General features: G+C 39.3%; 1 protein-coding gene across 1 annotated transcript; it reads right to left on the minus strand.

Moving 5' to 3' along the window:
- Positions 1-8,469: 8,469 nt before the first annotated feature.
- LOC136875092 (zinc finger protein ZFP2) lies at positions 8,470-88,872 on the minus strand. Its single transcript, XM_067148823.2, has 5 exons — positions 88,781-88,872; positions 85,132-85,261; positions 82,345-82,440; positions 52,871-52,953; positions 8,470-9,598 (listed from the first exon to the last, which is right to left on the minus strand). The coding sequence occupies exons 2-5, from the start codon at positions 85,195-85,197 to the stop codon at positions 8,470-8,472; spliced, it is 1,374 nt and encodes a 457-aa protein (XP_067004924.2). The 5' UTR covers positions 85,198-85,261; positions 88,781-88,872.
- Positions 88,873-144,179: the final 55,307 nt, after the last annotated feature.

Consider the following 144,179-nt stretch of genomic DNA (forward strand, 5'->3'; position numbering starts at 1 on the left):
CGTCAGTCTACCCTGCAATTGGCATAAAGTTCTGACCACTCCTTCTTGGTGTTGCATTTGCTCTGTCAGTCAGTGTAATTGTTTGGCGAAATAACACTTGATGATCCAATCGAAACAGAAATTGTTCCTAATGAAGGCGTAGTTTTAGAATTGCCTTATATTTTATCATTTAATAAATGAATGATCATATTTGGTGTTTGAATTGCAAAAAATATACTGAAACAGTTCATCCCCATAGACTTGAGACTAAAAAATGGGCGAAAGGGAATTGAAGGTTTATGTTCAGAATGTGGAAGTAAAAAGAGTAAATAAAAAAAATGATGACAAAACAATTCGAGAAGTAATTATAAACGAAATCCATAAACCTACGAGGAAAAAATTTCTAAGAAGACAGAGTCTGACATTTGGAATTGACGATTTAGTTTAACTTGATTCTGGAAAATTAAATATATCTAACATTAATAAAGGTTATAAATATTTGTTAACAATTATTGACGTGTTTTCAAAATATGCTTGGAGTATATGAATTAAAGATAAAACAGGCCAAAAAGTTTCAGGAGCATTTGAAAACGTTTTTAAGGACAGAAAACCAAAGAATATTCAAAAAGATAATGGTAAAGAATTTTATAATAAAGATTTTTAAAAACTGATGACAAAATTTGATGTTAATCATTATTCTACCTATACTGAAGTAAAAGCTGCAGTTGCAGAACGATTCAATAGAACATTGAAAGATAAAATGTGGAGACAGTTTGATATTTAAGGCAACTATAAATGGTTTGATATTTTGCCAAAATTAGTCAATAATTACTGTTACCGTGTTTTGGTGGATCAGCAGAGGTGAAAGAAGGTGCGGGTTGGAATGGGTCTAACTACAAGTTCGAAAGATGAATTTAATTTCAACAAAGGTTATATTTTCAAAACTTAAAAGTGGTGACATAGAATTTGAAAACTTAACAAGTCAACAACAAGTCAAAATCAGATACAAAGAAATTATAAGAGTTAGGGGATAATTACAAGATCTGGGCTTCGAGCCCCACAATTACAATCCTTGAGCTATTAGCCCAACTTTACCAAGGTAAAAATTGAACAAAGGGGCAGAAAACCCCATCATGCCAAGGAGCACTTGCCCCTGATCACAATGTTAAGCCTCCTAGAGGCACGCAGAGATCGTGTTTAGGAAAGAGCAGACCCGCTCTCAATTTTACAAGCCTATCAAAGGCCACAACAAACTTCACTCCTAACTGCCCTTAAGGCACACAAAGAAACAGGGGTATTTAATACACAAGCTACAGGGCCTTCGCAATGAAAATAAAGCAACAGGTTAAGTTACTGGCCCAAAGTACAGAGAGGACTGGAGGCGTGAACTTGCACTCCAAATACACTTTTAAAAGCCTAAGTGGCTCTAGGCCGATACACAGGGGCTAATCCCAAGCTAGGGAGGTGACCCGTATGAGAAAACTTTAATACATTAAGGAAGAGAAGAAGCGGCTATTAAAACGTAGTCACCTCAATTTCAAAATGAAGGGGAGCTCGATAGGGTATAGCACTCTCTATCCCCGCTTTGCAGTAAAATATATTTGTAGTTTTTACATAGACAGAAGAGGAATTTACATTTTAAAGTGCTAGGCTACATATTAAAAGGTTTCGAACCCTCCCCGAGAGTTAAATTGCTGAGCTAGCGAGAAATAAAGATGTTAACAGGCCATTACCTCGTTGAAGAGCTGCTGATTGAAGAAAGAGGCGCTTCCCACCCCCTGCTACATATCCACACACTAAGTTAGATGTTACTGAAGTGGCCCCGAGACAAGAAAATCAGCAGTTTTTATACCCTCGTGGAAAATTCGAGACCTTTCAAGAATGAATAGACACACCCCCTCAACTATATTGGATAGCTTAAAGCTACATATCCATATCGAAGAAGACATACACTATTGGTCAAAATTAATTAAAGAAATTCGGGATTGGCTGAGTTCATAACTGGCGGACAGAAGGAATAATATTGCCAACCCCAAAAATAAAAGAACAAAATTTAGTAAAGACAACAACTTTTGAATACAAAATTTCTTCAAGAAAGTTCATTCCTTCGCACCAGAGTGCGTAATCATAGTTTTTAGTAGAGACATCTGGTAGAGAACGTGCACACTTCTTGATCAATTACAAACAAAACACATCAAAATTCACACAGAGCCATCTTCGGAGAAACTGTTGTGTTAATACAGTTTGTTAAAGTTCAGGCTTTCTCCTGTAGAGGAGTTTCAACTGGCGCAATATTTGAACTAGCGGCGTGGAGGTGTACCGCCCGGTACAATTACAATAATACAAACCATAGTACAGTAAATATGAAACCAGTTGATGTTAATAATGATAATGAAAATATATTGTTAAGGACTGTTTTTACTAAAAACTTAGTACTAAAATGGCTAAATTTAAAATTGGTGATAAAGTTTGAATCCGTAAATTAAAAGATATGTTCGAAAAGGGATATACAGCAAACTGGTCAACAGAATTGTTTGAAATTTAAAAAAAATTATTTATTCGGAACCAATTACAAGTTGAAGGATAAAAACAATGAATAAAAGGTATTTTTATGAACACGAATTGCAGAAATCAAAATATCCACATATATATCCTGTTGAAAAGTTTTAAAGAAGAAAGATGATAAAGTTTATATCAAGTGGCTTGGATTCGATAATTCACACAACATTTGGGTTTCAAAAGATAGTATCATAATCTAATAATTCATTGAATATTGAATTTTCACGACCGCATTTTAATCGAAACGGACTTTCAACCTATTAGGTCGTGTTACGTGCACTTAGTACGTGTTGAAGAGATGTTAAGTACAGAACATAAATGGCCAACCAGACACCAATCGGATCCGAACCCACAGCCTCCCGAGTGTGAGGGTGAAAATTAGACTTGTAACAGATGACAGGAATGAAGAAAAGTCTTTCTCAATAAATGTACAGGATTCGGTAGGTAGGCAAGAGGGAGGAGAAGGAAGGGGGAAGTTGTGGAAGACAGGTGGGCTCATGTTTTAAGTTCAAGTAAAAGGAGGCCAGTGGGCCCAGGAGAGGTAACAGTGAGGATTCAGTATCAGTCACTGAAGGTAGATCAACAAATGGGAGACGGACATCACGGAGGTGTTAAGAAGGTGGGGTGGAAGAAGAGGAAAGCGACCGGTAGAAAGGGAAACAGAGTAGTAGATAGGAAGAGGGTAGGGAGAGGGAGAAAAGGTGGAGGAAGCGGGCTCTACAGGCATCAGGAAGTTGAGGAAGGCGAGGAGAAATGGGGTTCAAATGAGGAGGGTGAGGTTGGTGATGGTCATGGGTGACTCAATTGTCAGGCATGAGGGGAAAGTGCCAGGAGGAAAGGGATCCAGAGTGGAGCGTTATCCAGGAATCAGGTTAAGGCAGATGTTGAGAAAAGTAGAAGGGAGGGACGAGGGTAAGGAGGAGGTAGTAATCTTCCACGTTGGTAACAATAATGTAAGGTAAGAAGGAATAGGTAATGACATAGTTGGGGATATGTGGGATCTAGCTACTGCAGCACGGAATAAGTTTTTATGCTAGGGGCTTTACGTCACACCGACACAGATAGTCTTATGGCGACGATATGATAGGAAAGGCCTAGGAGTTGGAAAGAAGCGGCCGTGACCTTAATTAAGGTACAGCCCCAGCATTTGCCTGGTGTGAAGATGCGAAACCACGGGATACCATCTTCAGAGCTGCCGACAGTGAGAATCGAACCCACCATATCCCGGATGCAAGATCGCAGCCGCGCGCCTCTACCCACATGGCCAACTCGCCCGGTCGGAATAAATTTAATAAAGCAGAATTTGTTATCAGTGGGATACTGTGTAGCAGGAGGGATGCTGACTGGAGGGTAATTTGGGATTTAAATGATACTACAGAATGGGTATATGGGAAACTGCGAGCTGGATTTGTTGATCCTAATGGCTGGATAAGATATAGAGATCCACGCTCAGATGGCCTTCACTTGAACCGCGATTTTACTTATAAATTAGGAAGTTTGTTTAGAACCGTTAATAGGAGACACATTCAGAGAAATGGGGTGGACGAGGGAGCAACGATAAGGGTACGGGGTTCTGGAAGTCAAGTAGGGATGACATGAAAATGTTAGTATTGAACTGAAGAATTATTGTAGAGAAAGGAATTGACTTAAAATTTTAATAGAATATACTTGCCATTTATAATAATGGGAGTTGAATCATAGCTGGTAAATTATATTATGGATGCAGAAGTTGCCTCACAATACTGAGGAGCTTACCGTAGATAGGATAGAAATGGTATAAGGGAGACTATTCATTCTGGTGAAAGAAGAATTTGTAAGCTACTAAAATGTTAGAGATGACAAACACGAAATTGTAAGCGTAAGGCTTATCTTTAAGGGTAACAGGCAACTTGATGTTTTCGGAGTGTACAGACGCTGATTCGGAACTTATCAAACTACTACCCAACGCTAATAATAGGTGATAATTATACTTGTCCCTCACAAACATGCTAACAATAGTAATAATTGTGTTAGTGAGTCCTTGATATGAGGCTAGTAATGATGTTAGTGAGTCCTTGTTGTGTGGCAGGAGTTCTCAATTAGAAAGGTGATGCGAACGACAGGAAGCATGGCCAAAAATGACATATAGCGTAATATGGGAAGGACAGCTGGTTCAGAAAGTGATGGAACCCACTACAGGGAAGACTATTCTGGATGTGGAGCTGAAAAACCAGATGAGGTCTATACAGAAACCGAAGTAATGAATGGTATTAGGTTATATAAATTAGCCTGTGGTAATACATATTCAAGAACACACACAACCTGCCGTCGGGTAAAAATAAGAAACATGTGGACGACATATGGGATTTATATCTTACAAGGATATATAGGTCATCATCACTGGTGCCTATAAGCAATCATATAAACCTCATTAGAGTGCCTGCATCGCCTGCCCTCACACGTTGCAATACATTCATTCATTGTCATTACTAACCTCAATAGGATTCTCTACATCATCGTAGATACACATTACTAGCCTCATATCAAGGACTCACAAAATCATCGCAGTTTCATATTACTAGCCTCACAACAAGGACTCACTAACATCATTACTAGCCTCATATCAAGGACTCACTAGCACAATTATTTTACACAGTTACAGTTTACGATGAGCAGACATCGGATTTATATACAAATGCCGATGTGTAGAGCTCCAAAACCGACAAGGAAATGTATTTGAAGACAATATTCGACCAATTATTGAGTGTAATAAGGCATGTACAGTTCAAATTTCGTACTTATTGTGCATATTTTCGACTATTATTTTAGATATTTTAACCTGTTCTAATACAATATTTAAAAAAGATTAAGTAATTAATGCGTGGACACATTCGGCAATGAAACAGTTGAATGGGCACAGGTATCTATCAAGAAACACTTCGAATTCATACCGGGATCACACAAGAAACTAGATACAAAAAGACTGCTTCTTGGTGAACGTGAAGTGTGAACTGAAAGGTTTCACAGGAAAACTCGGATAATGCGAATCTACCACATGTTTGAAACCTACAATCGCTCCCGAATTCAGCTACTCTTCTCTCACATCCGTAGTTGTAGAGAGATAATTCTCCGCACTGAACCTGGTATTAATACATGGAACAGATTGTTGTAGTGCACTGCAAAGCAAACAATAAGGACATGAATATAATCCTGCAAGTTATGCATCTGTTCTATGTTAATAATTCTCGTAACACAAAATAAAGAGCGTACAATATCCATATGGTCCTTATTCCTAATAAATGACCAATGATGTAAATGTGAACTTTTTATAACAAAAATGAGAGCGACTCCCGCAGGGTAAAATTGGCGTCGCAGATTAAAATTTCTCTCTTAGCAAGTTCACCGTCTGATGTCCATACTGTGGCGTAATAAATATCTCAAGCAAAGAATTATACACAGTATTTGATCAATGTCATTGCTATTAGGTGAAACAGAATAGAATGCAACTTATATTCACCTAAAACAACTTTAAAAGATTAATATAAACATATTTTAAAGTACAATATAAGGTAGGTTGCGGTAATAGGGCCCATCAGGTATTAAGGCCCACTGTTTGATTTTCGTATTTGCCGCTTCTTTGGTCAGTAGTGAACCTATACGTCTGCTTACTATCTATGCCTGCTACCTGTTGGAGAAAGTGAGAACTCGGCACTCCTCAGTATTTGGTTGCCAGGCCAGAGTCAAGACGCGGGAAGGTGAGTTGATCTCATTTTTATAACTTTTCTTTGGAAAGGGAAGTAAAAAAAGGGAATGTTAGTGCTGGGATAGCATTAAAATAATATATGTATCTACTAGTGCATTAAATAAGTAATGAAACGGTGTATATTTTATTGAATTTGGTTAAGAACACAAGAAAAACCCTCAAGGTCACGATGCAGGATATAAGGCCCACGCTTTGCAACATGTGGGCCTTATTTTCTGCTGCTGCTACGAAAGATTTAGTTTCAATTTAATACAAAAATATGCTAACCCAATGATATTTAGGTCGTAAAGTTTCACAAATATACTAAATAGACTAAAATTATTTTAATAAGCGAACATTTTTTAATTTTTTATCGAGTGTACACATTGGTATTGACCTGAATTTGAAGTCGAAGACATGTTCTTACACATGACTTTTCTATTAAAGACTACCGCGGTGACCTCAGGGTAGCATGCAGGCCTGGATTAGATTCCCAGTATTGGCACGTAAATTTATAAAAGCCAGGAGGTCAGAGATCTGGAATGGCGTTATCCCAGGGTCGTGAGAACAATTGTAAGTAGCGGCATCGGTCAAAAAACCAAGGGAAGCGTTATGCTGACCACATGACCTCTCCACCTGTAGGCTTCAAGCCGAGCAGCTTGATATAAGCTGGTTTTGTGCTGCATGCCAGGAAGAATACGTGGCGGACATGCGAGCTTGGGTGCATGAAATGTGTGTTGGACTGAATATAAACGACAAGGAAGATTATTTTTTTCTGACTGCTCATAAGTTTTTGTGTTTTCAGACTTCGTTTTCAAAATATCAAAGACTCTTATTTCATACAGAATTAAATTAAATTAAATTAGTTTTTTAAATAAGGGAAAGTTAAAAATGACTGGCTGAAAATTAAGTGTTTTTTGAATGTTTGTGTGATTTAAATTTGTAGAATTTTATATTTATTGGTTATGATTAATTTATTTAAAGCTTGGTTTTTCGACGTAAGATGAGAGGAAATTATGCTTGCTGTAACTTTCAAAGAAGAAAATTCAGGTCTCCTTATATTATATTTTCAATTTCAAAATTTCAACATAAATATTTTTTAATTAACGAACATGTCTTTTAACACTTCTTATCTACAAGACATGCCATTTCCTCTTCCAATTTGACGTCGTAATTGCCCATAGAGATGAGGTTAAGGTACTCTTCCACTGCGGGCCTTATTACATGTTATAGCAGGAAATAAGGACCAATTATATTAATTACATAATTGTGCTATGTGGGAACCACGGATACATTTACAATTATTTATTTGTGATATCTGGTGAAAAGATACATCAAGGAACATTTTTTATTTGAAACAAATTCTTGTATCTCTGTTACTTTAAGAGCAAACGGCAATCTATCTGTAAGTGGGCCTTATTTGCCTCACCTACCTTATTTATTTGTTCATTGTGTCCAAGTCTGATACAAGCCACTTAAAGTTCATAAAATGCGTCATTATCAGCTCGTATACATGGAACATTCTCCAGGTGAAATATGTGGCTAAGTTCATATTTGATGTATCCTATTTTCTATCTCACTGTGTATGTGAATAGAGTATTCATCATGAAAGTAGGTTGGATATTTAAATATATTATTATTTGCGAATTTTTTAAATGTTTCAGTCTCAGAAACTATCACAGTCTTTATTTTATAAATTCCGCAGCCTGAGGTTTGGTCAGATTATTATTATTATTACTATTCGTTATCGTTATTATGATTATTACGGACAGCATGGTACAGCGATCGTACGGTTTGCCAGAAACATACAGCAGTGAGGCTTCACATCAGTGTGAGACAACATGGGCACTTTTAAGTTCCTCGCACGTATACCTTATAGAATTACTCAGCACTCTTTTGCCTTTCGGCACGTAAAACGTGCGTTGCTGGGTGAAGGAGGTGCTCATCAGTAGGGCCTTGGTTCGTTTGTGTTTCTGGCTAAAGGCCATGCCACACATTTTGCAGTGTACACAACTCGCGTGTATGCGTCGGCAAATGTGTGGTCAGATCGCATTTCCGGCCAAAAGCCTTACGACACGTTTTACAACAATACGGCTTCTCGCCTGTATGTAACCGCTTGTGACGAGTTAGGTATCCCTTCCGTCTAAAGCTTTTGCCACACATATTGCAGGGGTACGGGTTCTCGCCTCTATGTGTCCGCAAATATTCCGTCATATATGCATCCCATTTAAACGACTTGCCACAACATGCCTATCTTTCGTATGCGTTCTATGGTGGGTGGTGAGTTTTGTTTTCTGTCTAAAGGCCTTGCCACACAAATTGCAAGAGTACGGCTTCTCGCCCGTATGTGTCCGATAGTGGGCGGTGAGGTCCGATTTCTGTCTAAAAGCCTTTCCACACACACTGCAAGAGAACGGCTTCTCGCCTGTATGTATCCGAATGTGATTAGTCAGATGAGTTTTCCGATTAAAGCTCTTGCCACACATATTACAGCAGAACGGCTTGTCGCCTGTATGTGACCGATAGTGTGTGGTGAGATTAGATTTCTGACTAAAAGCCTTGTCACACATGTTGCAGGAAAACGGCTTCTCGTCTCTATGTATCCGAATGTGATCCGTTAGATGACCGTTCCGTTTAAAGATTTTGCCACAACACATATTGCCAGGGTATGGGTTCTCGCCTGTATGTGTCCGCAGATGTTCCGTTTTATGTGTTTCCCGTTTAAACGACTTGCTACAAACATTGCAGAAATACTGTTGCTCGTCTGTATGAATCCGCAAATGCCTGATTAGATTGCTTTTATCGTTACAGCCTCTCCCACATATTTCGCATTCGTATTGTTTCTCTCCTGTATGCGTCCGCATATGCCTGATTAGATTGTTTTTGATGTTACAGCCTCTCCCACATATTTTGCATTCAAATGGTTTCTCTCCATTATGTGTCCGCAGGTGCTTGATTAGATCACTCTTATCTCTACAGCCTTTGCCACAGATTTTGCAGCAATACGGCTTTTTGTTCATATGCCTCCGCAAGTGGATGGTTAATGGCGAGGAGCCCTTATACATTTTCTGCCATACTGAGCACTCGACGCTCCTGGCATCCGTGTGCAACCCCATTTGCACGGTCTGGTTGTTAGGATTTGTAAAGTATTTCTCGGAAGTTCCACAGGCATGGAGCCCCTGTTTCATGTGGTACCTGATGTGCTTTGACAGGCTGCTTTTGCATCGGAACAGTTTACCGCAGTGATGGCATTTGAAGTGACGATCCTCCTTGTGTCTCGTGAGATGTTGTCCGCCAACCGAAGGTGCATGATCTGTGTAGCTCACCTCCTGGCTCGATCTGCAATTACAAATTGAAACCATGTCACCAATAGTTCAACAATGTATACCAGTATATGTCTCAAACAGAGGAATGGCTACTGAGAATTTCACTCACTGCTATCCCACGCAGAGTGCTCTTTATTCGACCACCACATTCCTGAGGGTGAGCATCATCTCAAGACAAATTCAGAGTGTAGTCATGAATTTCAAAAGCAGTAGCTTGTTAGAAGAAGTAGCTGCGTCCTTTCGATCGACAAGTTAGTAATGTACGAGCTCATAGACTTCCTCATTTAAAGTTTGAACGACGAAAAATTGGTCTAGCCGAAAATAAAAGCAATTGAAATTCGTAAAAGACCACTCTCCTACATAAGGGACGGCATATGCTTTGGAGTTTTGATGTTGTTCAACCACACTGTGGTTTGTGGCAGGTGTGTAATAATTTATTTTAAAGCCCTTGCCGTTTGAGAGAACCACAGTGTTGTACGTACTCATACAGTTGAAACTGAGCTCGATAGCTGCAGTCGCTGAGGTGCTGCCACTATCCAGTAGTCGGGAGATAGTGAGTTCGAGACCCTCTGTCGGCAGCCCTGAAGACTTTTTCCGTGGTTTCCCATTTTCACACCAGGCATTTGCGGGGGTAGTACCTTCATTAAGGCCACGGCCGTTTTCTTCCCACTCCCAGCCCTTCGCTGTCCCAACGTCGCCATAAGACCTATCTGTGTGGGTGCGACGTAAAGCAACTTGTTAAAAAAATTGAGAACATTATTTACCAACAGTAAGCCATGGCGAAGAGTTTATAAATATTATTTACTGTGACACAAACATACTAAAACACTCTCAGCTCGAACGCGAGAAAAGTCGACTATCACTACGCAAAAAGTACGAAGAGACAGAGCGTGCGGCAGAAATGAGAATAATCATTTGTCGTTTGGTTTCAATGTCATGCTGTATGCCAGAGCAAGGAAATCTATGTAGTTGTGGATGTATGAAGATTTGGGAATTGTATGTTATTTTGATTAAAATGTTTAGTGGGTAGCGTGAATGTGTGTGTAGAGATTTCCTTATGCCGCACTGACAGAGACAGGTATTATGGCGACGATGCGACAGGAAAGGCCTGGGAGTGAGAAGGAGTCGTCCGTGGCCTTAAATTATGTAGAGCCCAAGCATTACCCTGGTGTGAAAATGGGAAACAACGGAAAACAATCTTCAAGGCTGCCGGCAGTGGTGCTGGAACCCACTACCTCAAGGAAGCAAGCTCACAGCCGCGGGCCGCTAACCGCAAGGCCAACTCGCCCGGTGTATAGTTTTTTCGTAGAGTTGTAATGAGATTTACACGATATTCCCACGGAAAGGAAATTGACGTACATTCACGGTATCCAAGAATATAACAACTGGCGTCAGAATTAGGGTAGTATTTGTACAATTCGAGACCGTTAGAAAATAGTACGATATAAGGAAGACAATACAACGAATGATGGCTTTGATGAAAGTTACTTTGAACGATTTAAAATTTGCCGACCTGAAAGGCGAGCTGGAAGAACGTGATGAGGATACTTCCGGAACCATAGCAGCGTTACGGCCATGATTTCCTGCAATAATAGTAGTAGAAGGTAATGATAAAGATAAAGATATTATTGAAATAGCGGGTGTTACTAACATATTTGCATCAATTCCGGAAGTTCGTAAAAAGTTCTAAAAAGACCAGCCGAACACTTTAGCTTATAGGAGAAAAAGCTAAATTACAGATTAGCAGAATACAAGATAACTGAAATAGATCGAGGACTAAAACAAGTAGAAACTGATGTAGAGGTAAAACAGCGTCTACAGAGTTCATAACAACATATGATAAGCACAACGCAGTGCCGAAGTACCGGTACTAGGGGAGAGTTGCATATCCACTTGCTATATTGCCCTCCCGGGCTAGCATGACCAAAATGTGGCTTCCATGCTTATCACATGTATGGCTTGCAGTACTAGCCGGCCTGCATACTGTGTTCACAGACTTTAACACTTGTTGTAAAGATATATACATTTGAGCAACACACGCTTGTCGATCCTGAACATAAATTATGGAAAGTCTGAGATAGCTTTCGCCTACATATAATGCCAGACTGCCACAAGTGCTACAATACATAATGCGTAAGCACTCCACACTTTGTCGATCAGCCACTTTCCACGAACATAACAAGACTACGTTCCACGAACGTTTGAAGTCCAGTCCAGTATATTGCAACCGTGTCAATCCAGTATCATGCGCCAGCATTGCTTCCTCCCCGTACAGTGTGTGTGGTTTCCCGCCGTATGATCAACTTTTATAGACATCCGCTTCCCCCTTCCTCTCACATGATACGTCTGGATTGGTCCTTGCCAGCCAATCATGGTAGATCCTCTTGTCAAGGCAACGCCGTGCACTCCTTTTTGGTCCCAAGACATAAACTAAATCTGGGGTGTTTAACATGAGTCATAGAACTTTCCTAGTACAACAACAAGCACATCTCATCAAACACTGGGATGCCCGCATGAGTCATAAAAATACCATCGTTATTACAGCAATGTTTTCCCACTCGTTGTTAAAAACAAATTACTCATACTACATATATGGAGTTCTCCCAGCTTACAAACATAAATGAAAAACATGCAAATGAAATAATAATAATAATAATAATAATAATAATAATAATAATAATAATAATAATAATAATAATAATCCAATACTGACAGTAACATTTCTCACTTCTACATATAGTGCGAGGGTGTGATATATGTACTATCACATAACGCCCCCTTGGTGAATCGATGATATCACATATTATGATTCACCATAAAACAGAACTTCATAAATGATATAACTGAACCCTTAAATTACTGTAATAATGATATATACATTGCGTCTACTGCATTGTATTCGCACACGCGAAATACAATTTGTCCAAACAATAATAATAATAATTTGGCTAAATACAAACAACTCCGATTGTTTCATACATCATTCAATACAATCCCTTTTTACTAATGGACAATAACTGATAATTGATATTTACATCAAAGGTGCAGATCCTATCTTTTATATCTGCGTAGACTATAGATATTAAATGTCCCAAGGACCTTATCGTCAGAAGTTAGGAGCCTATAAGCACACTTGCCTATTCTACTGTCCACAGTATATGGACCCTGATATAAATGAAAAAACTATATATAAACTTAAAATCAGCATCGATAGACGAGGAATACGTACCGTAATAAAATCTACATACATCTCGAATCCACACTATCTCACACACAAACATTCATCCCATCCAGTCACACAGGAATCATACAGCCTTTCATTTGGAACATTCATAACAAAGAAATCCCTATTTCTGAAATGCGCGGAAATCTCACTACGTTTTCTCTTCCACAAAACCATAATTAATGCAGACAAACAGAGCGCATACTTTTTCACACATTCCACATCTATATCATTCAGCAAGTCATTCAAATCATTCACACAACTCTCAGAATGAAATAAAACATTACACACTCGCTTGAAAAGACTTTCTTTCATCTCACACATCCTTCCATTCTCACTTTCCTTAAACATTCCCGCCACACTCACATGATCTTTGACACAAAAATGTCTCACAAAATCTTCAAACCCTGAATCACCATATAATTTACCACCCTTCCGATGAATCACCTTAAGCACAAAACTTCGACGCATAATTCGCTTCAAACAACCCTTAACGAACAACGGTCATAGTTAACTCACACTTATCAGACATACGTAGTTCAATTACATCAAGCTCATTCACACCACACTTACCAAACGTACCATCACTCACGCTCACCCTACTACTAAAATCATCACCCTAATTCACTTCGAGATCACCATCATTACTACTAACTGCCTCAACAATTAAACCATCTTCATCACCTTCCATACCAGCTTCTACTCGCACCACTTTCATGCCAACAACACTGCTACTCAAAACTCAATTACCAGAAGTTTCATTAATCTCAAAGTCAAAGTCACCATTTTCACACATAATCGACCTAACCTTCATCTCCTCACGTACACTTAAATCAACAAAAACATCCTCATGATGTATACTCCGTAAACACTCTTCACTTACTAAACAACCTTTATCAACTTCACAAAAAAAATTCACTTTCAATTTAAGAAACTTCTGTAAGATTATCGATCGCAACACCGCTATTGCCATCAACACTAGCACAAAGTAAGTCATGCGACACATCTTTCTTGCTGAAATCATCCCGCCCCCTATTCTGAAAATCTCTCTGATAATCTATTTCACACTCTACTTTATCAAATGCTACCCTTAACACTTTACCCCGCTCGTCGACCTTATTGGATAATTCCGTACAAAATGAATTTAATTCACTAATACTGCATATTTCATTACTTAAAAAACTCAATTCACTCTTCAACTCTTTACTCTGACTATCAATCATACTGGACTATTCAACACTCTGATTATTGATCTTACCGTTAACAACATTTAATTCACCCTTCAACTCTTTACTCTGACTATCAATTTTACTGGATAATTCATCACTCTTACTGGACAATTCATTAAATAGAGACTTAATCATACTAAAAGTTAAACCCTCCCCTTGACCTGTTTCCTTAACAACCTCTACATTCTGAATTTGAGAAGGGTTACTCGGTTCCTCACCTATCTTTGCCGATTGATCTTCACTGCTGTTAGCCATTTCGCTATTCTCACTTAAAATAGATAAACTCGATGTGGTGGAATTCTTATGATTTCTCTTTTCCTGATCCACAGTACTAGCAACTATAACAACCTCTCTATTTCTTAATTTTATACTACTCGACTCACAACAACATTTCTTCATACTCCAACATACATATCACGAACATATAAAACACTTCACTGCACATAATTTGTAGAATTCCAACCACACCTGACAAGTGCAACGAGGCTTATAAGCCTAACAGATGTACCAATCATTCAGCGCCACGTTGGGCGCCAATTGTAACTTTACTGTGAATATTAATAAATAATAATCAGATATAAAATATACCATAAATTAAAATAAATTACTTAAAAACGTAATAAAATACTTGAAATAAATTAAATTAATAAGCTTAATTAACCGAAATACCCATAGTATGGGCGCCAGAGTTCACCAGAATGGATCCCTCGAATTTAGATAGAGCATGATAATTCTTGATATACCAGGGCGTGTACATAATGCTGCGTACTGGTACATCTCCTACAGGCCTTACCTAACCTTCTGAACACGACTAAATAGGTAGGAAATGCACCTAGGTACATCAATAACTCCACTGGTTATAAAATATCTAACTATATTCTCAATAAAATCCGTGCATGAGCACCTCATCAACACACCAAAATATACTTATAATACACCAACATTTACAACAACAACAACAAAGAAAACAGTGGGAAAACGAAAGCGAAACTGGGTACACATATGACCATCAGGAGATGGAACATACTAAGCCCAGCGAAGTCATCCGACTCCTTGGATGAATAGTCAGCTTATCGGCCTTCGGTTCAGTGGGTCCTGGGTTTGATCTCCGGTTGGGTAGGGGATATTAGTCACTTCTGATTAACTTTTCTGGCTCGGGGACTGGGTGTTAATGTTTGTACCAACACTTCTTCATATTCAGACAACATACTATACTACCAACCACGAGAGGAACATGCAATTGTTATTAATGATTATGTTCCTCCATATAAGATAGGTGTCAGGAAAGGCATCCAGTCGTAAAACAGGGACAAAGCCACACGTACGACGCAGATCGATCCCTCAAACCCACAGCTGTTGGAAAAGTAGTAGAAGAACCTATATTAATATCGAATCCATTGTTTATGTGTCACTGAGATGAATTGCTACGCTCTGTATACGGTACCGTTAAAGTCCACGTTCAGCCTCCATTCAGACTGGATGCTGAGACGGGCTTAAAAGTAAAAAGTCTAAAATAACCGAGATTAGTGTTGAACCCACTGCTTTTGGGGTCGCAAGGATGACTGGTGGCAGTTCCAATGACAGTTGAAATCGTGTACATCTTATCTACAGTGCGACGGGTAAATACATATAGTTATCACTTATTATATTTTTGACAGGGTCAATTACTTTCCAGACAATTCGAGCTTCCATAACGATAAAGTTTTACTCGGAAATTAAATAATCTAAAAATTGAAATCAAACGTATTTCAATAACTCAAAAACTACATCATAGATCATAAAATATCAATCAATGTTTCAAAAAGGAATTCTATTTCACACGTAACAAAATCTTAATGGTAAACATTCAAACGCCGGGTACTACAGCTAGTATATATATAAAACGAAACAACAGGTCACTGTCAGTTCATAATTCGCTCTTGACGAGTCAAGTCGTGTACAGAAAGGTGAAACAACAAAACCCTAACTTTATGAAGAAGAAAACTGAAACTGTTGGATGGAAAGATATTGTAAAGGCTGCACAAATACAATCAGCGCGTAGCGAAGAAAAGAAAGAAAAATGTGCAAGCAGTGTTTGCATGACCTGTGACATGATTGCACGTCGAAGGTAACTTATAATAAATTAATAAAAAATAACCAGACCGAAACAGTTAAGGTAAGAACAACATATAACATAAATTCAGACAAATAGGAGAGGTGCCGAAAATGGCGAAAGTTACCAACGAATCGTACGTTCATGAACGCATGAACCACATTAGTAACATCATTCTTAGGCTTGTAAATAAACATAATCAGCTTATTAATTTAATTCGGCACACGTACGTACCTTACAAACTTCATCTTAAACCAGTATGAAAAATCTATAAAGCACGGTGTATATTCCGTAGACATACTGCACGTATGCGAAGAATCAACGAGTTAACAGATGCCCACAATTAGGTTATACGCTACTACAATAAAATGGAAGAAATGCTACACGTTACGAACACAGTAGAAACTCATGAATGTGTAGTACGAAGTGAGCTTCATTCATATCAACCTCTTACGTTTTGACTGAACAACAATGATGAAATTCACTTTATCATTAATCAGCAAGATGTATACATTCTATCACACGGAAGCTACCTCTATACTGAAGGACGACTAGATAAGTCAGAAGGAAGTGGACCAAGCATATCTCAACTAAACAACCATGCTATAACTTTTCGTTTTTTTGAAGCGCCATGTGAAGGAAATAATATGGAAACAGATAGATCAAAGAATGCTTGTATTAAAAGTGTAATGAATCTCTATCCTTCTTTTAGTGTTGAAGAAAGTAATCTTTTACGGATGGCAGGATGGTGTCCAAAAGCTACTAACAACTGGATGATTAATGAGGAAGGAACTTTTACAGGTATGTTATCACTGAAACATATTCTTTGCTTCGCAGAAGACTTTCGACGTATTTTAATCAACGCAAAACAAGAGCTAATTCTTATCCGTGATCAAAGTGGTTACATTTCTCTTACTCGCCAATTAGGGAGGATTTCACATGTAACATTATGTGATCGAGAAAACTTCGATTGGTCAAGTTTGTAGAAAATGATACACAATTACCTATACGTTTTCGAAGTTGGGAGCTGCATGAATATCCAGTGTTACCACCTACAAACAAGCATAGCTGGGCTGTTAAAACGTCGCGTTATACTGAAAAGACATTGTATATTATATTTGGATTTCAAACCCATCGTAAATTCAACCATCAAAAAGATAGCTCACAGTTTGATCACTGTAAATTAAGAAATATTAGGCTATATCTCAACGGAATTACGTTTACATACGAAAACATAGACATTAATTTTGAGAAAAATAAATTTAATTAATTAACGAATATTCAAGATAAACTTAAATATTATAACTAAGCGGTCCGCCTATTCAATACAATATATCATTTATTATATCTAGTACATGTTTCGTCCCCTAAGGGACATCATCAGCTATTAATAAATTAACATTAATAAATTGTAAGTCAAAAGACAGATAAAACAGTTAAATTGTCCACATTTCTCTTGATGAATATTCTTGGAAATACCAGTTTTGCTTATAAAATCTTAAACTATCATTTGTTATAAATAGCACGCTTGATTTGTATCTCTTGGTGAAAGATTTGTTGAAACTTAGTAAGCCTTCCTTAGATAGTATAATAAATTTAAATGTTTCAGAATTTAAAGTCAGTTCGGGGCCGTGATGGTAAAGTTCTGTATGGTAATGGATATAATTTTGTCTGAAATTTAAAAAATATAAAAGTGCAAGTAACGTGAAATGGAAGATGAAATAAATATAACGCAATGTAATAAAATCGTATTACTTACTCCTTATCATTGGCTCCGATGTGCGGAGAAGGACTCACTTCTAACAAGGTAAGTGTGCATCTGCTTTAAAACAAGTACTGGTAGTTGCTACACTGAGCGGGGAGTGTGCAGTGTGTCCTAAGGTGAACAACCTGAGTGTCACCGACCGTGTGACGTGTTAGAGTCTGACGTTTCTTCCTACCTTTCGCTTTTAATAGTTCTTCATATAAAATGTTATACTTCTCAGAAAGTTCATTGATATTATTTATTGGATTGTTTCTCTGGTCTAGATACATGTAGATTTCTTCATATATGTTTAATAAATGGCCTTTATTTACGGTTTTCAGTATTTTAAAGTCACTATCTATGTTTGTAAACATGTGATTGGAGTCGGTCATGTGTTCGCTCATGGCCGAGTATCTGTTGTATTTCTTGGCTCTGATGTTTTGCTCTATGACGTTTTATAAATTAAAACCATCGTGTTATCAGAAAGAAGATCTCCGCTATTTTCACCGGAAGGATTTAAAAATAAAGCACTGATTATAGTTATAGACTGCTCTTATCATGAAGAATCTGTAAAAGAATCACATGTCGATATTCGTTCAGAATTTGAAACATCTGAAAACATTCCTGCTATCACAACAGCCTATTGTCTTGTTATTCATATGAGTGATGTCACTTACCATCCACTAACGAATATTTTTAGAAGACTATAAATATGGATAGCCCTTTATCATAAACATTAGTGTGTTCTTCTACATCGTACACTATAGAACAGAAAGAAGAAAAAGACTATACTGTTACAGACAATCGTCTTGATAACAAAGCTGTGAATGTGTATCCTGTTCGCCTACCAACGTAACTAATACGCAACATCTTCCTTATCTCGCACAAGTAAGTGGGGCTACTAAGATGTTCTTTAAACATAGAATCTTATATCACATACCAAAATATCTGAATTAATGTTTAATACCAGGATTTGTATCTACGTACGCTACTTCTTTCGTAGATGCTTTTTGGGACATCCTTTCTCTCCACAGTAAGATGTCAATCGAAATAGATTAATGCAGACCCTGTCGACATTACAAGCATCGTGGCAAAAAAAGGTTCGGATGATTGGGATGGACCTAATCCGAAGATTGAAAACTGTACACAGTGTATGGATGAACTTTTCCCTTCATTACAGCACCTGATAATGATTCAGAAAGGAACAAAACAGAACTGCATTAACTTCTCTGTAAAGCATAACATACATAATATAATATATTAAGAAATAATTACATAAACAACAAATGTTCTGTTTAATTTCAATGTTGCAGGGAGCAAGCTACCTCTCGGCAGTAGTACAGCAAACTTGTCGGCAGCATAACCAAGACTGTTGTGTATCCGGTAGTAGTTTTTGTAAATAATTACACAATAGATATTTAATTAAATTCAAAATGTTCTACTCATTGCATTCCTCTTGCCTCCTCACACCTATCAAAAATATTTACACTCATACTATCTGTAAAGTTTTGAGTTCACTAGAGCGTAACCTTGATAACGAACAAATCTAAAGATGCATAACCACGTCGACAGATTACGTGGTGACGTGTAGTCAGCATAACAGATCCTCTCACCGGTTATTCCTTGCAATCTAGACCGGGATCGACGTTAGATATCCCTTCAATTGTATTGATAATTTATAACAAAAATCATGATTTCGTTTGTTCGAAAACCGTAAAAGTATGTGTACATTATTGATCATCATATTAGCTAACTGCACAACGTTTAAGCCTTCGGTTTAGAAAATCTCGGGTTTGATTCCTGTTTATATAGTAAGGAGAGATTTTATTCCTATGTGATTATTTCTTCTGGCTCGGGGACTGTCATTTTTTAATTGATAGCGACTGTGAGATTAGGCTTGCTCTTTTATTCAATATCTACGTCTAACACGTACTTATATTGGTAAAACGAGACCAAATGGTCTTGTTAGAAAGTAAAAAGCACGTGGCGTGAGGTTACACCCCCTCCTAGATGACGTCTGTGACAATAGGCTTGTTCCCGCCTCAAAGAGCACGTAGTCGTGTTCAAGATGAGGAGAAGGGAACGACATCTGACCTAAATCCGGGCCCCCAAGATGGCGAATGTGTAACTAGGCCCTCCAAAATGGCATCTGTATGGAGGAAAGGGCTTCTGTCCGTAAGGCTGGGCCAGTGACGGCGACTGTGTAGTTATGCCCTTCTAAAATGGCGACGGGAAGAGCATCTGTACGTAAAACTGGGCGCTGTGTAGTTATGCCCCTCCATGATTGCGACGAGAAGGGAATCTCTACGTAAAACTGAGCCAAGATGCAACGGTGTATTTAGGCCCTCCAAAATGAAGACGGGAAGGGCATCTAGCCGTAAAAGGGGGCGCAAGATGGTGACTGTGTAGTTAGGCCCCGCTAAAATGGCGACGGGAATAGTATCTGACCGTAAAACTACGTTATGTGTAGTTAGGTCCCTCCAAGATGACATCGGGAAGGGCATCTCGACGTAAAACTATGTTAGACCATACGTGCCACCTCTGGTGGGAGAATCAGAATGGCGACGGGAAGGTCCTCTGACCATAAAACTCCACCCTGGGGAGTTAGGCCCCTCCAAAATGGCGATGGGATGGACATCTGACCGTACAACTTGCCCCTGTGTCGTTAGGTCCCTCAATGAGGTTATGCATGCTCTCTTATGCGAATCCCCTTATGCCCTACTAGTCAGGATAGCGTCGCGAGAATCCCCGTTACCCTATTACTCAAAATGGCGTTGGAAAGGGTATCTAACCGTAAGTGAGGTTAGGCTTGCTCTCTTACGCGAATCCACATTGCCCTACTACTCAATATGGCGTCGTGAGAATCCACATTGCCCTACTACTCAAGATGGCTTCGGGAAGGGCATCTAGCTGTAGAAGTGAGGTTAGGCCCCTACATGATGGCGACTGTTGGCGCTGAGAAGGGCATCTACCCGTATAAGTGAAGTTAGGCCCCTCCAAGGTGGCGAGTATTAGGTTAGTCTTGCTCTCTTATGCAAAATCCTCGTCAGGAAGGGCAAATGGCCGTAAAAGTGAGGTTAGGCCCCTCCAGGAACCCGACTCTTATGCAAAATCCGCGAAACAGCACTGCCCCACTATTATACTAGGGGTCAATAACCTCATACCCCCGTAGACCCACTACCAGGGGCCAATGACCTCATGTGAAAATGCTGACGCAGCAGCCATTGTTTTAGAACATACATTGCCCTACTACTCTCATGAATGTAACAACACATATTGTACTTGTACATTGCTATCATACAAGTGTAGCATTCTATTATGTCACAATTTGGTCATACCTGATTACATAGCTTTCATGTGCAATCACAGCCGCCTTAAATATCTATCTATAATATTATAAAAGGAAGTGATTGTCTGTCTGCCTGTGCGCGATGCCCAGCAAAATCTACAGCACTCTTATATCTGAAATTTTGAACATAGGTAGATGGAAAGGGGTCCGAATGCACCTCGAAGCCGGAATTTTCATTTTCGCTTTCGTTGGTGAGTTATGAACGAAAAAACATCGGAAAACGTGCACTGGGATGTGACAATCCAACGTGCTGTCACCAAGATTAAATGTATAGAGTCGCTGTCGCTAGGCAACGTACATAAGATAGGTAGAGAACACAATCTTCAAGGAGCCATTTTACATCCAGGGCGTAGCAAACCGTTTTTGGTGTGAGGGCATACGACGCTGTTAATGCTCTGCAATGAACACGGCTCTGAAACTGATGACGAACATTCCTGAAGCCACCATCATTACTGAGCATGCCACGGGCGAAGTAGTATCCCACGGACTGTAAGTCCATTGAGTAGGAAGGCATTTTCGGTCCACGACACGAGGTGCCATCAGCCCGTGATATTCGGAAGTGTTTGTGTGTAGGTGTGCGAAGCCCAGTCAAATCTACGGCACACAGAGATCTGAAATTTTGACATAGGACAATCGCTTAACGTTGTAGGACTCCATTTTCGAAAACGGTGCTTTTGCCATTGTCACCTGTACGTAGATTGTTCAAGAGTTCGAAAGGCAAACACAATACAGTATACATCTTACCTCCAAAAAGAAGGACATTAATATAGATTATTCCGGAGTTCTATAAGGAAACAATATATTTTGTATTATATAACATGGTCTTTTACATGGTTTCAATATTACTTGTAACATCCATCAACCCGATATCTTAAGCACTGAAGGTAACAGTATAATAAAAAAATGTATTTCATGCAAAACGATGTGAGTTAATAAATATAATGCTTTAATTTGCTTTTAAATAAATAGTTTAGAAACATTTAACGGTTCAATTAATAAACGCTGGCAAAGCCGCGGGCAGGTGCTAGTAGTACTATAAGATTATACAAAGAAGTTCATACTCACTACCATGTATTACATGTCTTAATTGCTTTCTTTGACAGAGGCCATATGCAAAATGGAAACCATTAATCCTGACGAAATCTTGGAGAAGCTTAAAGATAACAAGCAGATGGCGGGTAATTCCCTAACTTTAAACGATTGCACACCATTGTTATCATACAAGTGAAGCATTCTATTATGTCACAATTTGGTCATTCCTAATTTTATAGCTTACATGTGCAATCAGAGCCGCCTATTGCAGGCTAAGGGCTCTGTTAAGGATCAGAATTCAGGACAGGTGTCTGTGAAAAATCGGTACGAGTCACTGCAGGTAGAACAACCGAGGGAAGATGAGGAACAGGGAACTGTTGCTGATATATGTCGAAGTACGAGGAAGGGAAAAGGTAGGAAAGGGAAATGTAGTGTAGTGGAAAGGAAGATAGGTGGAACAGGGTCATGGGAGGGAGAAAAAGGAGGAGGAAGTAGCTTCTGCAGCTATCAGGAATGATAGGACTGACCAGGAGGGGAGGGGTTCAAATGAGCTGGGTAGGGTTGAGGCTCTGGCCATGGGGGATACCATCGTTAGACACGTGGGGAAAGTGTGTGGAGGAAAGGGAACCAGGGTAGAGTGTTATCCAGAAATCAGGTTGAGGCAGACGTTGAGGAAAGTAGAAGAGAAGGAAGAGGGAAAGGAGAAGGTGGTAGTGTTTCACGTTGGTACAAAAACGTAAGGCAAGCAGGTATAAGTACCAACATAGTTGGGGATGTGTGGGATCTGGTAAATGCGGCACGGATGAAGTTTAAGGAAGCGGAGATTGTTACCAGTGGAACACCGTGTAGGAGGGATACTGACTGGAAGGTGATTGGGGATTTAAATGAGACTAAGGAGTGGGTATGTGGGAAACTGGGAGTAAGATTTCTAGATCCTAATGGGTGGGTAGGAGACAGGGATCTGCGCTCAGATGGCCTTCGCTTAAACCGCAGTGGTACATAATAAGTTAGGAAACTTGTTTTGAAGGGTTATAGGCAGGTATATACAGGGAAACGGGGTGGCCTAGTGAGCGGTATTAAGGGAACAGGGAACTGGAAACCAAACAGGGATGACATAAAAATGCTAGTGCTCAATTGTACAAGCACTGTAAACAAAGGAATCGAATTAAGTAATTTAACACGTATATACTTACCAGATATTGTAATAGGAGTTGAATCATGGCTGAGAAATGATATAATGGATGCAGAAATATTCTCACGGAACTGGAGTGTGTATTGTAGAGATAGGATAGGAATGGTAGGAGGGGGAGTATTCATTCTGGTGAAAGAAGAATTTGTAAGCTACGAAAAAGTTAAGGATGAGAAAACATGAAATTCTGGGTGTAAGGCTCTTCTCTAAAGATAATAGGCAACTTGATGTCTTTGGAGTGTACAGACCGGGAAAAGGTAGCGCTGACGCTGATTCAGAATTATTTGATAAGATAATCAGAAATGTTGGAAATGATATGGAAAGGAATGTGATAGTAGCAGGTGATCTTAATTTACCAAATGTCAATTGGGAAGGTAATGCGAACGACAGGAAGCATGATCAACAAATGGAAAATAAATTAATAGGGGAAGGGCACATGATACAGAAAGTGATGGAACCAACTAGAGGGAAGAATATTTTGGATGTGGTGCTCATAAAACTAGATGAGCTCTACAGAGAAACCAAAGTAATAGATGGTATTAGTGATCACGAAGTTGTGTTTGTCGTGGTTAAACACAAATGTGAAAGAAAGGAAGGTATTGAAATTAGGACTATTAGGCAGTACCATATGGCTGATAAAACATGCATGCAGGAGTTTTTAAAAAGTAACTATGATCGCTGGAAAATGGTAAATAAAATGTAATAAGACTCTGGGATGTGTTTTAAGCAATTCTTAAGTAATGTGAAAATACGTTTGTACCTTTAAGGAATGGTAAAGATCCAGTATATTATAACAGAGAAGTAAAGAGACTAAGGAGGTGCAGGTTGGAACGAAATAGAGTTAGAAATGGTTATGGAAGTAAGAAGAAATTGAAGGAACTTACTAGGAAATTGATTCTAGTAAAGAAGTCAGCTAAGGATAACATGATAGCAAGCATAATTGGTGGTCATACAAATTTTATTGAAAAATGGAAGGGTATATATAGGTACTTTAATGGAGAAACAGGTTCAAAGAAGGACATTCCAGGAATCATTAATGAACAAGGGGAGTGTGTATGCGAGGATCTTCAAAAGGCAGAAGTATTCAGCCAGCAGTATGTAAAGATTGTTGGTTACAAGGATAATGTCCAGATAGGGGGTGTGAGTAATACTAAAGAAGTATTAAAATTTACCTATGATAACAATGACATTTACAGTAAGATACAAAAGTTGTAAACTAGAAAAGCAGCTGGAATTGATAAGATTTCTGGGTATATACTAAAGGCAATGGGTTGGGATATAGAACAATATCTGAAATACTTATTTGATTATTGTTCAGTAGTAGGAGCTATGCCAAATGAATGGAGAGTTGCTATAGTAGCCCCTGTGTATAAAGGAAAGAGTGATAGACATAGAGCTGAAAATTACAGGCCAGTCAGTTTGATATGCATTAAATGTAAGCTTTGGGAAAGCATTCTTTCTGATTATATTAGACATGTTAGCGAAATTAATAACTGGTTTGACAGAAAGCAGTGTTCCGTCCTCTTAGAAAATGTATACAGAGCGCGCTCTTGTCCACGTCTCTATTGAGTGTCCAGAATGCATCTGGTTTCCGGCAAGAAAAAGAGACAGTCTCGAACAAGACAACATGTCGGCTAGAGATGCATTCGCGGCCACATGGCCTCTAACTTAATCAATAGCCATCCAGTCATTTCAGTTTATTGTTAATGTGTAAATAATTTCTATGCAGTTTGTTAATCATGTTTACTTGTAATAAAAGTTTTATTTACGTGTAATATTGATGCATGACTCGGCCCTATGGTCTTATCACGTGCTTAACCAAACTACAGTCCACTACCAGAGTAATCATCGCTGTTTAGTAATACAACATGTGTGCTACAGCATTCAATTCGTCACCCAACATTTTGGTCCATTTCCGGGCCCGATATTACACGGTAAAAGTGAAACGCGTGTGAAATATCCGCAGGATTGGAAACATACAATGCAACGTGGGACTCTTCAGTTTACAAGGTCAGATTCCCTTTAATTACCTTTTCCTTGCATTATTTACATTTGTGTGAGCCAGTGCTTTACGATGGACGAGAACGAAATCGCAAAGCTGATAAAGCAACGGGGTTATCTGAAAGGTAGAATCACAAAAATCAAAACTTTCGTCGAAAAGTACGACACTACTCAAAACCTAGCGGACATTAGGGTTAGATATGATGCACTTATTGATTTAGAAAGCAAATACGATTTAGTTAAATCGCAACTTGAGGTGGAGGATAGTAAACGAGATCATGGGGTAGATAGAGATGAAGTAGATGACATTGTGTACAGTTTGAAGGCAAAAATGCAGGTATTATTGTCGCCAGACCAACACGAAAATGCCGGTAGTACCAGAAGTAACACTTCCAACTCGTCGCATGAAAATATCAACATCAAATTACCCGCGATTAAACTACCCATGCTTAGTGGTAACTATGAAGATTGGATGTCGTTTGAAGATAATTTCAAACTATTGGTGCATGAAAATTCCAGTCTAGCAACCATTCAGAAATTTCACTACTTATTAGGAGCAGTTCAGGGTTCAGCTAAAGCATTAATTCAGAACCTTCCAACTACTGAAACAAACTATACGGTAGCTTGGAACCTATTATGTGATCGGTTTCAAAACAAGAGACTAATAGCAGCAAAGCATGTTAGAGAAATCTTAAACATTGCAACAGTGGAGAATGAAACCGCTGAAGACCTCAGGCAGTTCATCGGCACATTCTCAAGCAACTTACAAGCACTTAAAGCATTGAAATTAGATACTCCTCTCGAAGAAGTAATATTGTCCCAACATATTGTTGATCATCTTGATTATGAAACCAGGAGGGGCTGGGAACTAGAAGCAAACGCCAACAAAAATTCCTCCCTCAAACAATTAACATCTTACATTGAACATCGCTGCCAAGTCCTTGAAAGCATGCAAACATCTGTCAGCCAAGGCAAGGTGCGCGGTAGTAAAGAAAGCTCACACAAGAAAAAACCGTCGTCCTATACACATGTTGCATGCATTAACAATCAGTGCTCTTATTGTAAACAAGGTCATACACCAGGACTTTTTGCATGTGAAGCATTTCTGAAGTTAACAGTGTCAAATCGCATTCAATATGCTCGTGACAACAAACTCTGTTTAAATTGTCTTAGAGCATCACATAAAACGTCAGAGATTACATCCACTCACTGTCGCAAATGCAACAACACATTACTACATCTTGAAAATCACAAGTCTAGTACAACTAACGAAACTAATTCTAACAACAAGGTGGTATTTGCCAGCGTTCACACAACCACCAAGAATAAAACATTCATGTACTCGAAACAAACCATATGTGTTGTTATCCACAGTTATTGTCAAAATCAAGGATCATAGAGGTAAGTTTCGTAAAGTTCGAGAACTCTTGGACAGCGGCAGTCAAACTCATCTCATCATTAAAGACACTGTCAACAGACTAAATTTCAAATGTAAAGAAGACACCACTTCTATTGTAACCATTAACAATCCTTCATCAGCTCTGAAACACAGTGTGGATATTCACCTCCAGTCCACAGCATCAGATTTTAACACTAACATAAATTGTTTAGTGGTTCCTGCCATCACAGGAGAAATGCCTTCCATGGAGTTAGATTACAAATCGTGGAACCTACCTAATGACATCACACTAGCAGATCCCAAATTCTACAGTCCAGGCAAGGTAGATTTAATCAATGGTGCAGAGATGTTATTTAACATTTTAAAGACAGATGGGAAAAACGTGCAGGTGATTACCCGGTATTGCAGGACACTCATCTGGGTTGAATAATTTCTGGTAAATGCCCTCAGTCAAACAGCCATCCTGCATGCAACACAGTCACTTCTCTCTTTGTCAAAAAGGAAGATCAACTCGACACGCAACTTCGTAAATTTTGGGAAATAGAAGAATTGCACACTAAACCTAAAACTCAGGATTAACAACAGTGTTTACAGCACTTCAAGGAAAACACCACACGCACTCCTGAAGGAAGATTCGTTGTCAGGTTACCTCGTAAGGAAACTCGATCACCCTTGGGCAATTCTCGTGATATGGCAACACAACGATTTCAACAACTGGAAGCAAAATTCAAGAAAAATCCAGTATTGCATGAACAGTATGCGAACTTCATGTCCGAGTATTAACAGTTATCTCACATGAGGGAGGTAAGCCTACATGCAACAAATGATTCTGAACATTATTACTTGCCACACCACGCAGTATTTAAACAAAGCACAACTACATCAGTCACAGTAGTTTTTGACGCATCAGCCAAAACTACTACTGGAGTGTCGCTTAATGATACATTGTTAGTAGGGCCTACTATACAACAAGACCTTTATTCCATTGTGTTGAGATTCAGGACACACAACATTGCATTTACGGGAGACATCACGAAAATGTACAGACAAGTTCGGGTTCATGAAAATGACACGCAGTTGCAAAGAATTATTTGGAGGGAATCGCCACAAACAGCTATCAAGACTTACGAACTATTGACTGTCACGTATGGTACAGCTTCAGCTCCATATTTGGCAACACAGTGCCTCAAACAATTGGCAGAAGATGAAGCAACTTCATTTCCACTGGCATCAACGGTTTTACAAAGGGATTTTTATGTTGACGATGCCCTGTGTGGTGCGTCCAACATCGCTAAAGCATTAAAATTGCAAAGTGAACTCATAGCCTTACTCAATAAAGGTGGTTTTCCCATCAGGAAATGGTGCTCAAATCATCAAGCTATACTTGCCGCTGTTCCCTGAAGACAGAGAAATGAACTTACCTTTCCAGTTTGATAATGATGACACCATACAAGCTTTAGGGTTATCATGGCATCCTACGTCAGACAAATTCTTAGTGGCAAACGGAATCGAACACATTCCAGGGAACAGTAACATTACTAAACGCACCACTACGTCAGTTGTAGCATCTATATTTGACCCATTAGGATTGATCAGCCCATTAGTGATACTATACAAGATATTTTTGCAGGACTTATGGTTACATCAACTTCACTGGGACGACCCACTGCCAGATCCATTAGCATCAGACTGGGCAAAATTACAAATGCAGCTAGCACACACTGACAATATACAAGTAGAACGCCACGTATTAATTGAGGGTGACTTGGCAAATATTCAAGTTCATGGATTCTCAGACTCTTCCGAGCGAGCTTATGGCGCATGCATCTACCTTCGGTCAGTGAATCAGGAGGGTGAAGTATCAGTCAAACTGCTATGCTCTAAATCGCGCGTAGCTCCGGTTAAACGAGTCACTCTTCCTCGTCTAGAACTTCTCGGTGCAGCATTATTAGCTCAGTTGGTACACAAAACCACGCCAGTCTTAAACTTGGCCATTAATGAAACACATTTGTGGACAGACTCCACTATCGTACTGTCCTGGTTAGCATCACCAGCATCACGTTGGAAGACCTTTGTAGCAAATAGGGCAGCTCACATTCAACAATCAACGAACACTAGTGACTGGCATCATGTACCATCACAAGATAATCCAGCGGACTTGATTTCTCGAGGCGTCAGACCAGCAGATCTGCAAAACTCAACCATTTGGTGGTCAGGACCCGCCTGGTTGTCCGCTTCTGAGTTAAATTGGCCGCAGAACAACAATGTTGAGGATTCGCTCGCCATAGCAGAGCAGCGACAATCATCCACACTATTAGTAGTGACACAAGCTGGAACTATTATTGAGAAATTCTCATCATTAATAAGACTGCAACGAGTAATAGCTTATTGTTACAGATTTTTGCATAACACTAAGCATGCCAGGGACTAGAAAATTGGACCTTTAAATGTTGAAGAATTGGAACATTCATTAGAAGTCTGCATTCGTATTGCACAAAATGCAGCCTTCTCAGAAGAGATTGGAGACCTGAAAAACGGAGGCCTAGTCTCTAAGAAGAGCCAGACAAGGAACCTATGTCCCTTCTTACACAACAATATTCTAAGGGTCGGAGGCAGGTTGAAGAATGCATCGATTCCGTTTTCATCCAAACATCCAATACTGTTACCATCAAAACATCAGCTGACGACTCTAATTGTCAAATATGAACACTTACAACAAGCTCATGCAGGACCAGAATTGTTGTTAGCAACCCTTCGTCAACGTTATTGGATTCTGAATGGCAGAAATGTAGCCAGACAGCAAGTGCACAAATGCGTAACATGTTACAAATTGAAGGGCGTAACTAGTCATCAACTCATGGCTGACTATCCTGAGCATAGAGTTCAACCAGCACGTCCATTCAGTGTTTGCGGCATTGATTATGGAGGTCCTATTCTACTTCGCCCAATTAACAAGAGGAGCAATATTCGTATTAAGGCATACATCGCACTATTTGTTTGCTTCACGACAAAGGCTGTACATTTGGAAGTAGTCAGCAGTCTTACTACAGATGCCTTCTTAGCCGCACTTCGCCGTTTCATAGCCAGAAGAGGAAAGCCCGCAGATATCTACAGTGACAATGCTACTACGTTTATTGGAGCCGATAGAGAATTAAAAGATCTTCACCAATTCATGGCATCACCGCAGCATCAAGAGGAAGTTGTAAGCAATCTGGCAAACAAGGCTATCAACTGGCATTACATTCCACCTCGTTCACCCCATTTTGGAGGATTATGGGAAGCTGGCATCAAGTCAGTTAAATATCATTTGCATCGAGTTGTTGGAAACTCATCATTAACATTTGAAGAGCTTAGTACTGTGCTCACACAAATTGAAGCCTGTTTAAATTCTCGTCCACTTACAGTCCTATCCTCAGATCCGACTGACCCTCAACCCTTAACTTCAGGTCATTTTCTTACTGGAAACAGTTTGAATTCCATTCCTGAATCCAATCTGACACTTGTACCCAGCAATAAACTTTCAGCATGGAAACGGTTGCAGCAAATGGTGCAACACTTTTGGACCAGATGGCATAAGGAATACTTAACCCAACTACAAAACAGGCCAAAGTGGGCCTCCCAGCAACCTTGTATACAACTTGGAGCAGTGGTGGTTATCAAGGAGGACAATTTACTCCCGCTTCAGTGGAGACTAGGTGTGGTTGAGGAACTTCACCCAGGTCTCGATGGACTTGTGCGAGCAGTCACCATAAAAACTGCTCATGGAAATTTCAAGAGATCAATAGTGAAGTTGTGTCCCCTTCCCATCGAGTAGTGTTTTCTTTTTAATGACAATATGCTTCCTTGCAGTGTCAGTGAGTTGATTGGTGTATAAAGTTGTATTTGTAGTTATATTGTACAGTCATTTAACAAAATGAACAATTCAAAAACTCTCATTGTGCAGCTGTGAACAAAACAAACAATGCATCAGCCTGCACACCAGTGTACAGTTCTGTTTCATTTTATCTATGTTAATTAGTGATTGACGTTCATTTAAGTGCAACATTTATTATTATGTATTTGTATTCTGATGACATTTTGTTTTATGTTAGTGTTATTTTCATTGAAACTGTATTTTGTCTTGATTGAATGCAATCAACAGAGGGGAGAATGTTCCGTCCTCTTAGAAAATTTATACAGAGCGCGCTCTTGTCCGCGTCTCTATTGAGTGTCCAGAATGCATCTGGTTTCCGGCAAGAAAAAGAGACAGTCTCGAACAAGACAACATGTCGGCTAGAGATGCATTCGCGGCCACATGGCCTCCAACTTAATCAATAGCCATCCAAGCATTTCAGTTTATTGTTAATATGTAAATAATTTCTACGCAGTTCGTTAATCATGTTTAATTGTAATAAAAGTTTTATTTACGTGTAATATTGATGCATGACTCGGCCCTATGGTTTTATCACGTGCTTAACCAAACTACAGTCCACTACCAGAGTAATCATCGCTGTTTAGTAATACAACATGTGTGCTACAGCAGTCAATTCGTCACCCAACAAGCAGGTTTTGGGTTTAGGAAAGGTTACTCCACCGAAGCTCAGCTTTTAGGATTTCAGCAAGATATAGCAGATATCCTGGATTCAGGAGGCCAAATGGACTGTATTGCGATTGAGCTATCTAAGTCACTTGATAGGGTAGTACTTGGAAGACTACTGGCAAAAATGTGTGCTATTGGACTAGAAAAGAGAGTAACTGAATGGGTGGCTATATTTCTAGAAAACAGAACTCAGAGAATTAGAGTAGGCGAAGCTTTATCTGACCCTGTAATAATTAAGAGGGGAATTCCTCAAGGCAGTATTATTGGACCTTTATGTTTTCTTATATATATCAATGATATGTGTAAAGGAGTGGAATCAGAGACAAGGCTGTTTGCAGATGATGTTATTTTGTACACAGTAATAAATAAGTTACAAGATTGTGACCGGCTGCAGGGTGACCTCGATAGTGTTGTGAGATGGACGGTGGGCAATGGTATGATGATACACGGGGTTAAAAGTCAGGTTGTGAGTTTCACAAATAGGAAAAGTCCTCTCAGTTTTAATTACTGCGTTGATGGGGTGAAAGTTCCTTTTGGGGATCATTGTGAGTACCTAGGTGTTAATATAAAAAGACCTTCATTGGGGTAATCATATAAATATGACTGTTAATAAATGGTAAAGATCTCTGCACACGGTTATGAGGGTATTTAGGGGTTGTAGTAAGGATGTAAAGGAGAGGGCATATAAGTCTCTGGTAAGACCCCAACTAGAGTATGGTTCCAGTGTATGGGACCCTCACCAGGATTACTTGATTCAAGAACTGGAAAAATCCAAAGAAAAGCAGCTCGATGTGTTTTAGGAGATTTCCGACAAAAGAGCAGCGTTACAAAATGTTGCAAAGTTTGGGCTGGGAAGACTTGCGAGAAAGGAGACGAGCTGCTCGATTAAGAGGTATGTTCAGTCGAGAGATGGCGTGGGAGGACATCAGTAGACGAATAAGTTTGAGTGGTGTCCTTAAGAGTAGGAAAGATCACAATATGAAGATAAAGTTGGAATTCAAGAGGACAAATTTGGGCATATATTCGTTTATAGGAAGGGAAGTTAGGGATTGGAATAACTGACCAAGGGAGATGTTAAATAATTTTCCAATTTCTTTGCGATCATTTAAGAAAAGGCTAGGAAAACAATAAATAGGGACTCTGCCACCTGGGCGACTGCCCTAAATGCAGATCAGTAGTGATTAATCTTCAGGTAATGTTGTCTTAGACGTTACGATGGCGACAAAGGACTTGGCTTAAGTTGCAGTGTTTTATTAAAATGGTCTGACATCCTGAAATTCGCTCTGAATCGAAATGCAAGTCCTGTCCATGAGTATTCTTACAAGTGTTTCTTTGACTATAGCTAAAAGGAGCATGAAAATCAAAGCTTAAACCACAATTGGATACAACAGGACATGAAATGCACTGCAGAGTAGCATAGAAAATACTGAAATATGCATACCAAGGAAATTACAGGTGCTGTGGACAAGATACATAGGATCTACTAGCTGCCAAATATAGACTATGAATACACATAAAGACTGGAATCACCGTGCAGATTAGTCCAAACTCGGCTGAATATTGTAGACTGGCTCGCAAATAACGCCTGGAAATAAAACACTCCACGCACCCATGGCAGTTCAAGTGCAGTAATCCGTGCTCTAGACTTAAACATCGTTCACAGTGAGCACATCGAATGAAGGCTGCGACAACACTGTTTCATCTGTGATGAACCGTACCATAATTTTAAATGCACGGAAAAGGCATCCGCTGGTTGCACCAATCCAGTGCATTTTGCAGAGAAATTCAACATCTTCTGGAACTGTCTCATTCTATAGCGCATCATGTTTATTTCCTCTCGAAGATCAACCAAAATTAGAATCCTATTTCTGCCGTGCAAATCCGGCCATAACACTTGTTCCAGTTACACTTTCAAATCCCGTTTTGTCATGTTCGGTGATTTGATAGCATATGCTTTCACACTGGGTATTTCAAGTGTCGTGCTTGCTGGGTTCCGAGATGAAAAACATACATGTGTGGAATGAGGGTGATATCCATTAAAATAACAGATATTATCATGTATGAATGGGTGGTTGCTGCAACTGAACCCACGGTACCGTAAATCGTCTTTGCTCCCTTAACGGCAGAAGTTCTCCCAGAACTTAACTCTTTACAAAATCTTGACTGATCTGCATTAATTATCTGTTCTGGTGTAAAATTATACTCACCAGTTTTCTCCTCCATATCAGCGGCATCACCAACAGATCTGCTGACAACTTTATGCGTGATCTTGCAAGAAACAATCTTGTTTTCTGCGGACATTATTTGGAAGCTTTGAACGTTGAGGTGTTGCCTGCATCAATTTATAATTTAAAGGACATCACCCATATTCGTAGCGTTCAGTCGTGTATAATTCCATGTTGTCTTCCCACTGCAATAAACTGACAACGTACCTCGTTTATTTATTCTTTCCTTAAGCACCTTCCTGTTTCTGCCACGTCATTTCAGCGTCTTTTCGAACTTTTGCAAAATTGTCTAGTTTTTTATTTGTTCTACTGTGCTATTTCAGTAGTGAATAAGACCTTAGGGATACTCGAGGAGGGCAGCACTGTGGAGGATCATATCCCCTTGACGGCTTTGTAAGCATCAGCCAAGTAAACTACAGCAAATGTCGTTCCAGTCTTCTTTAGTGGTGATGAATAATACGAGCATCCACTGCCACATAATGCTGGACCGCTTTCTGAAGTCGTCTTATTTTCCAGCTGGATCATCCCCAAAATCACTCTCAGTAACATCTTCATCCGTGAATTCATCATGTACCAGAAGAGTGACACACTCTTCAACAAGAACGACTTCATCAAAGAGCTGTTCCGTGTCTACTCCTTTCTTTCCATTCCATACTCCCCTCCACCTCTCCTTCCAATTCCAGCGGTCCATGGCACGTCAAATTACACCAAATATCGTTTCTGATGTTCTGAAACATAAATAAACTTGTCTCTTCATCGAAAACAGTTGGGTACTCTTACTTCTTAGCTTCCTCTGGGACCTGATACTGATGTCTCAGACCGCCCAAAATTTTGTAATGCAGGCGCTTAAGTGCGACCAGTATCCAGTATTCGGGAGATAGTGATACGCAGGGCAGCATGAAATTACTGTATGGTATCTTAAGAAACAAAAAGAGAGATCAAGTAAACACCAGATTTGTGAAGGATGAAGGTGGCATAATTTTAACAAAGCCAGAAGAAATAAGAAATAGATGGAGAGAGTATTTTCAGAAGCTGCTGAACATAAGAACGGATGACAGTCATTCAAAGGACGACCAGGAAAGACAATTAGTTGACGAAGAAATGGATAAAGAAATTACAATGAATGAAATTGAAATGGCAGTAAGAAAGATGAAGAATGGAAAAACTGCGGGAATAGATGAAATTTCAGTGGAGATGATAAAGGCAGCTGGAGCTGTAGGCCTGCAGTGGACATATCGGGTTCTCAGGAATGTCTGGGAGAATAAGGAGGTCCCTGAGGATTGGCAAAAAGGAATAATCATCCCAAATTTCAAGAAAGGTGATAAAAAAGTTTTGAAGAACTACAGGGGAATTACTCTTATATCCCATGTTGCTAAGATAATGGAAAGAATACTGGAAAGTAGAATAAGGTTGAGGGTTGAGAAGCAGATACAGGAAAATCAGTTTGGTTTCAGAAGTGGAAGATCAACAATAGAGCCCATTTTCATTATGAGACAACTAATGTAAAAGCATTGGGAGTACGGGAAGGATATGGTGATGACATTCATTGATATTGAAAAAGCATATGACAGTGTCCCTAGGACGAAAGTTTGGGACAGTCTGTTGCAAAAAGGAATTGGACAGGGATTAATAAAAATGATCATGGCATTGTATAAGGAATGTTGTAGTTGCGTGCAAACACAAGTTGGCAGGACAAGTTGGTTCAAAATAACTAGTGGGCTGAGACAGGGAAGCGTTCTATCACCAATCCTGTTTACAATAGTAATGGATGACATCATGAGAACAGCAAAAGCAGCATATGGAGGAAGAGAAATGAACATGATGTTATTTGCAGATGATATTGTGATTTGGGGAGAAGACGACAGGAAGATTCAAGAACAGTTGAATGTGGTGAATGGGAAGATTGAAGAATGTGGATTGAAAATAAGTGTAGAAAAGAGTAAAACTCTTGTTATGACGAGAGGGGAGAAAGAAGGGAAAGGTCAGATTAGACTTGCAGACAAGCCCCTGGAAGTAGTGGAAACGTTTAAATACCTGGGGAGTGAATTAATGGAGAATGCTCGACTGGATGCTGAGATTAGTAAAAGGATTCAAGCTGGAAGTTGTTTCTATCATAGTGTAAGAAATATGTTATGGGACAAAGATGTGGCAATGGAAGCAAAGGATACTATGTACAAGATGTATTACGTACCCATAACAACTTACGTAGCAGAAACTTGGACAATGACAAAGAAGGATGAGAGTCGAATACAGGCAGCCGAAATGAAATTCTTGAGGAGTATGATACAGAAGAGTAGACGAGACAAAATAAGGAATGAGAAAATCCGGGAAGAAATTGGAGTGGAAAAAATGAATGATAGAATAGAGAAGAGCCGACTAAGATGGTTTGGGCACATAAAGCAAATGAGTGACCCAAAAAAGGTGATGGAAATGCAAATCCAAGGAAGGAGAGGCCGTGGACGACCACGATTGAGATGGAAGGATACCATCCAACGCAGCATTATAGAAAGAAACCTGGACTGGGACACAGTGTTGGAGGAGGAGTGGTGGAAAGACCGAAGAAAGTGGAGAGGAACCATATTTGCCCCTACCCGGCTACAGCTGGATAAAGGGAAATGATGATGATGATGATGAGTGGGTTCGAATCCCACTGTCGGCAGCCATCAAGATGGTATTCTGTGGTTTCCCATTTTCAGACCAGACAAATGCTGGAGCAGTACCTTAATTAAGGCCACGGCCGCTTCCTTCCAGTCCTAGCCCTTCCTTGTTCCATCGTCGGCATAAGACCTATCTGTGTCGGTGTGACGTAAAGCCAATAGCAAAAAAAATGTAAAATGGTAAACTCGTGGTACCCTCTACCAAAAGTTTTTAAATCTCGCAAACCTCTTTCACAGGAAAGAAAGAAAAGCTAATAGCAGGACTCAAGAGGTACTGGGAACGAAAACGAGCATCCAAAAAGAACTCGTCATAAGCACTCCCTAGTGGGCTTAAATCACTAATAAGAAATAGTGATATTAATAATACCCTAATATGTTTTTCTTACAACTACAATTAAAGCTCATTCCGTACATCTTATTACAAAATGATCTTAAAACTAATCAGCAGGCACACGCTCATTCATACTTCAACCACTCAGTCAGCTGTCCTCAGCAGGTAGTCTCAGCATGCAACTTCACACCTTGAAAATGATCTGGTTTCTGTAACATGAGCAGGCAAGGAATTCCATCATCTGATGCCGGTTACCACAAATAGTCTATTATCTTTATTTATATGGTACACCGAAATATCAAGAAAGGAACTCGAAAGGAAGAAAGGTGGATTTAGAAGAAATATACAGTGGCTGGTTTCCAGCCAACAGTCTAAACACCATTGCTAAAATGTTCATCAGGCTACAGCCATGAGAGAGCCAGATAGAATAGGGTGACAAGTACATCATACTTGATATTGCAAACAAATTGCAGGCCAGAGTTCCGTGTTCATGGAAATGTTAAGTGTTTGTCCCCTTGTCATGTTAACTAAAACGTCACAATAATGAAGACTAGGGAAAGCCATTGCCTGTAATAGTTTGGCCCTTAGCACGTGTGGAATTATATCTCAATGTCGTTTAATAGCGTGAAGCACTTCATAACTGCTTTACGTCGCACCGATATAGATAGGTCTTATGGCGATGATGGGACAGGAAAGGCCTAGGAATGGGGAGGAAGTGGCCGTGACCTTAATTAAGGTACAGCACCAACATTTACCTGGTTTCAAAATGGGAAACCACGGAGAACCATCTTCAGGGCTGCCGGCAGTGGGGTTCGAACTCACACTCTCCCGGATGCGAGCTCACAGCTGCGCACCCCTAACCGCACGGCCAACTCGCCCGGTAGGACTTATTTTGCATGATCAGACCAATCAAGTGTTTAATTCATAATGATGTAGAGATGTATACGTGTTTTCATGTCGGGAATATTGTTATTATTCAGCAGGATAGGTGGGATTGCTGTATTGTTTATGCAGCTCAGTAATCTTTGTGATCCTATTTTGATTGCCTGAGTCTTTGTGGCATTTAGTATAAGAGAATTTCGTTGTGCATCTGAGTGGTCTATTGTTTCCTCTAAATCTTCAGTCTCACAGTGTTGGAGCATGTTGTTGCCCATCATAAACATAAATACCAATAGTAAGGGGCCACTGAATTTCAATTTCCATTTAGAGGCCTTGTCATTTACTGTTACCTGCTGTTAAAGGAAACTCAAATAAAAACTAAAACAGAGGTGGATTGAAATTTAGTAATTGCACCTTCTCTATCACAGTCTGAATTTCTACAGTGTCAATGGCTCTACTGAAGTCAAGGATAAGTAGACTGAGCAGTTGTTTGTCCATAGCATTTCTGATGCCGTCACCAACATTCAAAACTGGAGGCACAGAAATGTTACCCTTCTTAAATCCAGACTGCACTGGGCCAAAAATAGCATATTTACTTAGGTATTCCAGAAATGATCAAAGGATTTAGAAAAAAACAGGGATTATGGAGAGAGGATGATATTCAGAGAGTGAATGTGCATCTGAACTATTAGGAACCGGTATAATATTGGCTGTTTTCCCGGCAGGAGGCAACATTGTGTTCAGAAAATAATTTAGAATGTACATAATGTTATTTACGAAAATACTAGGAATATCATCTGCACATGAAGCACTTAACTTAATAGAGTACAATACCTTTTTAACATGACTCACTGTGAGACAGTGATATGTGAATGGTGTATGGGAAGTAGTGGAGGGCAGTGAGTCAGTGGGAAGTGGTATGACAGGATTTGTCTGTCGCTGTACATGTTCCCTATTCTCACGGCATTAAGTTCCTTCCAAGTGAAATTTAAATTTAAATTGCTAGCAAATTTATCGAACTATCTATATCTTTTATTTCTGATCAAGTGTTTTGTGCTTTTCTTATGATGCAATAAGATCCAATGCATGCTTCATGTAGGATTTGTTCATAACGTTGAAATATCAAGCCACATTGTCTTGGTTTCTTCATCTAATCACGGTCAAGGTAGGTGGGAAATCTTTATCCATTGTTTAGGAGCATGTTTTTCATATTAAGAAATCTGCTATTGTATTAAACAAAATTTCAATTAGACATTGCATATTGTCCCAATGTAGTTGATAACTGTCATAATTAAAGTAGTCCAAGTTAATGTGCTTCACATTTCTGATAGTTGTGTAGTTAAGTTTGCACTTCAGTACTTTCAGATAATAAGATAAATATATAAGGTCATTGGTCAGAATGGATGGCACACAGATTAGCCCATGGATTATTAATTTACCTGGGTTTTTATTTTACTGAGGCTGACTAGTGTGTGTGTGATGAATGGTTAGTTGGATACATGTAATTGGTAGGTTGAACCATGAGAATAATTACATTACTGCAAATTGATTACTGCCATGGGTCATATTAAGGAGGTGCTCATACACGGCCTGGAAACATAGTAAGTATGTTAAGAATTCTTACACCTGGCAGTTTATTTATTACAGAAATCACTACTTTTGCCTGTTAATATTTATGTCAATAAACGTGAATTCCGGATGTGTTTGAACACCCTGGGATGACGTACATAACACTTGGCTCCTAAGGACATTTCTACGACAAAATGCTGCCCGGCCTCCATGTGTTCCATCCTCACACATGAAGGATTGTAGTTGTACTTCCTGTTAAAACAATAATCTCCGCCGCCACCACCACCACCACCACCATCTGCTAGGAGTCAGCAAGGTTTCAGAAATGCATAGAATTTTCGTTTAGTGCTAGACTTTCAACATGATGAAAGGAAGACCAATGGGATTTACATGACCACACTGCAGGCTGAGTGAAGAGGATGACAATGCCTGTTTCAAGAGAGTACCTGCCGAGAAGGGAGAGCCCAGGCAGGAGAGGTTATTGATGCTGCCTCTGCTAAGGTCATATCCAGGAACACAATAACTGTCTAGCTCAATAATGAGCATTCCAACAGGTAGGTCATAAGAGAACACATGGTGCTTAAAAGAAGGCAACTCATCTGAACTTCCTTGAGAATGAGGCAGTTGACTAACACCTGCTGGCACTTGCACACACATTCACATATTCTTAAGAACTCTATAACAACAATTACAATAAACTTTGCTTTCATTACTTATCCCATTTGAAATTTAAACTTTTCAAGTTCGCATTTAGGGTAATTGTCTAGCAATGTTAACGTTGCTGCAATCTGGAAGCAGATGTCTATCTTGCCACGTCAGGTGACTGAACGGTCAATCAGCTAGAAAAATACCCTGAGGAATGTTTCAATTGCAACAATCAATTCTTGAAGCTAGGAGCTGACCAGAGATCTGATTCAGCATCAATCATACTACTGGTATAAGTTTATCAACAAAAATGCCTACAGATATATACATACAACTATGAACTGAACAAGGTTACATGTGCTTCACAGTCCCTCAATCCACAGCACAGCGTCTGGAGTTGCCACCACCAAGTCTTCTTCGCTACTATGATAGGCCCAAACCTTGCGGTCGAAGACAATGTGGTGAATGGTTTGGCATAGAGCTGCACATGCACAGTCTGGAGTAGGCCGTTTGTTCCAATTGTGCACTGCATGTTTGCACCTGCCGTGGCCCATTCTGATTCTGTTCAAGGACGTCCAGGTCTTGCAATATAGCTGAAATACACTTGCAATTTAGCACCTGACAAGACGTTAATGCAGGGGCAATTCTCTTACTACTTCCCATCAAGCTTTTCATTCTTCAAGAGATTTAAAACACCTAGCGACCATATCAGCAGCATCACCCAGTGTTGGATGACGTGACCAGCCTCTAAAAATGTAAAAATGGCAGTTCACTATGTGGGTGTCCATGAGATTTTGGAATTCACTGAAAAGGACAACAGATCTGCACAAATCAGGTGGCATTATATCCATCAACAGTAAAGCTATGAATAGCCGCCATCTTGCGCAAGCGTCCCTAGGGCGTCTCATAAGGGCCTATGTATAGTAGCCATCTTGTGCAAGCGCCCTTAAGCCGTCTCAGAAGGAGCTGTGTACTATACTGCTGTGTATAGCCCCATCTTGTAGAATTAGATAGCCGCCATCTTGCGCAAGCGTCCCTAGGGACACTGGGTTGCAGTTGCAGGGGTGCTCGCACAAGATGGCTGCTATACATGGGCAGTTATGACCTTCTCCTCTTCTTCCTCCTTCAGAGCATATTTCTATCGAACAAGTTTAAACATGCATCGCAAAGGCAAGATTGTGCACGTGTTGCAGCGATGACGTCATCATAGTTGTGCATGTTTAGACTTGATCGTTTTCTCAAGAATGAGTAGGTGTAAGGAGGTAAAGAAATGTAATAAGTACAACATTTTGAATGCAATGAAATATTTATTTACAATGTACTACAACAGTTTTTGTTTTGCTGCTGACAAGGTTGGTATGCTTCTTAACAACGTTTTGTGAAGAGGTAGCATGCTTCCGAAGTGTAGAGTTGAGATTCTCAAATAAAGGAATGACAGCATACAGGAAGGCACAGCATGGCCTATTTAGGCCTGATGACAGAACCATAAAAAAAATTCTCACAATTTCGAATAATGTTTTTATTTTTAGCAAGCAGTATCCAATTATGAGACACATGCAAATACTTGGGAGCGGCTAATTCTGATGACTATTCTCATTTTGGTTCCGTATTGAAGTTGACGTATGTCTCAAGTATTATTACAATATTATAAGTCCACCTGTTCAATACAATACAATATGATCCACTATTTCATATGGTCAAATGTTTTTTATACATAATACATAAAAGTCAAAGGTACATGTTTCACCCTCCTTAGGGGCATCATCAGCCTATATCAATCTTAAAAATAGTAATAATACATATACTTATAAATTATAGGTTAAAATGTTGAAAAATGGTTTCGTAAAACATTATACAATAACATCTAAAACAACGATAATGCACCAAAGTATGTTAAAAGAGAGTGAAATTAACAGTTTGAAGATTAAAACGTGATTAAACATGAGATTCTGAGAGTCTAAAACTAAAATGGATCCATATTTTTATAATATCATTAAGACTGTGAAAGCCTTGAGTATAAAAACAATCATCATAGGGGGATGTTTCTTCAATTCCCAAGTTGAATCCAAGGTGGTAAAATCACTTTCAGTTATTTAAAACGGAAGTGTGAATGTAATAAACAAGTTTAAAATGTATACGATTGGGATATCTGAAAGTCAAGAAGAAAATGGAACTTCTGTAGAGGCGATGCTTGTGATAGAACGTATGTCAAAGCTAGCGGAGTTCGGAAATTATGGGAGTCGAATGGATCTAAAAGATAGTCAAGTTGATATATAATTCCGTTGAAACATGTGTTGGAAGAAATGTTCAGGATTTTCTGAAACAAAATGTAGAAGAAAGTATGTTAATAATACCGTACTGTACAAGAGACTTCCCGTACGTCAAAGATGGCTAATGCGGTACTTACTCGTACGGAGCGTATTAAGTACGTCAGGTTGTTACAGCAACGCTAGCTTGACTGGGTTTTCGACTTCTAGTATTATAACGGTGTGGCTGAGGCAGTGAAGGGCATGGAGGGGGGGTAATGGTGGGTGGATCCTTGCGCGCATGTGTTGTTATTGGCGGGCTGTTAGGAGCAAGATGGGCGGGCCTATCATTTGACGAGGTGGTGGAAGCTTTAGAACAAGAAGTTCTAAAAGTTGGCGGGATTGTATTATGTTTTGAATTCACCATGCCTAATAACTTTGGAGTTAGCTCATATAAAGGATTTTTTGTTTCCGTGATACAACCGCAAGACGAAACGCTGGTTAATGGAGCAAACGCCTGAAAAGCCTTACATCTGATACATTTTTGACACTTTTGACATGATCTATTGGTGAAAAATATCTAATTCCCTCCATGGGAATTTAGAATTTTTCATTTGGAATTGCTAGGTGGGTAATAATTCCATTGTGGAGATTTATCTCCCGTATGCAGTTATCAGACTGTGCCTCTTATAAGGGCTTCTGATAAGTTCACCTGCATACACCCCAGCGTCAGTGGGTAAAGTCTGACACATCCCACTCTGATGAGTCTAGTGTCAGACCTAAGACGAAATGCTGGTTAATAGAGCAAACACATGAAAAGCCTTACATCTGATACATTTTTGACATTTTTGACATGCTCTATTGGTGAAAAATATCTAATTCCCTCCATGGGAATTTAGAATTTTCGATTCAGAATTGCTAGGCGGGCAATAATTCCATTGTGGAGATTTACCTCCAGTATGCAGTTATCAGACTGTGCTTCTTATAAGGGATTCTGATAAGTACACATGCATACACCCCAGTGTCAGTGGGTAGGGCCTGACACATCTCACTCTGATAAGTCTAGTGTCAGGCCTAAGAAAAAATGCTGGTTAATAGAGCAAACGCCTGAAAAGCCGTACATCTGATAAGTTTTTGACATTTTTGACATGTTCTATTGGTGAAAAATATCTAATTCCCTCCATGGGAATTTAGAATTTTCCATTTGGAATTGCTAGGCGGGCAATAATTCCATTGAGGAGATTTATCTCCCATATGCAGTTATCAGACTGAGCCTCTTATAAGGGCTCCTGATAAGTTTACCTGCATACACCCCAGCGTCAGAGGGTAGGGTCTGACACATCCCACTCTGATGAGTCTAGTGTCAGACCTAAGATGAAACGCTGGTTCATAGAGCAAACGCCTGAAAAGCCTTACATCTGATACGTTTTTGACATACCAGCTACTATCGAAAATCAAATAAACAAATTTGAATGCAAAAAGCGAATACAAGCAAAGATATTCAAAATCTGTACAATAACGTTCATCCGAACAACCATAAAACACACTCAACATCCGTACAGTTTACGGAAATTCCAGAATACTTGACAGGTATGTTAGTGGAATGGTAATATCGTTAGTGTAGCCTCAAAGTCTGTGCCTGTGCCCCCATTGCAGAGTGGTCTAGATATTCTAGGAATGAAGAGACGGAAATACAAATAACTTGGTTAAAGGTGAAATCCGTTTACAAGAGGCAGATGGGAAAAGATGATCATGCAGGTCAAAATAAATCGTAACATAAGTGGTACTTCCCAATTGACTCTGTACGCCCTGCATTCATATGGAAGTGCGGGATGCATGACTTCCTCACAAGCAAAGTAGTGGGAAGCTCAACCTCACGTTGTTGTTATTGTTGCACTCTTAGGAGAAAATAAATGGGCAAATAAAAGGGGGATTTTATACTAGATACGACAGGCTAGACCACTTGATCATCACACAAGATATTGCCAACACAAGACAACACGGGCAGAAAATACGACAGTGGTTTGTATGCCATATGTTTTGTGGCATATCACATGATGGAAAATGTGCAATAATCTGCAGCAATTCTTGTTTATGTAATTAGGTTTTTTGGTGACAAGAGATTAATCAGGTTTTCAATTAGATTGTCAGTAAAATGGTACTTCATGTTGTATTGACAAATATTCGCCACGAACCAGTTATACTCCTGTAACACGTTGAAGTGTCCGAGGACAAGTTCGGCTCGCCAGGTGCAGGTCTTTTGATTTGACTCCCGTAGGCAACCTGCGTGTCGTTATGAGGATGAAATAATGACGAAGACGACACATACACCCAGCCCCCATGCCAGCGAAATGAACCAATGATGGTTAAAATTCCCGACCCTTTCGGGAATCGAACCCGGTACCCCTGCAACCAAAGGCCAGCACGCTAACCATTTAGCCATGGAGCCGGACTGTAACACTTTACTCGACTGGCAAGAAGCACAGGACACTGGTGGAATTACTTTGACAAAATTTCAATCATGGAATTTTCCCATCTACCATCCCAACCACCTTCACTGTTGATGGTCTAAAGAAAGAAATTCACGTCATCGAAGTCCAGGCTGTGCAGAAGGAGATGAAACCAAGGAAAGCTATCATTCCACATGATCCTCCGGCAGAGTTTTGTTCTCTCAATGGTGGGATGCAGCAGTGTGGCTAAAACAGCTTTTCAACCAGTTCATCAAAGAAGGTCAAATACCAACAGATTGGCAAGGGAGCATCCATTCAAAAATAAGGGAAGCCCTGTCCATTTTGCTAATTATCACCCGATAAGATTTCTGAGCCATGCAAAGACAGTTTTGAACAAGTCCTCGACAAAAGGATTAGCGACTTAGCCAAACTTACAATGGCCAATCTAGATTTGTGAAGAATTGTGGCACAACAGCTGCAATCCACACTGCATGGCTGTCAGGTGAGAAAGGCCATGAAAAGAATAAGATGCTTCATCTCCACTTTCTAGACCTTGAGAAGGCCTTCATTTGGGCAACACATGACCTAATCTGGTCAGCGCTATGAGAACAGGGCATTGCAGAGCATCTTGTTGTACAATTGCTCTACAAAAAACCAAAGAGTTACAGTATGTTAAAGCTGCCGCTGAGTGTCCTACACCTTCTGCAGATACCCTGCCTTATCACCACTGCTATTAATTCTTGTGATGGACATGTTACATCAGACCTGAACAAGACAATACCACGGACACTTCTCTATGCTAAATGTGTTGTTTTGGCTGCCGAGAACAAGGTACATCCCCAGTGCCAAACAGAAATTGGAACAATCCACTAGAGCAATACAGCATGCACCTCAAGAAAAAGAAGACAGAATACATGACATGAAATCTTCGAGAAGTAGGAACAATCAATGTTGACGGTCGAGATATACCATGAATACATAAATTTATGTATCTTGGCTCCACAATCCCTGACAATGACTGAATTACTGATGAAATCAACTAAAGTATATACGCAGCCTGGCTGAAGTTGCGAATGAAAATGTGCGCCCTTGTGACCATCGAATGAAGTACCATTCTGAAACGCAATATCTACCTGACTCTTATCCACCCTGTCATATTCTACGCCACAGAATGTTGGCCAGCTACAAAGGCAGTAGAACGCCTACTATGCGTCATCGATAGGAAGATGCCTAGGTGGAAGGCTGGCATAACTAGACGATCAAATTCCAAATTATGTTATTAGGAAACGTGTTGGCATTGCACCGATCGAGAAGAAAATTCAGGAAAGCCATGTGTGTTGGTTTGGGGATATATTGCCTGCAGATGTGGATATATCATCAGCCAGCGTATACACAAGAAGTCAGTGGAAGGAAGCGCAAGGGAAGAACAAGATAGCGAAGGGTCAATAAAGTGTACAAAGACCATACAGCTGTAAGACTACATACAGACATGCCCCGAGAATGAACTAATGGGATACAATGAATCACAACACGGACCTTGCCAGCAGGCAGGGCAAACGCTAAAGAAGGAGAATAACAAGAAGCAAACTGATGAATATTCTATTGTAAAACATGGGAAACAATGGATATATTACACATCCTAGCATTCAAATTAATATGTTCAAATTCTCTCCCTTTAAGCCTGTGTCCAATACCTATAAATCACTTATTATACAAAATGATGTTGCAATGACAGGACGCTTGTTGAATTTGTGTTTAAATCACTCCACTATATGCATTATTGAGAATATATACAAGTCACCTAAAGAAACATATGTCTCTCTCCAGAAATGGAAGGTAACCTGATATCTACGTGGTTAGCTCAGAGTCTCGTGTCTTTCCACAAGTCAGCAACTAAGAAACTGATTAATCTTCATAACATGCTCTTATGTAATTTGGTGCAAAATTAAAATGGAAAATCTTTCAGATATTTTGAAAGAAGTCATTTAAGTTGCTCCATGATATTTGTAGAGTGCTGAAATGAGAACCAGGACAATACAGCACCAGAGGTAAAGCTGTAGATACTGTAAGAGCCTGTCAACTGGATCCTTCAGAAGCATCTACGTCTTAAGATATTCAAATGACTAAGCTACTTAGAAAATGGATGGTGCTCTGCCTTGTATACCAAGAAAAATGATTATATGCAAAAGTCTTGTTGCTTTCCTCATTAGAGAGTGTCTCTCCACAACATATTATAGAAAGAAGAAAGCAAAATTAAACTCCATCTGAAAATAGAAATATGCACTGTGGAATATTGACTTTCATAAGCAAAATTTTTATTACTGGTCATATGATGATATTTTTCCTAAATTAGCCTATTGTGTCCTGTTACACAAGTATTACAAAGAAACAGGAGAATTTGAACCTCAAAGACTTGATACATTAGAGCATTCTCCAGTTGTGGGCATGGGTCCTCTGTGACTAATGAGAGAATATAATCTGGTACTGGACGGTTCTGAAGAACATACATACATTATCATTAGAGACTGTTATGCCTTTCAGCAATCAGTCTGCAAGACGCTGTGAATTTACTAAACGTTGCCACAATCCTCTATTTGCAACTAATGCTGTGGCGTCTTTTAGTTCTATACCTCTTATCTTTAAATCGTTAGAAACTGAGTCTAACCATCATCGTCTTGGTCTATTCTTACCCAATATAAATGGTCTGTTAATGGACATTATAAATTTTCCAGCTAACTCATTCCTGGTTGCCAGCGTTTCGCCCCGTGTGCTAGGCTGGGCTCATCAGTTGGTACCTAGCACACCTATCAAGACGCTGGCTAGTGCATACCGTGGAGGCCACTGCGTAGGCTAATTGAAGCCACTGGCAGTGCAAATGCACTATGAGCGACTTTGTCTCCTTATTAAAAATTGATGCCTGCTTGGCCATCAGATAATATAGATGTTGATTGTCAAAGGGAATCTGAAATATTTTGTTCCGAATGAGTAAATTTAAATTTAAATTTAATTGGCCTCCAGGGTATGCACTAGCCAGCGTCTTGGTAGGTGTGCTAGGTACCAACTGATGAGCCCAGCCTAGCACAGGGGGGCAAAATGCTGGCAACCAGGAATGAGTTAGCTGGAAAATGTATAATGTCCAATAACAGACCATTTATATTGGTATTATAAATTTACTCATTCGGAACAAAATATTTCAGATTCCCTTTGGGAATCAACATCTGTACTATTCTTACCCTCCATAACAGAGTCCAATATTCTCCTAGGTAACCTATCCTCCTCCATTCGCTTCATATGACCCAACCACCAAAGCCAGTTTATGCGTACAGCTTCATCCATTGAGTTCTTTCCTCAATTAGCCTTTATCTCCACATTCCGAGTACCCTCCAGCCATTGTTCCCACCATGTTTGTAGCAGCAATTATTCTCACCACTTCCATGTCTGTTACTTCTAACTTATGAATAAGATATCCCGAGTCCACCCAGCTTTCACTCCCGTAAAGCAAAGTGGGTCTGCATTACCTTAACTATACCTTAATTCAATCTCACTATATTACCATCCTGGGAGAACACACAACCCAAATACTTGAAATTATTTACCTGTTCTAGCTTTGTATCACAAATCTGACATTCAATTCTGTTGAATTTTTTACCTACTGACATCAATTTAGTCTTTGAAAGGCTAATTTACATACCATACTCATTGCACCCATTTTCAAGTTGCAAGATATTAGACTCCAGGCTTTCGCCACAATCTGCCATTAAGACCAAGTCGTCAGCATGGGCCAGACTGCTTACTACATTTCCACCTAACTGAATCCCTCCCTGCCATTTTATACCTTTCAGCAGATGATCCATGCAAACTACGAACAGCAAGGGTGAAAGATTACAGCCTTGTCCAACCCCTGTAAGTACACTGAACCAAGAACTCATTCTACCATCACTTATTCCTGAAGCCCAATTGTCAACATAAATGCCTTTGATTGATTTTAATAATCTACCTTTAATTCCATAGTCCACCAGTATGGCGAACATCTTTTCCCTCGGTTCCCTGTCATATGCTTTCTCTAGATCTACAAAACATAAACACAACTACCTATTCCTCTTGTAGAATTTTTCAATTACCTGGCATACTGAAAATATGAACCTGACAGCCCCTCTGTGGTCTGAAACCACACTGGTTTTCATCCAACTTCCTCTCAACGACTGATGGCACCCTCCCTTCCAGGATGCCTGTGAATACTTTGCCTGGTACACAAATCAATGAGATACCTTGATAGTTGTTGCAATAACATATGAGTAACAACACAGTAAACGTTTCCACCTATTCAATACAAAATATATTCACAATATTTTAAAATTACATGGGACTAGTTTCAACCCATCTAGGGGTCACCATCAGCCACATCAAAGCAAAGATATTCCTTGTATATTTATGAGCTATTACTCACCTGTCCCATACTAACATCTCTTTTCATTTACCACATTCACTTGTTATTCCATAATAATCTTACTGTTAAAATTAACATGTTCTTAGGATTTTGTCAAGAGTGATCTTTGCTTTGATGTGGCTGATGATGACCCCTAGATGGGTCGAAACTAGTCCCATGTAATTTTAAAATATTGTGAATATATTTTGTATTGAATAGGTGGAAACCTTTACTGTGTTGTTACTCATATGTTATTCTCAGTTCAATACGGACCAACAACATGAAATTTATAACCCTTAAAGTTGTTGCAATCCTTCCTATTCCCTTGCTTATATATAGGTGCAATTACTGCTTTTGTCCAACCTAAACCGAGCTCGATAGCTGCAGTCGCTTAAGTGCGGCCAGTATCCAGTAATCGGAAGATAGTGGGTTCGAGCCTCACTGACGGCAGCCCTGAACATGGTTTTCCGTAGTTTCCCATTTTCACACCAGGCAAATGCTGGGGCTGTACCTTAATTAAGGCCATGGCTGCTTCCTTCCACTTCCTAGGCCTTTCCTATCCCATCGTCGCCAAAAGACCTATCTGTGTCGGTGTGACGTAAAACAAATGGCAAAATAAAATAAAAATGTCCAACCTAAAGGTACCCCACCAACACTCCATGCTAATCTTATTATTCTATGAAGCCATTTCATCCCTGCCTTCCCACTATACATCACCATTTCAGGTCTAATTTCATCTATTCCTGCTGCTTTATGACAATGGAGTTTATTTACCATCCTTTCCACTTCTTCACGCTTAATTTCACCAACATCATATTCCTCCTCCCCATCAGCTTGGCTATTTACAACACCACCAGGAAGATTTCCTTCTACGTTGAGAAGATGTTCAAAATATTCTTTCCACCTCTTCAGTGACTCCCTAGGATCTGTTATGAGTTCACCTGAATTACTCAACACACTGTTCATTTCCTTTTTCCCTCCCTTCCTAAGATTCTTTATTACTGTCCAGAAAGGTTTACCAAAATCTTCCCACGACTTCTTTTTGGATTTAACAGCTATTTGTTTCACTCCGTTTCTTTCACCTACGTACAATTCCCTGTCTGCCTCAGCCTTGTTTGGAGCAATTTCTGATAAGCCATCTTTTTACATTTACAAGCTGCTCTCGCTTCGTCATTCCACCAAGATGTTCGCCTTTTCCCTTCTTTACACACAGTTGTTCCTAGGCATTCCCTTACTGTTTCTACTACAGCGTCCCTGTATGCCACCCTTTCTCTTTCTATATCCTGAACCTGCTTACTGTCTACTATTCGAAACTTCTCACTAATCATATCCATGTATTTCTGTCTAATTTCCTCGTCCTGGAGATTTTCTACCCGTATCCGTTTCCAGACAGATTTCACTTTCTCTACACTAGGCCTAGAGATACTTAGTTCACTACAGATCTGATAGTGGTCTGTATCATCAAAAAATCCCTGGAAAACTTGTACATTCCTAACAGATTTCCTGAATTCAAAGTCGGTTAAGATATAGCCTATTATGGATCTGGTACCCCTAGCCTCCCATGTGTAGTGGTGAATAGCCTTATGGTCGAAGTATGAATTCGTAACTGCTAAACCCATACTAGCACAGAAGTCCAGCAAATGCTTCCCTTTCCTATTAGCTTCCATATCTACCCCACATTTACCAATCACCCTTTCGTATCATTCATTCTATTTCCAACTCTCGGATTTAAATCGCCCATTAGCACTATCCTTTTCTAGTTGTTGACCCTGACCATGATGTCACTCAATGCTTCATAAAACTTGTCAACTTCATCCTTATCTGCTCCCTCACATCGTGAATACACTGAGACAATTCTATACCTAATTCCTCCAACTGTCAAATCTACCCACATCATTACTCATTTACGTGCCTATTAGAAATTATGTTGCGTGCAATGATATTCCTGATAAACAGCCCTACCCCGAACTCTGCCCTTCCCTTTCTAACACCCGTCAAGTACACTTTATAATATCCTATCTCTTCCTCATTATCTCCCCTTACCTGAATATCACTCACTCCTAGCACATCCAGATGCATCCTCTTTGCTGACTGAGCCAGTCCTACTTTCTTCCATAAGCCCCATTAATATTGATTCCTAACCATCGAATTCCATTTCGTTCACAAAGCTGTTTCAAAGGAGTACCTCCCCTGTCTAATGGGAGTGGGACTCCGTTACTCCCATAGGTCCGAGGCTTGCTTACAATGTTCTGAGCTCGGTAAATTCATGAAGCAGGATGCTACCCTACTTACACATAGTCCAAATGAGGATCTCTCCTCTAACGGGTTATGGACCAACAATCCTAGCCGCCTGAAATCAAGGAGGGCCATGACGCAGAATATGTCCGAGATGCCCACTCCTATTCCATAGCAACTGGTATCCCAACTCTCAGGACTACTTACTAGGCCACTCAACCGTTGCCCATGGTTCATGAACTAGGACGTGACTACAGAGCCACTAGTTGTTAATGTACAGTAGGAACAAGTCAATACTTCACACAACAGATGAGAGGATGCAAAAAAATATATAAACCTTTCAGAATTCGTCATTTCTATCACAAATGTGGTTTAAAACCTTAGGCCATGACTAGCCAGAACACAACCTGTTGATACAAGGCCGCAGCTAAAAGAACACGTCTGACCTTCTAGAAACACATCCCAGGGAGCACAGAAGTGACAATCAAAGATCATTTTATGCAGTAACCAGCAAAGGTGCGACAGCAAGTAGCAAATAGCCCAATGGCACACCCACAGTAAAGAGGACACTACTGCATTAAAAGTCTGATAACAGGATAAAGAGTCGCTACTCTGTGACATCACTGTTATAATAACAATTCTGAAATAAATTATATCATCACATTATTATTTCCCTACATTTATGAGACAGTAAATGTAATTATGTGAAGAATTCTGGCAATTTTTCATGCACCTCAACAAATTAAAGACTTCTCTAGTAGCTGCACATTTGAATACTTTATAATAATTATATGCTAATTAAACTAACTGTGTAAATGTGTTTGCAATCAACACAGTACAAGCACTTGACTGACAATGAGCACTAAATGGAAAGTAGGAAATGGCAACAATCAACCAGAATGACCATAACAATGGAACAAACTTCAAATCAACACCACGATATCTTGTTACGCTTACAACAATGTGGAAATTTTAGTTCAAAACTATGATATCTAAGATGTAGGTCTACTCAACTGAATGCTTCACTTCTGCAACCCTTCTGCTGTGGCGTCCACAAATGGAGGAATTTGACTTAACACACAACAGAACTGGACTGAACATAAGAAATGAAATCTAACCAAAAAAAAAAATTTTAAAAATGACAATAATCTTTGTGTTACTGTACTACTGAATGGAGCCATCAATATACTGATTATTGAAGCTAAGTTATGTAACTTGAAATAATTTTATTGTTTTCAATGTCCATAAAAAAGTAACAATTTTTGAATTTGTAGATTTTGTTTATAATCTATAAACATGGCTTCCTCTGCATACCACTGTTGGTACACACACACACACGCACGCACGCACGCACGCACGCACACACACACACACAACATTTCTGAGAATATCTGGAGGATATAGTTGCAGATGACAAAAATATGACGAACAAATGATGCAGTGACAGTGAAAGCAAGAGTTCATTTTTCATCATTGCTTAAATGTATTATAAACAAATACATTTCAGAAATATCTAGATCTACCAGATATTTTTTTACAGATATATATATATATATTGAATAAAACTACATTGAGGAACATTCATATGATCTTAAGGTTCCTGAAAATTGTAGATAATTTTAACAAATCTATTTTTAATATATTGGAGTATAAACCTAACCTTGTAAAAAAAGGATAAAACTGATGAAAATGGCCAGTTTTTGGCAATAAATTATCCTCGACTAAAACGCAACAGTGAATAGGTACAACCTTATTGACATTGTATAGGATTTGTGGTGTACATACCTTGTTTCTTCTTTGATGTACGGAATGAGCTGATCAACAGTGTGTTGTTCTATGAATATTTTCTCCTTTGTATCTTCAGAAGGCTATAAGTAAGAAATAAGAAGAGTAGAACAAAGAAGTGATGGTAAAAACTAAAAACAAGAAACAGCTGAGAAAATAATTTTTTTATTGGTACAATAAGAGTATAAGCAATTTATCTCCCAAAGTAAAAATATAAGAATGGAAAGGAACAGACAAGTGATAAGAGAGATAAGAACATGAAAAGAAACACACGATAGGATAGCACTAGACAAGGTAGCAATGGAATAGAAAAAACATGAAAGGACAAAGACTGTCTCTAAATCCTTTCCCAATACCACTCCTTGCCCCCTTTTCTCTTTCGACTCCTATTTCCACACTGACTAGCTATTTTCTTTATCCTCTTACATTCACATTCCCCTCTTCCCATCTTTCTACACATGACTTGACCTGTTGCTTCCTTGTTCCTTTCCATTTTCCTATATACATTCATTCCCAAAACACCTCACTGTAATATCAAATAAACCCACATTATTTCTACCACTTTCCCAACAAATGGACAATGCTTAAATCATAGCCTTAGACATATCCACCATCCCTCTCTGTACATCACATTTAGACAAACAAGCATAAATAAATTAATAAATAAATTAATACATAAATAAGTAAACGAGTCAACCATAAAAACCATCAGTAAACATTGATCAGCATTTAGAGCTGTCACACAGGTGGCAGAATGTTTATCAATTACTTACTTAGAAACAAAACTAGAAATTTATGAAATAACTCTCTTGGCAAATTATTTCTATTGCTAACTCCCCTTCCTACAAATGAACATTTGCAAATATTTGTCCCCTTGAATTTCAAATTATGTTCATGTTGTGATCTTTCCTACTTTTAATGAATGCTGACTTAAATTTATTCATCTAATAATGTCATTCCAAGCCATCTCTCCAATGACAACTCACAATATACCACTTAGTCATGCAGCTTGTTTCCCTTCTCCAAGTCTTCCCAGCTCAAAATCTGCAAAATCTCTGTAACACAACTTTATTGTCAGAAATCGCTGCTGATGATGATGATGATGCTTGTTGTTTAAAGGGGCCTAACATCGAAGGTCATCGGCCATTGTCAGAAATCACCCACAAGAAATAGAGCTGCTTTCTGTGCATTATTCCCTGTTCTCCAATCAAGTAATCCTACTCTAATTGTCAGCTTGCTGGAGATATAAATGCCCTCTCCTTTACAACCCCTAAATGAACATTATAGGATCAAATAAAGCTTCAGCTACTCTAATGATCTTACAGCCGCCCCTTTAGTCACAATTTTTTTTTTTGCTATTGGCTTTATGCCGCACCGACACAGATAGGTCTTATGGCAATGATGGGACATGAAAGGGCTAGGACTGGGAAGGAAGCAACCGTGGCCTTAATTAAGGTACAGCCCCAGCATTTGCCTGGTGTGAAAATGGGAAACCACGGAAAACCATCTTCAGGGCTGCTGACAGTGGGGTTCGAACCTGCTATCTCCCAAATACTGGATACCGGCCGCAATGCAGCAATCGAGCTCGGCAGTCACAATTTTATCCAGCTGATCTGCACTTTTGTTTTCAGTATTCTCCGATGATCTGCCCCATCAAAAGTCTTAGGTAGGCCAATCTTGATACAGTCCATTTGACCTCCTTATCTGCTATATCTTGCTTGAATACTATAAGTTGAAGTACAGTAGAATAACATCTCATAAACCTGAATTACCTTCTTTCGAACCAGTGAGTTATTTTGTAAACATGTATAATATAATCATAAAGAATGCTTTCCAAGAGCTTGCGTGCAACAACAGTCAAGACAAATAGACTGTAATTATTGGCATTAGGTTTATCACCTTTTATTTATACAGCAACTTTTTCTTTGTTTAGTATACTTGCTTCATACAAACAGTAATCAATTAAGCACTACACATATGTATACTGACTTTAGTATATCCCCAGAAATCTAACCAAAAACACCAGCATTTCTAATTTTAAAGTTTTGTACCTTATTGTCATGGCTTTGCTGGCAAGACCTAGTGTTTACAGTACATTATGTCTTCTGGTATGTGCTAGAAAAATCTTGTTACTTTCAATGATCTGTCACAGTCTTATCCTTCGCTTTGACAATGGGAAAGTGACCAAGGTATGAGTGATGCTAGTAGTGCCATTACTTATGCAGCCAATCCCTGCTATAAATGGTGTGAGAATGTTGCTCATAGGGTTGATTGTTCCATGCATTTCAGAAGGCTGGCAGAGTGATATGCAATAGCAACTTCTGGCTAAGTAAGGAAAGCAACGGGAAAATAGTTTGCTCATTTCCCCAGTATTCCTCTTCAGTGATGCCTAGGCCATCTATGACAACTAATGGTGGTGCTGCTGATGACCCAACTAGCCTTCAAACTGGGAACTGAACATACATACATCTTATTGTTGTTGTCTTTTTAAGCATTAGCCCATGTGAAAACTGTCATCTGTGTCAGGTACTGCAGAAGGACATGACAATAACACTTTTCCTGTGCCTTCTCGCTGATGGATGCGAAGCCCACTTGCTCATGAACGGTGTCTCTTTTATGTGATACAGGAGTGTGATGCTCATCAACTGAGTATACCTAATCGTTGCAAGCTCTCACACATAATGAAGTCAACACCATTTCTGTTGGATGTACTCAGGTAGATTAGTTTATAGACATCTCTGATGTCATGAGATTCCTGGCATTTCCAAGGAAAGATACAATCTAATTAAAATAACAATTCTTCCAATACAAAATTCACTGAAACATATCCTAATTACAACAAGTTAACTGAAACAATAGAAATTCAGTGAGAGCAATGTTCCTAGGGAAATTTATCCCCTACAATGTAAATATTATGTGATAATACAGCATGCATAATATTTACTAATAAAAAACTACACTACGATAATTCTAAACCACATTTAAATGTGTCCTAATTATAATAATTTAACTGAAAAACAAATGCCGTTAAAACTATGAACCTATGGAAATTATGAACATATAAATTTTCATTGACTATGTATACAACCTGCCTGCTGTCATTTCTTGATGGATACAGTACTTTTGCATCCATCTCTTGACACAGGCCAGAGTAAAGTGTAGCTTCCATTGAAGTCCCAGTCAACATCCAAGGCTGTGACAATATGGAAGCTGCTGGGATATGGGTAATGCTGAGTAATAACATTCAGATCATGACTAGTGCATCTGAGTGTTACAAAATGTGCTGCTCATAGGGTCAGTTGTGCTGCAATAGTACTTTCTGGCCCAGTGAGGAAAGCAACGGCAAACAACCTCACTCCTCATCTTGCCTAGTACGCCTAATTTTGGTGCTGCCATTAGTTTTTGGGGTTTCCTTATAACCGCATAACCTTTGGTGGTGCTATTTGAGGATCCAACCAGCCTCTGGGCTGATGATCTAACAGACAGACATGTACACAACATTCAGTTTGATGATATTTCCTTGGTTTATGGCAAAAACAAAAAGGTTAAAAGTTTGAATGTAATCTGCAGTCAAAGAACAAAGGCCAGTTGTATGACGAATTTTACTAAAATTTGGATGTGCGTCGCAAACCAACATACTTAGAAAATGTAACATGGCGGATTAGTATGCATGATTATGTTTTATTGGGCTTTTTGAGATGTTACTCAAATTATAATAATACGTATTATCCAGCGAACCCCTAGTAGTGCACCTGATCTGAAGTGAGCGCTACACTTCGGTGAACTCTACTGTCTGTACTGTACTGCCATCTGGCATCATGCACTGTACTACTTGACTCGTCTTTTGTGGAGCTGTGCGTCAAGCGACAATAACGTGACTGTCTGTTGTTCTTCTTAGATCATTGGACTAGAAACATCGAGCTGTCATCGTTGGATTAAAGTTTAAAAAGAATTACGTAAAACAAGAAGAAAGGATGGTCCACATGTATGAACCAGGTTGATTATATCACCATCCGCCGTGATTTTTGTTTTTTTTCTACATCTTATACTCACGTTCCGGAATATTGTAAGTGCCTGTTTCACTTATTGACTGCTGGGATTGAACTCCATTGACATCTTTGCCATATCAAGCTTAAGGAATATGAACTGATTAAATCTAATTCTCGTTTGGTGAATAAGGCAAATAATCATTGAACTATGTTAATTAACTATTAAATGACCCAGTACTTAAATGTATGAAATATGTATTAGGCTTATTTTCAGATCTCCAATTAAATTTAATAATCTGGAAATGTTTCTTTGGGTAACTTTCTTGTAATTCGTGTTTAATCACAGAAAATGACAGGGAAATCATGTAAAGCTAAAAGAGTTTGGAAATTGTTTCTGGTGACGATCCAGTAATTATTTGGCAATCATATTGCTTCCTTTCTTTATGTGACTTGGTTGCTATGGGTTAACATTATTGTAGGGGGTGTGTAGTTTGTTGACAGGTAGCATATGAAGTGTGATGACTGAGTCCCGTGTGATCTGTTTAATGTCGTGGATTGAATCTTGATTTTGTTTCAAGAATCTGTTGTGTCTTGGGTTTTATCACGTTCACGTTGTGTACCATTGGTGAATTAACCTCATTTATTGTTTCCTTATTTATTTATTTATTTATTTTATTTTTTTTTGCTACGGGCTTTACGTCGCACCGACACAGATAGGTCTTATGGCGACCCTTATTTATTTTCCTGGGGTTGTGGCTTGATATTTCTCCGGGAATGTTTTATTTCCCTTACATACAAGGCCACTGGAAGTAATGAAGAAACAGTTTCATTTTCAATTTAAACACGAAGAAGTTCATGGGTGATGCGTGGCTCAGTTAATTAATTCAATTAATTAATTAATTAATCAATGAATTCAATAAGTACTAACGTAAAGACTGTAAGGTTTAATTTCAATTTCAAGTAATTTGTTATTTTATTTTATTTTATGCTTTGAAGACATTTACGGTTTTCTTTGCAGGAATTCTGATTAAATGTTCAATCATTCCTCGATAGCTGTAGTCGCTTAAGTGCGGCCAGTATCCAGTAATCGGGAGATAGTGGGTTCGAGCCCCACTGTCGGCAGCCCTGAAGATGGTTTTCCGTGGTTTCCCATTTTCACACCAGGCAAATGCCGGGGCTATATCTTAATTAAGACCATGGCCGCTTCCTTACACTTCCTAGGCCTTTCCTATCCCATCGTCGCCGTAAAAACTATCTGTGTCGGTGCAACGTAAAAAAAAAAAATAATAAAAAAAAAAAAAAAAGCAATCCTTGAATCTTGGATTTAATTCATTAAACTGATATTTTGGGAGTTAATATCTGTTTTATTTTAGTCAGTAAATTTGATTTTCTCTTTTCCTACCAATGCACCTGACCTCGGTGGGCACATTTCTGCATGACCTCGGTAAGTGTTCTCTATTATTTTATGTCCTTCTTGTACTGTCGCTGTTAATACGAGCTTGAATTACTAATGAAGATTAATTAAAAATACAATATGGCAAATTAGGGTTATATTTGATGATTTTTGCAGTTTCTCATTCACCAATTAATTGCTTTTTAGAAATCTGCTTTATCACACCAACACACACAGTCTTATGGTGATGATGACATAGATAAGGGCTAAGATTTAAGTGAAAATGGGAAACCATGGAAATCCTGCACTTCGGGGCTGTCGACAGTGGGTTTGAACCCACCATCTCCCAAATGTACACCGATAGCTACACAGCCAGTTGTTCATTACCACAGAAAAAAAAAATTGCCTGAATTCCCCCATTCCTAATCCTATTGCTGGAAGTAAGTGTAAGGAATATCTTCAGCGGGCTGACTGGCCCAGACAATTGAGGCGCTGACCTTCTGAACCCAACTTGGCAGGTTCAGTACGGTGGTATTTGATGGTACTCAAATATGTAAGCCCCATGTTGGTAATTTGCAGGTACGTAAAAGAGCTACTGTGGGACAAATTTCCGCCAAAAAGTGGTTGATAGGACGTAAAGCCAATAACCTGATTATTATTAATGAACATCATAAACTGTAATTTCAAACAGTACGTTAAAACTTAAATTATTCAATTATTATTTTAAAAATTGAGTGTTCACTGTTACCCAGATTTGCATGTAACTTTGGAAATACATTTTCGTACACATGTCCAAAATTTTATGATACATTGGATTACATCAGATAAATACACAATAAAATAGAACCCCAATGCACAGCATGGTTTCCTCCCTTGAAATAAAGATGGGCTGGCTACCTACTGTACCAGGAATGCCTATGGCCTGGCACATCATATCTGTAATCCATCATTTATTAAAGGATTGCTAAGCTCTAGCATTTGGAAACAGCGCGTCGAATGAATGATCTCGACTCAGCCACTCGCTATAGGAGTGAGAGAGAGAGTGTGACGTCACAGGGCAGGGAAAAGGCTGGGTGACGTAAAACCATGTACTGCAGACCCAACCATCTGGAATGATCTGGAAACTTTTAATATCTGCTAAATGACTTAAGCTACAAAAATATGAGGTACACCAGCATGAAGCCCGCATTTAATAAGCAAAGTAACCAGAATTCGAAATAAATCCATCCAACAGTTTCAGAGATATCGAGGTGGAAACAAAACCACATTTTTGTCGCTTCAAGCAGCGAGCTACCCAGCTGCAGGTATACTCGCCGAGTAAAGCCAGTTGAAATATGCAACTCGACCATGTGGGATGGTGGTACTGTCGTGTTGCGCTACGCAAAGAGTTCTGTCGGACTAATGAAAATCGTAGGATGTTAAAAGGTTTGTTTTTTCACCTATTCAATACATATATATATATATACATATCGTACCGTACAGAAAGACTTAGAAAAATTCGGCATATAATAATGCAAGACTTACACATTTCTGCCATGTAGCAGACTTGTAAAATTTTGAAGGTGTGTTTAAGTTGATCCCTGTGTAAGACAAGAGTTATAAATTTCTACCGTGTTGTGGACTTCGCGATTTTTCAATGTGCTTTTAATTCGAACTCTGTTATTGTCAGATACAGCGTTTACAAACATTGAAAACACTACGTGTGTCGATTTGAACTTGGTTATTGTCGACGCATTTCCAAATGTAATGACATTCCTACGTGTGTTCTCAGATTTGAACTGTGACTTTGCATAATTTAGAGAGTGTTGTGATAGTCAGAAACTTTATCTTTTATTAGTGTCGAATGTGGACAATTTTCACAGATTTAACGAGTATTTGAATAGTGCTGCTAGCGAAATGAATGAACCCTAAGGACATATTATGTCGTTTATAGGAAGTACGGACTTCAGTTATTTAACACTGAAAACTCACTAATGACTTGTGTTTGTGATTTCTAGAGACTGTATGGACTGGAATTATACTAGATATTTCCATGAACTGTGCATTTTACATTTCATTTCAAACCTAATACAATGAGTTCTAAATGTTGTGAACTGTGTTCAGTGTTAATATCTCACATTACATGAACTGTGCCTTTAAAAATTCTTGCTATTTAAGAAGTGGAAATATTTTACTGCAAATACTTCGAACTGTGGCACGTGTTTCTAACATTTCAGACTGTGCTAAAAGCCATTACTATTTTTGAGTATTACTTTAAAGTGAGACAAAGGACTGCGTTACAGAGTGCAAATCACGAAGTGTGATTTAAGACTCACGTAATTCTAAGTGAAATAACAGTTATTTCTGACTTACAAATATCCAGTTAATAGACAGTGCCACGTTTTCACTCTCATGCTTCAGTGTCAATTGAACTTTCTTGTGTGTCAGCTATATCATATGACACCGGAAATCTTGACTAAGTGTTAAGCCTCATATTCACTCAAACATCTAATTCAACGTGGGACATATTACGACATTGGAGGAGATACGTGGTATATCAAGGGGTATGGAATGTGGTACGCCATAGGTGGTACTTGGTTCGACCTCGTGCTGATAATATCGTTGGAGTTCCAGTCGTCGAACTGTGGAGTCTCATTTCATCAGTTCCTGTCTACAGAACTCAAGTGATATGAGTGCACTTAGCATTTTTACTCTGGTAAAGCAAGTGAATAATTTCAAACTATTGCACTAGACAATCATTGACACATTGAAGAGACAGTTTTTCAATCATAATTTTTTTAAGTGCTATGTTGACCAATTACAAGTGCCAAATTAATGAAACTTTAATTTTTGTGTGAATTCCAATTCAACAATTTAAACAAACTGTAGGAATCAATTTAGACAGACTGTAGGTGTCTATTTATGAAGACAAGTGTTTATGAAATCACATTCAATTTAATAATGAATTTAGAAGGACTGTAAGGTTATATGCAACCAGTGTTTAGTTTTTTCTGAAACCATATTCACTTTATGATATTCAAGTTATGAATGAATTTAGAGAGACTGTAGGGTTTCTTATAAGTGATTCATGAACAAATGTTTATTTTGAACCACATTCAATTCACAAATTTCCATTCAATACTTTAGAGAGAATTTAGGCATCAATCTAGACTGACTGTACGATTCATACAAGTGTGTTTATTCAGAACAAGTGTCAATTTTGAACTTTCTAGAGAGCACGAAAACACATTCGACATATGAAATTTATGGAAGGATAAGGTTATGTCCAACGCTATTTGCATCAGACAATTTTTGAATTTTAATTTTGAGTTGATCATATCAATGAAAGAATACATTTACAAGATAATTTCAAGAGTTTAAATTCGAGATAAGAACAGGGTGATTTTTCATCTAGATTTGGAATAAATTCATCAGGAAAAATAACATCTATTATTTCACCCTGCAAAATCTCTTCTCTGAACGGCTCCTAAGTAACCCACACTACCTGAGACCTTTCCCATGCTCAAGATCCCAACAAGTTTCCCTAGTACACTGCTCTCTTTGGTTCTAGGATCCAGGCTTCTCCATGTGTCGTTCACCCAATATCTCTTTAAGAGATTTACCAAGCATACCGGCATTGTAATTATGAGAGATTATGCTTCCCAATTTATGCTTATATTTTGTGAGCACTGTCCTCGCAAGCACCATACTTAGGAAAACTGCCAAAGCCATGATTTCTGAGGTGCTCAACCTTAATGCAAGTTGATCCTAAAAGATATTGAGTTGTAGTAAAACACTCTGAAACAATTCACTTCAACTAACATTTGCTGACAATGTGAACATTCAGTACCACATGAAGCAACTATCAAATTCTCCCAATGAGCGACAGAGAAAAGACAGTCGGCAAACAAGAAATAGGTTCATCACAATACTGATATGAACTTTGACTGTGCAATGTCAACAACAGATCTCTCCATTTTGAGAAAATGAAGCATACATTTGTTTGAAGTTAAACTGTCCTCAGGATTAAGAAAATTGTATGCAGACTGCTCAGTATTTCAGTGTAATAATAATGTATTGGTGAATCAACAGATGTGCATAACTGTAAATTTGCAAAGCTAATAGTTATCTTTATTAGTGGAAGTGTTATCCATGATTTCCTTACTAGTTATTAGATATGGTACATAAATTTCTTGTTTATAGGAGTAGTATCAGAGCCACCACTGTGTTTTTTATATGGTACTCTGGACCAAGGAATACTTGCTATAAAGAGTAAGAGACTACTTATTCACCATCTAGGATATCATAATTATTGCACAGAGGTTAAATCTTGTTTACAGAATCACAAGAATCTATTCTCATAGGAGAGAGTAGATTTATTCGCTAATGCTACAATGGAGGAACAGGCTCTATGCTACAGTGGCAGGAAAGAGCGAAAATGCTGTGCAATGCGAAGCTTGTAACAGATGGCAGAATACAGACTGCAGTGGACTGTCGAAGGGAGAATGGGACATAATTAAAAGGGGACATTGCAAACTTACTTGGTTATGTGTGGAATGCAAACCTATCCTCCTGAAGAAAGTGTAATCCAAAGGGAACCACCTGGAGATTTTGACAGAGAGTTGAAAGGAAATGATGAAATTAATGCAAAACGACATTGTGAAGAAAATTAGTGAAGAAATAGAATCAACGATTCCGGTCAAAGTTAAAAAATGTATAACCAATCCAGTTTTTATGAAGGAGACTGCCACAATAGAGCAGAATGTTGGGACAAAAATGATTAATAATCTAGATACTGAAAAGATACAGAAAGAGAAGCAGTGCGAGGCTCATGGCTTGATAACAGTCGTAGAGAGAATGCGAAAGGATAAAACATGCAGCAGATCACCAGCTCTCTTGAATGAAATATATGAACATGATAGTAATCGATATGTAAATGGCGAAGAAAGGGTTTAGTAAAAAGCCACAGAAGCACACATCCTAAAATATAGCTATGTCACAAGGGTCCAGTGGTGTCATAGGTGGTGAATTTTTCTCCCAACTCTCTCAGAAGCCTACTATGACAAGAGGAACAAAAAGGGAGGAGAGAGAAATGAGGTCTGGGATGCACCAAAGATTACAGAGTGGAACAGCACAAATATCAGAGCAGCTCATGAAACAGCATGGCTATATATTGGTCGTGTGAACCCTGCATCGTCTACTACTGACAGTGGAGTATTTGAAAAGTAAACGCATAGAAAAAACAGTAAAGCTTTTCACCTGGGAATACCTTTTGAACAGAAGGATGAAGCACTAGACCCGGCCTTTCTGCCAGCTGGTATAATTTTTTGCCTCTGTCAATTCTATCTTGTGTATAGAGACAATGGATACCAGCAAAGTGAAGGTATTAATATGGAATATTGAGGGTCTTTTAAATATCACAAATTCAGCAACTGATATAGTTTTCGATAATTATGATGCTGTGATTATGGTAGAAACTTTCTTGACTACAGCATGGTCATCGTCTGTCCACTACACAATCCAAAACTGGCAGAGCAAGGTCCATTGGGTAGGCCAAAAGGTGGCATAACATGCTTGCTAAAGGCTATTACTATCAAAGGGTAGGAGGGCCCATATATTCAATACTAGTCGCTCTGCCATAGCTGTAACAAATAAGAAAGACAGCATTATCCTTGCAGAGAATATAAATTGCCGGATTGATGTACCAACACGGAAGTTGATTGAAGTTATTAGCTGCTTGGAAGAAGAAGGTTTGAAGCTGATAAATAAGGCATACGGTATAACTTACTTATGCTGTAACGGTACCAGCACCATAGACTTGGTATTCACAAAACAGAAAAAAATTATAACTAAAAGTCAAAAAATCATCCCAAACATCAACAGGAAACACCAACTAGTGGAAACAACCTTTCTTATCGGATATCTTAGAGATCAGAGGGAGTCCGAGGTTATTAACATTACATGTTACAAATTTTATATCTGGTCCATATTGAAATGTACATCAATTTAAGATATTACCAAAATTTATTAGGATCAACCTATTCAATACAATTGAATTTCCAAAGTTAGGACTTACATCCTATTAAACTAAAATTTGAAGGGACATGTTTCGCCCATTAAAAGGGCATCATCAGCCTTTTTACACTCATACTGAAAGATAAAAATCAGGATCCTGATTGTCATGGTAAAAAATATATAAAATGAGAATATAGGATTGGAATGAGTATTATACAATGTGAGAAATTGTTATGAGTTCTTAAATAATAATTTACAATTGAAACTTCATTTAAAATGTCTGCGAAGAAAAGGTTGAAGTTGGTATGATATTACACTGGTAATTTTAAAATAATATTATAAAATAGACAAACTAGGCCTTAACTACATAATAACAAGAAGGCCTATGGCTATAGTTGCCGTATCAAAGCTCAAGTGAAATTCGGCTGGAAGCAACTTGATTTACATGTTGATGAGAAGGTTACGGGACCTTAATAGCCACTTAAGATGACACTGAAACTTTCTTGTTGAACACTTGTAATATTAAACGGTAATTAAATTAATTAAATTCACATCACCCTATCATAAAGCAGTGAAGTTCAACAAAAAGAACACATTGTTTTAAAAGTTTCAGTGAAGAGTGACAATGGCATAAGTGTCAACAACTTGTAGGGCTATCTATTCCAAAACTTCTCTATAATCATCCGATTGTGGGTCAAGCACATTGCATTTCCACCATAACATTTACAATTTACAGAGTTTACTCTGGCATGATAGGCCAAAATAGCCAATCCGGACCGTAAACTACAGAATAGCATTCCTCGCAATAAGATGCACAAAGATATTCAATGAAGAAGAAGGTACGGGCTTCCATCTGCAGCAAACATCATAAATACAAGACTTCTGTGTAGACAACTGTGTTTCTTATATGGGTGAATCACAGGAAGCAATCAAAATTTGGGAAGAATTACAAAACTTACTCAATCTTAGAGGCTTCAATTTATGGAAGTGGAACTCTACTGGCCCTGTCTAACTGAATTCAGTTTCAACTCATCACAAACAGATGTAAGCAAATTAACTTATATATGATGATAATTATGTGTTAAAAACACTATGAATAATCTGGGCATCATTTCAGAATCAATTTAATGTCATATGAAACCTGAGAAAAGAACACGTACCTTATACAACCGCTTTGTCTAAAACATTGTTCAATCAAGAAATGTATCTACAATTCATTAGGACTTGTAGTTCCAACTGACACTCTATGGAAGCCTGTGATAAAAGTGTATATGTTAGATCATTTAGCAATGAAGCTTGAATGATGACAATGCTGCAGTGTGTAAAATGCAAGTAGTAGTGGTTAAAAGCTCTCCCTTCAATGTCACAGATTTGCAGAGCCTTACTCAAGAAGACATTAAAGTTTCCAAGTACAAATTGTGGCGTTATAATTAAAGGACATTGTTATGTTCCTTAAACTTTGTTTTCATTTTGTTTAAATTTGTCAAATTATTGTTAACTGAAACTCTTAATTAGTGATAGGATTTAAATTTTAATACAACCCTGGCCAGTCATTTTCTCACTGGATACTTTATGGAACATCATTGGACATAAACATTGCAACTGGTTGAATCTGCATGGCATTCATCAACTGTTTGTGTACTGCTCTCTATCGCCACTGTTTTAAACCCTAGGATTTGAGCTGTGAATCTCTCACCAACAAGAAGTTTGTTGATTTAGCTCCATCTAAGATCACCTATATTGGATCCGAGTGTATCTTTGAACCACCCTAGTATGACTAACCAGCGCTTCTTGACCATTTCCTAACTTAACCCTTTGCCATGGAATATCTTTGACTCACTGTCGGGAGAAAAATAGAGTAATAATTTGCTGGTCAGGTACAGTTGTGGAGTACCTTCACTAAATAATTTATTCTGTAAAAACCATGTAAGATATCACTTTCAAATTTTGTAACAATGGAAAATACACTATGGTTATTCTAAAATGATACAATGAGATCACCTAATTACACGCAAGACCCCCTGTTCAGAATGATACATCAGGAAGCAGCCAATATGGTGCATAAAGTTAAACTGCTTGTTCTTGAAATCAGTCAACATTGCTGGACATGATGGGGCTCTTATTTTCTTGGTAATGCAGATAACGCAGGAATTCACCCTGAATCTCCCAATTTATTTCATTTTCATGGTTAGTCGGATGACAGCAAATCGTGCTTCCTCTTGGACAGACAAACTATAAACAATTTTTGGCTGAATGGGATTGGAAGATAAATTGACATTAGTTGGAATAGACTATTATGTAATTAAGTAGAGGCTCATATTCCAAAACAGAATTAACTGAAGAATTAAAACTGATAATTGTTTTTTTTACAAGTAGGCCTAATATTTTAAAAGGAGATGGTACATGAATGAACATTTCCTGTCCTGTGCCGTATTTCGATTCCTCTCAGGTTCATATGCTGTCCCAACTGCTTCCATTACCATTTTTATTATCATACCTACAACTTCAAACTACCATTGAATTTGTCAACATACTGATCTAATTTGTAACAAATATCCTTTGCATTCAACTGGTATTGAGCAGCCATGTTGCTGCAATGTGTTAACATTCAGTCAGCTGTCTGTTCTATCTAAGAAACGTATAAAAGAACACTTTATTTTAGGATTCCGTGCATGCCAGTAGTATCTAGGAAGCGTAGGGAATTCACTGGTTCCAAAAATGTATATGTTTAGCAGACAGATGGCAGAGGAAGTCGGTTTGAAAGTTGAGTACGCTTTACTATGCAACCCGTGGGAGACAATATGCGACTCCAGTGCGCTTTACTACCCAATCTGCGGCAAAGAGTTAAAACCTAGTCATCGGTGGTAGTTTTGGCTGTATTGACCTCTTAACTTAATCTTCCAATGTGACCATTATGTTCTTCTTCTGTACAAGCCCATTGCCAAGGCATTATTGGAATTTTTAACAGTAAGTCATGTGAAGGATTTTCCTTATACATCATCGTCATCTCGTTTGGTAAATCAAATTCTGCATAAACCGTTTATTCCTCTGCAGGTCTTCAAGTTCACCGCTATGAAGAAGCTTCCATAATTGTGCTAAACAAAATGTCAGATCGGTGCAAGATATTATTGCTGTAATTCACTTCAAAGACCAATTCACCTTGAAACATTGTAATAGGGTTGTGACACTATACATAGAACACTTTTAGGTTATTTCCGTGAATTACTGATGGGTACTTCTTGCCAGTGAAGAACAGACCTCTGAAGGAATTATAAAACCTTGTAATAGACAACCTTAAAACCGTAACGGCACATCCATTGGTTGCAACTAACTTGTTCAGACTTTTAAATTATACAATTTCTAGGCTCAAGGCGCCTTTGGATGCAACAGTTTTATTCCTCCATATATCGAGCAGTCTGCATTATATATATCGATCAGCGAGGTCTTATTTATCAAATATGATATTTATATATTGAACAGCAAAGTTTCAAATACCGAACAGAAATGTTTATTATAACCACTGAGCTCTAATATATACTGGAGGTAGCACTGCATGATGGAAAACCGTGACAACAGAGTTAGCGGTCCGCCATGACAGTGAACGTATGTCTGTCTCTCTCTTACTCGTGTTCTGTATATAGTCATGCAAACATTACTGGAATCATAGAAAAATATTGGCCTTTTTAAACCACTATTATGAACGAATATTTTCGAATTTAAACGACTCGATGCTTTTAATGTACTGTAAGTTGTGACGAAAATAATTTAATACCAAAGCGGTTTGTTAAAATTATTCGTTTAATCTGAATCTGGTGTGAATGTACCTTGAAGGTAAACGGTAGTAAATAGTCGCATTTAAAAAAAAAAAAAAGCGGAAAATAGCTTTTCATTACAAACTTTGTGATATTATACTTTTCTTGGGCACTAATAATTTAATTATCTTGAGGCTGTCTTAAGATTCTTTAGGCCTGTACCTGTGTTAACTACTTGCAACCAACCTTATGTGATCGCCCAACTAGGCAGGTTCGATCCTGGCTGTCCGGTGATATTTGAAGGTGTCGAAATACGTCAGCCTAGTGTCAGCAGATGCACTGGCACGTTAAGGAACTCCTGCAGGACTTAATTCCGACACCACGACGTCTCCGAAAACCGTAAAAGTAGTTAGTGGGATGTAAAATCAATAACCTTATGTGATCAGCACACTTTTGGTAATGACTATAAAATTTGGTTGGTTGTTCTATTATTATTTAAATTTAAATCTTCCAGTAAAAAAGGAAATAATAATAATAATAATAATAATACGTTTATTGGCTTTACGTCCCACTAATTACTTTTATGGTTTTCGGAGACGTCGAGGTGCCGGAATTTAGTCCCACAGGAGTTCTTTTACATGTCAATAAATCTATCGACACGAGGCTGATTTATTTGTGCACCTTCAAATACCACCATACTGAGCAAGGATTGAACCTGCCAAGGAGGGTTCAGAAGACCAGCGCTTCAACCGTGTGAGTCACTCAGTCCGGCAATCTTAATATGTAATGTTGCTTCACATTACATTACACTCCCAATGACCGGGCGAGTTGGCCGTGCGCGTAGAGGCGCGCGGCTGTGAGCTTGCATCCGGGAGATAGTAGGTTCGAATCCCACTATCGGCAGCCCTGAAAATGGTTTTCCGTGGTTTCCCATTTTCACACCAGGCAAATGCTGGGGCTGTACCTTAATTAAGGCCACGGCCGCTTCCTTCCAACTCCTGGGCCTTTCCTATCCCATCGTCGCCGTAAGACCTATCTGTGTCGGTGCGACGTAAAGCCCGTAGCAAAAAAAAAAAAAAAAAAACCACTCCCAATGTTCGTGACCCTTGATATTTCACAAACCCTTCCTCCCTACGGTTAAATGCCCTTGTCCAATATAAGCATATATGAGAAAAGTATTTTCTATACAGTATGGGTCAGGGATTAAAAAACATAGACAGACGTACCTACATAGTTGTGGATATGTAGGATCTGGCTATGACAGCAGAGGAGAAGGTACAGATTCTGATTCCCTGAAATATATGTCCTAAATGAGTTAATTCATAATTCCAATATAAATGGAAATGATAAGTTTTCCAGCAAAGTCATTCTTGGTTGCCAGCATTTCTCCCCAGTGTGCCAATTTGGGCTTATCAGTTGGTAACTAGCACACCTACCAAGATGCATGGCTAATGCATGTAGTGGAGGCTATCTATTCAAGCTTTAATTCCTCCCCTACAGGGTGAGACAGGCCACCTAGTAAGGGGGAGTTTAAGGTGATGTGTTAGATGTGGGGGAGGGTAAATAGAGATGATAGGAGTGGGAGAATGGATTGTTTGCGTCTTAGCTAGGGAGTCTTGTGGTATACACATTGTTCTGTACGATAGTCTTTCTATTTTTCTCTCTCTCTTCTGGTTTGTCAATTTTTATTTTTACTGAATTAGTTTTGTTGTCTTCTACCATCTACATGTGAACAGAAGATTTTGCTTGATTACACATATCAAGAAACAATAATACGATAATACAGGCTTTAACAGCAAAACCATAGAAACTTCACTATTTTCTGCAGTACTATTAATGAGAGTTATATACAAATACAAAATTAGTGTTATTAGTTATGAAACGAATGAATAAAGTCCGCAACCTGCTAGGAAAATATTGAATGTTACAAAGTACTTGAACATAACATTGATCTATACCAACTATATACAATAGAATTTGGAACATGTACAGCTTGCCACATTTTAGCAATAGGCTACATCAGTTCTATACCTGGAACATATTGTGGGTTCTAATTTTGAGTTCTTGACAGCATAACCAATAGCAGCTTAGCTATTTTCACCGACTAAATGAATAGACTTAGCCAGCATTCTGATACATAATGTTCATTATATGTAAAGACTGTTGAAACGTACAATAACTGAAATTAAATCAACTATATGCTATGAACGTAACGTCTGAGTAAATAAATTGGTGAGAAAACATTGATCTATATTAACTACATATAACAAAATTTTAGGAATATATACATCCGTACAGAATGTCACATTGTAGCAAGAAGCTGGATTTGTCTCTATGGCGGAACACATTGTAGGTTCGAATGCCCGCTAAGTGCAACTAAAAGAGAGTGCTATTTCATGGTCAATGGTGAGGTGGTCGATGTAGTGTCTTAGGAACTGGAATATCGAAAAGTAATAGTGACCTACAAGATGGACTAGGCAGCTAATGATGTGTGGAGAGGGTGTGTGGGGTACACAGTCGTCTCTACAGGGGTGGCCGGTCTGTGGGTTGGATGAGGATGTGGTAAAAGTGGAGCGGGGATAAGCTATGTCGAGGGGCCTTAAAGGGTAGTGACCAGAGTGGGGATGTGATGGGGTTGTTGGGGATCAGGGCTTTATCGAGGAATCTTTGGAACAGGAGAGGGACGTGGGTGTTCAGTTTGGGAATATGATATAGTGGTCTTTGGTGCGATAGAGAGGTGGGAGACAGAGAACAATGCAAACCAGGCGACGTTCCATGGATGGAAGAGGCTGGTAGAGGGTGGGATGGGTAGTGGATGCCACTGCGTAAGCTACTTGGAACCACAGGCAGTGCTAATGCACTATGCATCTCATATGATACAGATTTTGATTACCATGTAAGTAAATTGAGTATTCAGCCCAAAGGCTGGTCCGATCCCGAATAGCTCCGCCATCAGCTGTCATAGATGCTGTAGGAATCACCGAAGAGGTATTCTACGGAAATGAGGTGTGAAGTTGTTTCCCATTCTTTTTCTCACCGGACCAAAAGTTGCTATTACATATTAACCTGCCAAGACAACTGAAATGCATGAACCAACCAACTATATGAGTAACATTTTCACACCATTCATAGCAGGGACTAGCTGCATAAGGAATGGCATTACCAGCATCACTCATACCTCAGTCACTTTCATATTGTCAACACCAAGGATGAGATTGAGACAGATCAATGAAAGTAATTTGTTCTAGCCCATACCAGATGACATAGTGCACTGTAAACACTAGGTCTCACCAGCAAGAACATCAGTTCCCATCAGGAACCTGAAAGAATTGTTCTGAATGAGTAAATTCATAATTCAAATATCAAGGGTCCATTATACCAAAATATAAATTTTCCAGCTAATTCATTCTTGGTTGATATCATGTGATGGCCTACCAGGCATCAATTTTTATGAGAGGCAAATTCTCTCATGATCCATTGGCACTGCCAGTGTCTCAAAAAAGCCTACGCAGTGGCCTCCACTAATTGCACTAGCCATGCGTCTTCGTAGGTGTGCTAGTTACCAACTAATGAGCCCAAATTGGCACACTGGACACAAACGTTGGCAACCAAGAATGAGTTAGCTGGAGAATTTATAATTTCTAATAATGGACCACTTATATTGAAAGCACAGGAGAAGTTAAATAAAAATGAAAACTGCATAATACAAGAGCAAAACAGTGGTGATGACAAGAGGAGAAAGAGAAGGAAAGGTATCGTTCGTATCAGAGGACAAAGTCTTGAGTTTTTTGAATGCTTCAAATATTCGAGAGGTGAAAGAATGCAAGATGCAAGGTTGGATACAGCAGAAGGGTACAAGTGGGAAATATGTTCTACCAGAATGTAAGGAACTTGATATGGAACATTCCTATGAAATGTAAAGAGATAATGTACAGACACCCCTATATTAATGTATGCATCAGAGACTTGGACACTGGCAGCAAGAGATGAGAGTAAAATTCAGGCCAGTGAGACGAAGTTCCTGAGGAGTATGCTAGGGAACACAAGGAGAGACAGAGTAAGAAATGTCGAGGTCAGAAAAGAAATACATAGAAAAACAGAGAATGGAGAAGAATAAATTGAGACATGTTATGAGGATGGAGGAGGGAAGAAATAATAATAATAATGTTATTGGCTTTACGTCCCACTGACTAATTTTATGGTTTTCAGAGATGCCAAGATGCTGGAATTTCATCCCACAGGAGTTCTTTTATGTGCCAGTAAATCTACCGACATGAGGCTGACTTATCTGAGCACCTTCAAATACCACCAAACTGTGCCAAGTTAGGGCCTGGAGGCCGCACCTCAACTGTCTGAGCCACTCAGCCCGGCTGGAGGAGGAGGGAAGGATACCAAAACAAGTGTTGGCGGCTAAGACAGAGGGCAAGAGGGAGGCCCAAAGAAAGATGGATATACTCTGTCAAGAACAATATATCAAAATGTAGACTGGAATGAAATACAATTACTGAAGAGAAGTAGTGGAAGGAGAAGCAATGGTGGAGAAGTACCATCAACATCCTGACCTGGCAGGAGCTGGACAAGGGAAAATGAAATTGATGATGAATACGAGTTCACATTTTATACCATACCTATTGTACATTACTATAGCAAAAGAGAAAAATTTGACAAATATTTAGAATTTCAGAATGAAAAATTACATATTACAGGAGCAGCATACATTATTCAGCTGTAAACTACACATTGGAAAATAAGATGAGCTTTGTCAGCTTTTGTCGTACAGTAGCATTTGTAGCACTGTTTCTTACTGCTCTTGAATGTGCTCATAATCTAACTGGAATATACTGTATGTAGAGACAATGTCTTTCAATACCTTGGTCTCATGTAAATCTTCAACATCAATAGCAGAATTAATTGTGTGGTTAATTTGAACAATATTTGGGCAATGAAGATTAAAATAGTGAGAGACAGAATAAACAAAGTGAGCATGCATATATGGCTTGCTCCAATCTGAAAACCTCATAAGAGAGCGAAACCACTTCTGTGAGTACTGTACTATTTTAAATATTGCTTCTGAAGCAAATTTAAGACCACCTCTGGAAACTTGCTGTGTAAAAGCAGTTGGATCTGATGTAGGAGTTTTAAAATAAGTATGATCAATGGTCTGGTTAATAGACACTGTCAACATTGCAGCACATTCACAGCATTGTATGGTTTTTTCTTTTTTTGCAATTGGCTTTACGTTGCACCAACACAGATAGGTCTTATGGCAACGATGGGATAGGAAAGGCTTAGGAGTGGGGAGGAAGCGGCCGTGGCCTTAATTAAGGTACAGCCTGGTGTGAAAATGGGAAACCATGGAAAACCATCTTCAAGGCTGCCGACAATGGAGTTCGAACCCACTATCACCCGGATGCAAGCTCACAGCTGTGCGCCCCTAACCGCACGGCCAACTTGCCCGGTACTGTATGGCCTTCAACAATTTTGTAACAACAAAGCCAGCTATATAATAAACAATGTTGTTTACATAATCACACAGTTCTGCTGCAACCAGTGCATTACCGTACAATAAACTAAACATTCTGAATCCAAATAGTTATAATTATTTGATTCTGATTGCACCTTACAAGGCATGAACTGCGCAATAGAGAATTCACAGTTTGATTCAAAATTAATCACATTGACATTTGAACTAGCTCAACAGTGATTTGAGAGCTGACTGAAACTCAGTGGCGTATACTGAGGGTTACCAAGGCTATCGGTGAAGCCCACACCTCAAATGAGAACGATGGAAATTATAATGTAAGCATCTGACACATTGTTCCATTGACAAAATATCAAAGCAACTGGAAAAAAAAAAGTCGCACGTATTTCTGAGAGCAAGGCATCGGAGGCAGATATTGCAGCCCAGGCTGTGCGTCCCTTTCCCCTCGACCCACCTTGCGCGGCTTGCTGATGTTTGCCCGATAGGTGCAGAGACCGGTGGGGGGGGAATAGCTGTGCTAGGCGTCGGTTCATCAGATCGTCACTGCTTACTAATAGCCATGCTTTCCTAAAAAGAAATGCAATCTTTCAGGTTTAGTGTTCTCTTTTGTTGGTTGGAATCGAACCCATGATCATGGGTTGGACACCACCACTGATCTCCCGAGGAAGCTAATAAATCAGTGAATGATGTGTACGATCTCTGGTAATGCTGTAAGATTCAACATTTGTGTTTAATAATAATAATAATAATAATAATAATAATGGTCCATGGCATCTGTATAGGATTGGAGATGACCTAATGAGGATGAAATGAATGGCGAAGATGCCATAAACACCCAGTCCCCAAGCCAGGGGAATTAACGGTACAAGGGGTTTGAATCTGAGAACTGATCCGGGGCCATTGGACCAAAGGCAAGCATTCTATTCATTTAGCCACAAAGCCGGACTTTAATTTGCTAAACATTAGGCTACCATCTCCACTGATCAGGCGTTGAGTATTGACAGTAGCAGAGGCCAGGACAGTAGCTTGTGAAGGAGCCTAGACAACACAGTAGGCTACAGCTCAAATCTCTTAAAAGGCATGAAATTCACTAAATCAACCATCGAAAAGGGGTAACGTAAGTAGGGAGTGGTAGCCCATGTCTTGGACTCAGCATATGCTGCTGCTGAAACTGTAGTGTGTCTGGATTATTATTCCAACTACCTCTAGCTTGAATACACGAAAAAAAAAACAATTCAGTATGATCTTGTAATACCTTGTATGTCAAAAAATATTTGAATGGGTCACTCTCTCTGAAAAAAAAAAAAATTCTGGTACCAACATACCTATACTTTTCATACAGAACAGGAAACCCAATACAAATGTTTTACGGGGGTGTAACAAAATAGGAACATCATCAAGAGTCACTGACTTCAAGAAACTTTCCAGTTCATCAAAATAATTTTGAGAGAAGTTCACATTTTCTAACCATCCTACATTGTTTGAATCCTTGACTGAAGACATTTCGAGAATTAAGGATGTCAAACAACCTATCTATTTTCCTAAGGAAAGAAATTGTTGCAGCTGAACCTTGAAAATCAGGACGCTTATGCGCCTCAAGGAATTCAAGTGCATCTGCAACACTTGAACTCAAGGTCTCAGCAGCAAGGACACATTCATTTTTTGTTTGAAAATGCTGTTTGATAATGAATAAGCAGTCACTCTCCTGTAATGAATGACGTTTGACAATATAGTCCCATTTCATATCTCCATCCACAGTTTTAATTATTTTCTTATCTGCTAGGGTATTTCTTGCTAATTTCAGCATATGACATGGATCCAGTATGGTAGGTATTGCATAAACGTTACAATCAGTTGATGGGTGTTTAAAAGGAGATATATAACACACTCACCTTCATAACATCATCCCAAGTTTCTCAGAGCTTGAACATTAACAAACGGACTATCACACGTAACAATACGTATCACAACACCAACTTCATAGACTTTAATATGACAAGTTTTTATTAACTGTGTCAGTAGATCAGCAGGAAACTTATTTACAAAAAGATAGGCCACTAGTCACTTAAACTTTTTCCAGTGTGTCATAATTTGAAAAACTAGAGCTTCGCTAGCCAAATCATCTATCTCTATTGAAACCATCTGACCAAAATTAACATAAGCTCTTTTAACTTTATAACTATCATCACATAGTAACTGCTTTCTAATCAACATACTGTCAAACACTAAAGCACATTCTTTTTAACTTATCACAGTTTTCTTTCAAAAATTCAAACACATCAGAAACAAATCCTGGTTCACAATTCACTGATGAAATCCATGACCTAATGCGGTTAGGGTGTAGTAATTGAAACAGTGTTCTCGCATATTTGTATGCTCTTGGGGAATGAAAGTGCAATCTTAAATCAAATTGTTTCATGATATCACTGTACATTCTTGCTGGTTTACCTACTTCAGAATTCTGAAACTGGTTCATTATGAAGTGCAACAGAAAGCCACTGAAATGAAATTTCAAAATGCTTTCTAAGTCAGTACTTCTTTTACAAAACTGAAATTAATTCCACCATGTTACTTATCTTCTTATTCCCGCTATAAACAATCATCTGAAGCCTTTTGATCTTCTTCATCAATTCTGTTTTCACAGGAAATTTGGGAGACTGTCTGTCCAAGTCTGATTGTCTATTTTCATGTTATCAGGAAACTCTTGATCTTGTACAGAAACACCTGCCACTTCCTCTTATTTCTGCAATGAAAAACATCAAACATTTACATGCATAAGAATAATACCTTTGCAAAATGTATTTTTCTATTTAAAAAATGTATAGGTCTCATACTAACCAGATTAAGGACTGATCCTTTGAGAACCAGCTGTCGTCTTGTAACAATCTTTCTTTGAAGATGGCCTGGAAAATTGAAGATTGATGGCACAACATCTTCTTTCAGTAATTTTACAGGTGCGCAGTTCTTGACTGATAACTATTAGGTGTAAAATGTTTGTTGCATACTGTATTTTTTTTAAAATACTCTATGCTATGGGTAACCAATATTCTCTGCATATTGCTTGAACCTACTTCTTCAGAATATCAGGCCGAGAAAATGGAAACCTGTATAAACAAGCAAATCATAAAAATAAATAAATAAGTAAATAGTCTTAGCCATGTACCGCTTGAGGTTATGTCCGACATCAACCAGTTTATAACGTACTAAAATAACTTACGTGTGAAACTGAACTCTACATCCTTTTCTCTGGAGCTCTTTACAACCATACGCCACACAATATTTCACCATTTATAATTAAAAAATTATGAAAACTCATCTAGAAATATATTTTCCAATAAGAATCACGAATGACAAATTCACATTCAGTACGTACACAGTTGCCAACGTAACAAAAAACAAACGTCACGATTTTTGCCATTCCAAAGCATAGCTGTTGTATCCTGTTTATATATTGAGATCACTGATTATAACTCACGTTAGCAGTAGACATTATATGGTTGTGATAAAATGAACAAAATAGAAGAAACCAACAACCAGTTTTCCAGTCAGTGACTGGGTCAGAGATGGAATGAATGAAGCCTTGCGGTGAGGATGGGAATTGGGCCAGCTGCTGAAGCCTGTCGCACTCCTCTGGGGCAAAGATTAATGACTGACAGATGAAATGAAATGATAGTGGAGAGTGTTCCTGCAATGAAAGATGACAGAAAACCAGAGTACCTGGAGAAAAACCTGTTCGCCTCCGCTTTGTCCAGCACAAATCGCACATGGAGTGACCAGGATTTGAAACAGGGAACCCAGCAGTGAGAGGCACACATGTTTCCGCCTGAGCCATGAAAGTTCTCCGAATGGAACCGAATGATTCTTATATATAAATCACAAAAGTAGAGGAGGCTATATTAATATATAATAAAATACCTTGAAAAACACTAAAATCACTTTCTTATCTCTATCTTACTAAAGAGAGCGGAACATGTCTTCGATTGTCCTTGTTTCTTTTCTTTCTCTTCAATTCTTCCTGGTATTCCTTTTAAGATATTGCGTATATTTTCCTTAATATAAACTGATGAGGCTTTTATGGTATTTGAAGAATTTTGAGAAAATATTTGAAAGAATCCATGCTATTACTTGACGTGGGTGAGCATGCAAGATCTGAAGTAGTTTCATGCTCATTGAATAAATTTGGCTTGAGAACTTTTATTCTGCTCTTCAAAATGACAGCACCAGAAAGATCCTTCTTGGGAGAAGGTACCTCTAAACATTCATCAATCCACGTAAAATTATCTCTGACCTGATCATCATCATCTTGTTCTAATGAATTATCTGTCATCGTTTCGTTTTGATTAGCCAATATTATTTCACATGTTGAATTGTACTGAGTTGTAACACTTTTCCAGTTAGCATACAAATCTGGTTCACCATATTTCTGCTTTTCTCCACCATGTCATTGAATTTATGAAGAAAACAAGGAGGAAATAATTCTTACAGTTCATCTTTATCTTCTTATTGCAAGTAAAAGGGGACAAAGGGCTGCCTTCGTCACTCTCTTGCTGTGGGCTTTCCACTGGGGTTTTCAAAATATCATCAACACATTTTGTGTAGTCCACAGCATCGGGATGTAGTGGATAGAGACCACACTTACAAACGGCGCTTTTCACAATATCTGGCCTAAGAGCATCATCCTACACTATAACATGTGTGCAAAATTTACCTTGGTTTCTGATGAACCAAGAAATTGTATTTTCTCATCTTAGAAAGCATTTCTCCATGCTCGGTTTAGAGGTGTAAATACACCAGCATCTGCTGGTTTCAGAAGATGGGTGGTATTAGGGAAAAGAGTACAATATTCTTCCATGGTCATGAAAAAATTCACTGACTTCAAGGGATAAATATCTCCTGCGTCCATCAAGAAATAGAATTGTTATTTTCTCTACATCTAGCCATGACCTAAAATGTTGAAGTCAGTACAGAAATGTTGGGGCCTTCCTCCAGTCACCTTCAGTTTTCTCGTAGATCCATGGCTCCTGTACACTGAAGTCGTATGTTGCTATAGATGATCACTGTTGGGGCACAACGTCTGCTGGCACTGTTATGCCTACCTTCTCTTTAGAGGTTCCTGTAAATTGAACCTCTTCCCCCTCACTCCATGGTACTTCCCCAAACCTTTAGAAACAGAAAACTTGCCTGGTCTGCATATAGGATCCTGCTTGGATCTTCCATAATTGATCTCACATCCTCAGATTCCAGGTAGCACAACAGTCCCACAACCAACCACGTATTCTCTCTTCCGGGATAGATGCTCTGTCCTTGCTAAAGGATTCCGCCATTCCATAAAACATCTGAACCAGGTTTTACCAGGTCCTCCATGCCTAAACGATGTGTTCCTTCCTCATGTATGCACAATTTGCTGAACAGTGTCAAGTTAATTATTTTTCTTCAACGGAAATCCTTCCTTAGCCATGTTAATTATTAATTCACTAATGCACTCTTCGTCTCATGAACTAAGGAACGGCTTCCGGGCAAGGGCAGTCTGAATCTTCTGAAGCCCAGATAGAATGTCGTTTAACTTTGTTAAAGGGACCTGGTATGGTGTAGATGCTTGCCTTTTGGACTTCATACCGGATTTAACCTGTTGAATAGCTTCAGTCAAGGCAGATAATGTATACTGACAGTGTTTCATATTTTCAACAGGTTTAAACCTTGGCTTTTGGGACATTTGCCCTGTTTGGCATCTTAATTTTGACCACTGTCATAGCTCCGAACACTGGTTAAGGAAAATAAGCTAGAACTGCAAAAATGATCATTTTCTCTTTCTAGTTTTAAATGGCTAAAATGTAATAAAAATGTATTTTTTCCAAGAGTGGGAGGGCAACTGCCCCGCACATCCTCTCTTCTTCAAGACCACTCCATTTGCCGATGAAGAGAGCGCACGGAAAGAGACAGGATTGTTAAATAAAGTGATTAACAGCATATGACATCAAAGAAACAGAAGTGAGTTTATTTTTGTAGATTTATTTGGTAATTTGCCTTGCCTTTTATTCTAAATTTTATTTTATTTCTCTTGGGTTATTTATGGTCCAGTTCCACCTCATTCTTTTCTTTGCCTGACACCGAAATTTTCATTATTGTGAGATGTTGCCTTACGATTAGATAATGCCTGCCTTACCATCTTATTGTTGTTGGTGATGGTGATTACTGAATTTTGTGACTTGCTACCTTGGTTATTATGTATGGTTGTGTTGGTGTATTTAATGTATCAAAACTTGGTCATGGTTATTATTTTACTGAATTTTGTTGGATTTTCAGTATTTAATTTTCTGCTTTGTGGTTAAAATTAATTTTGTTTCTATTATGTTAAATTTCATTGCATCAATTCCTATTTTCACTTTGTTTATCCTTAAATTATCTATATGCATTATACTCTTTATTTTCTTGGTTCTCCCCTTGTGCGCGTTTTACATTCTTATTGGCTTGCAGATACCCTCAAGTATTCACTAAAGTTCCTTTCTTGTAAAAGCCAAGTATTTGATATGGTTTGGTGTAAATAAATTTTTATCAAAGGCAATTAAATATAACTGTGTAAAATATAGGGACACCCCTACCCGGAAACTGTATACATCAGCGGTATCGTATATTGTGCACATAACAAGAATATAGCTGCTGTAGATAAGAAGACTACTCATAATTCTTCAAATTTCAATACCAAGTTCGGAAGATGCTGAAAATGTAAACATGTATTATACGTCATTTCTGTGGTTTACAACCAATCTAAATTTCTCTTAACGTAACTGGTATCTAAATTATGTCTGCCGTATGCCATTTTAAGAAGTCTAATATCCAAGATGATTCCCTCCCTCTTAATTTAAAATCATTCTAGATGCTATTTATTTTAAATTCTAGAAATTTCAATTTTATTTTTATATCTTTTATATATTCATCCACCGTACTTATTATTACATTCAGTTTTGGTCTTTAAACCATGGCATATGTTGTTATTTCAGGTCATTGTTCTATTTCTTGTACTGTGTAAGATCCACTCCTCAGTTGCAGTCAGTTGACCTTTGTTCCTGCCCAGATATTCCATCAATTCCAGTCCTGTCTTGTCCTTTGTGGCATCCCTCAGAAGTTGGTGTGATGTTCGCATTGGGATAACCGCTGAACCTTCTTGTTGTTGAGCTCGCAATTGACACTGATGCTTGCTGTGTTGTGCTCTCACTTGTTTTGCTGTTGTGGTGTTCGATTGTTGGTACACCATAAAATGAGTGGTACAATATGCTGTCCGATGACAAACCCTCTGCCTTAGTGACCAACGACTAAAAATGAACATAACCTTCAAAATTTCACTTTGTTGCCAAGGTCCAAAATGGTTCAACTAAGATGCCTTGGGTTGGCCGAAATCAAAACGTGATGTTCAAATTTATCTCGCAGAATAAAGAATGCCACCAATACTTCTTACAGCCGTGCACGATGATCTATTCATAACAAAAGTTTCGAAATAAAAAAGTACAAAGAGTAGTTGTTTATTGTTTGTGACTTGCCTCACATTGTTGTAAACAACCCATGGAGTGAAATTAAAGTTCACAGTTCATATTGAATTTGAACTCCGCACTCAAATTTTGCATTAATGTTGTGTAGGAAGCTATCAACTTTTATTAAGACTATAAACCCAATCAGAGATCAAGAAGGCAAAATTTGTGTCAGCAGAGGACTGAACAATGTCCAAATGCTTGCAGAGTCAAAACACCGCATCTATCTGCATCCATACTATCATCTAACAAAGCTAATATAAGTTAATAATCATGGCAGAACACCTTCGACTACTTCATCCAGACACTCCACTCTAAAACACATTTCTAATTCAAAAATAAAATATTTACATCCCATCAGCAAATGGGATGGTAAAGAAGGCACACTCATGCACGTCACAAGTGTTGCAAGTTGAATGCTGATACTTCTGTATAGTTAATGTTAAACACACCAAAGGTGCATGTAACACCAGTGTACCCATTCCTTAACACTGGAATAGACTATTCTGGAACAATGTTCATAAAAAATGTAGTGAAGTCAAGCAAGACCACACTGCCATGATACCTGATCTGACCACAACTACATTTCTCACTGCTCTTCTTCGACTTCATTCTCATAGAAGTCAACCCCTGAACATATACAGTGATAATGGGAAGAAGGTCTTCGGAGCAGCTAAAGAAATAAAGGAAAGTCTGCAAGACAATCCACATAAAAAGCAATAATTCACTGCAACTGCAGGCATGGGACTGAAATGGCATTTCATCCCTCCTGCAGAGTCACACTTTGGTGGAATCTGGGAAACAGCTGTCAAGAGTCTGATATCATCTCAGAAGTGTGATGGTTACTTATTGGTTCACCTGCAATGAACTGACCACCCTTGCAACACATACATCTTCTCAACATAGTTAAATATTAGCCCTTCCAACAATTCTAACCTAACTACCATATTTTCTCACATAATTAACGTCCTTGGATATTTGACGCATCCCAATACTTTTGCCCGACAGTAATAAAAGAATGTATCTTATTGCAAATTTGTGTTTGAAGACATTCATGCAGTCAAAAGTATTAGTAGCAATAATGCCAGTTCCTAAATGATATGCACTACAGCTCTTGGGAGCCATCCCATCTGCTACGTCATGCCTAATGCAAGATCTTGGAACAACTTGAACAAAATATGAAAATTAGGCAAGCAAACAGTCAATCTCATTAAAAGCATATTTTCCATAGTACTATCAATCATACACATCGAAATGACGGGTCAACCATTGATATCTGTTGAGCGACATTCTAACAATTTTCATTACATGACAATCGCTTATCAAATTATGTACATTTACCTCAAATAAACAATCCTCTGTTGGCCCTGGCACTGTTAACTCTGATTTGGCTTCCTTTTTCATAGTTATAATTTGTGTTACATGTTCAATACTTTCCTGTGGAAAAGAAGATATATTAGGTAAGCACGTAACACATTTCTACAAATACAGTCACCAACTAAAGAGCATGGTAATCCATTACCTGCCAGTTTTACAGATATTTTCAAAATTTTGCTAACCGAGCTCGATAGCTGCAGTCGCTTAAATGCGGCCAGTATCCAGTATTCGGGAGATAGTAGGTTCGAACCCCACTGTCGGCAGCCCTGAAAATGGTTTTCCGTGGTTTCCCATTTTCACACCAGGCAAATGCTGGGGCTGTACCTTAATTAAGGCCACGGCCGCTTCCTTCCCAGTCCTAGCCCTTTCCTGTCCCATCGTCGCCATAAGACCTATCTGTGTCGGTGCGACGTAAAGCAAATAGCAAAAAAAAAAAAAAAAAAAATTTGCTAATGTTTATGGAAGGTTTCCAACAGGAGACAATTCTTAAAACCAAAGGCTGTATTGAGATTGGTGTTACTATCCTTGCTCACACCTAATGTCATGGAAAGGACAAGAATGTTATCCAAATATAAACTGAGAAAAGTTTCCTAGGCATACCAGATGATACATTGCATCCTACCAGAGATGGAATTGGAGCCATCTTGCACAGAATTTTGGAAGTAAGCAGCCACAGACATAAACACTAAAAAATATGAACTGTTTTTATATGTCCAATCATATCAAAATAATGTTAGAGGTTGTTTGAACTCCTTAAAAGTGCTAAAACTGTTCTAAACCTGTTAACATATAGTGAGAGATATAAATCCTACATACTCACCATAGAGCTTGTTTACAGACAGATTAAAATACCTTGAAATATCTGAAGCACATTCTTTACTCTGGTTTTACTGAACTCAAAAAATGAAAAAAAAAAAAAAAAAGATTATAAAAGCAGGCTTATCGGTCATATTTCAGGGAAAGGTGTGATGTGGGCCACACTCAAAGCAACTACAAATGAAATGTTTTACGACTACAAGGATGTTACGTAGTGTTCTGAGAGAACACCATCAGTGCAGAGCCAGCAATGTTGGCAAGAACATCTGCTCTTTCAGAGCCTCCTTCATGATCTACTAGGATATGATGAAAGGAAGAAGCAATGAACATTTGGAGAACTTTGATTTCTTATTATATGAAAGTATTTAAAAGTTACAGTATAGGTCTTTGGACATTCAATGCATCATTTAGAATAACTCTGCACATTTATGAAGAAAAACGTTGTTTCCGATATTGGCACACATTTCTCTAACATAATTTTGATTTTTTTTTACAAGAGGTGGCAGAATGATGTGCAGGAATTAAGTATAACTAGAAACATGTGCTGGGATAATTCAGCTTCTTCAAATACCTTTAGATTGAAACCAAGTCACACTTGCCAACATGAAATTAGCATGTTATCACTTTAACCCCTGAGCTATCAGATGAAGGGGCACTGAACTGAAAGCCACACACTCAGAAGATCGCATTGGACTGTGTTTTGACTGCATCTCCACCTTCAATATAGTGTTTGCCTTAGACATGCTATACTGTGACAGTATTTTACTATGTGCTCACCCAACATTAGTAACATTGTATAGAAGATTAAATGATGAAAATTTTACCTGAAACATCTTTCGAAGGAAAAATATGTTCACTATGACAGCCAGGGACCTACTGGCAATAACCTAATTAAATCTAGCACCGACCATTGTCAATCAGTTCAGCAACTAGTAGCATTGCAATTGGCTGATATGAAAGGAAGTGATGCCAATCCCACAAATATACAATTAGCAAACCATGCAGAATAAAGACAACCATACAATCATCTGAAAGCCATATCAATTACCTACAACAATAAAGAAAAAACAATAGACAGTCAATCAATGGGTACTCAGCACATGAAAGGCACTGAAGCCTTGATGATGAGCCTCTGCCTATCATGACTATGTCACTAGCTGGACCTAACAAGGGCTTCTTCACTATCAAACACAAAACATTCATTGAGCTCTTTACCACTATCAAACATAAAATGCACTGCTGTGAAAATGAAAACTTACAACCTGTTTTCCAGTCAGAGACCAGCTCAGAGATGGAATGAATGAAGCCCCAATCTTGTGGCAAGGATAGAAATTATGCCCGCTGACAAAGCTTGTCGCACTCCTCTGGGGCAAGGATTAATGACTGACAGATGAAATGATATTGGAGAGTGTTGCTGGAATGAAAGATGACAGGAAACACCAGAGTACCCGGAGATAAACCTGTCCCGGCCAGCATAAATCTCACAAGGATTGACCAGGATTTGATCCACGAACTCAGCAGTGAGAGGCCGATGCAATGCCGCCTGAGACAGAGAAGCATAGAATGCACTGCTGTCTCCCTAGTAAATGCTAGAGGCCAACTGTCCACTTTGTGGCCCTAATCTGGGGTTTATGCCAACAGAACCCTTTTGCTTACCCATGAACAATGATTTTGTCATTAGTCAGACCCAAATATGTACATCAACACTGCTGTTTTTAGTTCCTAAGTGTTGGCAGCCATGTATAGCATGCTGTCACATATTTCCAGATGAAGAAACATAACAGAGACATAACATGCCTAAATGCTCATGCTGCAAGTGGTGACTGCTGGTGTTAATATTGGGTAAGCACATAGTAAATTTTGCCCCTGCCAAACTTATTCAGCTACTAAGGGTTAAATTCAGATCTCTACAAGGTTAACTGGAATGAGACTTACAAGTGAAGCATTTGCTGTTCCTTCAAGCCAGGCTGGTTCCTCTTTGATCTTTGTTTCCAGGTCCATTTCACTCTACAAGGGAAGTAGTTAGAAGGTACTGGGATTGTTGATTGCTTCCAATGACTTTATACTGAAAAATAGGCCAAGAAAATATATTATCGTTTTGCTGTCATTATTATCTAGGTTATTTGTCAACAGACAAAGCAACAAGCCTGTAATATTACATGATTGTCAATATCATGATTATAACAAAAAAACTCACATTTTACATGAATGTTGATATTGTGATCATAGACAAGGACCTCCAGTTTTAAATGACTGTCAACACAGTGACCACTTCCATAGGATATCTAATTTAACATGACTGACGATATCGTGATCATAGCCAAGGGCCCACAGTTTTACACGACAGCTAATATCACAATCATACAATTTTGCATAGAAATGAAAAAACAGCAAGATGAGTTTGCAATTTAGAAGCTTAAGGTAAAGACTGAAACTAACTGAACAATTCCCAGTGCCTTGAGATTTGTTCTATCAAACTTTTCCTTCTTAGGATCAAAATCTCACAAACATTCTCCTCTCATCAAGCTGATTAACTATCTCCTTATCTGAGACATGTTCTATCCATCTGATCTTCAATAACTTCCAATAACACCACATTTCAAAGGCTTCAACTCTATTTTTCTCAGCACCATTTATTATCCATGTTTCACTCTAATACAGTGCCATACTCCACACTAAATGTTTTTCAATCTGCTGCATCTAAGGAACGTAATGGAGAAAAAACTGGAGTTCAGGCAGAATTTAGTGATGATATTTATAGATATTGAGAAGGCATATGACTGCGCACCACGGTATGTTGTCTTGGTTGCTTTGATAAAATATGTAGGCAGGCAGAACAGAAAAATTTATCAAAGCCATATATGAAAAGTGAGCAGGTAGTATGAAAACTATGATAGGATAAACAAACTGGTTCAACGTAGAAACAGAACTTCAACAAGGACGTGTATTATCCCCTCTACACTTCATTACAGTCATGGATGAAATCCACAAGACTATACAACAAAAAATGGGAAGCATAGGGACAAAAGCCTTACTCTTTGCATATGACATTGTAATATGGGGAAGAGATGAAATGGAAGTACAAGAATAAGTTACAGTATTGAATCAGGAGTAGAGGAATATGGAATAAAATAACTGCAGAGACGTGTACTATAGCAGTGGTGATGAGAGGTAATAGAGAAGAAAGAGATAATATTCAAGGAAATGGAAGACAATTTGAAGTTGTGGAAAGATTCAAGTATTTGTGGGGTATAATTGCAGAAGATGAGAAAATAATATATAACAATAGTTATTTGCTTTACAGCCTACAAACTACTTTTTTTACAGATTTCTGAGACACCAAGGTGCCAGAATTTAGTCTTGCAGGAATTCTTATGTGCCAGTAAATCTACCTACATGAGGTTGACGTATATTTGCACATTCAAATACCTACAGACTGAGCCACGTTCAAACCTGCCAAGTTGGGGTCAGAAGGCAAGTGCCTCATCCGTCTGAGCCACTCAGCCCGGTGATGATGGGAAAATAAACAGAAAATTGCAAAGAGAAGTGAACAAGTTTTACCAATGTGTGAGATTTATAGTGTGGAACTGGAACGTACTAATGAAATGCAAGAAAATTCTGTACCCAATGTGTTACACTCCAGTTTTGATATATGCGACAGCACATGAACGGCAACAAAACATGAAAGCAGAATCTAAGCAGCCATAATGAAATTCCGTAAAGGAATAATTGGGAAGACATGAAAGGATAAAAGCAGAAACATAGAAATTAGGGAGAGAATTGTAATTCGTAAACTGCAGGACAAGGAAGAGACCAGTAACCAGAAATGGCATTGACACATGATGAGAATAGGGGAATAGAGCTCCAATGAGAGTATTTAGAGAGAAAGTAATAGGAGAAAGACAATGGCGAATGCCCAGAAAGAGGTGGATGGATACCATGAAGGAGAGTACAGGGAAGAGAGGAGTAAAAGTAGAAGAGATATTGGAGGAAGGAAGGGAGTGGTGGAGAGATAGAAAACTGAGAAGGTCCTTGATTCACAACTCAACCAAAAAGACTGGTAACAGAAAATGAAGATTAATATTTTCAACGGAAGACAAAAACGTATACAACACTGCCATCAACTCATTTCATCGAACAAATGCTACCAATGTATCTTTATTTGTCTGAGCATGTCATGTCTAATGACTGAACCGAGGGGTACTTACCAAATTGTCTCTTGCAGGGAGTACCATGTCAGACAATTGGTTTAAACGTTTAGCAGTTTTTATTGTTCCCCTGGTGATACGAAACTTGTCTGTGGTGAATACCTCGAGTGGTACCTCACCTAATTCATTTCATTCAATAACAGTGTTTGTTAGTCAATGATATTTTACTGTAAAAGTAAACAAACTATAATTTCTCACACATGTAATATGGGCTTCGTTCCTGTAGTCAATTGCATTGATTCTTACTTATTTCCTGGGAACAGTTTTCTGTGTAAACATATAGCTATTCAAGAAACTATGAGCAAATGTAGTTTGTATATTTCAACATCGGGGACACTTCCTAAGTGTGCCAAGTTTATTAATATATTATTGGTTTTAGTTGCCCCAGCATTTGCCTAATGAGTAAATGGGAAACCATGGAAATCGAACTTCACGGATGCCAGTGGTGGTGTTCGAACCATGCAAACTCACCGCAACTCGCCCCTAAGCACGCTGCCAACTCGCTCGGTCCTGAAGAAATTATTTAACTCATCAATAAATATCAGGAAATACCTTACGAAAGAGAGGCAGGCTACTGTTATGGTAAAACATGAGGATTAAACACTGGATATAGCTGTTGTGTGGTAATGATATGATACTGAAGAATCTAAATAACAACACTGATATGCCAAGAATTCTACACATTCAAATAATTTTACAGATGTCCTAAATGGAACAACATGCAAGATTCCAAGCCCTACTAACATCTTTTGCAGCCTACAGTGTAAAAAATAAAATAATAATAATAATAATAATTAAAAAAATGAACATTCACAGAGTCACATTTAGATCGCACACAGAAGTAAACAACACATCAACACAATAATTACAATTATACACTGAATCATATAATTTATTTCTAAATATTGTAATTTCTTTCTAAAATAACCATCCTTAATTCTTCAGGTGTGCAGCACTTCAGGAAAGTTATTCATACCATTAAATTCAGATATCCGATTCAGTGAAACTGAGATACATACACTGTTACAACACAAGAGGGAAAGGCTTGCCGGCAATTGTAACGCAGAGGCTAGGATTTTTCAAAAAGAAAGCTAGTTATATACAGTAGATCACCACCATCATCATCATCATCATCATCATCGTACAGTTCCAGTTTCCCGGCTACTGTTAATGAGCCTCTTCCTCTCCATATACAACTACAGGTATAAGTTACTAATGCTTAAGTAAAAATAGAATTTAAAAAAAGAAAAAATAGAGGTAGCTTGATACGTGTAGAAACCTGAAACTGAGAAAGATTAAAATTTAGGCCTACTTCTTACAATTCTCATCTGAGATCTATAAGTTTGGCAGAAGTATGACTGAGACTTGAACATTACCGATAATATGTTGGAGCTTGTGGACACAGCGTAAAATGATAGAAATCACAATTCCTCAAAGAACAAAATCTTGCAGAAGTAACACCGAGAACGGAATAAGTTGTACGATACCGGTACTACTGGTTAATACGCATCTTATTACACAACATACATGTCACTTCGAAACCAAACCAGATATTGCGATGTAGCTTAGGCCTATAGTAGTAAATTATAACATCACGTCACTTACAACAAAAGCTTGAAGAAGAAATTTGGTTTCTGTCAGCCAGTAGAACAGACTTGGTCTAGAAACTGACAACTCCACAGTATACGGATACCGTACTTCTTCTCTTGTTCAATATCGGACTCCGCATAAATAGCCTCCGTCCAGCTACTGAACCTCTTTGATGAATACAATGTTTAGATTAAAGGCTTTACGGAATAACCTATTCAGCTAGGGAAAGGACACAGGTAACCAATAAAGTCGGGTCTAGATAGTAAAACAATAACTTAGGATCACAATGCCAGTGTGATTCATCACTGCATTTAACTACAAAACAGACAAGATCGAATCACATACAAACAGTGGCGGCTGGTGGTTTAAAAATTCAGTGGTGCACAATTTTTACCAATTATATAATATGATTACAGGCTAATTTTCAAATCTAGATACATCAACAATACTTTTTTATTATTAAAAATAAAACCAACATTTTACATTTCTATTTTCAGGAATATTACTATAACGCATTAACATTTTTTTTCATTTAAAAACTCTTTTACCATCCTGAAATGAAACACTTTGAGGTAGCCTAATTCCGGTATTGAATAAATATTCGTTTGTAATGTATCTGGTTTCGAAATTAAACGTCGTGTGGGCCTTCCCATTCGTTTCACCTCGAATTGTTCCTCGGCAGTCCGTTGCGGAAACGGCCTAGACATTAAAGACTGCACCGAATTCATGATCTGGCAAAATACCACTAACTGATAAAAACGCACAATAATAAAAAACACACATGCTGACACGAATGTTTACACAATGAAATCAATAAGCTACTTAGGTTGTACGTACATAACAAAGCTCACGACTATACTGAAAGAAATGGTGGTGTTTATTATCAAATTTAGAGACATTAGTTATATATCCGATGCGTCGTTCTGGTCAGGACGAATAGCTCTAGCTAGCTCCTTACGGAGCGCAGCGAGGGATCCAACCGGCTGAGATCCAGCAGATGACACTCCTGTTCTATAACAGAATCTCACATTGAACAGCAACGGTCTCTAGCGACTTCGCTAGTAGTTGGTTACATAGGAGCGCGGCCGATTTGATGCGTCGCTCTAGGTAGTTCCTTAGCGCAGCGAGGGATCCAGTCGGCCGTGGTAGGAGGAGCCAGGTTGATAAACCTCCATTTAAGCAATGTATAAGAAGCCACGCCTATCTTTTCCTCTCCCCGCGCACCCCTCTAGCAGCCCAAAAGCACACTTCTAGGAGCCCTGCGCACCCCTTGAGCAACCCAAGTTTCATCCTACCTCAGGTTGACTTCCCGCTGCAAACTTTTCGGCTCCTGCAGTGAACATCTAAGAGTACCAGCTTGTAAAGTACCCTGTAGTCAATATTTGCTCTTTCAAGATATTGAAAGGTTTGTCTTGTTGAAAGAAAATACAGTAGTTGAGTAATCTAAATGATAAAACGTTACCTAAAATAAACAAAAATTTAATGGGGGTAGCGCAAACCTGCAACCTTATGGAGAAACCGCCCCTGCATACAAAGGAGGATATGAGTCATATTAGTTAAATTCTACTGTGAGTTTACTTTCCTGGAGGAAATGGGCTAGTGACTGCCAGTTGAACTGTAGGGCTATACAATCGGCAAAAGACAATCAATCAGTCAATAATAATCTGCATTTAGGACAGTCGCCCAGGTGACAGATTCCCTATCTCTTGTTTTCCTAGCCTTTTCTTAAATAATTTCAAAGAAATTGGATATTTATTGAACATCTCCTTTGGTAAGTTACTCCAATCCCTAACTCCCCCCTCCTAAAAACGAATACTTGCCCCAATTTGTCCTCTTGAATTCCAACTTTATCTTCATATTGTGATCTATTCTACATTTAAAGACAACACCCAAATGTATTCATCTACTAATATAATTCAACGCCATCTCTCCGTTGACAGCTCAGAGCATAACTCTTAGTTGAGCAGCTCGTCCTCTTTCTCCCTAGTTTTCCCAGCTCAAACTTTGCAACAATTTTGCATTGCTACTCTTATGTGGAAAGACACCTAGAAAAATTAACGTATACCTGCTTCTCCTTTGGATTTTTTCCAGTTCTTGAATCAAGTAATCCTGGTGAGGGTCTCATACTCTACTTGGGGTCCTACCAGAGACGTTTATGCCCTCTCATTTACATCCCTACATCAACCCCTAAACACCTTCATAACCATGTGTAGAGAGATCTGTACCCTTAATTTACAAACACATTTATGTGATTAACCCAATGAAGACCTTTCCTTATGTTAACACCTAGGTACGTACAGTGATCCCCATAAGGAACATTCACCACATCAACATAGTAATTAAATCTGAGAGGTCTTTTCCTATTTGGGAAATTCACAGCCTGACTTTTAACCCCATTTATCATCATACTCTTGCCTGCTGTCCATCTCACAATTACATCGAGGTCATTTTGCAGTTGCTCACAGTCTTGTAACTTATTTATTACTCTCTACGGAAAAACATCATCTGCAGAAAGCCTTATCTCTCTGATTCCACTTATTTACTCATATCATTTATATATACTGTATAACAAAACATAAAGGTCCAATAATACTGCCTTGAGGAATTCCCCTCTTAATTATTAGAGGGTCAGATAAAGCTTCTCCTACTCTAATTCTCTACAGTATGTTACCGGTATCTAGAAATATAGCAACCCATTCAGTCACTCTTTTGTCTATCAATCAATCAATCAATACTGATCTGCATTTAGGGCAGTCGCCCAGGTGGCAGATTCCCTATCTGTTGCTTTCCTAGCCTTTTCCTAAATGATTTCAAAGAAATTGGAAATTTATTGAACACCCCTCTTGGTGAGTTATTCCAGTCCCTAACTCCCCTTCCTATAAATGAATATTTGCCCCAGTTTGTCCTCATGAATTCCAACTTTATCTTCATATTGTGATCTTTCCTACTTTTATAAACGCCATTCAAACTTATTTGTCTACTAATGTCATTCCACGCCATCTCTCCACTGACAGCTCGGAACATACCACTTAGTCGAGCAGCTCTTCTTCTTTCCCTCAATTCTCCCCAACCCAAACATTGCAACATTTCTGTAATGCTACCCTTTTGTCGGAAATCACCCAGAACGAATCGAGCTGCTTTTCTTTGGATTTTTGCCAGTTCTTGAATCAGATAATCCTGGTGAGGGTCCCATACACTGGAACCATACTCTAGTTGGGGTCTTACCAGAGACTTATATGCACTCTCCTTTACATCCTTACTACAACTCCTACACACCCTCATAACCATGTGCAGAGATCTGTACCCTTTATTTACAATCCCATTTATGTGATTACCCCAATGAAGATATTTCCTTATATTAACACCTAGATACTTACAATGATCCCCAAAAGGAACTTTCGCCCCATCAACGCAGTAATTAGAACTGAGAGGACTTTTCCTATTTGTGAAACTCACAACCTGACTTTTAACCCCGTTTATCAACATACCATTGCCTGCTGTCCATCTCGCAACATTATCGAGGTCACGTTGCAGTTGCTCTCAATCTTGTAATTTATCACTCTATACAGAATAACATCATCCACAAAAAGCCTTACCTCCAATTCCACTCCTTTACTCATATCATTTATATATATAAGAAAACATAAAGGTCCGATAATACTGCCTTGAGGAATTCCCCTCTTAATTATTACAGGGTCAGATAAAGCTTCACCTACTCTAATTCTCTGAGATCTATTTTCTAGAAATATAGCAACCCATTCAGTCACTCTTTTATCTAGTCCAATTGCACTCATTTTTGCCAGTAGTCTCCCATGATCCACCCTATCAAATGCTTTAGACAGGTCAATCGCGATACAGTCCATTTGACCTCCAGAATCCAAGATATCTGCTATATCTTGCTGGAATCCTACAAGTTGAGCTTCAGTGGAATAACCTTTCCTAAAACCGAATTGCCTTCTATCGAACCAGTTATTAATTTCACAAACATGTCTAATATAATCAGAAAGAATGCCTTCCCAAAGCTTACATACAATGCATGTCAAACTTACTGGCCTGTAATTTTCAGCTTTATGTCTATCACCCTTTCCTTTATACACAGGGGCTACTATAGCAACTCTCCATTCATCTGGTATAGCTCCTTCGGCCAAACAATAATCAAATAAGTACTTCAGATATGGTACTATATCCCAACCCATTGTCTTTAGTATATCCCCAGAAATCTGATCAATTCCAGCTGCTTTTCTAGTTTTCAACTTTTGTATCTGATTGTAAATGTCATTGTTATCATATGTAAATTTCATTACTTCTTTGGCCTTAGTCTCTTCCTCTATCTCGACATTATCCTTGTAACCAACAATCTTTACATACTGCTGACTGAATACTTCTGCCTTTTGAAGATCCTCACATACACACTCCCCTTGTTCATTAATTATTCCTGGAATGTCCTTCTTGGAACCTGTTTCTGCCTTAAAATACCTATACATACCCTTCCATTTTTCACTAAAATTTGTATGACTGCCAATTATGCTTGCCTTCATGTTATCCTTAGCTGCCTTCTTTGCTAGATTCAATTTTCTAGTAAGTTCCTTCAATTTCTCCTTACTTCCACAGCCATTTCTAACTCTATTTCTTGCCAGTCTGCACCTCTTTCTTAGTCTCTTTATTTCTCTATTATAATAAGGTGGGTCTTTACCATTCCCTACCACCAATAAAGGTACAAACCTGTTTTCGCATTCCTCAACAATTTCTTTAAACCCATCCCAAAGTATGTTTACATTTTTATTTACCGTTTTCCACCGATCATAGTTACTGTTTAGAAACTGCCTCATGCCTGCTTTATCAGCCATATGGTACTGCCTAACAGTCCTACTTTTAAGACCTTCCTTTCTATCACATTTATTTTTAACTACCACAAAAACAGCTTCATGATCACTAATACCATTGTTTACTTCAGTTTCCCTATAGAGCTCATCTGGTTTTATCAGCATGACATCCAGGATATTTTTCCCTCTGGTTGGTTCCATCACTTTCTGAATCAGCTGTCCTTCCCATATTAACTTATTTGTCATTTGTTGGTCATGCTTCCTGTCGTTCGCATTTCCTTCCCAATTGACATCTGGCAAATTCAGATCTCCTGCTACAATCACATTTCTTTCCATGTCGTTTCCCACATAGCTGACTATCCTATCAAATAATTCCGTATCCGCGTCAGTGCTACCCTTTCCCGATCTGTACACTCCAAATATATCAAGTTGCCTATTATCTTTAGAAATGAGCCTTACACCTAGAATTTCATGTGTCTCATCTTTAACTTTTTCATAGCTTACAAATTCTTCTTTCACCAGAATGAACACTCCCCCTCCCACCATTCCTATCCTATCTCTACGATACACACTCCAGTGCCGTGAGATAAATTTCTGCATCCATTATATCATTTCTCACCCATGATTCAACTCCTATTACAATATCTGCTAAATATATATCTATTAAATTACTTAATTCTATTCCTTTCTTTACAATACTTCTACAGTTCAACACTAACAATTTTATGTCATCCCTACTTGATTTCCAGTTCCCTGTTCCCTTATCACCACTCCCTAGGCCATCCCATTTCCCTGTATGTACCTCCCTATTACCCTTCCAAGCAAATTTCCTAACTTATGCGTACCACTGCGGTTTAAATGAAGGCCATCTAAGCGCAGATCCCTATCTCCTACCCACCCATTAGGATCTAGATTAGGATCTACTCCAGTTGCACTCATTTTTGCCAGTAGTCTCCCATGATCCACCCTACCAAATATGTTAGACAGGTCAGTCGCGATACAGTCTATTTGACCTCCTGAATCCTAAATCCGAACTGCCTCCTATTGAACCAGTCATTAATTTTTGCAAACATGTCTAATTATTATTATTATTATTATTATTATTATTATTATTATTATTATTATTACAACTTCCCCCATGCGGAGGCCGCCACAAAGACAAAGTATGTCGACTACACAGTAATTTGTCTTCTAAGTTACTGTTGACTTTGCTAGTGTGCCAGGTAGAAAATTCACCAAAAGGCTCAGGAATAAATTTGCAATACGGTTCTTCAGATGTTATATAAATGATTGCGGAGTATGGTCACTGAACCTCGTATTGCGGCGAAAGCGATACCGTGAAGTCGTGTCCGGCTGAGACCGAGAGAATCCCATAGCTGTGCAAGAAATTTAGGGATTGTGCCTCGAGCTCCGATCATGAGTCCATAGATGGAAATATTGTCTAGGTGGTATTTATCTTTATAGTAGTTCACAGTTGGCTGATAAATTGTCTTCTTTTCGGCATCCACCTCTTCGGCCTGGCCAACGTGCGACTCGGAGCGTATTGTGGGATCTAAGATTAGTCCTTGCTTGCTAGCTGGTTGAAAGGCTATCATGTCAATACGTCTGTTACTCCCGTCGGTAGCTAGGCCAGAACCTCTTCATGCACTGTGAAACCGTGATCCCTCAGCGAGGTGTTCTCAAAGCTGCATGTATGCACGTCAAACCTACTGGCCTGTAATTTTCAGGTTTATATCTATCACCCCATCCTGGGACTACTATAGCAACTCTCAATTCATTCTGTATAACTCCTTCATGCAAACAATAATCAAATAAGCAGATAGGTACTTCAGATATGGTACAATATATCCCAACCCATTAGCTTTAGTATATCTCCCGAAACCTTAACAATTCCAGCTGCCTTTCTAGTTTTCACTTTTGTATCTTACTGTAAATGTCATTGTTTTCATAGGTAAAATTTAATACTTCTTTATCATTAGTTGCCTCCTCTATCTGGACATTATCCTTGTAACATACGATTGTTGCATACTGCCCACTGAATACTTCTGCCTTTTGAAGTTCCTCACATAAACACTCCTCTTGTTCATTAATGATTCCTGGATGTCTTTCTTGGAACCTGTTTCTGCCTTAAAGTACCTACAGCTCTACACAGGTACCATTCCAATTTCACTATAATTTGTGTGACTGCCAGCTATGCTTGTCATAATGTTATCCCTAGCTATTTCATTGCTAGATTTAGTTTCTTAGTAAGTTCCTTTTCTTACTTCAACAGCCATTTCTAACTCTATTTCTTTCCAGTCTCCACCTCCTCCTTAGTCTCTTTATTTCTCTGTTATAATAAGGTGGGGCTTAACCATTCCTTACCACTTTTATAGGTAAAAACCTGTCTCAGTTTCCTCAACAATTGCTTTAAACCAATCACAGAGTCTGTTTACATTTTTGTTTACCGTTTTCCACCGATCATAGCTACTTTTTAAAACCTCCCTCATGCCTTCTTTATCAGCCGTATGGTACAGGCTAATAGTCCTAATTTTAAAACCGTCAGTTCTATCGCATTTATTTTTAACTACGACAGAAACAGCTTCATTATCACTAATACCATCTATTACTTCAGTTTCTCTATAGAGCTCATCTTGTTTTACCTGCACCACATTCAGGATATTCTACCCTCTAGTTGGTTCCATCAATTTCTGTATCAGCTGTCCTTCCCATATTAACTTATTTGTCATTTGTTGGCCTTGCTTCCTGTCATTCGCATTACCTTCCCAGTTGAAATTTGGTAAGTTCAGATCCCCCACTACAATCACATTCCTTTCCATGTCATTTCCAACGTAGGTGATTATCTTAAGAAATAATTCTGAATCAACATCTGTGCTACCCTTTCCCAGTCTGCACACTCCAAAGATACCAAGTTGCCTATTATCATTAGAAATGAGCCTTACAACTACAATTTCATGTTTCTCCCCTTAAACTTTTTTGTACGGTAGATTAAAAATTCTTCTTACACAGGAATGAATACTCCCCCTCTTACCATTCTTATCCTGTCTCTACGATAGGCCTACAGACTCCATTACTGTGAGAAAATTTGTGCATCCATTGTATCTTTTCTCAGCCATGAATCAACACTTATTACAACAGCTAGTAAGTATAGGTCTGTTAAATTAATTAATATTATTCCTTTCTTTACAGTACTTCTACAGTTCAACACTCACAATTTAATGTCATCCCTACTTGACTTCCAAATCCCTGTACCCTGTACTCTGTACCCTAGAACCCCCCCATTTCCCAGAATGTACAACCCTATAACCCTTCCAAACAAATTTCCTAACCTGTAAGTACCACTGCAGTTTAAGTGAAGGCCAACTGAGCGCAGATCCCTATCTCCTACCCACCCATTAGGATCTAGAAATGTCACTCCCAGTTTTCCACATACCCACTCCATAGTCTCATTTAAATCCCCAATCATCCTCCAGTCAGTATCCCTCCTACACAGTATCAGTGGCGAAGCTAGCTATATTACTTGGGGAGTCTAAGAATATTGTTCAAGCTTACCTTAAATTCTTTTATACAGCAAGTGTATGCGGCGCTCCTTTCTCTCTGCAAATGCATCAGTGACACGGTCCCTGAAGCTCTGATTATTTGACAGTTCGTGGAATAGAGATTTCTCTATCGCAAGTGTACTTAAATTACATAGTCTACTGTTTGTCATTGAATTCCTCAGGAAGGTTTTTATGCGTTTTAGCGCACTCATACTTCTTTCACTCGAACATGTTGTCACTGGAAATGTGAGAACTAAACGAACCAAACGTGTTGTTTGTTCGTAAACCTTGTCCAGACCATTATCCAACATATATTTTAGCAGTATTTGGTAGATGTTTAACTTCATCAGAGTACACATTCACAAGTTCATTTGTCAGTTGTTCACTTTCGAAAAAAGGGTACATCTTCAGGAGTTGTTTCATTTTCATTGAGGGAAAACTTGTGTTGTAAGCCTTAAATTGATTCTCATCCAATAATTCTGCAAAATGGAAGTTTTCAAAGTCACAGAACCGTATTTCCATCTGTACCACGGTGGTATCAATTATTTCATATACTAATGCACTACAAATGATTCTGTTGCCATTGCGGTATTGAGAGCTTTGCTGGTGTCTATGCATTCATTCACTGTTTCTTCATTTCTCAGATTTTTTAAGTTATTTATGGTTTGCTTTATCTCATGGTTGCAGATATTTACATTAGATGTGCATTTTGCTTGCAGCACCTTGAATAAATGATCCGTGTAGCAAAATATCTTGTTGAAGACGCACAGCAGGAAGAGGAAATTAGGGTCATCTAATCTCTTAACCAGTCCCATAGCACCATTAACAGATTCGCCATCCCATTCTTCATCTTTATCAACAATGTGTGTAAGAGCTTCCTTCAAGTCCTTGAAATGGGATGCTATTGTTAGTGTTGCTCTGGAGTGGAAGTTCCAGCGTGTCGTACATGCCGGGGGAAGTTATCTCTTAGGACTTGAGTTATCTTTGATGACTTGCTGAAATATGTATGGAAGGCAGTCAAATCATAAGTAAAGAGACGCACTTTCTTTATAGATTTTGCTCCATACAAGAGTACCAAATTAAGCTTATGTGCATAGCAATGTATAAACATTGCATGTGGGCAAACTTGCTTTACGATAGTTTGAACACCCCCTGTAGAACCCGCCATTACGGAAGCCCCGTCGTAAGTCTGACATATTAACTTCTTTTCTACACCCCAGTTTCGTAAGACGGCTGACAGTCCAGTGGCACTTTTATCTTTTGAGACGTCGTAGAACCCCACAAACCTGTCTTGAACGTTATAACCAACACAATACCGAAATATAATGTTCATCTGATTCTGACAAGATATATCTAATGTTTCATCCGCCTGAACTGATACAAATTCACAAATAGAAAGTTCTTTCTGAATCTCTTCATTCATCACTTGAGTTACACAGTCAATAAGTTCATTCTGAATGTCACTAGAAGTTCCTTTAAATCCTGAAGTTGCTCCCAGATGCTCTCTCATGAATTGTTCTTCTTGTCCTAGCAATTCGAAGGTCTCGAGGTAATTACCTTTATTTACGGAGTCACTACTCTCGTCATGCCCACGGAATGGAAGTTCTTGTTCTCCGAGAAAACACACCACTTGAACTAACCTGCCAAGAACCCGTCTATTATGATTTACTAACTCATTATGCTTTAGAGCTGCAAGACGAGCCGCTTCTGATATCGTATGATCTATTCTACTCCTGCCGAGAAGAAGAAAACGCTCACTGTTCTGAATATGTCTTTTTGAAATCTGGTGCTTACGTGCTCTTCTATGAAAATTTTTTAGGGTACTGATGCCACCCTCATTCCATTCACTATCACCTCCAAATAATATGCAAATATAACAATAAAACTTACAATCTGTCACACTTGCTATAAGCCATGTATAATCCTTATACCATTGGGACTGGAAAGTTCTTATTTGGTTTCCATCCTTTTGCACAATTTTCAATAATGGCTGTGGCCGCTTGTCTTTCAGGGCACATTTTTCTTCGAAAGACAAAGAAGAAAATGGAGTTTGAAGCAAGTGTGTAATAAGATCATTACTTTCATTCATTATACACGGATTTAAAAAATACTGGCAACTCTTCACAAAACACAGACCACTCATAATAAGTTGTAAACTTCACAGATCAACAGATCAGAACGTAAACATTAACTCGTAACTCGAGACTTGGAGACTAGACTCCCAGCTAGGTTTCAAAGCGAGCACTTACCGCTGCATGACGTCATACGTTGTCATAGCAACCAGTACAAGCCCCGCCCGCTAGCAGAAAGGTAAGAGTCTGGCTTTTAGCCAGACTCAACGCCTAGGCTCAGTGCTCTGCGAGTAGCGCGGCAGATCGGAGAGCCGTGAAGTCTATTTAGTTTATTAGACATAATTTTCGTGCCTTATATCTATAATTTATTATTCGTATTTCGTCTGGGGAATCTGAGACTCTTAGATTCCCCCCTAGCTTCGCCACTGCACAGTATTCAACTGATAAAAATATCCGTTTCCGTAAACATCACCTGTGCTCCATTTACCAGATCCCACACATCCCTAACTATGTTGGTACTTATACCAGCTCGCCTTACATTGTTGGTACCAATGTGAAACACTACAACCTTCTCCTTACCCTCCTCCTTCTCTTCTTTCTTCAACATCTGCATCAACCTAATTCATGGATATCACTCTACCCTGGTCCCCTTTCCTCCACACACTTTCCCCACATGTCTAACAATTGAATCTCCCATGACCAGAGCTTCAATCCTACCCACCTCATTTGATCCCCTACCCTCCTGGTCAAGCCTACCTTTACCGACAGCTACAGAAGCTACTTCCTCCTCCATTTTCTCCCTCCCATGACCCTGTTTCACCTGACTTTTCCTATCCTCTACTCTAATTTTTTCCCTTTCCTACCTTTTCCCTTCCTCCTACATCCACACTTCTGACTACAGTTCCCTGTTTCTCATTTTCCCTCTGTTGTTCTACCTGCAGTGACTTGTGCCGATTTCTCATAGATACCTGTCGTGAATTCTGATCCTGAATATAGCTTTTAGCCTACAACATTAGACCCCCTGTCTTCTGCATTCCCCCATCCCCCTCCCCCCTTTCCTTGCCATCATTGTTTTACACCTACTGAATCCCGTACATTGTTTGAGGGAGGCCTACCTCCATTCCTGTCTTCTGAGAGATTCCTAATTATCTCCCTCAAACTCTCCACCTCCTCCCTAATACTCCTTAATGCGTGGCCACGCCCACAGTTCCTACACTTGCACTCCTTAACCATTCTTTACAGGAAAATGAAATGAAAAGGAGAAAATAAAATAATTATTATGCACAAAAAATGACAGGAAAGAAATATTGTCTAGGATAGTTCACAAAGGTCATACAACAATAAGGAAATTAGTATACTACTACCTACACTACAGTAGTACTTAGTCGTACTCTATTCTTATCCTACAAATCCACGACAGGATAAAAACTGACGTTATTTACTAAACACCAAAAGGAATGCACAAGAATTACACAATTCTAAGCTACATTTAAGCATATCCTAATTACAACAGAATTCTAGTAAGAGATTTTCTACGAATACCCCTACAGTGCCTCTACTATAGGCCTACTACATAAATATTTTACTATATTAGATTTAGCGCGCTAATTTCTAAGAGATATTACTTGTATACTACAATACACTACATGTGCAATTGAGTAGTATAATACAGGGATTCGGCGGCCTCCTCCGGCTCCCAGAGGCCTGCTCCTCCTCCTCCCGAGGGGCCTTCCCGGGGGCCCGTGCCTCCTCCTCTTCCCGAGAGGCCTCCCCAGGTGCCCGCTCCTCCTCCCGCGGGAAATTTGAATTGGTAAACAAAGCCACGTGCCTTTTGACAGCTATCATCGATAACAACGCATTGCTAACCTCAGTACTGCCATCTTTACGGACCTAAAGCTTAGTGGTAACAACTTAACCTAACTAGCACAAGATTTGAATCGGTAAACAAATCCAGGTGCTTTTTGACAGCCACGTGCTTTTTGACAGACAACAACGTATCGCAAACCTCAGTACTACCATCTTGACGGGCCTCAACCTTAGTGGTACCAACTTAACCTAACTAGTGCGAGATTTGAATCAGTAAACAAATCCACGTGCTTTTTTGACAGCTGCCATCCGCCATCTTTAATCAAGAAAGCACAGTGTTGTCCTCTTTAGCTAAATACCTTTGAAATGTGGAGGCGGATAATTTGAAAAATGCTTTTTGACAGCAGCCATCTTTAAAGACAGAGCACCGTGCTGCACTCTGGTGGCAGGCAATTCCATGTGACAGCAGCCATCTTTAATCAAGAGAGCACAGTGCTGCACTCTATGTGGTGGCGGTAATTTGAAAAATTCTACTCGCTCTTGTTTGGAAACAAACCCATGTTCTTTTTTCACAGCTGTCATCCGCCATCTTTAATCAAGAGAGCACAGTGCTGCAATCTTTAGTTGAAATGTGGTGGCGGATAATTTGAAAAATTCAATGTGCTCTTGTTTGGAAACAAACCCACGTGCTTTTTTGACAGCTGTCATCCGCCATCTTTAATCAACAGAGTACCGTGCTGTTATCATGCAGGCAATTTCGTCAGCTGTCATCCGCCATCTCTAATCTACAGAGCATCGTGCTGTCCTCTTTATGGCTACTACCTTAAGCATGTAGTAGCGGGCAATTTGAAAAGTTCTGTTAGCTATCATCCGCCATCTTTAATCAAGAGAGCACCGTGCTGCCATCTTTAGCTAGATACGTTTGAAATATGGTGGCAGATAATTTAAAAAGAAAAATTCTACAGCAGCCATTTCTCGACGCTAATTGCACAAGATGGTGTCAATACATGACTCCTTAAGGGTGCTTACGCAAGATGGCCGCTATACATAGGTTCTTATGAGACGCCCTTGGGATGCTTGCGCAAGATGGCAGTTACACATGGCTCCTTATGAGACCCCCCAGGGATGCTTGCGCTAGATGGGGCTGCTCTTATAATACGGCTTAAGTGTCCTAGCACAAGATGGCTTGAGACGCACTAAGGACGCTTGCGCAAGACGGCGGACACAAGATGGTGGCTATACACGACTCCTTATGAGACGCCTTAAGGGTGCTTGCGCAAGATGGCTGCTGCTCTTATGAAGAAAGCTACCTTAGAGGCTAACCTGTCGTGCTAGTTCGATTCATTAAATTTGGGGGCTTAAATGCAAAATGTTAAATATCTCAAAAACGGTGCATCGTAGAGCAAAACGGACAAAATTTTTCTGCCTAATACGTGGGTTCGCAGTATGAGGAACATCATGGCATAAGAAAAACATAATCTAATGATGAGATCAAGGGTTCGGTTCCTACTTAGGCCCTTTGGCATTTGCTCCGTTTTAGCTTGTATTGAAGCAAGTCTTCGTAATATGATCAGGTCTAGCTATGGTAGGGAGTATAACGTACCGTGCTAGTTCGATTCATTAAATTTTGGGCTTAAATGCAAAATGTTAAATATCTTGAAAACGGTGCTTCGTAGAGCAAAACGGACAAAAATTTTCTGCCTACTAAGTAGGTTCGCAGTATGAGGAACATGATAGCATAAGAAAAACATAGTCTAATGATGAGATCAACGGTTCTATTTCTACTTAAGCCCTTTGGCATTGACAGCTATACTAATTCTACAAGATGGCAGCTGCTCTTATGTGACAGCTTAAGGGTGGTTACACAAGATGGCTTGAGGCACCCTACAGATGCTTACACAAGATGGCGGACACACAATGGTGGCTATACATAGCTCCTTATGAGACAGCCTAGGGGTGCTCGCACAAGATGGCGCTACTCTTACGAAGAAAGCTAGCTTAGAGGCTACTGCGCAAGATGACGGCTACTGTTATGCATGCGGTGGAGGGCAATTTGTGACAGCTCTCATCTTTAATCAACAGTGCATCGTGCCGCTATCTTTACAGCACTAAATATCATACTTTCAAAATGTGGTGGTGGGTAATTAAAAACATTCTTCGTGCTTTTTTGGCAGCTAGCAGCGATCATCTTTAAACAATAGCGGGTATACACAAGCTGTTAAGGCCTCTACCTATGTCAAGGCATCGCTCTATCGAACAAGTTTAAACCTGTATTGCGAAGGCAAGAGTGTGCAGCGATAACATCATTGTGCATGTTTAGACTTGCGAAACATAACAAGACTAGAATCGATGCCGTTAACCTCAACATGTGATCAGAACATTGATTGATGTGTTCAGAACACTACATAAGTGATTAAGACTAGAATCGAACACTGTACTCGATGCAACATGTGTTTAGAACATGTTAGGGGATATCTTTGTTCTAAGAAAATTAGATTGAAACATAACAAGACTAGAACCGTTTGCTGTTAACTTTAACATGTAATCAGAACATTGTTTGATGTGTTCAGAGCAAAAGTACAATTTCAATGATTTGCTTACTGTAAAAATCAAAAACACACTGTGCACATATCGCGTAGCTAACTCGCTCAGTAAACGATATTGCAAAAGTACAACTTCAATGATTTGCCTAGTGTAAAAATCAAGAACACACTGTACACATACTGCGTAGCCAACTTGTTCGGTAAAAACGATATAGCAAAATTACAACTTATGATATTCGTCTTGTGCGAAAATCAAAAACTACAGAAAAAATATACTGCGTAGCTAACTCGCTAGGTAAACGATAATTTGATTTAGTTACAATACAAAAACATAGATTTAAACCCTGTTCTTTTATCGCAAAGACGGAGAGTAAAAATTAAACAGAACGATTGATGCTATAAGAAATTCATTGGTTACATTTAAGGCCCTACCAGTCGAACAAGTTATCGCATAAACATGTAACATGAAATATCAGTCAATCCGTTGGTATGGGTTACAAGCATGTACACGATACAACATGTGTTTTGAACATTGCTTGATGTGTTCAGAACACTAGATAAGTGATCAAGACTAGAATAGAACACTGTACTCGACGTCGTTAACTTCAACATGTGATTAGAACATTGATTGATGTGCTCAGAACAAAAGGACTTTTCCTCCACCTCCTCCTCTTCCTGACTGCATCCTCCTCCTCCTCCTAGGGCTAAAGGGCTAATGGGCTAAAGGGCAAAAGGGCTCCTCCACTACCTTCCTACGCCCTTCTCCTTAAGGAAGGAGTTAGCTGAAATAGGTACATTTTAACACCCTCATCGATCGCTATCAGCAAGAATGCTTCTACTTTGGTAAGTGTAGAAAATTAATCTTTATTGGTAAATGGTTTTATGTTCAGGACAAGGAATGGAACCTAGGGGTCACGTCTTATCAGAATTACCTAATAAAATCCCCGAGGTGCGATGAGTTTCGTTTTTCTAAGAGAAATCATTATCTCCTTGATCGTTTTAAGTGCTTGGAACACTGAACTTTCCAAGATGACAGCAGTGAGGTTAGCGATGTTCTGTTGTTTAATTTTAAATTCCGCGCTACAACATGCATAAGGTGAGAGCCTTGAGGTTTAGCACCTTGAAGATGGCAACAGTGAGGTTAGCGATGCTCTATTGTCCTCGAAAGTGAGGTTATGGTCCATCAAGAAGACAGCTGTCAAAAAGCACGTGGCTCTGTTTACCAAACAAGAGCACGTGGCTGAGACGTCACGGTCACGTAATCAATCCTTAGCTCTACGTCGTTAAGAGCAACATTAGGATTAGCTATGTTTAAAAAATCTTGGGAACAGAGCAGCAGTAAGAATAGCCATGTTTAAAAGCGTGTACACATCATTTACCGATGATGTATGCATCGACTATCGTACTAAACTTCTTCCGCTAGATTGTGCTGCTATCTTAGCATAGCCTATACCCATGAACTTAAAGTACAAAGAATAACCATGTTTCAAAGCGTGTACACATCACCTATCGATTTTGCATGCATCAACTATCGTACTAAACTTCTTCGCTCTTAGCATAATCTATACGTATAAACTTAAGGTACAAAGAATAGTCATGTTTCAAAGCGTGCACACATTACCTATTGATTTTACATGAATCGACTATTATACTAAACTTCTTCCGCTAGATTGTGCTGCTATCTTAGCATAACCTATACGCATGAACTTAAAGTACACAGAATAGCCATGTTTAAAAGCGTGTACACATTACCTATCGATTTTGCATGCATCAACTATCACACTAAACTTCTTCCGCTAGATTGTGCTGCTATCTTAGCATAACCTATACGCATGAACTTAAAGTACACAGAATAGCCATGTTTCACAGCATGTACACATCACCTATCGATTTTGCATGCATCAACTATCGTACTAAACTTCTTCCGCTAGATTGTGCTGCTATCTTAGCATAACCTATACGCATGAACTTAAAGTACAAAGAATAACCATGTTTCAAAGCGTGTACACATCACCTATCGATTTTGTATGCATCGACTATTATACTAAACTTCTTCCGCTAGATTGTGCTGCTATCTTAGCATGACCTATGAGCATGAACTTAAAGTACAAAGAATAGCTATGTTTCAAAGCGTGTACACATCACCTATTGGTTTTGCATGCATCGACTATTTTTTACCGCTAGAGTGTACAACGATCGCATATGTGTATTGCTAACGTATGTGTACAAAATTAAAGCTCAAAGAATAGCTATGTTCCAAAGCGCGTACACATCACCTATCGATTTTGCATGCATCGACTATCGTACTAAACTTCTCCCGCTAGAGTGTACCACTATCGCAATTGCGTGTTACTACTTATGTGTGTTTGAACATAAAGCACAAACAATAGCGTGTACAGATCACGTATCGGTGGTGCATGCGTTGACTATCGTACTAGGCTTCTTCCGCTAGAGCATGTAGCAATCGCATTTGTGTGTTCCTAACCTATCTACACGAACTTAAAGCGCAAAGAATAGCCATGTTTAAAAGCGTGTACGCATCACTTATCGATGATGTATTCATCGACTATCGTACTAAACTTCTTCCACAACAGCGTGCGACCATCGCTTGTGTGTGCTGCAATCATATCATAACCTATGTGCACGAACTTAAAGCACAAAGAATAGCCAAGTTCAAAGAGTGTACACATCACCTACCGATTTTGCATGCATCGACTTTCGTACTAAACTTCTTCCACTAGAGCGTGCAACATTCTAATAAGTATGCTGCTAACTTAGTATAACCTATAGGAATGAACTTAAAGCACAAAGAATAGCGATGTATTAAAAAAATTGTGAACATAGCAGCAGCAGTAAGAATAGCAATTTCTAAAAGCGTGTACGCATTGCCTATCGATTATACATGCATCACCAGAGTACTAAACTTCTCCCGCTAGATTTTGCTGCTATCTTAGCATAACCTATGTAAGCGAACTTAAAGCACAAAGAATAGTTTTGTTTAAAAATCTTGTGAACATTGACCTTGACGTCACAGCCACGTGTGATAAACAAAGCCACGTGCTTTTTGACAGCTGTCTTCTTGACGGACCCTAACCTCACATTGAAGGACAACAGAGCGTCGCTAACCACACTGTTGGCATCTTCACGGCGCTAAACGTCAAGGCTGCCACCTTGTGCATGTTGTAGCGCGGAATTTAAAATCCGAAAACGGAACATCGCTAACCTCACTGCTGTCATCTTTACGGCGGTAAACCTCAAGGCTGCCACCTTATGCATGTTGTAGCGTGGAATTTAAAATCCAACAACAGAACATCGCTAACCTCACTGCTGTCATCTTGAAAAGTTCAGTGTTCCAAACACTTAAAACAATCAAGCAGATACTGATTTCCCTTAGAAAAACGCAACTCATCGCACCTCGAGGATTTTATTAGGTAATTCTGATAAGACGTGACCCCTAGGTTCCATTCCTTGTTCTGAACATAAAACCATTTACCAATAAAGATTAATTTCTACACTTACCAAAGTAGAAGCATTCTTGCTGATAGCGATCGATGAGGGTGTTAAAATGTACCTACTTCAGCTAACTCCTTCCTCAAGGAGAAGGGCGTAGTAAGGTAGTGGAGGAGCCCTTTTGCCCTTTAGCCCATTAGCCCATTAGCCCTTTAGCCCTTTAGCCCTAGGAGGAGGAGGAGGAGGATGCAGTCAGGAAGAGGAGGAGGTGGAGGAAAAAGTCCTTTTGTTCTGAGCACATCAATCAATGTTCTAATCACATGTTGAAGTTGACGACATCGAGTACAGAGTTCTATTCTAGTCTTGATCACTTATCTAGTGTTCTGAACACATCAAGCAATGTTCTAAACACATGTTGTATCGTGTACATGCTTGTAACCCATACCAACGGATTGACTGATATTTCATGTTACATGTTTATGCGATAACTTGTTCGACTGGTAGGGACTTAAATGTAACCAATGAATTTCTTATAGCATCAATCGTTCTGTTTAATTTTTACTCTCTGTGTTTGCGATAATAGAACAGGGTTTAAATCTGTGTTTTTGTATTGTAACAAAATCAAATTATCGTTTACCGAGCGAGTTAGCTACGCAGTATGGTTTTTTCTGTAGTTTTTGATTTTCGCACAAGACGAATATCATAAGTTGTAATTTTGCTATATCGTTTACCGAACAAGTTGGCTGCGCAGTATGTGTACAGTGTGTTTTTGATTTTTACACTAGGCAAATCATTGAAGTTGTTCTTTTGCAATATCATTTACTGAGCGAGTTAGCCTCGCGATATGTACACAGTGTGTTTTCAACTCTTACTCTAGGCAAATCATTGAAGTTGTACTTTTGCAATATCGTTTACTGAGCAAGTTAGCTACGCGATATGTGCACAGTGTGTTTTTGATTTTTACAGTAAGCAAATCATTGAAATTGTACTTTTGCTCTGAACACATCAAACAATATTCTGATTACATGTTAAAGTTAATAGCAACGATTCTAGTCTTGTTATGTTTCAATCTACTTTTCTTAGAACAAAGATATCCCCTAACATGTTCTAAACACATGTTGCATCGAGTACAGTGTTCGATTCTAGTCTTAATCACTTATGTAGTGTTCTGAACACATCAATCAATGTTCTGATAACATGCTGAGGTTAACGACATCGATTCTAGTCTTGTTATGTTTCGCAAGTCTAAACATGCACAATGATGTTATCGCTGCACACTCTTGCCTTCGCAATGCAGGTTGAAACTTGTTCGATAGAGCGATGCCTTGGCATAGGTAGAGGCCTTAACAGCTTATGTATATCCGCTATTGTTTAAAGATGACCGCTGTTAGCTGTTAAAAAAACGAAGAATTTTTTAATTACCCACCACCACATTTTAAAAGTATGCTATTTAGTGCTGTAAAGATAGCGGCACGATGCTCTGTTGATTACAGATGAGAGCTGTCACAAATTGCCCTCCACCGCATGCATTACAGCAGCCGTCATCTTGCGCAGTAGGCTCTAAGCTAGCTTTCTTCATAAGAGTAGCCGCCATCTTGTGCGAGCACCCCTAGGCTGTCTCATAAGGAGCTATGTATAGCCACCATTGTGTGTCCGCCATCTTGTGTAAGCATCCCTAGGGTGTCTCAAGCCATCTTGTGTAACCACCCTTATGCTGTCTCATAAGAGCAGCCGCCATCTTGTAGAATTAGTATAGCTGTCAATGCCAAAGGGCTTAAGTAGGAATAGAACCGTTGATCTCATCATTAGACTATGTTTATCTTGTGCTATCATGTTCCTCATACTGCGAACCTACGTATTAGGCAGAAAAATTTTGTCCGTTTTGCTCTACAGCGCACTGTTTTCAAGATATTTAACATTTTGCATTTTAGCCCCAAATTTAATGATTCGAACCAGCACGGTACGTTATACTCCCTACCATAGCTAGACCTGATCATGTTACGAAGACTTGCTTCAATACAAGCTAAAACAGAGCAAATGCCAAAGGGCCTAAGTAGGAACCGAACCGTTGAACTCATCATTAGACTATGTTCTTCTTGTGCTATCATGTTCCTCATACTGCGAACCTACGTATTGGGCAGAAAAAGTTTGTCCGTTTTGCTTTACGAAGCACCGTTTTCAAGATATATAACATTTTGTATTTAAGCCCCAAATTTAATTAATCGAACCAGCACGGTACGTTATACTCTCTACCATAGCTAGACCTGATCATGTTACGAAGACTTGCTTCAATACAAGCTAAAACGGAGCAAATGCCAAAGGGCCTAAGTAGGAACCGAACCCTTGATCTCATCATTAGATTATGTTTTTCTTATGCCATGATGTTCCTCATACTGCGAACCCACGTATTAGGCAGAAAAATTTTGTCCGTTTTGCTCTACGATGCACCGTTTTCAAGATATTTAACATTTTGCATTTAAGCCCTTAATTTAATGAATCGAACTAGCACGACACGTTAGCCTCTAAGGTAGCTTTCTTCATAAGAGCAGCAGCCATCTTGCGCAAGCACCCTTAAGTCGTCTCATAAGGAATCGTGTATAGCCACCATCTTGTGTCCGCCATCTTGCGCAAGCATCCTTAGGGCGTCTCTAGCCATCTTGTGCTAGGACCCTTAAGCCGTCTTATAAGAGCAGCCCCCATCTTGCGCAAGCTTCCCTAGGGCGTCTCATAAGTAGCCATGTATAACTGCCATCTTGTGCAAGCATCCCAAGGGCGTCTCATAAGAACCAATATATAGCGGCCATCTTGCGTAGCACCCTTAAGGAGTCATGTATAGCCACCACCTTGTGCAATTAGCGTCGAGAGATGGCTGCTGAAGAATTTTTCTTTTTAAATTATCCGCCACCATATTTCAATTGTATCTAGCTAAAGATGGCAGCACGGTGCTCTCTTGATTAAAGATGGCGGATGATAGCTAGCAGAACTTTTCAAATTGCCCGCTACTACATGCTTAAGATAGTAGCAATAAAGGGGGCAGCACGGTGCTCTGTAGATTAAAGATGGCGGATGCCAGCTGACGAAATTGCCTGCTTGATAGCAGCACGGTGCTCTGTTGATTAAAGATGGCGGATGACAGCTGTCAAAAAAGCACGTGGGTTTGTTTCCAAACAAGAGCACATAGAATTTTTCAAATTATCCGCCACCACATTTCAACTAAAGATTGCAGCACTGTGCTCTCTTGATTAAAGATGGCGGATGACAGCTGTGAAAAAAGCACGTGGGTTTGTTTCCAAACAAGAGCGAGTAGAATTTTTCAAATTGCCGCCACCACATAGAGTGCAGCACTGTGCTCTCTTGATTAAAGATGGCTGCTGTCACGTGGAATTGCCTGCCACCAGAGTGCAGCACGGTGCTCTGTCGATTAAAGATGGCTGCTGTCAAAAAGCATTTTTCAAATTCTCCGGCACCACATTTCAAAGGTATTTAACTAAAGAGGGCAGCACTGTGCTTTCTTGATTAAAGATGGCGGATGACGGCTATCAAAAAAGCACGTGGATTTGTTTACCGATTCAAATCTCGCGCTAGTTAGGTTAAGTTGGTATCACTAAAGTTTAGGCCCGTTAAGATGGTAGTACTGAGGTTAGCGATGCGTTGTTACCGATGATAGCTGTCAAAAAGCACGTGTAATTGTTTACCAATTCAAATTTCCCGCGGGAGGAGGAGTGGGCTCCTGCGAAGGCCTCTCGGGAGGAGGAGGAGGAGCAGGCCTCTGGGAGCCGGAGGAGGAGGAGGAGGAGGCCTCTGGGAGCCGGAGGAGGAGGAGGCCGCTGAATCCCTGTATTATACTACTCAGTTGGAAAGGCAATTCTATACCCAATTTCATTATTGTCTGAAAAAATTATTCAGTTGATGCTTGAATTTCTCACATAGGAACAAATTATGATTGGGGGTACCGACGGTTTTACCACTTTCGCAGATATTCGTATCGATCACCTTTGTTGTAAATGTTTATGGGTACAGACATGGTTCGGTCTTAATCTTAGTATCGTGGTTATATGTCGTCTTGTATAGGAACGTGTGGAATTCCATGGATGTTTGGGAATAGTCTGCCAATATCAAATAGACGTTTGCCTTTATACTGAGACTGACGTTTCCAGTTTTCAATCTGGAACATTCAGAACTGTTCCACTACATCTCCCCATAAATCTAGGTAAGGTACGGGTACTACAAAATTATATACTAAGCTAAATCCGTTAGCAGCTTCATTGGCAAGTTTATCAGCTTGTATCAATTTGTAGGCTTTTCAACATGAAGTTAAGGGGAAAGGGCACTAAGCGAATACGGACACTTCTTCTTCTTGCTGATGTGGATTGGGTTTTTAATTTAAATTTTGCCCATTAAGTTAGCTTGGATAACTGGCTAGACTACTAGATGTGATCAATAATGTTAATAAGTCTATCTATTCAATATCGAATAATCCACAGCAATATCACTCAAAATGGTAGCACTTTTCCTTCCGTCGCTTCTTCTTCTTCTCCTTCTAGTGTAGACTAAACTGGGGGTGTCATCTCCACTATTAAAGGTGAGAAAAATACAAACAACTAAATGAGGATTACACAATAAAAAACACAGGGACAGAGGGTACAAATCTTCACGCCGAAGTGATCCGTCTCGGCGATTTTACTACTGTGACAAACTGGACCGGATCCACATATAAAGGATAATAAAAATGCGAAGGATATTAGGTGCTAGATGATGGAGGGAATGTCTTTAACCATGGGAGTTGGTGAAATAAGTTACCAACATAACGGTAATGGCGGAATGCAAAACATTGAGCAAAATCAATTGGTAAAGTGTCCATTGAAAACGTTTAAGAAATTCAAGTATCTAAGCTGCAAATATAGAACAAAACGGTAAAAAGCTTGCTTAATAGAGATAGAAAGATAAACTCCCTGGCCTAAATCACCCTATATTTATATATGGAGCTACCTAGTGGGGATATTGGTAGCACTAACTAAAGTATATTTTGAAACTATGTTACTCATCAATTTAAAATAATTGACAAGTAAGTGTAGTTAGAGTACCCTTGAGCTTTGGCGAGCACAGGGGACCGCTGGTCTTTTGGTCCTAGAGCTTGTAATAATTTTAATATCGAACCATTGATTTCCGTTTGAAGATGAGTCTTTTGTTGCAGAAATGATGGTGATTACTCACTGGCATTTGTGGGGACAGATATAGAGGGGGAGGAGACCTCCCGAGGTGGTATGGGACTCTCTTTGTTAGTAGAGGAATTTAGGTTACTATCATTGCATGGCTGTTGTTTATTATCGCGAATTATGTTTAACTGTCCCCCCTATCATACTCTTGCACAGGCACCAGTCGAGGTTCCCGTACAATAACTGAAGTGAATTTTCTTTGTCTAGGGGTTCCTAGTGAAGATTGTGGAACCTGGACAGATAGTGGTGGGAAGTGTTGAGAGTGTAGCTGAGGGTTATAAGGTGCCGGGTACAATTTCTCCTGAGCTCTTTAAAAGTAATGTTATCAGTACACATGGTTTTTTACACTGCCTTGATATTCATGCATAGCACATTCACTAGTCCCTACTGTATGGTTACCTTGACAATGTAGGTAATCTTTAGTGGGATGTGACAAAGCACATCGTCCACATCGAGGGTTTTTTGATCGACAATGAACGGCCAGGTGCCCATGACGTTGACAATTCTGACATATTAAGGGGTTGAAAAAAATGGTTGGACATCTAAGATAACACTGTAAAGGATGACCTGATGTGGTAATTTTTGCGAACGGAAGGTGACTTTTACGGAACCTGCTGGAAGTATTGAATACCATTTTCCGTTAAAACGCGCCGATTTAGTCTTTGCACTCTCCTCACTGAGAAAATCGACTGCGTGTGCTCGTGTATTTCTTGTATCATCAAAGATTTATCAACTCCTTTTACCAGACCGACTCTCAAAACATTCTAGGAAGGAATATAGGTGTTACGGGGTTACCCGTGGAATGCAGAGGTGAAAGAAGGTGCGGGCTGGAATGGGTCTAACTATAAAGCCGAGATATGAATTAAAATTTCATTAATGGTTATATTTTCGAAAATAGCAAAACTTAACACTTTTCACATAGAATTTCAAAATTCAACAAATAACAACAAGTCAACAAATAATCAACAATCAGGTCCAAGACCAGGAAAAGCCAAGATTTAAAGACGATTTAACAATCTGGGCTTCGAGCCCCAAGATTTACAATTTCTGAGCTCCTAGCTCAATTTTACCAAGGTACAGATTTGTTCAAAGGGCAGAAAACCCCTTCATTCAAGGAGCCTTATCTCCAAAAACCATATCAGGCCTCCTAGAGGCACTTTTACCACATATAAAAGAGCTGACCCGCTCTCAAATTTTCACCAGTTTTTACACTAAATTGCCCTCAAGGCCCAACCTACAATGAAACAGGTGTATCTTGTACCCAACCTACTGGGCCTTATCAGACAAGAAAAGGTTAAGTAAATGGCCCGCAACACCAAGTAGAACAGAGGCGTATATTTGCACTCCTACATGAAAGCTTTTAAAACCTAAGAGGCACTAGGCCGACGAACCAGGGGCTATTCCCAAACTATGGAGGTGACTCGTATAAGAATAATTTTAACACATTAAGGAAGAGTAGAAAATCGGTTACGAAAACGTAGTCACGTCAAATCAAAATGAAGGGGAGATCGAGAGGGTAAAGCACTCTCTATCCCTGAATTACAGTTAAAGATATATGGAGCGTTACAAAACGACAGAAAGTTACATGTTTGAAATATAGTTTACATATTAAAGATTTCGGTCCTTCCCCGCGGGTTAAACTGCTGAGCTAACAAGAAATAAAGATTTTAAAAGACCATTACCTTTCTGATGAGCTGCTGCCTGAAGAAAGAGGCGCTTCCCGCCTCCTGCTACATGTCCATACACTAAGCTAGATGTTGATGAAGTGGCGAATAGCCGCGAAAATCAGCAGTTTTTATCCCCTCGGGGAAAGTTCGAGGCCTTTCATGAATAGTTAAGACACATCCACAGGATTTTATTGGCTAGCTTAAAGTTGCACATAAAAATCGAAGAAGAAAAACATGATTGGTCAAAAATAAATTAAAGAAATCCTGGATTGGCTAAGTTCAAAACAGGCGGAAAGAAAGGATTAATATCGCCAACCCACAAATGAAAGAACGAAATTTAGTAAAGACAAAAAACTTATGAGTACAAAATTTCTTCAAGAAGGTTCTTTCACTTCGCACCAGGGTGCATGATCATAGTTTTTTGTAGAGACATCTATCAGAGAATGTCCCCACTCCTTGATCAATAGAAAACAAAACTAGTTGAAGTCCACACTGTACCGACAACTTTGTAAACACACATTTAACCCTAGTGACATCTTCTGAGAAACTTATGAGTAGATACAGTTTTTAAAGTTCAGGGTTTCTCCTGTAGACGAGTTCCAATTGGCGCAATATTTAAACTAGCGGCGTAGAGGTGTACCACCCGGTACAATAGGCTTTGAGTTGCTTATCACGTAATTTGCGTGTTTAGCATGTTGAAAAACAACCTGTACTCTATTCCGCCCTTTTCTTACAATTGTTTTAATACCTGGAATTTTAGTATCATAAAATAACTTTCCTAATGCCATGGGAGGTATACCGGCAACATTTTTATTTGCCGTGGATTCTACAAGTTCCAAGTAAGGACCAAAGTGCGAGCGGGAATATGTTTCCTGTTCTACGTCTCTAGATACATGTCGCTAGAATGATTAGTACTACCTAAAGTATTAGTAGGAGTTATGTCAGGGGGATTGAGGTTAGAATGGTTATCTACAACTGTACGTTTCACAACAAGATTAGGTGGTTTATTGGTTCCACCACCTCCACTGTCTGAATTCATAATCGAAGGAAAATCACAGAAGAACTCTGTTGCACGAGACAATCACTGAGAAAAATTAGACACACTCACACTGCAAGACTCATCCAGAACGATCACACTAAAATGATCAAGATTTCAATCTTAACCAATTTCACCACGTCAATGTGATACGGACACTTATTATTCTTTATTCTTTATTATTTTTTCTCCAGATCACTGTAACCAAATACCCAATCGATCCATTGAATGAGAAAAATAATGTTCATCCTTAGCCACCAAATTCCACCAACAGAAATTGACAACACAAATTCCTAATAAAATTAATAATACAAACGGAAATAATAATAATAGTAATAAACCCCAAACGTACTCCTTGGACATGCCATGAAGTCCGTTGGATACTCCGGAAACTTGACCCACAAAGTTTGGGTCAACACAGTAGTCATCCTCCGTACCTTCATGCCACGTCCATCGTCTCCCCTAAATATATCTACTGCCACTCCAAGTTATGTTCTTTAAATAAAATATAAATGCACTCAGCACTTTCGTCACATTCATCCTTGCCGTCACGGCACATTCCTTCACCGCTATTGTACTTCTGCTTGACCCACTCCGGGTTGCTGAGTCCAACTCCCTTACATCACTAGTCTGGAATTTGTTTACATTCATCTGCTCATGTTGCAACTTTATCCTTGTGCGACTTCTCTGTTTCTGCACTTCATATTTAATCCTACCTAATCTAATTCAAAAACCCAGCCACACTCCACATTAAACTTGCCATACCGTTTCCATGAAAATATACCATCAGTCCTTCTATAACTTAACAACATCTCCAAGACTTAATCAATAATACCTCTATAAATAATACTACAACAGTAAATACACCACCACTTTTCTATACTTCTCCAACACCACATTTCATCATACCAAACCGCCATCCCTTCACCTTCATCCCTTACTCGCAAGTTACTCATAATTCAATACCAACACAACTACCATCACTTTACCATCTTCCCACTACAAGAATAAATGCACCCATCCCTAAATAATTTTACAACAATAAATACACCACCACTTCTCTATAATTCTCCAACACCACATTTCAACATCAAGCCAACTTCACTTACCACTTCCTCGCTCCTTCAATCCAATACCACACATATTCATCAATATATAATACTACAACAATAGATACGCCACCACTTCTCTATACTTCTCTAACACTACATTTCCACATACCAAGCCACTTTCACTTACCACTGCATATCTTACTCACAGCTTTTACCATCTTCACATTACAACAATAAAATACACCACCATTTCTCCCTACTTCTCCAACCCCACCTTTCAACATTCATTCATCAATAAATAGTACTACAACAATAAATACACCCACCACTTCTCTATACTTCTCCAGAACCACATTTCAATCTACCAAACCTCCTTCACTTACACTTCATACCATAGTAACAACTTACTCATATTTCAATACCAACACATCAATAAATCATACAACAAAAATACATACACCACCACTTACTCTTAAATTCCATACCAACACATCTACCATCACTCTACCCTCTACCACTTACAACTTCATCCCTTACTAACAAATTACTCGTAATTCAACACCAACATATCAATGACTCATACCACAACACTAAATACACCACCCCTTCTTAATACTTCTCCAACCCCACCTTTCAACATTCATTCATCAATAAATAATACTACAACAATAAATACACCCACCACTTCTCTATACTTCTCCAGCACCACATTTCAATCTACCAAACCACCTTCACTTACACTTCATACCATACTAACAACTTATATTTCAATACCAACACATCAATAAATCATACTACAACAATACATACACCACCACTTACTCTTAAATTCCATACCAACACATCTACCATCACTCTACCATCTACCACTTACGATTTCATCCCTTACTAACAAATTACTCGTAATTCAACACCTACATATCAATAACTCATACCACAACAATAAATACACCACCCCTTCTCAATACTTCTCCAACCCCACCTTTCAACATTCATTCATCAATAAATAATACTACAACAATAAATACACCACTCCTTCTCAATACTTCTCCAACACCACATTTCAATAAACTCAACCGACTTCACTTATTCTGTCATCGAACCATACCAGCGAACATCACTTCTCAACTCTACATTCTGTCGTCAAACCATCTTCAACTTCGCTCTTCAATACACTAATGTTTCTAGCTTCGAGTAACAACACCCCTTTCATTTCCACCTGTACCCCACATGTCTGTCAATTTTCTGTGCCTTCCTGCTTCTCTACCACCTCTCTTGGCCGCCATTTCATCACTATCTTCTCTCTTGGCAGCCATTTCATCACTATCTTCACTGTGTTGGTTTCCTTTGCCTCCAACTTCAGCTCCACTCAGGTCCCTTAAACTTCTGCTCCTCCCTCTGCTCCTACTCAGATCCAGACTCTCCCAGGTCGCCCCTGACCTTACCTTTTTAACCTTCGCTTCTCTTACTTCACTGCTTTCACTTTCCTGCCTATCCTCTTCACTGATTATGGTCTCATTTTCACTTGGCCCCTCTCCCTGTCTCACTTCACATAGACTACTGATACTTTTGGTGTTTTGCCTATCATCGCTACTGATCGCTGCTCTTCCCTCTTTTTCTTCGTCTTGTTCTATCTTCATTTCTAAGTCCATCAATCTATTCACAGACCTGATTCTCTTCCAGTTGCTGCCTGTCACCACCAGTTCCTGTCCTTTGATCGTTGCTCTCAGCCCCTGCTTTATAGCTCGTATCTTGTGTTTTCTCTGTATTTTTCATTCCTAATCGCCTCCATTCCCACGTCTCTCTTGTTCCTCTGCACATTCACCGCATTGCCTAACACAGCATCCGCCATCAGCGTAGAAAACAGTTGAACTTTGATAGGCCTGTTGCCTCTAATTCTCCCCACTCTCTGCACATCATCTATGTCCACTTCACTAAAATTTACTTTCAATTTCCCCTGTATTAAGTCCACTACTTTGTAGGTTGTAAGCACTTTATCTTCTCTCAACTCCTCCGGCACACCATTAATAAATAGGCACTTCTTCCTGCGATTTAAAGTGTTGGTTTCCACTTCTGCTTTCAGTTTCAACGTCTCCTCCTCAAGTCGTCCTATTTTTTCCCTTAATGTTGCAACTTCTTCAGCGTTTTTCCTCACTTGTGCTGTTGTATCGTCAGCCCTTTTCCGTAAACATACCTTCATTTTTTCAAACACCCTGGTTTGTTCTTGAATCATATCTTTAAGTTGCTCAAAGGGGCAGACTTCCGCAACCACCACTTTTATAATTTTTCTGAATTCTTCCATGTCTTCCCAGGTCTCATCTCCACTAGATGTCGGACCTGGGTTCAGCTCAACCCCCAATCCATAGCAATATTATAACCACTGCCGCTGATAGCAATAATTCTCCTTTAATCTCCATTTCAACTTTACACCCACCTGATATCACTTCTTCTTTCTTCTGTCTCCCCTGCCATCTTCCTATAGTTGCTCTGTATTGTTCCACACCAATCATTGTCGATAAACTCCACACAACCTTCCAGCACTCAGCACTCTCTCTCCCTACTCCCACTCCCGGGACCCACCACGCAATACGTCCGCGCTCGACCGTGGCTTAAGCTGAACTGGATACGGACACTTATTAAAAGAGCATAGTTACAACGTCCCAATATCTCTGGCTCAAAGGAGATTTACAAGGAGAATGAACCACTTCGATTACAAACAAACGGGAATAAACAAATTCGACATCAGTTGCATCAGGGGGGATAAAAGAAAACAACAGCAGGTTCAAAAGTATTGATGTACTTGGAGAGAGAGGTAAGTTAACTGAACTTTACGATCCAATTCTTTGTATAATAAAAATGACATTATTATTTCTTCATCTATCGATTTAAACAGCACTGATGTGTTGTCATTGTCCGATTGGTTTATGTGGCCAATTACGGGCGTTAATTCCCACTCATTGACAGGGAACAGATTTCGGTGAAATGAGTAAAAACTGGTCAATTATATTTTTGATAATCTTTATGAATCATAACGCGTGGAGTTGAAAAATGCACTGTTTAACTTCCAGAGTAGTAGGGCAAGGGGGATTCAGAACAGTTGCGTCAGCATTTTTTCTGCTGAGACAACACCCGACGTCATTGACCTGACACCATCCTGGATGGGGTCTAACGTCAAAGGATTAAGGCTAGCTGCCCTTCTCGACATTCTCCTTCCCCCGTCACTATCTTGGAAGGGTCTAACCTTAGTGAGCTATAGCTTTATGGCTATATGCCCTTCTAGACACTGTCTTTGAGTGGCGGCCTAAGGGCACTGGGATAGCTAGCTGCCTTTCTCAACTGTTGTTAATGGGAGGAAAACCAAAAACTACACCTTTCCTAAGAATTTATATCTCCATCCGACGAGTGACCTCCCGTCCTGAACAAGATAAAACATGTTGTTACAGAGGACAGGAAATGATATGCCCCTTTACTAAGAGCATCATTTTTTGTGTTTAGTACATACATATAATCTGTTGTCATCTTATAGTAAGGATTTAAATAGTCAGCATACATTCCTCTCGTGTTCTGTTGATATAAACAGGAGAAATTGTCACACAAGTAGATTAATGCAAGAATAAAAATAACTTACGCCTTATTTTGTATGCTGTCAACACATGATTCAAAACACAGTTACCGTTAAAGAATTACATACATGGAATAGAACCATGAAACTCTCTGATATATAAGTTAACAACATTCTATACACGATTACAAACGCGCTTCTTCTTTAATGATATATGCACACAACACTCTCTATCGTAAAACTGAACATACACAAAGAAATGGAATTGATTGTAAGACAAACAAATGCTGCGAGGTAGCCCCTTACACAGATCACTACGCGCAAACACACACTTCATTTAGCAATTACATTTTGATTACCTGAGGCAGGCAGAAGGTTCAGTAGTAGCACGTATCTAACGAAAGGCATTGTGAGATAAGTACAAGGCTTTATGTTTCCATCGGACATATGAACAGCTGCGGAGAGGATGTTTGCACACACTCTGTTACGCTCAATGGCTTGAACGGCACTGTCCTTCTTGTCGCAGAAAAATTGCTTCAATCCTGTTTTTAATTGTTCGAGTAGAGAGAGGAACCGAAATGTATTCATATATTGTCCAATGTTAACTTCCCTTGTTTATAACATGATTTTACCCCTTTAGTCGCTACTTACTTCAGGCAGGAGGATACCGCGAAAAATATCTAATCTGAATATAAACCGAACATAGACACAAAAATAACTTTTACGCTGATAGCTCGGACGGCTTCTCAGACGGCACCCCTTTTAGTCGTTTATCTAAACAGGTTTTTGATATTTAGAACACTGAATTTTTTATTGTAACATTCGAGCTTATAGATTTGAACACTACTGTCGGATTTTTTTATGGACACTCGAGTTTAGGTTTTAATTACAAACGAACCAATTGGCCTATTGCAATGCGAGTTATACCAATATTTTCCTTGTTTAATTATACGTTAGCGTATATAATACACATTGTTTTCGACATTCATTAAATATTTTTTATTTGTGGTTGTAATAAATATTGCACAGGTTTTTGGCTTCTTCTCTAGGAAGCGCTCACTTAGGAATATATACAAGGAAAGCTACTTGCCTGATGGTAATGACATTTTTATATGTTATAACCACATGTATTTGTAGTGTAATACTCAAGTTACAGTTTCAACAAGCCAGAAAAAAGTTCTTATAATTTTTCTAAAGCAACTCTTTCTCAGCACAGGACAAACGTACAGCAGCAAACTTGGGCTTGTTTTGAAGCCCTCAGTCATGGTTATCAGAAACTACAACAACTGTAACAGTACAGTTTGGTACCGAATTTATAAGGAGTAATATTGAAAGGAGGTTTTGTGTACGCCGGACCGTGCGATTAACAGCAGGCCGGGCGCAGTGTTGCCGCGTTCAGTAGTAATCACGCACGCAACGAACACAGCTTTTCGTTTACTTTCAACCTTTAATGTTATTTCCTCTTATAAATTCCACTTCCCATCACCTTTTCTCATAAGGGCTTTGGACCCTCAAAGGCAAGTTTAAAAATGGTTCACTTCCTAATTTAGAAATATCACACTGTACAATTTTTACAAGAGTTATTTGCATTATTATTTACATATATTTACAATATTTAATTCTATCAATTTTCTTCGTCTGAAAAATCACTGTGTTCCGATGAATCGGTGCTGCTGTCATTCATGTTGATTGTGACTGGCTCGAAATAAGGGACGTTTTCAGAGAGTCCAACTTTTCCCAGTAGTGGTCTTCAATTTTCTTAGCGTGTTTAATACATTTTTCCAGAGTTCAGGGGTCACTGTACGTAAGGCTTTTCGGCATAAAGCATTAATTGCTTCCATACTTCTAATGTGTTAGCCATATTTGTTTTTGCTATTTTCCCTTTTATGTAAGCCCAAATGAGTTCGATTGGATTAAGCTCGCAATGGGCCACTGGTAACCAAACAAGCTGTACATCTGGTCGAAGTCGTTTAGTCAGTTGTTCCAGCTTCTTTATCGGTGTTTGAAAATAAGGCCTGGCAAGGACAATCAGCTCTGATTTAGTTAATTTGTTATAATCGTCAACTCCAGGTGGTGAAATATTCTTTGATGTTATCCAAGATATAATTTAAGGTTTCAGCCATGACATGTTCGGGTTTTTAGATGAAGGATCGACCATCATATAATATGAAGTTTGATCTATAACGTCAGCCGACCTTTGAGGCAATAAACTCAGAACTTTCGTGAACCATTCTTCATAATGAGTCGCGTTCATCTCATTGTGGTAATCAACACTTCCTTTCTTGCCAATAAAACAAAGTTCTACACCGTCAAGAAATCCTTCTTCACTTCTGATGTGAAAAAATATGATGCGTTTCCCAGCTCCAGACGGAACACAGTGATTTTTCAGACGAAGAAAATTGATAGAATTAAATATTGTAAATATATGTAAATAATAATAATAATAATGCAAATAACTCTTGTAAAAATTGTACAGTGTGATATTTCTAAATTATGAAGTGAACCATTTTTAAACTTGCCATCGAAGGTCCAAAACCCTTATGGGAAAAGGTGATGGGAAGTGGAATTTATAAGAGGAAATAACATTAAAGGTTGAAAGTAAACGAAAAGCTGTGTTCGTTGCGCGCGTGATTACTACTGAACGCGGCAACACTGCGCCCGATTTCACCACCCGGCTTGCTGTTGATCGCACGGTCCAGCGTACACAAAACCTCCTCTCAATATCACTCTTCATAAATTCGGTACCACACTGTACTGTTACAGTTGTTGTAGTTTCTGATAACCATGACTGAGTGCTTCAAAACAAGCCCATGTTTGCTGTTGTACGTTTATCCTGTGCTGAGAAAGAGTTGCTTTAGAAAAATGATAAGAACTTTTTTCTGGCTTGTTGAAAAAAATTGTAACTTGAGTATTACACTACAAATACATGTGGTTATAACATATAAAAATGTCATTACCATCAGACAAGTAGCTTTCCTTGTATATATTCCTAAGTGAGCGCTTCCTAGAGAAGAAGCCAAAAGCCTGTGCAATATTCATTACAACCACAAATAAAAATATTTAATGAACGTCAAAAACAATGTGTCTTATATACCCTAACGTATAATTAAACAAGGAAAATATTGGTATAACTCGCATTGCAATAGGCCTATTGGTTCGTTTGTAATTAAAGCCTAAACTCGAGTGTCCATAATAAAAAATCCGATAGTAGTGACTTTGAATTATCCACTGTGATTTTGACATTACCTAGTGTAAAATAGGAAACCACGTAAATCTATTATCATGGCAGACTACATAGGTAATTAAAAGGTACGACCCCAGTATTTTGCATGATAGACTTAATTCGTATTATCATATCTGCGATGCGTACACAATAAAACATAATTGAAATGTGATTTAACTATATTGGTGTTTGCCTGTAAGTAATAAGGGACCTATCTCCTTTGCCTACACAATTTCAAAGCTACTGAGCTTGAATAAAAGGTCAGAACCTTAATCTCTCTTTGAAGAAACAACTGGAAACTACGTTACTGACTCTTTTACTACAGTCGTGTGCAAAAAAGGAGTTAGCATGCTGACCTCTTATCACAGAAGGCTCGAGTTCGATTCACGACAGTGACTAGCATTTTAACAAATGCACACAGCATAAAAAAATACTATGATCACAGAAGACAAATTATATTGAAGAAAATATACATACACTTCCCTTTAAAATATCAATAATCACTACCATTATTAATAGTAGATGGATGTAAGCTCGAATGATTTACTTCCGGTAATCTGGCCAGGAATCAAACGCAGCCTCACGAACTACCCCATAGAAAATACTAAGAAAATGCTAGGACTGTATGTTTAGCACCCGACAATATTGTTCCGTCTCAATAATAAATTTATTGGCTTTTTCAACTTTTTAACGGATTTCGCCGGATGCCGAGGTGGCAAAATACAAAGCAAATGCTAGGACAATACGACACATCACACCAACAATATTAATCCCGTCTTCTCGGTAAAATGATTAGCGATGTTACGGACCTATCTCCTTCGACTTCACAATTACAAAGCCACTGATCTTGAATTTAAAATGTCTCAATCACAGAGCCTTAAACTCTCTTTGAAAAAAATACCTTTTTGATTTTTACCACAGCCGTGTGCAATAAAAATGGGTTAGTTTTGTCACAGAAGTCCCGGGTTCGATTCACTATGAATGCAAAGCTTATAGCTACAAATCCCTTACCGCGTAGCTAATTCGCTCGGTACAGGGGTGTTGCAATAACATTAACACATAATGCTACTAGAACTATACAGTATAAAGATATGTTTATTACTCTAATTGTGAAGCATAAAACTACACATCCCTAACCGTGTAGTCAATTCACTCGTCATTGATGCGCTGCAAAGACATTAACGCACAACCGAAATCGTAAATTTAGTAATTACAATTGATGCACTAACTAACAGTATGTTTTTTGGCATGCATGGAATAAGTGTACATTTGGGAAAACGATTATTATTCTCGCCAGTGCAGTTAGTGTGAATATCTATTATAGCTAACCCCCTACACATTCACGTTCAGAGCCCTCCTAGACCACTTTTAGCCGACTCTTACCTCGAATAATAATAATAATAATAATAATAATAATAATAATAATAATAATAATAATAATAATAATAATAATAATAATAATAATAAGTACCCTCTGAGCAGCGGTCGCTTCAGAGCTAGCGAAGGTGGCAATCGAACCCACTATCTCCTAGATGAACATGAGGATTTATCATGCAGACTACGCACATAAACTCGTAATCTGCTAGCCTTCTGGGCTGGGCAGCAGTCGCTTAGTCCGTGGCTCTAGATTTCCTGCACGAAAAGCTAAGTAAAAACTGCATACTTGGATAAAACCGTAACTGGCTGGCGTCGTGTTTCTACTTGCAATCACGTTCAGAAAACATCGATGATAATAATAATAATAATTGTACCGGCTGGTACACCTCTACGCCGCACATTTAAAACTTCTGCCAATAAGTACTCCTCTACAGGAGAAACTCTGAACTTTAAAAACTGGATCAACTCATTAGTTTCTCAGAAGATGTCGCTACTATAAGTTTTGTGATTACAAAGTTGTCAATACTGTGTGGATTTCAACGTGTTTTCTTTTCCATTAATCAAGAAGTGTGGACATTCTCTCATAGATGTCACCGCCTGAAAACTATGACTATGCACCCTGGTGCGAAGGGGAAGAACTTTATTTGAAGAAATTTTGTATTCATGAGTTTGTTCTTTACTAAATTTCGTTCTTTTTTGTTGGTTGGCAATATTAATCTTTTCTTTCCGCCAGTTTTGAACTTAGCCAATCCAGAATTTCTGTAATTAATTTTTGACCAATCGTGTCTTTCTTCTTCAATTTTGATGTGTAACTTTTAGCCAGCCAATAAACGACTATGGGTGTGTCTTAATTATTCACGAAAGGTCTCGAATCTTCCCCGAGAGTATAAAAACTGCTGATTTTCCTGTCTCTCCGCAGATCATCAACATTTAGTTTAGTGTATGGACGTGTAGGCGGGGGCGGGTAGTGCCTCTTCCTTCGGGCAGCAGCTCTTCAAAGACGTAATGGCCGTTTAACATCTTTATTTCTTGCTAGCTCAGCAGTTTAACCCTCGGGGAAGGTCCGAAACCATTTTATTTTGTAACCTATCTCTTAAACATGTGACATTTTGTAGAACTTCACATAACTTTAACTGTAAATCGGGGATAGAGAGTGCTTTACACTCTCGAGCTCCCCTTCATTTTGAACTTGAGGTGACTACGTTTTTGTAACCGTTCTTCTAATCTTCCTTAATGTGTTAAATTTATTCTGTATACGAGTCACCTCCATAGTTTGGGAACAGCCCCTGCTTCATCGGCCTAGTGTCTCTTACGTTTTAAAAGATTTCATCTAGGAGTGCAAGTTCACGCCTCCATTCTACTGGGTATTGCGGGCCGTTAACTTAACCTATCTAATCTTCCTTAACCCTACACTGCGCAGTGGGTCTCATGAGACCCATACTACTTTTTACATCCCTGAGTAACTGAATAATCGATCTTCCACATGAGGATGGTTTTCCTTGTGAGGCCTGGACTGTTCAATCATTTTAGTTCATAAATTACCCACCATAGACCAACAAAGGGATCACCTACAAAGAAATTGTATAGAGTTTCCATGACAACAGCCTTTGCTCCAAATACCTGTGTTTTTCTTGTTGATAGAAAGTATATAGAGTGACAAATTTCAGTTGTTAAAATATTTTCTGTGTTATTGAGGGCTTTTAGGATAATATACACATGTTTTTTGTGGAATTATGTTCCTTTACAACAGAAAAATTTAGTGAAAACTGTTTGTTCCTTGTGAGACCCACTGCGCAGTCATGAACATTTTTATGGAGACCATGTTTGAGGTTATATGATTTCGTTATTATTGACTTGGTTTTGTTCAGGGACCGAAATGAAATGTTTTTAAATTGCTTGACAGTGTTTCAAAGTGTGTTTATGCCTTAATAATATTTGTATTGTATTAAAAATATCATATGACAATCTAACTGATAAACAATTGTTTACTGCACTGGAAGAAATTCTTGCAGTACCTGAAAATAGTGAAGATGGACTGGATGATTCAGATGATAGTGATGAATAGTTCAGGATGGAAAATATACCCTTTTCTGAGGACATAACCCCTAAGGCTTTCTCCAGACAACCATCAATTGTCCCTGAGCCTAACCAATCAACATTTGGTACCAAACAACCACCACCTACCGAGCCTTATTCCACTCAACCACACACATCTGTCAGTGTAGAGTCTGTCTCAGATGGTGCAAAACAGAGGAGTCCTAAGCGTATCCCTACCTTAGCAAATAAAACAACAGACAAAGTGAAATATAGAAATGTCATATGGAAAAGAGGATGTATGCAATGGGCTGACGAAGATCTCAAATTTTCTGGCAAAACAGTGCTACCAGATGAAATATGTGAGCTGGATCTGTTAGTCTAAGAGATGTCTAATTGAAAAAGGGATACAGCCTATTATGACACTTGCTGAATTGCATGCTGATCTTGGTGTAATACTCTGCAAGTTTGGAAAACCCATTACTCCCTCACGGGGAAGGCATAGATCTAACGTTGAAGTGCAGCTACAGCTAAAGGAGAGGAAAGGCCCTACTATACCAGCACCACCACAAGATGTTCGGAGTGATTAACATTCTCATTTGCCAGTATTTACCAAGAATCAACAGTGCTGTAAATTGCCTGGTTGTAGTGCTAAAACACATTCTAACTGCATAAAGTGTGCAGTATATTTGTGCCTACACAATAAGGAAAACTTTTTACAGTTATCACAATAATTGAAATTAAGTAGACATGATATTTCCCATTGAAAGGAAAATATAAAATTTATTTTCAAACTGATCCTTGCTGCGGATTTTTTTACTTTAAAAAAAATTCTATTTCTTCGGGGCGTCGACCCATGTGGATCTTTTGCCCCTACTGGCATCATATTGTATGAACCTGCGTGTAATTGGAATGGCGGTAATGTGGAATGTTGTGTGTGAGTAAAAGAAAATTAAGCCAGTCCCCAGGCCAGGGATATTAATCATTAGAATTAAAAGCCTCTGACACAGCCGGGAATTGAACCTGGGGCTGCCGGGTGACAGGCGGACACGTTGCCCCCTACACCGCGGGGCCGTGCATGTAACAGCCTACTATCTGTGTGATAATTAGGCTTATAAAAGGAAATCAAACATATGTGCTAAATTTGCCTGATTGTGCAATGAATTATTGTATTCAGCGTGAATGTTCATTTTTCATATCAGTTTTTTTTATTTTTCAAACAATGTGTTTTGTACATACTGTATAGGCTATATGTGCCCTTTAGTTTCTCGTGCTTTTTGCTTTGGAAGGTTAATTTCTTAATTACATCTTTAAAAAGACCCCTGCAATAAAGTATTTATGTATTGTAAGAGTTCTCAAACATTATTCTACCCTCAATGTGCAGTGTTCCTCCTGAGACCCAAACCCCTTTTTAAGCCATAACCCTCACATTTTGTAAATATAATTTTTTTTACTATTTTCCCACAAATTAGTACATTATAAGTAACAAAATATATTTTTTTCATCAAATTTTGAAAAATTGCGCAGTGAAGGGTTAATGTGTTAAATTTATTCTGTATACGAGTCACCTCCATAGTTTGGGAACAGCCCCTGCTTCATCGGCCTAGTGTCTCTTACGTTTTAAAAGATTTCATCTAGGAGTGCAAGTTCACGCCTCCATTCTACTGGGTATTGCGGGCCGTTAACTTAACCTATTATTTTTTCTACTAAGACCCATTAGGTTGGGTACAAGATACCCCTGTTTCATTGTAATTGTGCCTTGAGGGCAGTTAATAGTAAAGTTTGTTGTCGCCTTTGATAGGCTTGAAAAATTGAGAGCGGGTCAGCTCTTTTTGTATTTGGCTATGTGCCTATAGGAGGCTTGACATTGCCAGGTGGGAGCAAGTGCTCCGTGCAATAAGGGGATTTCATCCCTTTGGTAAAATGTGGTTGTGAGCTAAGAGCTCAGGAATTGTAAAAAGTTGGACTTGAAGCCTCTAAATCTTGGCTTTCCTGGTCTTGTACCTGATTTGTTGACTTGTTGTTAAAGTTTCAAATTCTATGTGAAAATTGTTGTCATTTTCAAAAATATAACCTCTGTTAAAATTGTAATTCATTTCTTGGATTGTAGTTAGACACATTCCAGCCCACACCTTCTTTCACCTCTGCATTCCAGGGTAACCCTGTAATAATAATAATAATAATCATAATAATAATAATAATAATAATAATAATAATAATAATAATAATAATAATAATAATAATAATAATAATAATAATAATAATAATAATAATAATAAAAATAATAATAATTGTACCGGGCCGTACACCTCTACGCGACGCAAGTTCAAACCTTGCGCCAATTGAAACTCCTCTACTGAAGAAACCCGGAACTTTACCACTGAACTAACTCTACTAGTTATCAGAAGAGGTCACTGGGTGTTTTTGATTTGCTTTTGTTTTTCATGGATCAAGAAGTGTGGACATTCTCTAACAGATGTCTCTACCAAAAACTGTGCTAATACACTCTGGTGTAATGGAATGTACCCTCCTGAAGAAATTTTGTACTCCTAAGTTTTGTTTTTACTAAATTTTGTTCTGTGGTTTGTGGGTTGGCAACAGTTATCCTTTCTTTCCGCCTGTTTTGAATTTAACCAATCACTAATTTTTCTAATTAATTTCTGACCAATAGTGTCTTTCTTCTTCGATGTTGATGTATAACTTTTAGCGACCCAGAAAATTGAAGGGGTGTGTCTACTCATTCCTGAAAGGTCTCGAATTTTCCACGAGGGTATAAAAACTGCTGATTTTCTTGTCTCGGTGCCACTTCTGTCAATCAATCAATACGAATCTGCATTTAGGGCAGTTGCCCAGGTGGCAGATTCCCTATCTGTTGCTTTCCTAGCCTTTTCCTAAATGATTTCAAAGAAGTTGGAAATTTATTGAACATCTCCCTTGGTAAGTTATTCCAATCACTAACTCCCCTACCTATAAATGAATATTTGCCCCAGTTTCTCCTCTTGAATTCCAACTTTATCTTCATATTGTGATCTTTCCTACTTTTATAAACGCCATTCAAACTTATTCGTCTACGAATGTCATTCCACGCCATCTCTCCGCTGACAGCTCGGAAAATACCACTTAGTCGAGCAGCTCTTCTTCTTTCTCTCAATTCTTCCCAACCCGAACATTGCAACATTTTTCTAACGCTACTCCTTTGTCGGAAATCACCCAGAACAAATCGAGCTGCTTTTCTTTGGATTTTTGCCAGTTCCTGAATCAGGTAATCCTGGTGAGGGTCCCATACACTGGAACCATACTCTAGTTGGGGTCTTACCAGAGACTTATATGCACTCTCCCTTACATCCTTACTACAACCCCTAAACACTCATAACCATGTGCAGAGATCTGTACCCTTTATTTACAATCCCGTTTATGTGATGACCCCAATGAAGATCTTTCCTTATATTAACACCTAGATACTTACAATGATCCCCAAAAGGAACTTTCACCCCATCAACGCAGTAATTAAAAATGGGAGGACTTTTCCTATTTGTGAAACTCGCAACCTGACTTTTAACCCCGTTTATCAACATACCATTACCTGCTGTCCATCTCACAACATTTTCGAGGTCACGTTGAAGTTGCTCTCAATCTTGTAAATTATTTATCACTCTATAGAGAATAACATCATCCGCAAAAAGCCTTACCTCCGATTCCACTCCTTTACTCATATCATTTATATATATAAGAAAGCATAAAGATCCGATAATACTGCCTTGAGGAATTCCCCTCTTAATTATTATGGGGTCAGATAAAGCTTCACCTACCCTAATTATTTGAGATCTATTTTCTAGAAATATAGCAACCCATTCAGTCACTCTTTTGTCTAGTCCAATTGCACTCATTTTTGCCAGTAGTCTCTCATGATCCACCCTATCAAATGCTTTAGACAGGTCAATCGCGATACAGTCCATTTGACCTCCAGAATCCAAGATATCTGCTATATCTTGCTGGAATCCTACAAGTTGAGCTTCAGTGGAATAACCTTTCCTAAAACCGAATTTCCTTCTATCGAACCAGTTATTAATTTCACAAACATGTCTAATATAATAAGAAAGAATGCCTTCCCAAAGCTTACATACAATGCATGTCAAACTTACTGGCCTGTAATTTTCAGCTTTATGTCTATCACCCTTTCCTTTATACACAGGGGCTACTATAGCAACTCTCCATTCATCTGGTATAGCTCCTTCGGCCAAACAATAATCAAATAAGTACTTCAGATATGGTACTATATCCCAACCCATTGTCTTTAGTATATCCCCAGAAATCTGATCAATTCCAGACGTTTTTCTAGCTTTCAACTTTTGTACCTTATTGTAAGTGTCATTGTTATCATGTGCAAATTTTATTACTTCTTTGGCTTTAGTCTCCTCCTCTATCTCGACATTATCCTTGTAACCAACAATCTTTACATACTGCTGACTGAATACTTCTGCCTTTTGAAGATCCTCACATACACACTCTCCTTGTTCATTAATTATTCCTGGAATGTCCTTCTTGGAACCTGTTTCTGCCTTAAAATACCTATACATACCTTTCCATTTTTCACTAAAATTCGTATGACTGCCAATTATGCTTGCCATCATGTTATCCTTAGCTGCCTTCTTTGCTAGGTTCAATTTTCTAGTAAGTTCCTTCAATTTCTCCTTACTTCCACAACCATTTCTAACTCTCTTTCTTTCCAGTCTGCACCTCCTTCTTAGTCTCTTTATTTCTCTATTATAATAAGGTGGGTCTTTACCATTCCTTACCACCCTAAATGGTACAAACCTGTTTTCGCATTCCTCAACAACTTCTTTAAACCCATCCCAGAGTCTGTTTACATTTTTATTTACCGTTTTCCATCGATCATAATTACTTTTTAGAAACTGCCTCGCGCCTGCGTTATCAGCCATATGGTACTGCCTAACAGTCCTACTTTTAAGACCTTCCTTTCTATCACATTTATTTTTAACTACCACAAAAACAGCTTCATGATCACTAATACCATCTATTACTTCAGTTTCCCTATAGAGCTCATCTGGTTTTATCAGCACGACATCCAGGATATTTTTCCCTCTGGTTGGTTCCATCACTTTCTGAATCAGCTGTCCTTCCCATATTAACTTATTTGCCATTTGTTGGTCATACTGCCTGGCGTTCGCATTTCCTACCCAATTGACATCTGGCAAATTCAGATCTCCTGCTACAATCACATTTCTTTCCATGTCGTTTCCCACATAGCTGACTATCCTATCAAATAATTCCGAATCCGCGTCAGTGCTACTATTTCCCGATCTGTACACTCCAAATATATCAAGTTGCCTATTATCTTTAGAAATGAGCCTTACACCTAGAATTTCATGTGTCTCATCTTTAACTTTTTCGTAGCTTACAAATTCTTCTTTCACCAGAATGAACACTCCCCCTCCCACCATTCCTAGCCTATCTCTACGATACACACTCCAGTGCCGTGAGAAAATTTCTGCATCCATTATATCATTTCTCAGCCATGATTCAACTCCTATTACAATATCTGATAAATATATATCTATTAAATTACTTAATTCTATTCCTTTCGTTACAATACTTCTACAGTTCAACACTAACAATTTTATGTCATCTCTACTTGATTTCCAGTTCCCTGTTCCCTTATCACAGCTCCCTAGGCCATCCCGTTTCCCTGAATGTACCTCCCTATTACCCTTCCAAACTAATTTCCTAACTTATACGTACCACTGCGGTTTAAATGAAGGCCATCCGAGCGCAGATCCCTATTTCCTAACCACCCATTAGGATCTAGAAATTTCACTCCCAGTTTCCCACATACCCACTCCATAGTCTCATTTAAATCCCCAATCACCCTCCAGTCAGTATCCCTCCTACACAGTATTCCACTAATAACAATCTCCGCTTTCTTAAACTTCACCCGTGCTGCATTTACCAGATCCCACACATCTCCAACTATGTTGGTACTTATATCAGCTTGTCTTACGTTGTTGGTACCAACGTGAAACACTACTACCTTCTCCTTCCCCTCCTCCCTCTCTCCTACTTTCCTCAACATCTGCCTCGACCTAATTCCTGCATAACACTCTACCCTGGTACCCTTTCCTCCACACTTTCCCCGCGTGTCTAACGATGGAATCCCCCATGAGCAGAGCCTCAACCCTACCCACCTCATTTGATCCCCTGCCCTCTTGGTCAGCCGTATCTGTAACATCTAACTTGTGTGTGGATATGTAGCGGGGGGGGGGCGGGAAGCGCCTCTTTCTTCAAGCAGCAGTTCTTCTACAAGGTAATGGCCTTTCAACATCTTCATTTCTTGCTAGCTCAGCAGTCTAACTCTCGGGGAAGGTTCGAAACTTTTAATATGTAACTCACCTTTTTAAAATGTAAATTTCCTTTCTGTCTATGTAAAAACTACAAATCTCTTTTACTGTAAAGCGGCGATAGAGAGTGCCTTACCCTCTCAAGCCCCCCTTCATTTTGAAATTAAGGTGACCACGTTTTCTTAACCATTTCTTCTCTTCGTTAATGTGTTAAAGTTTTTCATACGGGTCACCTCCCTATCTTGGGATTAGCCGCTGTATTATCGGCCTAGCGCCACATAGGTTTTAAAACAAAACTTTAGTGTAGGAGTGCAAGTAATCGCGTCCATCCTTTGGTTTTGGGCCATTTAAATTAACCTAGTTTTGCACACTAAGGCCCAGTAGATTGGGTACAAGTTGCCCCTGTTGATTTAGAAGTTTGCTTTAAGGGCAGTTGAGTGTAAGTTCTGCTTATGGCCTCCTGATAGGCTTAAACTATTGAGAGCAGGTCTGCTCTTTTCTAAATTTGATTCCTGTGCGCCTCTAGGAGGCTTAACATTGTAGTTAGGAGCAAGTGCTCCTTGGCATGATGGGGTTTTCTGCCCCTTTGTTTAATTCTGTATCTTGGTAAAGTTGGGCTAATAGCTCAAGGATTGTCATTGTGCTCGAAGCCCAGATCTTGTAATTATCCCCTAACTCTTGTAATTTTTTTGTACCTGATTTTGGCTTGTTGTTGACTTGTTAAGTTTTCAAATTCTATTTCAACACTGTTAAGTTTTGAAAATATAACCTTTGTTGAAATTTTAATTCATTTTTCGAACTTGTAGTTAGACCCATTCCAGTCCGCACCTTCTTTCACCTCTGCTGATCCACCAAAACTCCGTAACAAATGGTAGCAGAGCGTGGTTGAATGGGTCTCAATTAGCCCCTTTTGACGGCTAAAATTTGCTTTGTTTTGATCTCTAACAATTTTCTCAATCGCTGGCATTTTTTAGATTTTTTCTAAATTTGTAAAGTTCTGCCATCCTGCCCGGCCTTCGCGACGTCCTCCATCCCGGCTATTTGCGCAAGGAGGAATTGATTTATGAATTAACAATTAGAAATATTCACGGCACGGTTGCGGCCGATACCTCGAAGCTTAAAGAGTCCCTTGATTTGCCGATTTCCATCCCCACTTTGGGAGAGAAAGAGATTGACGACGCTCTCTCCACGATCACTGATAATACTACTGAGCTAGCATCTGTAGTTAGTGTTTTGAAGAAAATGAACCTTCTCCAAATCAACTTAAACGTGTGCAAGCTAGATTGTTTCACTTTTACAATAGGGTCACTGATCTACTGTCTCTTAAGTTAAATGTCTGTCAAAGTAAGGAAGCTAGTGCAGTTCTCGAAAACCTTTCGGAATTGTCCAGTAAGGTTAGCCTATTGTTAACTGGAGCAGTCCCCCCCCAAAACCGACCAACCCACTCTAGTAAACGTTGTCAGCGAGGAGCATACTACCACGGGGGAAGAATGTAGGAAAACTGTAGAAGTCCGACAAACTTCTGTTCCATTAGAAACTGAGTCCGTTCGTCGCACATCCATTCCTCCCTTTGTGTTGAATAATGCACCTTCTGAATCTGCTTCTCCGCCACTTAGGCCTCTACCTACTATGTCACCTGGCTTCAGCAGTTTGCCCCATCCGTTAGCAATGTTACTTAGAGGTATTTCGAAATTTTCAGTCAATTCCACCAGTGATGTTATTGCTTTTCTAAGATTTTTCGTTGAGTTTCAGGATCATGCACTTGTTTTCTCTCTTCCTCCGAGTCAAATCCTTCAAATTATTTACCCTTATTCCATTGGTGTCCTCTCAGACAAGATAGTTAGGGCAATTGCCGAACAATCAACTATTGAAGAGTTTCATGCACACCTTCTGGCGAATTTTATACCCGCTCGAGCTAGGTCATCGCTAATTCAAAAGTACTACTACCGAGTACAGCGACTAGATGAAAACCTGGCAGACTTCATCCAAGACATCAAATTCTATACTAGGGTGTTGGGTCTTCATTTTTCCAGAAGATCAAATTGTACAGGCTGTTGTGGAAGGAATTTCCCCATCTAACAGGTCCTACTTGTGTTTTGCGTCGCGTCCGCAAACTTTTGCCGAGTTAGAGGCTATGGCTGTCTCAGCGGAAGGAGTTAGATACGCCGACACCTTGCGTGTCGCGAAAGAACCCTCTCCATCCTCTAGTCATTTTCGGCCTTCACCTCGCCGAACATTCACTGCCCGTAAATGTTGTGCTTGCGGGTTGCCTGACCATCTTCGGACCAAGTGTCCATTAATTAGATCTAGTGGGACAAGGAATGGAGCAGGGTCATCCCAAGGCTGCTTTAAATGTGGCGCTTTTTCCCATATTGCCAAGAACTGCCCTAATGCTAACAGCACTCCCTCCTGCTCAACTTCGGGGACAACTTCCACCGACAATCATAAGTGACTAGTGGCTCCGGCTGAGTCGGCAGATTCATCTTTTCAAGGCTCAGCCCAGGTTAAATCCGACAAATATTCAGGGAAAAGTCAGAACTGTTCTACGTTACCATTTGAATGTCCCAAAGATTGTCTTAGGATTGCGGCGGACACCCCCGCACCTGTACCATTTCTCAAAATTGAATTGAATAATGAGCCTGTAACTGCTCTTTTAGATTCAGGCAGTGTTTGTTCCATTATTTCGGCTGAATGGTATTCCAAATTGAAATCTGTTTGTAAACTTCCTGAGTTTTGTTCCTCTTCGGTTCAATACGTTTCGGCAAACTCCTCTCCATTAGAAATTGCAGGTTTTCTGTATGCCAAAATTAGAATTGCCAAATTTACTTGGAAGGTTAAACTGTTCGTGGCTAAACACTTGTCTTGCCCTATTATATTGGGAGCGGACTTCATGTCTCACACCGGTCTAGTGCTCGACCTTCAGAGCAAGTCGTGCACTTTCAAATTTGATAGTAAATTCAATATCCCTTTATTAAAGTGTAGTTCTGTGTCATGTTCATCTCTTTCGCCTACCCAGGATGAGATGTTGTTGGACCTTAGACATCTACCTGAGGAGCAGGCTGATAGTATTCGCAGGTTGTGTCAGTCGTTTCCAGAAGTTTTTTCTGATACTCTTGGTGTAACTGACCTTATCGAATTCAAGATTGAGGTGACGGATTCGATTCCTGTCCGTTTTCCACCTTATAGGCTATCTCCTCCTAACATGAAAGCTTTGAAGGATATCATAGATCAGATGATGAATGATGGTATTATTCGACCCTCTCAGTCGGCGAATTCTTCGCCTATTTTTCTAGTCCCGAAATCCCAAAGTGTTTTCAGGCCTGTGATTGATCATAGGGCTCTCAATCGTAAGGTGGTGTTACAATCTGTGCCCCTTCCAGACCTTCACTCTTGTTTTTCATGGTTTCGAAAGGCTAAATTCTTCACCTTCTTAGACCTTAATCAGGCTTATAAACAGATACCGCTAGCTGAGGAATCTAAACACCTGACAGCTTTTGCCACAGACTGGAACTTGTACGAAAACAACCGCGTGCATTTCGGGCTCCCCACGGGAGCAGCCGTGCTTACGAGACTGCTAGACAGGGTCTTCTCCGACATCAAATTTGAGTACTTGTATCATTATCTGGATGATGTTGTCGTATTTTCGGAGACCTTCGAAGAACACCTTGATCATCTGAAAGAGGTCCTTAATCGTCTTCGTAAGGCAGGGTTAACAGTTAAGCTGTCCAAAGTCGCTTTTGCTAAGCCTTCTATGTCATTTCTAGGGCACATTGTGTCGCCCGATGGTGTCGCTGTAGATCATTCTAGAACGCAGGTCATCCGTGATTTCAAACCTCCCCAGGACGTCAAAGGTATCGCTAGGTTCATTGGTATGGTGAATTTCTTCAGGAAATCTATTCCAAATTTCGCCAGTAGAGCGGCGCCCTTGAATTACTTCGTAGGAAAGGCGTAAAATTTGAGTGGGGACCATCTCAACAAGCCGCTTTTGAATATCTCAAATTAGCTCTGTGTAATGCCCCTGTTCTGGCCATGCCTGATTTCTCGAAGAAATTCATCGTCCAAACCGACGCGTCGTCGTCGGCGGTGGCAGCAGTCCTTCTTCAAGAGACTGAACTAGGGAGGCGACGCATCGCCTATGCATCTAGGACACTATCGGCCCAAGAATCCAAGTATTCCATCTATGAACTTGAGGGTTTGGCTGTCTTGTTTGCTCTAGAAAAGTTCCGCCTCTATCTGGAACATGTCAAGTTCGACTTGGAGACAGATAACCAAGCCTTAAGCTGGGTCTTAGCTAGGCAGCATCGCACTGGTCGCATAGCCCGCTGGGCCATCAGAATTTCTGCCTTCCAATTTGACGTTAGGCATATTAGAGGTACTGAAACCGTGGTTGCTGACGGACTAAGCCGTATGTTTTCTAATGATGTAGAGACCCCTTAACAGGTTGATAGTTCTTCACCTTCCGAGTCCGTACTACCTGAGGTTAATGCCATTCTAACAGATGCTCCCATGTTGTTTAGGGATCTTGAGAAATATCAACGTGAAGATCCGACGCTGGCCCCTATCATGGAAACCCTTTCTTCTGGGGAACATGTCGTCCCTTATGTGTTGAGGAATGGTGTTTTGTGTTGCCTGTCGGGCATGATAAGAAGATGAAAGTTGTGGTTCCAGCTGTCCTCGTGCCCATGATCTTCAAGTACTATCATGAGACTCCATCAGGGGGGCATTTAGATACCTTCAAAACTAGAGAAAAGATCCGAGAAATATTCATTTGGAAGGGTACGGACGGAGAAATCCGTGAATTAGTAAAAGCTTGTAAACCTTGTTGGCTTAGTAAACCCACCATGTACACTAAGCAAGGGCTTTTGTCTTCTCATCAAGCGTCGCGCCCCATGGAACGTCTTTACATCGACTACGTCGGACCCTTCCCCCAGTCAAAGGGGAATGCCAACAAGTTTATCCTTGTGTGTGTAGATGGCTTCACAAGATTTTCTTGGTTATTTCCGACTAAGCTGGCTACCCCTCAGTCCACTATTTCTTGTTTAAATTCTATTTTTGCTTCTTTTGGTCCGTGTCAATATATTGTGTCTGATAATGCTAAAGCTTTCACATCCAATCTCTTTCGTAAATTCTGTTTTGATTTCTCCATCTCTCATGTGACTACTTCTGCTTACTATCCTCAACCATCTCTAGCTGAACGGGTCAATCGTAATCTGAGGTCGGCTCGTTTTGCCTATCATCACGACAATCATTCTAGGTGGGACACGTCCCTGCATTGGTTAGCTTTTGCTTTGATATTCGGCGGTTCATGAATTCCATAAATTTACTCCAGCTTCTTTGATGTTCAAGTTTGTTCCCAACACGCCGCTCTCTAACCTTTGGTCTCTTAATGATATTCTACCGGAGACAATAGATTCAGGTAATATTAGAGAACTTTGGAAGAAGGCCAAGGCCAATCTTAAAATTTCTCATGAAAAGGTTAGGGAAAGATATGATCGTGGACCGAGGCCCACCAACTTAAAGGTAGGAGACCAAGTTATGGTCAAGAATTTTGTTCCCACGGGCACGCTTGCCCCCAGATTTCATGGGCCGTGCACCGTCTTGGATTTTTTAACGCCGGTGACATTGTTAGTGAGCAATCCAGCCACCGAGAGAATATTTAGCGTTCACCTGTGTAAATTACTTGCTCATTGGATTTTTAACATTTTGTAAGAACCCCAAAAGGTTATATTTTTGTCTAAATCCTAGGCCTTCTGCCCCTTATAGTTTTACATTTCGTTTTTTGTTATCTGCTCTGTATAAACATTGTGAAACCTTCTCTGAGGTTACTCTGCTGTCCTCTCCGTGTGGCCATTACAAGCTCCCGTCTCCTGCTAAACCACACCAGTGGCAAATAAAAATGAAGTAAAGGTTCCACACCGCTGGCCCCTCAGCCTCACCAAAAACTCAACCCTAAAAACAAAAAGTCCAACACAATTCTGCCGCCGAGATCTTACTGTTTCAGTGCCCCCGCAGCCGTGCGGCGACGTACCGCCACTGAGGTGGGGTACGGGGCCGCTCTACTCCAGTGAGGTCAACCAGTGTACGGCGAGTCGGAGTCCTCCTTCCGGCCAAGGCTGATGTGCGGCGCACCACCTGCAAACTGCTCGAGGACTGTAAACAATCGTCGCGTCTGCGGCATGCTGCAGCAGGACCCCCCTCTCATAGTGCGGGAAAGCGGTATCTCAGGGTATTTAAGGGGTCCGAGCGGCCTCCTCTGGACAAAGGCAGCGACGGCAGGTTTGCCGTCAAAAGTAATCGGCAACTAATGTACTTCTTCTGCTACATGGACACTCTATTCGGCTATTAATACATTTTGCTTCAATCAACCTTTGGTGGACTTAGAAAAAGTTTACTACCATGAATTAATATTTTGTTTCACAATGCTACAACTACCAAGAAATTCTAAAACTGGACTTAATCACACCCATCTATATCAAACCTATTAAGAAACCTCCGACTACTGAGAAATTGTTTTTCTCTGCTAAATTATTCTTCTACTATTCAACAACAAACTTGGACCTTGCCCTGGGAATTTTTTTTTGTTTTTTTCTGTGTCACCCCTTGGAAGGACTTTTTGGGGGGGTGGAGTTCTGTACCGGGCCGTACACCTCTACGCGACGCAAGTTCAAATCTTGCGCCAATTGAAACTCCTCTACTGGAGAAACCCGGAACTTTACCACTGAACTAACTCTACTAGTTATCAGAAGAGGTCACTGGGTGTTTTTGATTTGCTTTTGTTTTTCATGGATCAAGAAGTGTGGACATTCTCTAACAGATTTCTCTACCAAACACTATGGTAATACACTCTGGTGTAATGGAATGTACACTCCTGAAGAAATTTTGTACTCCTAAGTTTTGTTTTTACTAAATTTTGTTCTGTGGTTTGTGGGTTGGCAACAGTTATCCTTTCTTTACGCGTGTTTTGAATTTAACCAATCACTAATTTTTGTAATTAATTTCTGACCAATAGTGTCTTTCTTCTTCAATGTTGATGTATAACTTTTAGCTACCCAATAAATTGAGGGGGTGTGCCTACTCATTCCTGAAAGGTCTCGAATTTTCCACGAGGGTATAAAAACTGCTGATTTTCTTGTCTCGGTGCCACTTCTGTAACATCTAACTTGTGTGTGGATATGTAGCAGGGGGCGGGAAGCGCCTCTTTCTTCAAGCAGCAGTTCTTCTACAAGGTAATGACCTTTCAACATCTTCATTTCTTGCTAGCTCAGCAGTCTAACTCTCGGGGAAGGTTCGAAACTTTTAATATGTAACCCACCTTTTTAAAATGTAAATTTCCTTTCTGTCTATGTAAAAACTACAAATTTCTTTTACTGTAGAGCGGGGATAGAGAGTGCCTTACGCTAGCAAGCTCCCCTTCATTTTGAAATTAAGGTGACCACGTTTTCGTAACCATTTCTTCTCTTCGTTAATGTGTTAAAGTTTTTTCATACGCGTCACCTCTCTAGCTTGGGATTAGCCCCCGTATTATCGGCCTAGCGCCACATAGGTTTTAAAACAAAACTTTAGTGTAGGAGTGCAAGTAATCGCGTCCATCCTTTGGTTTTGGGCCATTTAAATTAACTTAGTTTTGCACACTAAGGCCCAGTAGATTGGGTACAAGTTGCCCCTGTTGATTTAGAAGTTTGCCTTAAGGGCAGTTGAGTGTAAGGTCTGCTTATAGCCTCCTGATAGGCTTAAACTATTGAGAACAGGTCTGCTCTTTTCTAAATTTGATTCCTGTGCGCCTCTAGGAGGCTTAACATTGTAGTTAGGAGCAAGTGCTCCTTGGCATGGTGGGGTTTTCTGCCCCTTTGTTTAATTCTGTACCTTGGTAAAGCTGGGCTAATAGCTCAAGGATTGTCATTGTGCTCGAAGCCCAGATCTTGTAATTATCCCCTAACTCTTGTAAATTTTTTGGTACCTGATTTTGGCTTGTTGTTGACTTGTTAAATTTTCAAATTCTACGTCACCACTGTTAAGTTTTGAAAATATAACCTTTGTTGAAATTTTAATTCATTTTTCGAACTTGTAGTTAGACCCATTCCAGCCCGCACCTTCTTTCACCTCTGCTGATCCACCAAAACTCCGTAACAACAACAACAATAATAATAATAATAATAATAATAATAATAATAATAATAATAATAATAATAATAATAATAATAATAATAATAATAATAATAATGGCTTTACGTTCCCGCTAACTACTTACACGGTTTTCGCAGACGTTCAGGTGTTGGAACTTTTTCACATGGGAGTTCTTTCATGTGGCGGTAAATCTGTCTATTACATTCTTAAAAACAATAATCTCCACCACTACTATCAATCTGCAAACTAAAACTTAGATATTGAAATTACACACAAACGCGCTTACCTGAGATTATCAATACTTACATGTAAGTATGTATGTATGTTGTGTATTCAGAACGAAGGCTGGTTTGATCCTCCACACCTCCGCTAGCAGCTGTCATAAACATCCTAGGCGTCACTGAAGAGGTGTTCTAGGGAAAGGATGAGTGATGTAGTTTCCCGTTGCTTTCCTCACCGAGCCAAAAGTAGCTATTACATATCAGTCTGCCAAGCCCACTGAAATGTATTATGCACCAACTGACCCTATGAGCGATATTTTCACACCATTCATAACAGAGACTGGCTGCATAAGGAATGGTATTAATAGCATCGCTCATACCTCAGTCACTTTCATATTGTCAAAGCCAAGGATGAGACTGAGGCAGGTCAATGAAAGTAAGAAATTTATTCTAGCCGATTCCAGAAGACATAGTGCACTGTAAACACCATATCTCGCCAGCAAAGTCATCAATACTTACATAAAAATATAAAGGGAATTTATGTTTAAAATTGATTTATATTCAGTTCATAAGTAGAGAGTTCTTCTCTTAGCTTGATATTCATGAGAAGTGGGCAGAGAGGTTCGCTGAGACCGCTCACATATGTGTCTCGCAACAGGAAACGGTGTTAATTTTCCTCTTACGCACTGTCCACTGCTTCGTTCGTCGTGTCTCACCCTAACATACATACATTATAAAGAGGAATTATAGAAATTTAATCAGATAAAATAATATTCCACCGAGTTGAGAATATTACCTAGTGAGCCTGCGGGACTAAATTCCGTTACCTCAATGTTATTTGTCTACCACTTAGCATGTTCGATCCTGGATTCTTCAAGAGGTATTTTTCTACTTTGAGGAGATAGTGGGTTCGAGCCCCACTGTCAGCATCCCTGAATATGGTTTTCGTAGGTTCCCATTATAACATCAGGCAAATGCCGGGATGTATATTAGCTAGGGCCACAGCCACTACCTTCCTAGTCTAAGCCCATTCCCATCCTTGCATCGCTGAAAACGTCCCATGTGATAATGGGACGTTAAAACAATAGCAAAAAGAGACCAGTTTCATTCATGGCTATGCCAGTAAGGAGGCTGTTTGGATGAATGGTAAGCGTACTGGTCTGTGATTCAGAGGGACCCGGGTTCTATTTCCGGTGAGGCCGAAAGATTTAATTCTCTTAGCTTGGGGACTGGGTTTCTTTCATCTCATTGCACTTCTCTTCGTACACCAACAACACATCACACAGAAACACGCAATATTGAATACATCCCTCCACTGTCAGGAAGAGCATCCGGTCATACAACTGGGCCAAATGCACATTACGTTCCGACCCTGATCATCCTTTCTCCTTTTCTACTGCTTTTCCCATATGTGTGGGGTTGCGGGTGCGAACTGTGTCGCACATGTTGATTAGACCCTGTTTTACGTCCGGATGTCCTTCCTGTCGCCAACCCCATATAGAGTAATATAATCACTTTTGCATGCTTCTGTGGTAGTTGCTAGTGTAGTAAGTTGACTGAAAATGGAGAGGAAAGTGTTGGAACAAACACAAACACCCAGTCCTCGAGCCAGAAGAATGTACCTAGTAGGTCTGCGGGACAAAATTCCGTTATATGAACGTTATCTGTCTACAACTTAGCATATTCAGGCTGCAGCGCAGCGGCCTCTGACTGCTGGAATACAAGTAGCGATAATACCCGGTACCACGCTCTACCCTGCTATGCAGAACAGAGGGTATGTAGTAGGATAGGAAACAACATTAATGAACACTGTTATAGATTCTCCTACAGTATCAAGTATTTTTTGATATAAAAATGGAAAAGGGAACCCACCATCTCCCGGATGCAAGCTTACAGCTGCGCGCTTGTAACAGCACGGCCAACTCCAAGTTATCTTATGTGTAATATCATTGAGAGAGCCTCCATAGCTCAGGCGGCGGCGCACCGGCCTTTGACCGCTAGAATACAACTAGAGAGAATGCCCACCACCTCGCTCTTACCTGACCACTCCCCTGCCTGTCGTAAGAGGCGGCTAAAAGGTCCACCCATAGACTACCCACAGTATCGTCTGTCTGTCGAAAGAGGTGACTAAAAGGTGCACCAGTAGAGGAACAGTGGGCGTTCTGAACCACCTCGTCACCTTTTTTGCTGAGTCAGCACCCGAGGTCATTGACTCCGGTCACGTGACTATGAACGTCATGCCCACGTGCTCTTGTTTGTAAACAAAGCCACGTGCTTTCTTGACAGCTGTCATCCGCCATCATGCATCGCTAACCTCAGTGCTGCTCTCTTTACCGCACTAAACCTTACGAGCGGGAAATTTGAATTCCACGTGCTTTTTTGACAGCTGACAGCTTCCTTCTTTAAACAACAACGCATCACTAACCTCAGTGCTGCCACCTTGACGGGACTAAACCTCATAGGTGCCACCTTATGCAAGTGGTGGCGGGCAATTTAAAAATTTCCGTCAGCTGTCATCCGCATTCTCGCATCGCTAACCTCAGTGCTGCCCTCTTTACGACACTAAAACTTACAGGCGGGAAAATTTCACGTGCTTTTTGACAGCTGTCATCTGCCATCTAACATCAGTGCTGGCATCTTAACAGAGCAAAATCCTCATGGTTGCTACCTTAGGCTATCCTAATTATGCTTTATTGACTTCGGGGGAGTATAGGGGAGTCCTCTTTCCCCTACCTCCCCTTACCAAAAATGAGGGATGGGTGAGCGAGGGATGTGCTCTCTCTACAGATCCACTGCCGTAGCAATGGCTTCTCTACAAAACAATATTGCCCTGGGAAGGCCAGGGCACGGTCGCCTCTTACGAGGCAAGCGAGGGATTCATCGACTTACACTTGTATCATTACCTAGAGAATGCTTTGATCATCGTGTGCGCGCGAACCTCCTGCTATCTACTGCTAATCGATCTGCGCACACATGCGATTGCTGCACACTCTAGCGGAAGATGATTAGTACGTTAGTCGATGCAAGCATTCATCGATAGGTGTATGCGCGCACATACATGCGATTACCGCCCGCTCTGGCGGA

Source organism: Anabrus simplex, chromosome 5 (genome assembly GCF_040414725.1).
Source record: "Anabrus simplex isolate iqAnaSimp1 chromosome 5, ASM4041472v1, whole genome shotgun sequence".
In the NCBI taxonomy this organism is placed as follows: Eukaryota; Metazoa; Arthropoda; class Insecta; order Orthoptera; family Tettigoniidae; genus Anabrus; species Anabrus simplex.

Excerpts from the sequence above, each read along its gene's own strand:
- LOC136875092 (XM_067148823.2), bottom strand. The coding sequence starts at position 85,197 with ATGGACCTGGAAACAAAGATCAAAGAGGAACCAGCCTGGCTTGAAGGA. Across the intron at positions 52,954-82,344 it reads CAGAGGATTGTTTATTTGAG|CCTTCTGAAGATACAAAGGA; the intron begins GTAAATGTACAT and ends TCTTACTTATAG. Across the intron at positions 9,599-52,870 it reads TACATCAAAGAAGAAACAAG|ATCGAGCCAGGAGGTGAGCT; the intron begins GTATGTACACCA and ends TTGTAATTGCAG.